The 134,168-nt window shown below is 41.4% G+C and overlaps 1 protein-coding gene across 1 annotated transcript; it reads left to right on the forward strand.

Moving 5' to 3' along the window:
- Window positions 1-3,183: 3,183 nt before the first annotated feature.
- Window positions 3,184-86,930, forward strand: epas1 (endothelial PAS domain protein 1). The gene is given in 16 exon segments (NM_001005647.1): window positions 3,184-3,549; window positions 55,464-55,654; window positions 70,899-71,050; window positions 72,110-72,194; window positions 72,812-72,930; window positions 73,096-73,298; window positions 75,532-75,638; window positions 78,936-79,083; window positions 79,351-79,553; window positions 79,708-79,895; window positions 80,891-81,004; window positions 81,347-81,834; window positions 83,382-83,505; window positions 84,081-84,201; window positions 85,431-85,598; window positions 86,575-86,930. Coding segments are annotated over 16 exon segments (2,589 nt in total). The 5' UTR covers window positions 3,184-3,523; the 3' UTR covers window positions 86,727-86,930.
- The last annotated feature ends 47,238 nt before the right edge of the window (window positions 86,931-134,168 follow it).

A 134,168-nucleotide genomic window follows, 5' to 3' on the forward strand; every position in this document is an offset into this window, starting at 1 on the left:
CATCATGCCATGCTTCATAGGGGTTCTATTATCCAGAATTCCTGGGACCTGGGCTAATGTAGCTAGATTTACATTTATTTTATGTTAGTGACCTATTCAACAATATTACCAAACTGGAATATATATATATCAGTAAATATTGCCCTTTTACATCTTTTCCCTTGAGCCACTATTTTGTGATGGGCTGTGAGATCACATGACCAGAAATAATGCAGCTGTAACAGTAACAGGAAGTAGTGTGGGCATAAAAGACAGAACTTTTCATTGGCTGATCTAACATGTGCCCTTGGTTTGTTTGTGTGCACTATGATCCCAGGATGTGGCCCTTGGCAATTTTCTATTTAGGATTACCCAATAGCACATACTACTAAAAAGTATATTTTTATGAAAATGGTTTATTTAGATTAAGCCCGGTTTTACATATGAGCTGTTTTTTGTGATATATTTTTATAGAGACCTACATTATTCAGGGGTGGAGTTTGTTAAGGCTGATGTAGCCCTCCAAAAATATAGTGCATTCATTGCAGGATATTGGGTCCTGAGTTTGGCACTGCAAAAATACTAAAATAGGGTTGAATTTCTAGCATTATCACTTTAAATAAAAAAAATCAAACCTGATGGAAGGACAATGTAAAAAAATGATACGTAGTTGTTGGGACATGCAGCCTACTGCCTACAAAAGCCATTCCCCCTCTAGTTGGAAAGATGCTGAGTGTCAGTCTGCCATCAGTATGCCACAAAGTCACAGGCCTGCCTATCTGACCAATCAGATTATACCACTCCATGTTTGACTTCACAGGCCACATTGTGGCAAAGGAGAAAACATTCCCCTAGGATTTCAAAGGTGCTGAGCTTCAAACTGCCAATCTATGTGCTTAATTTGATGCACTGATAAACAACAGAACATTTATCTGGGGAATTTCAAAGCTTCTGAGCTTCAATCTGCCTTCCATTTACACCAAAATCACACACTTGACCATCTCACTAATAAAATTGGGTCAGTGTCCAAGAACTAGTCAGCAGGGCATTTACTCCAAAATCAGACGCCTGCCACCTGACCAATGAGATCCAACCATTCCACAGTATTCGGAAACTACTTATCTCCTTGCAAAGGAGAAAAAAAAAATATATATATAGGAATTTCAAGGGTACTGTGCTTATTTACACAAACCTGAATGGTTTAACTGGGTACACGCTCAACTACCTCTCTGACCAATGATATGGCAGTATTACAAAGCAGTGGAGAACTTAGCAGGGCAAATGTTAAGATTTAAAAAAAAGGGTTCTATAATTTTAAATCTGTAACATCAAATTTCCCAGGCAGCACTGAGAACATCAGTACTTAGTATATACATATAACACTTGTAGTGTAGTATTGCAGTGCAGCCTCCATGGCTGCCATACACGGGCCTATTCTACCTGCCAAAATTGGTCCCTTAGACCGATTTGGCAGCTTATTGGCATGTGTATGGGCACTAAAGATGGGCTTGCCTGACCGACATCTGGCCTGTAATAGGCCAGATATCGATTGAGCAGGTTTAAAAAACCGACCAACGCCTATACCGGTCCTTCTAGTTCTGAATTAGGCCGCTATCGCCCACCCGTAGGTGGGGATATCAGTAGAAGATCCGCTCGCTTGGCGACCTGGCAGATATAGGCAACTCTGCAGTGGCCCCTTGCATAGTAGAGGAGGAAAGGTGTTCCTTGTTGATACTCATAAATGCTCTTCACAGGTCACTAACTTGGATACAAGTGGTTTTTAAACTCAAAGCCATTAGCTGCTTTATTCTTCTCTTGCTAAAGAGAGTTTTGAGTGCTGTAGTTCAACAGCAGCCTGAGGGATATAATGTGTACTTAGATAAAACTAAATGGTGAAACTACAGTTGGGCTGCATGCAATAAAATGTCATTTTGCCTGGTACAAATTTGCCTTTAAATATGCATTTTTTTGTATCTGTACTAAAAATTTCTCTGTGCGTTTTGTTTTGCCATGAAATGTTTTTTTTTACAAAGGAAAAATTATGAGAAAAAATACCCACTGACATTGTCAGACTGGGATGTGCGATGGCCATTGGGGCTGCTACCCCATTGACTCCAATGCATTTGATGCAAGAAATGAAGCCCACTGCCTTCAATGCATTTGGAGTGAGGAAAAAGCTTGGGAAAAATGGGCCATTGACTTCAATGCAATTCATGTCTATGTGAGAGAAAAAAAACATTAACTCCAATACATTTTCTTACATTTTTCTGTGGTTTATGAACTTTTTGGGGTAAGCTCTTTACTAGTGATTTATTCTGCTTTCATTGGCTCTGTGAATTGTAGGTAAAACATAAATATTCCCAATTAAATGCTTACAGTTATCAATAAACTGATCAAGCGCTCCCCAGAGCTTTTTTGTCACTGCCCCCAGGGTACCTGGATATTCACTATGCAGTCTGTTTTACACTATAAATTGGAATTTGTTTCGTTTCCTGCACCAAAATAATGTTAAAATCTGCAGATCTGCAAATCTGCTGCCTACTCCAAGGGCAAGTTCTGTTGCTTTTCTCTTATCTGTACTACTATGTGCATGCAGAGCTAACACTCTAGTACTACTATGTGCATGCAGAGCTAACACTCTAGTACTACTATGTGCATGCAGAGCTAACACTCTAGTACTATTGTGTGCATGCAGAGCTAACACTCTAGTACTATTGTGTGCATGCAGAGCTAACACTCTATGTGCTGGTACCAGCAGTACTGGAAAGTAGTTGAGATCCCAAGGCACTGATATGGGTATTGAACTTTAAATATAAGCTTAAGACAAAGACAAATGAGCAGCAGGCAAGTGCAATAAATATAATTAATGACATGTACAAAGCAGGCAGTGCAGGCACTGACAGGTCAGATACTATAGGAAGGGCAGTGAGTGTAAAGTCTCTATAGGAAGGGCAGTGAGTGCATAACCTGACCCCATGATTTCCCCAGAACCTTGCTCTGCAGCACTGACCGGTCCGACCCTGACCAGAGCTAGGAGCTGCTGTGGGCGGGGCCAAACCTAGGGAGGCGGTGGAAGCCGCCAGGCGAGAGCCAATGGGAATGCTGCCATATGTAGTGCTTGGGTGCTGAGCCGGACAAGCTGTAAGGAAGGGACCCGGAGCCCAAGACGCTCCCCCACCCACCCGGAGAGCAAGGGAAGCTCCAGGAGCGCAGCGGAGCGCTTCTACCTACTGCCGGACCGAGGATTCGCTACTCACCGGTCTCTTAGCGAACTTGTCTCCCTGCAGCGCCCACTGAGCGGCTGTACAATCCTCAGCAGTGCCCTGAGACTGTATAGCCTGCTCCGGGCTCTCCCACACCACTTGCCCGGCTACCTGTGCGCTCTATTGGCTTGCCCGACCGACTCGCCCGACGTAGCTCCATTTTGCACATTTGCACTTGGTCTTTGTTTTATACTTTCACAAGAGCATTCTTATTCCACTGAGAAATTTCTCCTCTTGATTCGATCTGTACTCTGGGATTATCCTGCCCAGCGCCTCTCACCATGACAGCCGAGAAAGAGAAGAAAAGGTAAGATTGCTGTGCCATCGGGCAACCTTATTGGGCAACCTTGGGCTGTGTATGATCGCTATAATAGACTCATTTTGGGCTGTGTATGATCGCTATAATAGACTCACTTTGGGCTGTGTATGATCCCTTCAATAGACTCACTTTGGGCTGTGTATGATCGCTACAATAATAGACTCACTTTGGGCTGTGTATGATCGCTATAATAGACTCACTTTGGGCTGTGTATGATCGCTACAATAATAGACTCACTTTGGGCTGTGTATGATCGCTATAATAGACTCACTTTGGGCTGTGTATGATCGCTACAATAATAGACTCACTTTGGGCTGTGTATGATCGTTATAATAGACTCATTTTGGGCTGTGTATGATCGCTATAATAGACTCACTTTGGGCTGTGTATGATCGCTACAATAATAGACTCACTTTGGGCTGTGTATGATCCCTTCAATAGACTCACTTTGGGCTGTGTATGATCGCTACAATAATAGACTCACTTTGGGCTGTGTATGATCGCTATAATAGACTCACTTTGGGCTGTGTATGATCGCTATAATAGACTCACTTTGGGCTGTGTATGATCGCTACAATAATAGACTCACTTTGGGCTGTGTATGATCGCTATAATAGACTCACTTTGGGTTGTGTATGATCGCTACAATAACAGACTCACTTTGGGTTGTGTATGATCGCTACAATAACAGACTTACTTTGGGTTGTGTATGATCGCTTTAATACACTGACTTTGGGTTGTGTATTTGCTATAACAGACTCACCTTGGGTTGTATGATCGCTATAATATTGACTTTAGGTTGTATGATCGCTATAAAAGACCTGTTTTGGGTTGTGTGATCGTTATACCATTAGACTCACTTTGGGTTGTGTATAATCGCTAATTCGCTATAATACACCGAGTTTGGGTTATGTAATCGCAATAACAAACTCACTTTGGGTTGTATGATCTATAAAAGACCTGTTTTGGGTTGTGTGATCGCTCTATTACACTTTGGGTCGTATAATCATTATACCATTAGACTCACTTTGGATTGTACGGTCAATGTACCGTCAGACTCACTTTAGCAAGATCGCTGTAGCATGACAGTCACTTTAGGTTTTGTGATCTCTGTAAAATCAGATTTTGTCACCTTGCGTTGTAAGATCGTGGTTTCTTCAGACTCACTTTTATTTGTATAATCGCTGTAATACTTGGCTAACTTTGGAGTATTACCGCCAATGAACCATCAGACGCACTTGAGTCTCAGTAGACTCACTTCAGGCACATATCTATGTGTGGTAAAGCTCAGTTTAGTTTAGGTTACAGATTACTGTTTTATCAGACTCAGAAGATCCCTATGGGTGAAGACACACTGAGCTACTAGTAGCAGCTACTTGTTGGCTACAGAAATAGACAATGCTGATCATTTAGGACAGTGGCAGACGGGGACATTAGTCACCGCATGAAAAATCTTCGTTACTGCTGGCGACTAATCTACCCGCAATGCCATACCACTGGCAAGAATGTAAATCGCCAGTGGGATGGCATACACGCTGCTACGATTTCCTGAAGTCGCACAAAGTCGCCTTGAGAGGAAGCTTCGGGCAACTTCAGGAAATCGTAGCAACGCGTATGCCATCCCACTGGTGATTTACATTCTTGCCAGTGGTATGGCATTGCAGGGAGATTAGTTGCCCGCGGTAACGAAGATTTGTCGCATGGCGACTAATCTCCCCGTCTGCCACTGCCCTTACTGATAACTGTCTCTACCTGTGTTTTATCAGAGGCAATTCTCAGTATTGTCTATGGCAGGGGATTTTCTGGTGTTTAGTAGCTGTGAAAAGTAGCTGCTATTAAGTAGCCGTGTGTCTTCACCCTATGTCGTCACACTCGCTGTGGGTTTGTCAGCTTCTAAACTGGTGTCGTTGTAAAAGATTTAGGCAGAAAATGGGTATATTGCATGTCTCAGTGCATAGAATATATGCTGGACATTTACAGCTACAGTACATACATCTATCTCATAAACATCTAATTATCTATATAGTCAGAGGTATAGGGGAAGCACCATTTAATTCTAACCTGAGTATACGCTAAACAGAGTTTATTAATATAATAAAGCAAATGAATACTATTTTATTTAATGATTTAATGATTTTGTTGTTTTATGAATACGAAAAGCCACTATATACAGCACTTGTGGATTTGTTAAGTACGGATTAAACCAATCAGCTGCACATTTGTTTGCATTGGTTGTGACTGGCAGATTTTAGTCTATTTGGCGCAACTGGTGGTTTTCTAAATTGGAATATCGACATGCACTTTGCAGATCACCCCCAGACTTGTACATGTTGTGTATCAAAGCAAAGTATTTACTCCTTGATGCCATGGGCGCTAAAGCATCCCTTGTACTGAGGGTAAGGGGAGAGGGTTTGGAAAAGAAATGACTTCGCTTTGTACCACTGAATCTCCTACTGTCTGACAGTTATTCATATTCATTAGCACTGCATGTTCTTGGGCATTTTCTGCTTGTCCTGTTGCCTAGTGGAACATATTGCACAACTAATACAGTCACTCTAAAAACTGGGAACATACGTCAACTGATGTCCAGTTTAGGGGATGTTGGGTCCAGTGGGTTTTGAACAACTCCTATCAACCTTTGCTGAGAGTGTAAGGTCCATGGGAGCAGGAGGACTGTACTTTGGGTCTCAAGTTAAAGTTAATCTACAAACTTCAGAACTTCGGAATTGGTTCGGCAGTGACTGAATTTCTTAGGCTGGATACCCTCTGGCGGTACACAGGTAGATCCCCTCTTTTGGCAAGGTCCCCAGATAAGCAGACCTGTCTGGACATGAGATCAGATTACATAGGAGTCTCACACTCCCACCCAACAGGGTTTTCTAGTTTGACTGATCATTATCTAACCTAATCATGGCCTATCATCTGGAGAAGACATCAGTTGGCCCAGTACAGGAGCCAGTGGGTTCTCAGCTTGGTTAATAGAGACAGGGTAAAATAAAATATTTTTTGGCTATAGATGATATCTAAAGAATTGGACATGCCATAGAAAGTGATGGTGCCTATAGTAGTAGTAGGGATAGTAACTTATGGGAAGGGGCTGTGGCTATGGCATAGCAGGTATAGTAGAGAGAGATGGTGCCTATAGTAGCAGTGGGGGGATAATAGCCTCTGGGAAGGGACTGTGGCTGTGGGATAGCAGGTATAGTAGGGAGAGATGGTGCCTATAGTAGCAGTGGGGGATAATAGCCTCTGGGAAGGGACTAGGGCTGTGGGATAGCAAGTATAGTAGGGAGAGATGGTGCCTGTAGTAGCAGTGGGGGGATAATAGCCTCTGGGAAGGGACTGGGGCTGTGGGATAGCAGGTATAGTAGGGAGAGATGGTGCCTATAGTAGCAGTGGGGAGATAATAGCCTCTGGGAAGGGACTGTGGCTGTGGGATAGCAGGTATAGTAGGGAGAGATGGTGCCTGTAGTAGCAGTGGGATAATAGCCTCTGGGAAGGGGCTGTGGCTGTGGGATAGCAGGTATAGTAGGGAGAGATGGTGCCTATAGTAGCAGTGGGATAATAGCCTCTGGGAAGGGGCTGTGGCTGTGGGATAGCAGGTATAGTAGGGAGAGATGGTGCCTATAGTAGCAGTGGGATAATAGCCTCTGGGAAGGGGCTGTGGCTGTGGGATAGCAGGTATAGTAGGGAGAGATGGTGCCTATAGTAGCAGTGGGGGGATAATAGCCTCTGGGAAGGGACTGGGGCTGTGGGATAGCAGGTATAGTAGGGAGAGATGGTGCCTATAGTAGCAGTGGGGGGACAATAGCCTCTGGGAAGGGACTGTGGCTGTGGGATAGCAGGTATAGTAGGGAGAGATGGTGCCTATAGTAGCAGTGGGGGGATAATAGCCTCTGGGAAGGGACTGTGGCTGTGGGATAGCAAGTATAGTAGGGAGAGATGGTGCCTATAGTAGCAGTGGGGGGACAATAGCCTCTGGGAAGGGACTGTGGCTGTGGGATAGCAGGTATAGTAGGGAGAGATGGTGCCTATAGTAGCAGTGGGGGGATAATAGCCTCTGGGAAGGGACTGTGGCTGTGGGATAGCAGGTATAGTAGGGAGAGATGGTGCCTATAGTAGCAGTGGGGGGATAATAGCCTCTGGGAAGGGACTGGGGCTGTGGGATAGCAGGTATAGTAGGGAGAGATGGTGCCTATAGTAGCAGTGGGGGGATAATAGCCTCTGGGAAGGGACTGGGGCTGTGGGATAGCAGGTATAGTAGGGAGAGATGGTGCCTATAGTAGCAGTGGGGGGATAATAGCCTCTGGGAAGGGACTGTGGCTGTGGGATATCAGGTATAGTAGGGAGAGATGGTGCCTATAGTAGCAGTGGGGGGATAATAGCCTCTGGGAAGGGACTGTGGCTGTGGGATAGCAGGTATAGTAGGGAGAGATGGTGCCTATAGTAGCAGTGGGGGGATAATAGCCTCTGGGAAGGGACTGGGGCTGTGGGATAGCAGGTATAGTAGGGAGAGATGGTGCCTATAGTAGCAGTGGGGGGATAATAGCCTCTGGGAATGGATTAGGGCTGTGGGAGAGGAAGTGATTGGCTGCTGCAGTGTAAGTTGCAGCCATATAGTCACTATCTTTTTTAGTCCCTCCTGGCTGGTAAACGTGGCTGGGAAATTACCAAACTGCTGTCCTGCACAATTCACTTCCGAGAAGAATTGCTTAGGTGCACTTATACTTACAGCTAAATGTCAATTATATATAAATAAGCCCAGAATATTTACTAACCTACCACAACAGTTACACATTCACCCTCACAAGCTGCTTCATTCACCCTGTTACCGAGTGTTCAGCCAGAATTCTATTTTGTCAACAGTCCCAGTTGCCAAATGCAGTGAGTGAATATGAATAACATTGAGAAACAAGTTCTTTAGAGGGAACCTCACTGTCGGCACAGACTGAAAAGCACTTAAAGTGATACTGTCAGATTAAAGCTCTTTATTTGTTAAAAACAAGTGCAATATTTTATGTCAATTTTGAATGAGAAATAGTTGAATCGCTAAGAACCGTGATCCTCTTCTCAAAGATTATTTAGTAGCAACATACAGATAGTTCCCAGATTCCATGAGGGCCCAGAAGGGAAATATAGCCATGTGGCTTGGCTTTCTGTTTGTCACTTTACTAACCCTTCTGCATTTTACTTGCAAACAAGAAAAACTATTGAATTTATTAGATCAGCAGGGTCAGTGTCAAACGTCAGCAGTTGAAAAGATGAGAAACATGACTATTTTTAAGGCATTCATATAATAAGTAACCAGAAAGGGTCACTTGGTCTGTTCTGCAGTTTTCCAGTTCATCTTGAGCTACATGTATGTATGTATATCTTTATGTATAAAGTGCTACGTATATACGCAACGCTGTACAGTAGAATAGATTAATACAAACAGGGGGTTATTAAAATAATAATAGATAAATACAAAGTATAACAATAAATACAAATAAATACAAGGTACAGTTACAATACGTTGAAGATCAAAGAGACAAGAGGATAGAGGTCCCTGCCCCGTAGAGCAGCTAGCCAGTGAATCTTTCTATGTGACCGACTAAATGGATTTAGCTGGCCATACAGTTAAATAGCCACTTGGTTTGCGAGGTCACTTAACGAGTGGATCTTCACCTGATTTGGCCACCCCGGGGCCAAATTGGGCTGATGCTATTGTAGGCTCTAGGGCAGTAGTGCTAACTATTGCACCACTGTGCTGCCCTGTTAGAAATCAATACACGTAATTCTTAAACTTAGTTGTTATACCACAATGTGCCCAATTTGAATCTAATCACACTTATTTATATATATAAGGGGGAGAACCATGGTTGCTCCAATGAGCAAACTCCATCCTAAGACTAATAAATTAGTGACCTCTAGTGGTCAGATTATAATGGCTTAAAGTTGCAAAATAATAATGATTAAACTGCTAGTACTAGGGTTGACACCTTTGCGGGTGATGGAGGGCTGATGGCACTGGGGTGGGGCAGTGATGCTGGGGGAGGCCATGATGATGCCAGGGGTGGGCATAATGTTGGATGGGGTTATGATGCCGGGCAGGGTTATTGAGTCACTTAGATGCAATTGCCTGGATTTCAGTCCAGTTTTCTCAATATTTTAAACCGGACAGAAAGTTTTGAACTGGACAGCCCTTTGAGAAACTGGGATATCCAGTTCAAAAGCAGACAGGTGGCAACCATAGATTTATCTATATTTTATATATTTATAATACTGCAGTTCTAATTAAGCAGAACAATTCCACATTTTCTTGTTCTTTCTGTAATAATAAGAAATGAACTGTACTTGATGATAACTAAGCCACGTTGATAGAAAAAAATCAAAGCGAGTATCTTAATATATAAATGTTTTTCATTTATTGGCCAGATTATTGTTCGGGTTTTAGAAGGCTGAAAACCAAACACACTGGGTCAAAACCGAACAGGTGGAAACCCAGGCTAGAACCTTGGCGTAACCTTGTTTTGCTCAGCAAGCCAAGCACACCTTCTAAACCTGTAACTACATAATGTTACGTAAAACAGTAGTGGATTAAGCAATAACAGGTGCAAAGTTTCCTCTGGGGTTAGTATCCCAAAGCAGCAAATCAAATGTTTGCTTTCATTATCCCTCTGACCACTAATACTGTTTGCTGATTGGTAGCTAGGGGTTAGTAGGCATACAAATAATTGGCTACAAAATACCCCCTTTGTGACCATCCATTGTCACCAACCCAGTATGTCAAAACCATAGAACAGTTGCTGTGAGATTCCCCTTTGGGTTTCTGCTGTTAATAATGGAAGCTTGTTATGGATCAAGAATATTCAGGCAGCTTATCTTAGCATTTACTTATCTCTTGTCTGGCGATAATCTAACTCCACTGATCTACACCACTGTATTCCCAGAATGCACTTTGGTGTCAAATATAATTGGAAACTGGTTTGTGTTTTGCGGGATCCATACGTCCTAGCTGGAAGAAAATGAACAATATTGTGTACATAATTGCTAGGAAAATAAAATAGTTACCTTTTTTGCAGGATATTCATTAGGTGTAGCACTAGGTCAACACATAGGTGCAGAATTGCACCAATTACTAAGTCATAGCAAAGCACATGCACCTACTTTTCTATCTCAGAGCTGTACAGAAATTTGGTAGTTGCAATAAATTTGATACATGTATGTATGTATGTATATCTTTATTTATAAAGCGCTACTTATGTACACAACGCTGTACAGTAGAATACATTAATACAAACAGGGGATGATTAAGATAATAATAGATAAATACAAAGTACAACAATAAATAGATACAAGATAAATACAGTTGTAAAGACACAAGAGGATTGAGGTCCCTGCCCCGTAGAGCTTACAATCTATATGGGAGGGTAACTTACAGACACAAATAGGCAAATGCAGTATAAGTGCTGTAGGTCACAGTGGGTGACACTACAATATGTTCAAGGGGTCCCTATCTGTACCAGCGCAGGGCTGCCTTTGTGGCCATATATGTTACAATTACAATTGGACAATTCGGCATTAACGTTTGCTGATGTTTGTTGTACCCAATCAAAATTTTCTGTCCTGCCCAATTGACAAGATGACCATTATCCAAGGGCTTTTGCTGATATCAGTCACCTAGTCTCCCACCATACACGCACTAATTATCATTTCATACGATAATAGCGGTGTGTGTATGGCCACCATAAGGGAGTTGTGCCAGCTACATTGGGTGTAACTGGATGAGCGTGAAAGTGCACACTACTGCCGCAAGTTATGCCCATTTACATGCAAATCAAGGTGCAAATCTTTGCCAAAAATCCCCCAAACCAAGCCCAATGAGTTTCCTTCAACAGCCAAGATGGAGTTCTTATGCGTGGGATTGGCACTTTATCCTGTGTTCATTAAAGGCTCTGTATTTATCCTGCCATGTGTTCTGGGGACATTATACATTAACCTTCACATGTAATAACAGGCACTAAGTTTGCCCAAGAGCGGTAACCCATAGCAACCAATAAGCTTTTTGCTTTTAAATAGAGCAACATTAAAAAGCCTCCCAAAAATGTCGCTTTGTGTCAAAAAATAACATGCAACATTCAGTACAAAGAGCATTTTTGAATAAAATGATTTGTTTTTTGTTAATAAAAGTTACAGTAGGGTTTGTGTTTGCAAAGGCATGTAAAATGAATGGCAGCTAAATCTTAAGGCTGATATACTAGGGGGAATGTAATAAAATTCGGTAACAAAAAAAAATATTTGCAGTGTGAATAATTATGCCCCTGTGCAAAAGTGCCTTTTGCGTGAATTTAATATGGGCTTTGCGAATGCAGAAACTAGCGACCACTTCCGACAGTGGAAGAGAGTTTTTGACTATTATTATTAAGAAGTTTTGAGTTTCCTCCAAAAGCCACTTTCAAGCCTGTGTTAAAAAGTCTAATGAACAATATTACGTTGTGAATTTTTATTCTTATTTGTGTGCATTTTTTTTTCCGTTGATGGCTTTTATTAAATTCCCCCATAGATGTCATTATAACTGAGCATTCAGACCAAAGTGGTCGAAGGTCAGATCAGAAATCAATGATTTATATGTCTTCTGGATTTTGAGCCAATGGCAGGCCTATTTACCGATTTACGCAAGAAAACTCAGCGAAGCAGGGGAAACAATTCCACTGCATTTTTTTTCAAATGAGTATCTGAAAATTATATATATATATTCTGTAGCAGATTACTACCAAGCACTGATTATATCAATGTTACCAATGATGCACATGGGTGATCATTAAAATAATGGTCCTTAGTCCCATATCCTATACTCGTGTATTATTATTATTTTTTTTTTTAACGTACTTGGCCCTCTATGCGCCGTGCAGTCACCAGCCTGACCTCTTGGCTATTCATGTCGCATTTGCCAAAGACTCCTGTTCCTACGACATCTGAAGTTAATGGCACTGCAGAGTTAATTGCTGTTGCGCTACATTGCTTCTTAATGGATAACTGCTTAGTGTTTCATTTAGATTTGCACTAACACAGAGGTGAAGTGTTTTCCAGGACATGTATTTAATTAAATCTGTTTGATTTTAATGGGATCCATTAATGTAGCAGCCGACTTGAAGCAGTGCAGGTGTCTGCGTTGTTCCTCATCCGCTGACAAAACACAGCTTGTTCCTTTGCTGCCGTGGCTATTCTATAAAGCACAATTCTCTTTCTTATAATTCATTAGTCAGAGCCAAGGATTTAAGTATTTCTAAGATAGTTTGCTGATATACTAGGATATTAAATAAAGTGTGCAAAGGCACAGTTAAAATCAGTGTGAGCTGCTAATTATTTCTTAGCTCCTCCTATTTTAGCCCAAGGCATGCTGGGGTTTGTGTCTTATCAGGAGTGTAAAGGTTTTTGCGGTGCCACGTATATAGGGGTGGAGGAAATAACCATGACTGAAAAAAAATACAACCTATGAAACTTTACTGTAGTAGAGATACAGGTATAGGACCCATTATCCAGAATGCTCGGGACCAAGGGTATTCCGGATAAGGGGTCTTTCCGTAATTTGGATCTCCATACCTTAAGTCTGCTAAAAAATTAATAAAACATTAATTAACCCCAATAGGATTGTTTTGCATCCAATAAGGATTATTTATATCTTAGTTGGGATCAATTACAAGGTACTGTTTTATTACTACAGAGAAAAAGAAAATCAGTTTTAAAATTCTGAATTATTTGATTAAAATGGAGTCTATGGGAGACAGGCTTTCCGTAATTCGGAGCTTTCTGGATAACGGGTTTCCGGATAAGGGATCCGATACCTGTAATAGCAAGCATTTACCAACATCATTAACTGCATTGCCATATTTAGAAATTATAGGGCACATTTATTTCTGTAGGAGATCATCGGCACCATTTCCTTCCTCTTCTGTCTTCTTTTCTATAGCCGTTGCATGGGCAGTAGCACGGAAAAGCTGGATTTTTGTGACTTTCACTCTGAGAATCTGAAAAAGATGGCAGCTAGGATCTTCTAAAGAGATACCCCCAACTGGTGCAGTTTTTAGCAGGAGCATGGGTAGGGGTTGCCACCTGGAAATGCACACAAATAAGAATAAAAATTCACAACGTAATATTGTTCATTAGACTTAAGCACAACCCAAGGCTGGGGTGGGTATAACAAATTTACCACCAATGTTCTTGCCAATAAATTTGTAACAACTAGGCAATTCGAACATTCGATTCGCCTCCGCCCTTATAGCTTCCATACTCACCACATCCATCTCTGATTCCATGCTTGATGATCCGACATGGTCTTCTGTAATGTCATGGTTCCCCCCGCCCAATACCTTACCGAATAATGTCGCGACCCAACCCCTTTTTTGCCCTGTAGGTATAGATAATAATAGTAATAATAATAATATAATGACTGGGGTGGGGGTGTGCCTAACAGGCCAGTGATTGTAGCTTTAGGTTTCCTAATGCCAAACCCCATAGGGGCAAAGACACTTGGGTTGTTGCAACTTTTAAAAAGTTGGTCGCGGCGACTAATCGTGGTGACCAATCCACTTTCCCGCCATAGGCTACTGTATAAATCTCTGCGACTAATCGCACGCAGATTAGTCTCCACAACTTTTTAAAAAGTCACGGCTAATAATTGCGCTTTTATATATCTTTGCCCTTAGTGGTGCCATTTCCATTATGAAAAAATTCCAGCCGCACCTGATTCATGAACAAACACGTCTGTTTGAACCTATCAACCATCACTATGCTTTGCTGGAAATGTTGTGATAATGCTGCAGATGTGTATAAAATGTTGCATTTTGGGTACATAATTGGTGATTTGCATCTGAAATTGCACTTTGGACTCTTGTTTGTAAATGAGCCCTTAGGGTTTGTCCCCAGTGTAAACAATTTCCTCATATGTTGCTATCCATAAAAATGAAAAAATGAATAGGGAATAAAAATGTATGATGTATTAGGAAAATGATTCCTAAGAATTCATGTCTGAAGAAGTGTTAAGGGTTAAACAAGGAGGTTGGGAGATACAATTACCTAATTAGTGGCACACACTGCAGGTACATACGCCATAAAAGAACAGTAAATTAGGCTACAGTTCATTCTGCTGTCAACAATCTCATTGTGTTGTGCCAGTTATAATCCTCCAGATGCAGTAAAACCCTACAGTAGCTCCCATACCCCAAAGCTTCCATGTTTGGTTAATTAAATGTAATTGTACACAAAGCACCGCGTCAAGTAGAGCAATAAAGCCAGCGTTCCATCTCACATACAGTGTGGTTCATGCCTTTTCATTGAGTTCTCCCGCCCCGTGACATGACACAGCAAATCCTCTATAGACGCTCATCAGATGTTTTGTCTGACAAGAAGTAAAGTTGCTTTAGTTGAATTTTTGTGTCTGATCTTCAGTCAAAGAGGTGCCCTAATCTTGACCCGTCATGTGTATGTGAATGTGCCCCGTCAGCAGTTTGCCTAGCCCAACATGTTGGGAGTCCCCACTGTGAAGTCTGGAAATACTAGAGGGGGGATTTAATTGCATTTATTGCAAATACAAAAAGAAAATTACAGTAAATGTTTTGCATTGACAGAGACTTAATGCTATGTGTGTGTTTATATAGATATATATGTTACATTACATAACTTAAATGTGCATTTAGATATAAATATATGTACTGTGTTGGATATTGTAATGTAAATCTTTGTATTTAATATGTCTAATGTAAAATGAATACAAGTGCAAGTCAGCTTCCATCACCACAGCTTGCGAAACAAATGCTTGAAACCGTGATTTTTGGTAAAGTTGGTTCACCTTTAACTTAATGTTATAGAATGGGCAGTTCTAAGCAAATTTTCAATTGGTCTTCATTATTTATTTTATAGGTTTTTTTAATCATTTGTATTCTTCTTCTGACTGACAACCCTATAAAATGTATTCTGCAAAGAATTAAATATTTAAAAAATTGTGGCAATATATTCACTAGTGGATTTATGTGGAAGGGAGATTAATGGGGAAAGTTCAGTAATCCTACAGACATAGGATTGTGTGAAAATATTCGTAATCCTTTAGTCTTCCCTAATGCAACTAGTGAATACTGGCATCATAGAATGAATAAGCTGGCTTCATATAAGCTCCTATAGATAAGATATTATATCTACTATATATATAGTCCTTGATCCAAATAAACATTTTTTGTTTTTTGCATCTAAGACCTGAGTGTGCGCCATATTCTTTCTAGTTTTATATATATATATATATATATATATATATATATATAATCCAAAACACGATGCGATGATTTAATAAATCTAAATCGTTTTTCTACAGTTTGAAGCCGTGAGTGCTTTTTTGTGAATGTGCTCTATATATATATATATATATTATTAACATTTATTTATAAAGCGCCAACATATTCCGCATCGCTGTACAATAAGTGGGTATATACACATTTATAAACGGCACTCACGGCATAAGGTCCATCCATGAAACCTTTATTGAAACTCCATATCGCCGGGGGTCACGTAACTAGTATATATATACATACACAATATGGGGAAGGGTCAGTAGTGATTGAAATGCATATATAAATGCATAACATTTTACTTTTGAATAATAGATTTCATGCCAAATAGCAGGTCTTCTTCTTCTGAGGATGCAGAGCTAGCAATTTGCCCGAGGCTGCGCTATGCATTCACTTAGTGCCTCCCCTGATGGGGGCAGGGAGAAAAAAAAACTTTAACAAGCCTAAGGCTCATTGGTGGCATGCTGGGTGTATGGGGGCTGACATCTGTCTGTCAACAATATTGACAGGGAGTTTCCATTAAATCTAATGACAGGTTCCTTAGTAGGATTTAGGACACAGGTTTAGAACAATATCCCCCAAGCAAAAATGTTAGCCTCCACCTATGAGGTGGGCAGCTCTCTGCTGGCTGAAGAATTGCATTATGTGTCATGTGATAAAAGCATTTCATTGGAACTCATTGCACAATACAAAGACAAAGTCAACTCTAGTCAATTCAACTTGGCTTTACTCATTTCTACTTTACTCAACTCTGCTCAACTTTACTTCATTCAGTTCTACTTAACTCTACTTTACTCATCTCTACTCGACTTTACTTTATTCAACTCTACTCAACTTTATTTTACTCTACTCAACTTTACTTCACTCAACTATACGTAACTCTGTTCTGCTCAACTGAACTTAACTCAACTGTACTTTGATTCATTCATATTGTGTGTCCGTTGTCTGCCACTAACCGTTCAGGACTGAAATGGCAGATAAGGAGGTAGAAACAATAGGATTTCTACCTCCTTCTGCCGATTCAGCCCTAAAGACAGACTTTTCTCAGGCGCCTTCTATGGCGCCTGATCAAAATCTTTTAACCGGCCCGATCAGCGAGTCGACCGATATCAGCAGCTTCCTGCGATATCGATCGACTCACCGACTTGCCATACACGTACCGAATATCGTACAAAACAAGGTTTCGTACGATATTATTGGTGTGTGTATGGCCAGCTTTACTCAGTCAGTTTCTAACCCTGTTGTAGTCTGTTTGGCAACTCAAAATTGACCAAACTGGCCAAACCAAAACTGTACAAGCACGGCTAACGTAATTTTGAACCAATGTTATACAAAGATATAAAGTATCCAAGTTTGGCAGTACAGTCCTTGTTATGTGCTATGTATGTCAGACATCATACTCATGGCATATTCTCAGTCAAAATGAGGTGCATTCTGGTTTCCTGTATCAGAAACACAATAATAGATTAAAGTCCATGTGATTCCACAATATTCAGGACTGCATTGTTGTTATATCCTTATTTTTTCACTGGAGAAAACTACTACACTGAGCTACTGTTGTCCTAAGAAAGCAGCGACCTTTATATTATTATTGTTTTCTTTTTTTTATTTGTGCTATAAAAAGAGAAGAAATGAAAAGAAGAAAGGGAAAGTTAAAAGCAGGAACAAGAGCCAGCTTGTTTGTTATAGCTAAGATGCCTTAGCACAAAAGCAGTCATAAGAGTTCAAAGTGCATTCACCTCTAGCCTAGTTAAGACTGGATTGTCTGGTCTCCTAAATGCTATAAAATCAATAGAGAATTTGTTATAAGTCTTGTTTATTTGGGTGTGTATAGGAACCAGATGGGCTTTGCTCTTCTTTGAGTAGGCACTGTAGAAGTATGGGTTGGAGATACTCTGGATGCAGTCATGCATGTGTGACCCATTGATGTATGTCTATAAAAATCTAAATATATATGTCATTTTGTCTTCTGAACAAATAGCCGCTATCCTTTGTTACAAAAGTGACTGTCTATAGATGTATTTCAAACACATTGGGGGTTATGTAATAATAGGCACTAAGTTTGCCCAGGAGCAGTAACCCATAGCAGCCAATCAGCAGGAATAATTTACAGGTCACCTGTTCAAAAGCAGTCTATGGAGCCTCTGATAAGACTGGGGGCCATACAAATCCTTTTGGAGGGCCACATCAAACCCGTGAACCTCCAGTTGGACAGATATGTTCTATTTTAGTGGCAGATACAGTGTTTATCAGTGCATTGGCTTAGCTTCAGACAAACCAAAGGCAACACAAGACCCAATTTTTAAATTCAGTAAAAGTTCCTTATGCCATATACAACGGCAATTAAAATGAGGTAATCAATTCAGTTATACACATATATGGTGCCATAAAGCATATTTGCTAAATACAAATAAGGGGCTCTGTAGGAATCTACATAATTGGTTGAAATCCAACCTATGTTTTGCAAGAACTGACATCTTATGATTGGTCTTGGCACAGAGCATGGGAGGGTATGGGATATCATAAGCTGCTGTCAGAGTGCTCATTATGATGGCAAGATAGCTCCATATGTACAGAAGTTTTAACAGAAGGTTCTATTCTATAATTTACAAAATGTTGAAAAATATCATGTTGAATAATTTACTCTGGATTGTGTTTGACAAGATGTTGTACAGGGGCTCACAGTGTTCCCAGCTCTCTGGTTAAGTTCCTGTTCTGGCAATGTTGTTAGAAATTCATTGGCACCATGCCTCAAAGTATGCTTTATTTGGGTGCCGTTTGTCCTAAGTACATTTTGTCTACAAAAATACATTCTGTATACAAAAAACAATCCCCAGTACACATAATGAATGTGTGGCCATGTATACTGGTAACAAATATACAAAAGACTTATTTCTGAGAACAAAATCAATTTTGTGCACAAAAGGATATAATTATATTACAAACTCCATTCTGTAAATTTTAACAAGCATTCTGTCTCAAAAATGTATAACATCTATACAAAAGAACCAGTTATGTACAGAATGAATTATGTAAAACAACATATTGTTATATTATTATAATTATGTAATAATTATGTAATAACAACTTAATGGTGAAACTGACTAGCATATTCTAGAAAAGAAGATTCTATAGTACAAAATTCTATAGTACAAAATTCATTCTGTCAACAAAATGAATACTCAGTTCCATAAAACTGATAAAATATCCATTCTGTGAAACAACACCATCAATCAAATTCCTGAATAGGAAGCAAGTTTATTCATTACCCAATAACACAATAACATGCAGGTTTTAATTAAAGTTCATTTACTGGTCTATCTTCCTACTGTTTGATTTGGTTCTATAACGTGTTGACCCTGGGAGCAGGCTAGCTAGGCTGGCAAAATACTGACCAGGAAGGAACCCTACCCCTGACGAGTCAATAAAACACTAGATATTAAGTGCATTCTTTTAAAAGAAAAAAACAAAAACCCTACCATTAGCCGAATAACCACTCATATGGGGGCCCCCCGTTATAGTACAGTATAGAACTACTACATAATAGATAGACAGAATGTTTGTATAATATGATGTGTAGCAGTATCTTAGTTAGCTTTAGTTCAACTACAACATAGCAACTACAACTCAACACAATTCAGCCTTCTCTATACTATACTTTGTGCAAACAAGAGTGGTCATTTACATATTAGTACTTCAGGGGGATCATCATTTATTTATATGATGTATTATGTGTCTACGTGGTGTTGGACTGGGGTGTCCAGGGTCCACCAGAGCTGCTAACCCAGGAGCCCCTCACCTCAGTTGCCAACTTCTCCACCGCTGCCTGCCTTCACCCCCACCCTGTGTGCAACGCACACTGCATACCCTCTTCTTCCTCCTTGCAGCCTCTATTGGGGGTGGGGGATGGAGTGCCCAAAGATCCTGTGGTGAGCCCACTGGGTTATTTTCCCTGTGGCTATGTTATGTATTAGTTGGACTATAGATAAGCACATTATTAAGATAACTAACTAACTAGTACAATATTACATAATGGGAGGAAGCCAAACATTGGAGTCTAACAATCATCTTCTAAGTTTATTAGGGTCACTACTACGGCAGGGAAATTAAGTAAAGTAGTAATGCCGTGTAATTATGTGAATAAGCTGGTATCCTTGGGGGGAGGAGCTTATGTTAGATGGGTATGTACTGTACTCGGTGCTGTATCACATACACTGAGTTACATTGCTACTATAAATCTGTTTGGTATATTGTACTTTATTGGGGTGGTTAATATGATGCAATGAAGATAAGTTTTATTGACTTTGTTATATGTTAATGAGGGGATATTAGGCATATAATAATGATGGGTTAGGATGGGAGATAATAGGAATAGCTTCTCACCTTAAGATATAATAGTAATGCTTTTTTTTTGTTTTCTTTAACGCTCATTATCAGCAACAAAATCCCTAGAAACCTGATTATATCACCTCTGACGCAACGTGAGATACTCCTTCTCTCCTCCCTTCTCTCTGTGTGCCTTCCAACTCTCTGCCTTCCTAGCCCTATCAAAGCTTCCCTCCACTAACCATTTGGGTCTGAGTAGCTCCATTCTCATCCATTTGTAAGACCTTCTGGTTAAGAACCCACAACACAGCAGACATTAAAGGGTGCACTCTATAGGAGGCCAGACAGTATCCTCAGCACTAGCGATAATGCAGCTTGTGGGGCAGAGCTGGATAATGTATATGCTTGCTTCTTATTGGTTCAGGAATTTGACTGACGGTGTTGTTTTACAGAATGTTTTGTGGAACCGAGTATTCATTTTGTTGATAGAATGTATTCTGTGCTATAGAATCTTTCTTTCTATCACACGCATCTATTTTGTCATAAAATCTAGCTTGGAATAGGCTAGTCAGTTACACCATTATATATTGGTGTATACATATTTTTTTTTTACATAATTCATTCTGTTAGTAAGTTTACACAAAACTGTGTATGGATGTTATACATTTGTGAGACAGAATGCTTGTTAAGATTTACAGAATGAAGTTTGTTTCTTCACTAGAAATTTGTCTTTTGTATATTTTTTAACAGTGTATATGACCAGACATTCATTCTGTGTACTAGGGATTGTTTTTTGTATACAGAATGTATTTTTGTACATAAAATGTACTTGGGACAAATGGAGACCATATTACATGAGTACAATGTATTTTACATGTATTTTTATATATAAACAGGGTTGGCCAATTATACCACGGGCTTTAGTCCGACTAATTTGACCATTGGCACGTGTGGAGTTTCAAAATAGGCCCTGGCATTTCAAGTACACAGAGGCCCAAACAGCGCCCCCCCAAGCCCAATAAATAGTGACTGTCTGTTGAATTTTACAGCAACCCCTCTGGCATTTGCCAGAACCCACAGATTGCAGTAGCCCTGTACTGACCAGAAAATTAATATCTGATCAAGTTCTCTATGCCAAATATATGGGATGTCCTAATGTGATAGCTAATAGTCACAGTCTGCTGCAGTGCATGGGTACCCATTATATTATTACTGTAGTTCTACTATTAGTATCCAGTTTTTGTTACAAGATTTCAAATACAAACATCACATGGGTTCTGCTGTTACTTGTCAGCTGAATTCGATATTACTAACATGAACTTTGTGCTTTGTTGTACAAATATTTTGTATTTTGTAAATGGTTATGTTTTGAGTTGCCATAAAATTCTGGTTAAACTATTTCTAGGTAATCTGCCGGTACCAACAGGAAGATGCAGGGCAGGCAACTATACGGTACACGGTAGACAAAATACAGTTCTATATGTCACAGGGGTCAAAAAATTACAACTGTACAGACCAAAAGTCGGTGTAAATAGGAGTGAATATTCTCAATACACCACCCCGATAAATTAGACTTTGTGATAAAAGGCACAGAATTGGCACCAAGTCCGGTAACCCATTGCAACAAAATCCAATATTTGCTTCAAAGAAGTGACCAACGAATGCTACATGCTGATTGGTTGCAGTGGGTTACAAACTTTGCCCCAAAGCCAAGGCATAAATTGTTTTTATTGTGTGACTGTTGATAGTGTTGGTTTATATGGACTATGATATTTGGCCGGGGGCTTGGTAGTGCAAGTACAGCTGGAAGGTCATATACTGGGTATCTGTGGTTTTTAAACACCCCTCATATTTGGTAACCCCAAGTTACATGCATAGCCAGGGGGGCTGCCCCTTTGTCTAACATTGTCCATTTCTGTTTTTTGTGTTTACATATTAATTGTATGAAATCAAATGACCCAAATCACACCCTGTTGGCCTCATAGGGGGTGATTTGGGTAAATTGGGTAAACTGATCGTGAAAAGGGAGGCAGAGATCCTGGTGCATTTTTAAATGAGAATCTCCCATTTTGATATTATTACCACAGACAGCAGTCGAGGTAAATTGGATGGTAATTTTGATGCTCCAGCATGGACAAAGTTGGGGGGCAGAACCCTTTAATGCCACCCTATGTGCCATTGCATGTAAAGCTGCAGCAAGTTACTTGTTGCTTTTATCAGAAACACTTCAGCCATTACTTACATTTTACAGTTCTGTTTGATTTACTATTTTTTATTGCTCTGCTGGTAAACGGGGTTATCTCTCCATAGAGAGCGATGGCATGTAAATATATTCCTAGTAAATGATTCATTGAGCTCAGGGTTATATATAAAACCAGCAGCGAGGGTTCTATGTGAAAGGTAACTGGACGGGCTGCGTGTAGCAGTGAAAGAGCGCTCTGTTCTTTTATGTCATTGTTTGGACAGACAAACACATTTGGCTGATGCTCAGCTTTCAGTGGCTCAGTGTGTAAAGGCTTCTGTAGCTTGGCAGGCTGTGCTTTGGTCACTTCGGGGCTGTTATTTCTTCTTCCTATTTAGCAATGCAAAAACCATGGCTAAAATACATGCTGTTGCTCTATTAAAGGGCCACTGTAGCCAACACTTTTTTAATGGAGTTCTATGCTCTTTGTGTAGCAAACGTATGAAGCTGTCAGTGTTCCTGTCGTCACCCTATTCACCACCATGTCCTATTGATTTTAATCATGCCCATGGGCACACTGCATGCCAGGCTATGGGAAGTAATAGTAAAGCATATTAAAGAAGGAAGACTAAAACTGCAAGCCAATGTTGGTCTAGATATTTTCAGATATCTAGATACTGTTTTACAACCCCCTTCCATCATCAAACCTCACCCTACTTGGCCTTCAGGCTGGGCCACCCTTCCATTGTTTGGTACAGTAGAGGTAGAGGTGCAGCTTCACAGTTTTGGAATCACCGGTATATCTGGCCTGTAAATTTGATCCTGCAGTGGCCAAGTGTGAGGGGCCATAGCATCTTTAACGGCATGAAGAAATGGATCGTTGCTTTGTGTTGTTATCCATATAGACGGACAATATCACACAATAACTAGCAAGCTTAATGGCCAGATACATCTTTACTTTTGTCTTCTTACTTTCAATGTCCTCTCTAAGGGGCTGATTCATCAAAGTACGAGTTTGAATCCCGAAATGGGTAAAATTCGGATTAGATACAATAATTTCTGATGATCAGAAATGTCATGAAAATACTTCCAAAAAAATCATAATAGTCACGATAATATCGTATTGGTGATCCGAAAGTCACAAAATTGTTGTATCCGAACGATCGTAAACGGTGGGAAACCTTTCTGACTTTGATGCTTCAGTGCATGATTTTGGAAGCCTCCCAATGGCACGCTGCAGCTCCAACCTGGCCCAAGGAAAGCCTCCCATAGGGCTCAATGGCACTCTGCAGCTCCAACCTGGCCCAAGGAAAGTCTCCCATAGAGCTCAATGGCACTCTGCAGCTCCAACCTGGCCCAAGGAAAGTCTCCCATAGGGCTCAATGGCACTCTGCAGCTCCAACCCGGCCCAAGGAAAGTCTCCCATAGGGCTCAATGGCACTCTGCAGCTCCAACCCGGCCCAATGAAAGCCTCCCATAGGGCTCAATGGTACTCTGCAGCTCCAACCTGGCCCAAGGAAAGTCTCCCATAGGGCTCAATGGCACTCTGCAGCTCCAACCCAGCCCAAGGAAAGTCTCCCATAGGGCTCAATGGCACTCTGCAGCTCCAACCTGGCCCAAGGAAAGTCTCCCATAGGGCTCAATGGCACTCTGCAGCTCCAACCCGGCCCAAGGAAAGTCTCCCATAGGGCTCAATGGCACTCTGCAGCTCCAACCCGGCCCAAGGAAAGTCTCCCATAGGGCTCAATGGCACTCTGCAGCTCCAACCCGGCCCAAGGAAAGTCTCCCATAGGACTCAATGGCACTCTGCAGCTCCAACCCGGCCCAAGGAAAGCCTCCCATAGGGCTCAATGGCACTCTGCAGCTCCAACCTGGCCCAAGGAAAGTCTCCCATAGGGCTCAATGGCACTCTGCAGCTCCAACCTGGCCCAAGGAAAGTCTCCCATAGGACTCAATGGCACTCTGCAGCTCCAACCCGGCCCAAGGAAAGTCTCCCATAGGGCTCAATGGCACTCTGCAGCTCCAACCCGGCCCAAGGAAAGTCTCCCATAGGGCTCAATGGCACTCTGCAGCTCCAACCCGGCCCAAGGAAAGTCTCCCATAGGGCTCAATGGCACTCTGCAGCTCCAACCCGGCCCAAGGAAAGTCTCCCATAGGGCTCAATGGCACTCTGCAGCTCCAACCCGGCCCAAGGAAAGTCTCCCATAGGGCTCAATGGCACTCTGCAGCTCCAACCCGGCCCAAGGAAAGTCTCCCATAGGGCTCAATGGCACTCTGCAGCTCCAACCTGGCCAAAGGAAAGTCATGATAACAAAGCTTTAGTGAACCCGAAAATACAATTTTTTTGCGTTAAGTGCAGAAAAAGTTGCGCAAATTAACTAAAAAAAATGCATTAAATACGCACAGTACAAAAAACTTACAATACAATTTTTTTGTATTTGGAAGCAATCACACTTTGATAAATGGGCCCCTATGTGTAGTAATCTCAAAATAAAAAAGAAGCAGAGACCAAAACATGGGGGCCTATAGACCTTTGGCCAGTGCATATGAGTATGACCAACCCCTAACGTAGTCACATGTCTAACATGCATCAGTATCTATATTGTCACTGTTGCATTGGAAACTGGTTTAATGACATCAGAAATGAAAATAAATAAATATTTGCACCATATAAAAACAATCAGTAATCGAGTCCTAGTACATCTGGGTGTAAAGCACTCCCTGCACTAGAAACTAAGGGGCAGATTTATCAAAATGTGAGTTTAGAGCTTAATACATAAAAACTTACCCACATTCTATTCATTCCTATGGGATTTTTAGAGGTGTATTTATCAAATAATGAGTTTTAACTTTTATGCACTGATAAAAACACTTCTAAAAATCCCATAGGAATGAATAGAATGTGAGTTTTTATGTATTAAGCTCTAAACTCACATTTTGATAAATCTGCCCCTTATGCACTAGATATGTCCATTGCTTACTCTCTGCCATGGTACAAGGAAATACTTCACTTCCTGTCTTGCACTGTTTACAGTTTTATTTCCTTTATTTAAGTGGAAAACATCTAGCATATGCTTGCTCAGTACAAGGATTGCTTCTTTTTCTTGCCAAGAGTGAAATTATTATTATGCTTTAAATACTGAAAGTATTGATTTTTTTTTTTTTTTGTCTTTTCTTTAAAAGGGTAGTTCACCTTAAGAAAAAAACTATAATGCAATATAGACTCAGGTATTTTCTCTCTCTTTATCTTTTTCATTCAGCATCTCCCCAGTTTGAAATGAAAACTGTTATCTAGTTGCTAGGGTGACACTTTTCCTAGCAACCAGGCTGTGGTTTGAAAAACTCATCAAGGAAACCGAGAGGGCTTAATAGAAAAATAAAACATAAAAAAACAAAACAGTATAATCAGCCTCAGAGTAAACCTGCTGTAAGTTTGCAGGCATTGCTGACCCCGGCAACCAGAGGCAGAATTCAAGTTAAACAAGCAAAGAATACAGACACCATTTTTCATTAGCGTTTAACCATCAGGACCATTTCAACTATGGTCACCCCAAGGCCGCCCCCATTCTGCGTGCCCCCCTGTCGTGAACACAACCCCCCCTTCAAGTTTGTGCTGCCCTAGGCCCGGGCCTTTGTGGCAATCCTGGATCTTACCTCTTTTGCACTTTGGGTATGGGGTGGGAAGCTGGCTAAACCATTATGGGAACTTCAGAGTTTTATGGTATGGGGAGTAGATCCCATAATACCATTACGCATACTGTTCTATTTCGGGGCTGACATGCTGGAGACCAGTGGGCCAGATATAGCCCTCCCTGAGATTTGATATGGCCCCCAGCAAGTCTAAGATCTTTACAGCCCTCTGCGACTTGTAGGCTTGCAGAATGGAAAATCTTGGGCATAGCCATCCTACTGACAAAATATGGCTGCTGTCGGCCTGTGCAGTAGAGTTCTGTTAATTCTAATAGTATTCCTCTGTATTCTTTCTATTGAACTCTAAGCCAAGAAGCCGCGCAACTGCAACACAAGCCACTTGGAGCAACCATTTCCTTTCCTGGTGCCTTTTGTCTATTTTTAATTCTTGCCATTTCCTGCGTTAACACCATATGTAAATGTAATGGTTGTGCGACTGAGGGTTTAAGGGTGGAGGCTCACATACCACATTCACGCTGATGGAATCATTGCCCGATGGGATTTTCAAACATGCCTAAAAAATATCAGGGATATTCTTGCCTAGATATCAGCTAGATATCAGTGGGGCAGCTTCCAACTCTGTCTAACGGGACCAAGTCGGCAGCTTTTATCGGCCCAAGTACAGGTGCCTTTAGCTTTGATCCATCAGCCTGGGACCTTGTCAGCAAATGATAGAAGGACAAATGTATCACCAACTCTGTACTGATACACCAGTTCAGGGTGTTGCACCAACCTTCTTTCATCAGGCAAGCTGGGCATACAGGTAGGGGATCACTTATCCGGAAACTGTTATCCAAAAAGCTCTATATTACAAGAAGGCCATCGCCCATCGGTTAAGCTGCATGAATCCATATTGCTGCCAAAACAATCCTATATTGTTTATTAAATATTTAAATGTTTTTTTTTAGTATGGAGATCCAAATTATAGAAAGATCCCTTATTTAAAAACCCCCAGGTTCCAAGCATTCTTGATAACAGATCCTGTACCTGTATTAGTATTATACTAATGGTGCAGTGAGGCAGCAGCAATATTAGCTTTCATGGTTATAAAGCTTTGGTCTTGTTTGGTTATTTTGTATTAATACAGTCAAAGGAAACCAATATGGCCGCTCTTACTGTTATGTCTAGTATTGTACATAATTCATTTGTATTAACCTTTCAGCATGATAGATAGTTAAAAGAACAAAAGGCTAATAATGAAAATCGCATTGACTTGTCTTGGCTTTATCTTGTGTCCATCAGGTACATGATGTTCTGGATTATAGAACATGGACATAAACGTGCAGAATTATCCCCTGCCGTACTGGGAATGTTCTGTGATGAATTTGGCCTCAGTGACCGCGCAGTGCTTGTTAGATGAAGTTCACACAGACTTTTTGCCAGGGCCTGCCCAGAATACTGTCTCCGCTAACTTCCTGCGGTCTTGGATACGATTTCCTCGCTCCTTGAATAACTGTGTACTTAGCCTGGTCACTGCCCAGTTATAATTGAAGGAGGCGCAAAGAACGTGTTGGCTATTTACTGGTTAAAGCCGGACTATTGTTTGTGCTCTGCACCGCTCAGGATGCACGTAGTGCACAGAACACTAGCGACAGACAGGAATATGTTGCTTTTAGAAACGCTGTACCTATCTGCTGCCGCAGCACCCAATTACTTTAGGGCCCTGTGCGCTAGTGATGGAGAGATTAAAGGCAATCTCCACCCAAGTTTTGCACAATGCAAAAGTCACTTCTTCTCCAGGTCTGTTAATCAACAGGCTTCTGCCGCATTGTTTCAGGAGTCAGAGCCGGTAGTGCAGGGAATATATACAGCTAGACAGATGTTTGCTTTTAGTAGCAAATGCATTTCAAAAAGTAACTTTAAAGCCATTGCAGATGTGTAATTAATATATAATGGGAAATAATTAATTAATATATAATGGAAAATAGAAGTAGGTTTCAAAATGCCTGAATATATCACATATTCACTCCTGTGGTTTTGGCACTAAGTGACATGTTACATAATAAATATTCTCAGCAAAAAAGGGAATCTCAGCAAAATGAAAGTAAATGTTGTGTAAAGTTATGCTTCCATGAATATATGTTAATGTATAGCCGTATTTTATTAATTGGTGTCTTAAGGGAGAATGAAAGCTAGAAATGCAGCCTGCTGGCTCCCGTGTCAGCCCAAGGCCACCCCAGTCAATTCTGACAACCCCTAAGCTTAGCTTCCCAATAGCAGCCCAGAGCACAATGAGCAGGGCCACCACTCCCTATAAGCAGAGTACTCAGTCTGCATAGGGCACCAACTCCCAGGGGGGCACCATCCCAGCTGCTCCCAAAAATGTTATAACATACCCCCCAACACTGTCCCACCGGTTTTTATAGCGCATCCCGCTGTCCCAGATAGTTCAATCAATCTATGGGGGCAATTGGGGGCACTGTGTGTGGGGCCCCTATAGTAGGTGTTTTTTTTAATTATTTAAATTTTTACTTCCGTAATATTTGGGGGAGGGGGCACAAAAGTAAATTTCTGCTTAGGGCACCCATTTGGCCAGCAGCGGCCCTGACAATGAGCATGTGAAGTGCCACTGACACCTAACAAGCTCCAAGGTGGGGAGCTGCTATGGACAACTGGGTCATTGCTGTTATTGCTGGGATTCATTATTCGGAAACCGGTTATCCAGGAAGCTCTGAAATACAGAAAGGCCATCTCCCATAGACTCTATTATAAGCAAATAGTTCACGTTTTTAAAAATGATTACCTTTTTCTCTGTAATAATAAAACAGTACCTTGTACTTGATCCCAACTAAGATATAATTACCCCTTATTGGGGGCAGAACAGCCCTATTGGGTTTATTTAATGGTTAAATGATTCCCTTTTCTCTGTAATAATAAAACAGTACCTGTACTTGATCCCAACTAAGATATAATTACCCCTTATTGGGGGCAGAACAGCCCTATTGGGTTTATTTAATGGTTAAATGATTCCCTTTTCTCTGTAATAATAAAACAGTACCTGTACTTGATCCCAACTAAGATATAATTACCCCTTATTGGGGCAGAACAGCCCTATTGGGTTTATTTCATGGTTAAATGATTCCCTTTTCTCTGTAATAATAAAACAGTACCTGTACTTGATCCCAACTAAGATATAATTACCCCTTATTGGGGGCAGAACAGCCCTATTGGGTTTATTTAATGGTTAAATGATTCCATTTTCTCTGTAATAATAAAACAGTACCTGTATTTGATCCCAGCTAAGATATAATTAATCTTTATTGAAGGCAAAACAATCCTATTGGGTTTATTTAATGTTTGGGTTTATTTAATGACTTTTTAGTAGATTTAACAGGTCCCATAGCTGTACAGCAAGTTCAAAATATAAAATGCAGCAACGCATTTTTTGTTTTATTTCCTGTTGTAGGGGAATTAACACCAGAAAGTGAAAATATAAAATGTATTTTTAATGGATATTTTTATATATATATATGTGTCTGTGTGTGTGCAGTACCTGCAGTTGACATACTTCTTGGCATGAGTAAGGTTTCCTTGCTGTAGGTGTTTAATGAGCCACAAATGACATTTAACCCCTGTTTATCTCCACTTGCGTAAAACGATTGTATTTGCAATACTTTATCTATTAAGCAAATAGTGCCTTACAGCTTACTGGAACTTGAAAGGCAGACCCCCCCCCCCCCCCCCCCCCCCCCCCCGTGGTTATTCGTGGCTCATTTATATAAACTATACAAGACCTGCTGAGGGAGACATGCTATTTCTACCAGTGCTGGGCAATTGTATGTAACATTCACATTCCTTCTTGCATAGGAGAGGAAACAACAGGAAAGGTTGGCAGTTTGTCTGAGCCATTCAGAAGACTGGCAAAAAATACAGTAAGGGCAAGGACACGGGGTGATTAATCACCATGAAAGTCGTTGCAGCAATTAATTGCAGTGACTTTCGCTCCATGATATTTTATAATATCCAGGATATTATAAAAGTTGCTGTGCAAATTAGTCACTGCAACTTTTTAAAAAGTCGCGGCTATTAATCGCCACGTGTGTCTTCCCCCTTAAACAAATGTTTCCCCAACTGTTTGGATGGCTCCCATGGGTGGGCTTGGAGAGGGTTCAGATTAGAGTTAGGATTGGAACGAATACATATTTATGTAATACGTTCCACTTGTGACACCTTGAAACTCAGCATGATGGTCCTTAAGCGTAACCTAATTTGTTGTTGTATATTTTCTTGGATCTCATTCTAATGTCTGACTGATATTCCAAAGGTTTCTGTGTGTGTGTGGTAGCTTGCATTTAAAGGCCTAACTGGAAATGGTGTCTATCCCTTTAACGTAATTTAACGATCTGTTGTGTAGAGCAGGCAAAAGAAATGTTATAAAACTATAAGGAAACAAGGAGAATAAGTCAGATCAGATTTTGTCATTATATAGGATTATTGCATGCTAATGGCATGGGAGAGGCACTCTTTGTTTGGATATCTTTTTCCTTAGAACACTGCTGCCCAACACTGCTGCCTTCTGCCCAAATTAACAACGTCATACATAGATAAAGCCAATCACTATAAAAATGACTCAGTGGTTACATCCTGAGCTGCCTGGAGCAAGTAGGTGATGAGCACTTAAATACCATCATAAATGATTATCAGTGCAATATAAATGAATAATTATCATGATCGCAGATTGTGTAGCTGGTGGGTATATACAGTGGTTCTGGAAACTTTGTGAACCCTTTAAAGTTGTATATATTGTTATATGAATGTGACCTTAAACATCATCTGATTTTCAAACAAGTCCCAAAAGTAGATAATGAAAACCAAGTTAAACAAATAAAACAAAAATTGTTATTTTTGGTCATGTATTTATTGAAAAAAAAATGATCCAATAACATATCTGCATGTGGCTAAAGTAAGTGAAACCTTAGGATTATTTTATAATTTGAAGGTGAAATCAGAGTCTGGTGTTTTCAGTCAATGGGATGACAATCAGGTGTGAGTGAGTGAAAGTGTGTATCATGGCTCAAAAAAGGAGGTGTCTGAGGACCTCAGAAAAAGAGTTGTTGATGCCCATAAAGCTGACGAATGTTACAAGACTTAAAATTCAAGACCGCTGTTGCCCTACCCAGAAGTGGTTGACCACCAAAGATAACTCCAACTACAAGGCATCTAATAGTCAGCGAGGATACAAAGGAACCCAGGTTAACTTCTAAGCAACTGAAGGCCTGTCTCACATTGGCGAATGTTAATGTTCACGAGTCCCACCATCAGGAGAACACTGAACAGCCATGGTGTGTATGGCAGGGTAGCAAGGAGAAAGCCACTGCTCTTCGCCAAATATATTACTTTTTGGCTTAATTACTGGGCGTTACATTTGTAGAAAGAAAAATGCTGCATTCCAGCATAAGAACCTTATCCCATCTGTGAAACATGGCAGTGGGAGTGTTCTGGTTTGGGTCTTTTTTGCTGCATCTGAGCCTGGATGGCTTGTCATCATTGATGGAACAATGAATTCTGCACTATACCAGAGAATTCTAAAGGAAATGTCAAGAAATCTATCTATTAACTGACACTGGGTCATACAGCAAGGCAACAATCCTAAACACAGGGCCGGATTTCTACTTGGGGCGCCCCAAGGCCGCCCCCATTCGGCGTCCCCCCACCCCCGCCGCGTAAACGCGAATGCGCATGCGCCTAACTTAGAACTCCCATACGGAGCAGTGGGGAGATGTCCCCATTGCTCCGTATGGGAGCAAAATGTTAAAATTTGGCATGCCGCCCCTGTGTATTTGCCGCCCTAGGCCCGGGCCTTTGTGGCCTCGCCGGGCCTGCCTAAACACACAAGTCATTCTACCAAAGAATGGTTAAAGAAGAATAAATTGAATGTTCTGGAATGGCCAAGTCAAAGTCCTGACCTTAATCCAAATGAAATGTTGTGGAAAGACCTTAAGTGAGCAGTTCATGTGAGGAAACCCCCCCCAACATCCAAGAGCTGAAGCTGCTCTGTATGGAGGATTGGGCTACAATTCAATGTGTAGGACTGATCAACAGTTACCCAAACGTTTAATTGCAGTTATTGCTGCACAAGGGGGTCACACCAAATACTGAGAGCCCCATTCACTTACTTTTGCCATACACAGATTTGTTATTGGATATTTTCTTTCAATAAATACATGACCAAATATAATACTTTTTGTTTAATTTGTTTAACTAGGTTTTCTTCATGTACTTTTAGGACTTGTTTGACAATCAGATGATGTTTTAGGTCACATTCATATAAAAATATATATTTTAAATAGTAAACAAACTATCAAGCACCACTGTAGTAGGTATAACCTATTATTCATGCAATTCAGGGCCTTTTATAATATCTATGTCAAAATGCATTATGTGCTGGGCTTTTTCCCCTTTACTATTGTATACAGGGGCTGTACTGCACATGTTGCTATTGCTGGCACCTTTTAGGGATGTTTATGTACTGTGGTGAATATTTCCAATGTTGCCAAACAAGTTTAAATGAAAGCAGCAACAAAGTGACAGACAAGGTCAGAGAGGACTGGAAAGTCCTTTAGAAACTTAAAAAGATTGCAACAAATGTTGCGAAGCAGCAATCAAGCTGGTCTGAACAAGTTGCTAAACAGAGTAAGACCAAACCATTACACAGGTTCTGTTCAGTGTAGTAAAAAGGGCAGAAGTGAGTGTTGGTTACATGTTATTCTGATAAGCAGTAAATAACATTTGGTTCTCACCAAACAGAATGTCCAGAATCTGATATGCATTTGCGTAGTTGTACATTAGGTCTAATAAAAATAAATTGTCCATTGCTAAAAAATATTGGAAACAAAATGTGTCAGTGGTTTGTACCTTTTTTCCCACACTGACCAGTTTTTCCCAGCATTCATGTAGCTTGCTTGGTGTCTCTGTTTGGCTGGCTGGCATATGGTCCTAGCCAAGACACATCTACACTGTACCTTACTGTAAGGTTTTATGCAGTATGTAGTATTGTAGGTATGTTCATTGCTAACTACAAAATCTATGCCTATGTTCATGGTTGCATTCAGAGTTGGACTGGGGTAGCCAGAGCCCACCGAGTACCAAGCTTAAGGGCCCAGCACCCAGCCACCTAAGGGCCCACCATCCTTCCTGCTCCATCTCCACCCCCAGCCACTGCTGTTACCACTCCACTGAGCTCCTTACTTCACTGTTAAAAGTGTAATATGGCTGTGTGTTCCAATGTGGAATGCAGGCTGTAAGGTCCCTGCTGGTTCTTATAGAGCTATGTCCAGTATTAGTCTGCTATGGGGAAAAACTTGATATATTTCAAAATGTGTATGGTTCAGCCTGGTTATTATGGACCAGTAAGCTTGACATATGTTATGTTGAAGTTACTTACCTGTGTTTTTTTTTTTTATTAGATGCCTTACAGGATTATGTCAATGTAAAAATATATTCTTATAAACAAATGCATTATGCAAACTGGGTGGGACAGTAAATACAGTATTTGGGTGGCAGTAAGCATACCATTTGGTAGCAATATACTGTAAGTGTACTAGAGAAGGGACATTTTGGTCTTTTGGTCGGAGCTGAACTAGAGATGATGTTTGTCTAGTTACAGAAATTCTCAGCTCCGCCAGACATTAAAGCTTTTTTAGGTCCATTAATGTTCCTGCTTATGTTCCCATTGTTTTTTTTTTTTTCCCTTTTCTGAGTCTTTTGAAATACAGTACATAGCAATTCCTTTTGTCTGTGGGCTAAAGGGTTTTAACAGAGAAAAACACATTTTACACTTTGATGAACTCACACGATGCTTTGTGTAAATAAAGTTACAGGCACCTACATTATAGAGAAGCAAGAAAAATGGCTGACACTATAGATATACTTGGTGAGCCATCAATTCCCATTCACTCGGGCCTAACAAATCAAGCTCAGACTGTTCTGTGGAATGGATAAACTGTCTAGGAATATTTCTGCTCAATCAAAAGAAAAAACTCTCTCTCTCTTGGATAACATATTTAGGCTTCCTTATAGTGCTTCTATGTCCCTTGGACCTAGGATGAACAGATCTTATGCCTTATGTATAAATGGGGTCTAGTTAATAGACCTTGGCTCTCACTATATATAGGGGGGCATGCATGGCATGACCTGGGCATTATGTGGCTGACTAGATCGCAGACCCAGCTGGCAGATATTATGCAATCTCTATGGTAAAGTACCAGTACTCCATTGGATCTGACCTAAAGTGCATTGGCATAATAGTTTGGCAGTCTGGACAGACCAACTAGGACTCTAAAGGACTGCCATCTGTCAGATCTGCCATATATGCCCTGATCACTGTACAGAATGGTTGACATTTAGCAAGCTGACCAACAATATCTGCATGTATGGTCATCTTAAAGAGTGTTATATACAGTGGTGTGAAAAACTATTTGCCCCCTTCCTGATTTCTTATTCTTTTGCATGTTTGTCACACAAAATGTTTCTGATCATAAAAAACCGTTAACTATTAGTCAAAGATAACATAATTGAACACAAAATGCAGTTTTTAAATGAAGGTTTATGTTATTAAGGGAGAAAAAAAACTCCAAATCTACATGGCCCTGTGTGAAAAAGTGATTGCCCCCCTTGTTAAAAAATAACTTAACTGTGGTTTATCACACCTGAGTTTTTTTTCTGTAGTCACCCCCAGGCCTGATTACTGCCACACCTGTTTCAATCAAGAAATCACTTAAATAGGAGCTACCTGACACAGAGAAGTAGACCAAAAGCACCTCAAAAGCTAGACATCATGCCAAGATCCAAAGAAATTCAGGAACAAATGAGAACAAAAGTAATTGAGATCTATCAGTCTGGTAAAGGTTATAAAGCCATTTCTAAAGCTTTGGGACTCCAGCGAACCACAGTGAGAGCCATTATCCACAAATGGCAAAAACATGGAACAGTGGTGAACCTTCCCAGGAGTGGCCGGCCGACCAAAATTACCCCAAGAGCGCAGAGACAACTCATCCGAGAGGCCACAAAAGACCCCAGGACAACATCTAAAGAACTGCAGGCCTCACTTGCCTCAATTAAGGTCAGTGTTCACGACTCCACCATAAGGAAGAGACTGGGCAAAAACGGCCTGCATGGCAGATTTCCAAGGAGCAAACCACTTTTAAGCAAAAAGAACATTATGGCTCGTCTCAATTTTGCTAAAAAACATCTCAATGATTGCCAAGACTTTTGGGAAAATATCTTGTGGACCGACGAGACAAAAGTTGAACTTTTTGGAAGGTGCGTGTCCCGTTACATCTGGTGTAAAAGTAACACAGCATTTCAGAAAAAAGAACATCATACCAACAGTAAAATATGGTGGTGGTAGTGTGATGGTCTGGGGTTGTTTTGCTGCTTCAGGACCTGGAAGGCTTGCTGTGATAGATGGAACCATGAATTCTACTGTCTACCAAAAAATCCTGAAGGAGAATGTCCGGCCATCTGTTCGTCAACTCAAGCTGAAGCGATCTTGGGTGCTGCAGCAGGACAATGACCCAAAACAAACCAGCAAATCCACCTCTGAATGGCTGAAGAAAAACAAAATGAAGACTTTGGAGTGGCCTAGTCAAAGTCCTGACCTGAATCCTATTGAGATGTTGTGGCATGACCTTAAAAAGGCAGTTCATGCTAGAAAACCCTCAAATAAAGCTGAATTACAAAAATTCTGCAAAGATGAGTGGGCCAAAATTCCTCCAGAGCGCTGTAAAAGACTTGTTGCAAGTTATCGCAAACGCTTGATTGCAGTTATTGCTGCTAAGGGTGGCCCAACCAGTTATTAGGTTCAGGGGGCAATTACTTTTTCACACAGGGCCATGTAGGTTTGGATTTGTTTTCTCCCTAAATAATAAAAACCCTCATTTAAAAACTGCATTTTGTGTTTACTTGTGTTATCTTTGACTAATAGTTAAATGTGTTTGATGATCAGAAACATTTTGTGTGACAAACATGCAAAAGAATAAGAAATCAGGAAGGGGGCAAATAGTTTTTCACACCACTGTATATACTGTATATTCTGTTTGGTTTGCCCAGGGACTAGGTTTCCTTGAAATACTGTTACCTATGTCCTGATAGAGTTCTTTGTATACTAATTGCCTAATAGGCAGCCCATAATATGTTTGTCTCTTTAGTGACCTTTACATACTAAGACATTGCAGTTGCCTGATGTTTAGGTACCAGTGCTGATGAGATTATACAGGAGACTGATCAGGACAAGGTGGGGACTTCATATAATTATGCAGATAACAGAGCACTGTGCTGGTTGGTGTGGCAGCACCATAGAGCATATAGAGGATATACAGTTAGGGCAAAGCTACATGGGTAAGTGTTCATCTGAAAATGTATAGAGAAGAAAGGGGAAAAATGTAATTATGTGATAGAGATATCTCTTTAAATGTTAAGGAGGTCCACTACATTATAATGGGACAGGCTCCAGATCTCCGTTCTCCATTTTCCTGCTGAATATGTCACTGTGTTTAGAGTGCAATCTCCCATTTCCAATCAGACCCTTGCTAGGAAAAGATTGGACGAGGGGGAAACAGATCCCTGCAAAACAAATAATAGAGATTTTAACACCTTCTTAGAACGTGACAGATTTGCGCCAATTTCGAATACTTTCCGAATAGAATACAATTGTGAATTCTGTGCCATTGCTGGCTTATCTGTTCTGAAGGCAGCTTGGAAGTGGGCCCAGGTAGTTCAGGCACAAAGTATGGGTGTGACCGTCTCTGTGACATTAAGCAGATGCAGATGCCCCTGTGGTACATGAGCAATTGTGACCTTTTGGTTGAACAGGAGGACAGGAGGAAAAGTGTGCTCAAAAGGTAGCTGGGCTTCTTAAAGGAAAACTATACCCCCAGAATGAATACTTAACCAACAGATAGTTTATATTATGTTAAGTGGCCTATTAAAGAATCTTGCCAAGCCGAAATATATATATATCAGTAAGTCTCCATTGTAGCGGGCGACTAATCTCCCCGCAATGCCATCCCACTGGCTAGAATGTATATCGCCGGTGGGATGGCCTACGCGGTGCCGCGATTTGCCTAAGTCCCCCGAAGTTTCCTCTCAAGGCAACTTCGGCTAATTGCGCCGCCGTGTATGCCGCCCCACCGGCGATTTACATTGTAGCCGGTGGGATGGCATTGCGGGGAGATTAGTCGCCCGCAACAACGGAGATTTGTTGCGGCACGACTAATCTTTCCATGTACCCCTGCCCTTAGGGTGAAGACACGCTGAGCTACGAGTAGCAGCTACTTTTTCAAGGCTACTAAACTCCAGAAAATACCCTGCCGTAGAAAATACTGAGAATTGCCTCTGCTAAAACACACGTAGAGACAATTATCAGTAAATGATGAGCATTGTCTGTTTTAGTAGCCATGACAAGTAGCTACTACTAGTAGCTCTGTGTGTCTTCGCCCTTACATCTTTTCTCTTGAGCCACCATTTTGTGAAGGGCTGTGTGCTCCCTCAGAGATCACATGGCCAGAAATAATGCAGCTCTTACTGTAACAGGAAGTAGTGTGGGAGCAAAAGGCAGATGGCCTAGCATGTATATGTGTCCAAAATGACAATTTTCTATTTAGGTTTACCCAATAGCAAATACTACTAAATAAGAATATTAATATGAGTAGTTTATTTAGCTGAAGCAGGGTTTTACACATGAGCTTGTTTATGCAATATATTTTTATAGAGACCTACATTGTTCAGGGGTATAGTTTCCTCACTGTCTTCCTAATATGAAGGCACTCTGAGCCCCCCCGCAAAATTCTTTGAGTTACTTCTTGCAGCTCCAGGCCCCTTTCCCCAATACCACTCAGTCACCCGCCTTCCCATTTTTAGTGCTTTTCAGTGTTAACCATAGAGGGGGACAACCATTCAGCAGACCCCATTTATATAAATGGAGCAGTGGGGAGAGTATGCGCAGAGCGTCCGGTCCCCATTGTTCTGAATGTTAGCAAAATTTCTGTGCAGCTTGGGCAGTATGCCACCCCTAAATTTGTGCCGCCCTAGGCCCAGGTCTTTGTCACAAATCCGGGCCTGGCAATCCTCAGTATTATCTATCGCAGGGTATTTTGCAGCTGCTACTAAGTAGCTCTGTGTGTCTTCACCCTTAATATTTTTACAGCCTGCTACATCCGATTGCTCCTGCTGTCAGTCTGCCATCTTTTTTAAACTGTACAGCAAGACTAAGTAGTTTACAGTAGGAAATGAGCTTGCTAATGAACCATTAAATATTTCAAAATGAAAATGTAAAACATTTTTAAAAAAAAGACTTCTGGTTCCCTAAAATCTCCAGCAGTCCCATATTGAAAATAACCAGGATCATACGCATGACTTTTTCATCATGCTTGCTGTTTGCAGCTGTAGTAAAATGCTATAAATCTTTGCCTGCGAGCATTTATTAATATGAGAAATGGCCAGCGCGGCGGTTCAACATGGAAAAGTGCCTATTTCCCACAGTGTTCTCATATGATCAATTCTGTTTGCAGAGCCTTGTTTACATGGAACAGCTGAAGATGCTCACCAAGGGATTTGCCGGAGTCCTTCTGACATCGCTGGTTGTTTTCTTCTTTACACGAATAGTTTTAAGCGTCTCTGTAAAAATCTCTGCCGCCCTTATATTGCTGCAATGCATGTAGTATATATATATGGAGTGAAATGAGAAGTCTCCAAATTATACAGCGGAGCTTCCACTGTAAATGATGTAACCTGCAATTTTGCTGAATTTTACAGTCTCATTGGCCCCTTAAACTGTGCCCTGGCCCTTCCCCTGTCTGTTACTGTTCTGCAAACAGGCCAGTTAAATTAGTGTGTTCACAAGACACCAATGTGAGTTCAGCTGGAACCAGTTCAGTTGGTGCTACATAGACAATACTGAGAATTGCCTCTTGTAAAACACACATAGAGACAATTATCAGTAAATGATCAGTATTGTCTGTTTTAGTAGCCATGACAAGTAGCTGCTACTAGTAGATCTGTGTGTCTTCACCCTTAAGGTCCCCATACACAGTAAGATCCGCTCGCTTGGCGAGATCGCCAAGCGAGCGGATCTTCCCCCAATATCCCCACCTACGGGTGGGCGATATCAGGGAGCTTGAAGTTAAAAAAAAAAAATAATTATGTAGGCGGCAATGGGGCAGTCGGTTCGGGGACCACATCAACGAGCCGATGCGGTCCCCGATCCGACTTGATTTTCTAACCTGGCCGATCGATATCTGGCCAATTTCAGGCCAGATATCGGTCGGCCAGCCTGCTCGTTTCTGCCCCTACACGGGCAGATAAGCTGCCGAGTCAGTCCAAGGGACCGATATCGGCAACTTCTATCGGCCCGTGTATGGGGGCCTTTAGTGTAAACTGGTTGTGGCATGGTTACTTTAGTTAACCTGCTGGACCTAGTCAGGTTGATTTAAACATTTGCCCTTTGGCCAATAGTTGTATAACCCTGCAGGTTAATGAGACCTATTAGTAAAAAAATGACCCTTTATTAGCTCCCGCTTAAGGAGGGGGATAGCCAATCACAGGCCTGCAGTCACACAAGCAAAGACAAGCTTCAGTTCCCTATCAGGTCCACCTAGCTGCTGATTGGTTCCTATCCTACAATGCAGTGTGCTGAGTGCTTGGTGCTGCCAGACTGGCACAGATGGGCAGGACTAGTGGGGATTTTGCAGAAATTTTCAATAAATCAGCCAAAAACACTACTTTTTAGGCACATTCCTTCTATATTTAGAGGAGTATATTGCACTAGCACTGCCACAATTCATGAGAGAAGAACTTCTATCCAGATATCCTGTATAAGTGAATAGAGCTACTGAGTTCTCCTCTGGCTAATTGTGGCTCACTGTCTGTTCACCCTTTGACTAGAACAGAGCCCTGCAGGTTCAACATTACCAGCCGTGTAACAGGCGTTGCCTCCGTCAGGCGAACATATTACTTGTGCCCTTTTTGACATTGCTGTTATCAGTAGCCGCAGTCCGTGTCAAAGTTTGTGTTTATGAAAATGTTGCAGAGTGGATATCTGCTGGCATGTTTTCTGAACACATGAATGTTTGTGTGCACACAGGGAAAAGTGGCTATTTAATGGGAGGGCTCGCTGTGACATTGAAAGGTAAAGCAGATTCCATACATAGCTGCAAATGCAGACAGAACATTATCTGGGACTGTTTATAAGTAACTCGGAGGAAATGATTTTACTTGTGTTTAATAAGCCCACGAGCGAGGGTAAATATTGCAACATGCCATATATGCAGCACTATCTATTTAATAAATATCGGGCTCTTCTCTAGCCTTTCACTGTCAGCAAAAGAAAAGCTATAATGTTTCACTTTCACTTCATAATAATACAATGGCTTCTAAATCAACACAAAATGATGGTTTCAGCACTTAAAGGGACACTTATGTTTCTTTTTTATCTTTTGTACAGTATTTGTTTGGTGGTAATGAAAGATGAAGATACATTGATGGTTCCTTGGGGGTGTTTGTGGGACTAATGAGATAAACCAAAAATTCACATGGCGCTAACTGTTATTTTGGCTTTTGCTGTTTCTATAGATGTGTATAAACAGACACAGGTGAGAGAGAGGTTCCTGGGTCTTCCTTGGTTTCATTTGGAACATTGAGCCTGTGGCGCTTACCCTAAATATTTATCTAACAGACGTGTTAGCGTGATGCTTGCTGTGTCAACCAATCATATGTTTTTTGGATAAGTGAAATTGAACAAGACCAGCAAGAGACAGTCACCAGAGATCTATCGTGGGCGACTAACCGCTCCAAAATGCCTTTCCACCGGCAACAAAAGGAGTCACCGGTGGAAAACCTTTCTCATTGCTTCGGTTTTTCCGAAGTTGCCTGCGTGAGTTCAGAATAACAAAGTGAAAGGCAATGGCCTTTCCACCCGCTACTCCTATTGTTGCTGGTGGATGGGCATTTTGGAGCGGTTAGTCACCTGCGATAGATCTCTGGTGACTGAACCACTCTATGGGTCCTTAGCCTAAAAGCAAATTCATTCTTGACTGCTCTGGGCTACTTCTTATTTACTTCTTATCTTATCTGATTGGTTGCTGACCTCTTGTCTTTTCTGGGTGGTCATTGGCCATTTTGAAAATGGAAGCAGCTGAAAAACCTAATACCATGTGTGGCACGTGTAACCATATTCAGTGTTGGACTAGACTTCCTAGGGCCCTCAGGAACAAACCTGACATAACTCACTCTGTGCCCCTCAGATATAGAATGTACTATATTAGAAGATACAGTAGAGCCTACAGCCTTGTTACTCGGCCATAATGCCAAGCATATCATTGGCATCAGATTGGCCCTTGTTCTTGTGACCTTTTATTTGCTGCTGTTGCCATTGTGTCTTTGAGGTTTATAGAGTGGTTTTATTTGCAATGGTTTAGCTGAAAAAAAGTGAAAGTGACTAATGCCGGCTAATCATTAACATATGGGAGATGCTGTAACAGTAGTGGAGGCTTTGGAGTCAGTACAGTAGCGGAGATGGGGAAGTGTTTATTCTCAGCCGGCAGCCATGACATCTTCAGTAAACTGTTACTGGAATGCAGGGCTGATAAGAGCTCAGTTCCAAAGCCCAGATGCTCTGACCTCCTCTCCTCTACTTATACTGAATGGATCAACAATTTCTAAACTTTACAGCATTTACAGATCATTGGGTTCATCAAGTTTGTGTGCTACAACTATATCCCCAAACAGCCATCCACTCTCTGTTTGCCCTGTTAAGATGGCTATATATAGGCTTATAAAAGCTTCCAAATCAGCTCCACCACATTGAGTTGTGGGTTATTGGCCCTTGTATGGGACCTTCCCAACTGATATGTGGCTGAAAATGTCAAGATATCTATTTGGCAGGTTAGCGGCAAATCCCATTGGGAGAGGACAGTACCTACAGGTCTGCATAGGCTGGCATTATGATCTGATTGTTGGGTGGGGGCTAAAAGATTGGATCAAGCTGATTTGGACCTGCAAGTGGTTTGCCAAATCAGGCAAAGATTTGCTTCTTTGGTAGCCTCGCCAGTGTGTGTTGGGTGACGCTCTGCTCAAATGGATCCAACCTCTGTTCCCACCCATATTGCTTGCAGTGGGCATCTCCTACTATATATCATAGTGAGCCTGTGGCCTCTGTGTCTCACCCAGGGGACAGACTTTCAGTCTTTCAGACACTGGCATAAACTCAACTTTCAGCCTGTCTCTGCCTCAAATCACAGTTTATGACCATTATAAAACCAGGGCTTGGTCACAGAATTGGATGTTGAAGATGGTTGAAGAAAATGGCAAAAACTGCTGTTCTTGAGAAGAGAACATTTCACTGACTTTCTGGAGACCTGGGGTGACATTGTCAAATGGACGTAAGACTGACCAGTGTAAGGTTTATAGATGACCTGTTGAGCTATCAGGGTTTGGGGATGTTGGACTGAATCATTATTGCTTAACCACTAGAGGTCACTGTTTTATTGGAGTCAGCAGATTTTCTTATTCTTCCTCTGAAGAAATACTATGGCAACTCCTACTCATGTTACAAAAAATGCAAATAAATTAGGTCTGAGGGCCACATGTCCATAATCTTTACTTAACATGTATAGAAAATATGTATAAAACCCATGTACCTATAAACAGAGTATATATTCCTGTACAAATACATGTGATAAACTGAGGGTATAAACATGAAGAAGAGTAAGGGGTCAGCTGGGGTCTGAGTGTTTATTTCTGGTAGCAGAATAGGCAGCTAACATACATAGCTGCTTGACTAATCTGCTTCTTATCTGCTGTCAAATTCTATCTCTCTCTGCCTACAAGCTTTGCTCCCACTGATTACATTGCAACATAGTCCAGCAATAGGAGGAGAGTTGCCAAAACAAGCCATGGAAAGCGAGTGCTGTGCCGAGCTTGGCACTCCTAGCCTGCTTTAACCCTTTCATACTGCTCTGCTTGTGCCTGTATCAGAAAGTAAATATTTCCTTGGCTCCTGCAGTTCTGATAAATTCACTTAGTGGCTAAATGCCTGCGGAGCCAGGAAACAACAGCTCTACTCTGTCATTGCCATGTTCTATATATACATATATATATTTGTGTGAGTAGGGGTCATTTACAGAGACCACAGAAAGAGGTGTATAAAAAACACCTGGTTTGAGGTGCAGACAGAGCATCAGGGTGCACAGGCCAGCCCTATTGTTACTGCCTGCCATAAGGTAGGTGCTAAGGGCAGTGTTGCTCCCCATGTCCCAATGGTGTAACTTGGCCATGCTGGGCCCCCCTGCAAACAAATCTCCTAATGGAACGGGGGGAGGGACTGCAATATAGCAGACCCCACGGTTTGGGTCACCCTGTTGCCTTTTCCCCCCTGCAACCGCAGGGTCTGCCGTATAGCTAGTTTCGCAACTGCCATGTCCTCAGTTGCTCCATAACGTACAAGTTTGAATGACACACAGGTTAGGAGGCAGGAGGAGGGACCCATTCTGCCCTGCTCCCCACAAATTCAGCACTGATGAATAGAGGCAGCATTGTATTTATCAGGCAGCCACAGGTCCCCAGACTCTGAAATGGAGCCCCTGCTGCAGTTCAAGCCCAGAGGCCAATTGTGGGCATTTTTTTGCACTTCACACACTGCCTTCCCATCAGTAAATGATCCCCAGTGTTTATATCATCAGCGCAGAATTCCTTAGAGCTGGGCAGCACTTTGTCTGTGTGTGCAAAAATTGATTTTGTGCAACAAATAAGGTGTTATTTACACCAATATTCCTTGTGGGGTCCTATATGAAGGGCGGGTTGTATAGTTCTGCTTGTCTACCAGCGCCTGGCCCATGTTGCCCTGACATCACCGTCACTTTTGTTACATTTTACTTTTTGGTATAATTTTCTAATCTTTAGGTGTTTAATTTCTTATTGGCTGCTAAAGGTAATTAGTTTACAACCTTAGTTTACAACCTTAGCAATATACAATACAACAGCAGCATGTGTAATACTTATTAGCTGGATACTAACCATTCCCTAGAGATTTAACAAAAGCATTTGCATGATTTCATTTGGTCTCATGATTTGGCTCACTTGGGTTAGATGCAAGAAAGCCCTGGAACTGTCCTATGAGCAGAATCATTGTATTAGATCACCATAGGCATAGGGGGAACCAGGTGGTGATGGAGCATGTAGTGGCTAGGTTTAAATGCCTTTCTATTTTTACCTTTTTTTTATTAATTTTATCTAATGAATATATTATGAGGTGAATGTATAGTTATATATTTTTTTTTATTGCAGGACATCCCTAGCCTATATATGTTTCTATAATAGACTCAATACTGCCCCTCCCCCATTCCATGTGATAATGCCAGGGACTGGACGTGGTAGGGAGCTGAGTTTGCAAATTTCAGTGCTGTGTCATATGTGGCTAAAAAAAATGTCAGTAATTGCCAATGACGAAGCAATGCAGCTTCTGTAAAAAAAACTGCATATACTACAGAGGTTGCCATATGATCAGATTTTTACCCAATCTGGCCACCAAGATACTAGGCCAAATTGGAATTGGAAACCTGTCTGAATGGGACAAGTTGACAGCTTTCATTGGGCTACTTGCACCAAATACAAATACAGAGACATGCTAAGTCCAGTATAACATAAGGCTGTCCAACTGGAGACCTAAAAGAGAGTTGTGACTTGTTTTTGCCCCCAGATTGCTTAAGAGCTCCTCATAATTGCACAGCACTCATCATGTTAGATGTTTATATGGATTTACATCATATATATATGTATATATATATATACTGCGTTCTGCTTACCTTAGATTGCAATCTCTGCTGTCGCAGGAATTGATGGGAATAGTGGTGAGTCACTGTGTAAATGCATTGGTGCCTTATAGTAAAGTATATAAACTGAATGCATTTAGGAGCTACCTGAATATTAAATCTGTTACTCAAAGACATTTATAGTATAAATAAATGAAAAATCTTTGCAGCAGAAATCAGACATAGGACTTTATTTGCCCAGTATTCAACCTTAGTGAGTCCAGACTGGGGCCGCAGGGGTTTCTGGGAGCTGTTCATATGAATAGACTATAACAGGATGCACATACCTGCCCTTTACAGTTCCGCCATTCATTAATTTTATTGTGTTTGTGTTTCCTGGGGAGTCCTCCGGCACTCTTAATAGCGCACGTTCCAGTGATATTCCAGCCCGGTCACAGCGAGGACAGTCACTTTGTTGCACACCTAGGCACACACAAGCCTACAGGTGCCAGTGTTAGAGAGCAGGGGGGCAAAGCAGCAAATATGGACCCATGTAAAAAATAAAAAGGAAATCGAGTGTGCCCATATATGCTATCGTTGACCTGCTCCATCTTTCCTCCTCCTTCCCTGAAAGGCACAGCGAAGAGGTAATTTGTTTGCATGGGGCTGCTGTGCATGGGAATGTGTAAAATATTACTTGTTATTTAGCTTTCACTCAGTAGGAGTGCGGTGGTATGGGAGACCCATACACCGGCACATATTCTGCTTAAGGCCAGATGGGCTCCCCATGTACACAGTCCAAAATTTTGCCCTGATAGAGGGATTCAAATCATATGTGAGAAATACAAAGCCTTTCATTTTACAGAGCTTTTTACATGACAGAAATCACTGCTTTTCTCTAGTGACCACACTGTCACACTACTGCGCTACTCTCTCTGTCGGTGCACATGTTGTTTAACCTCAATGGAGCCCTTTATTTAATGACTGTCTATTGATGAGTTACACTACTTTCTCTATTGATTCATCTTATCTATTACCTTCTTTGCTGCTAAACCAGTTACACCACTTTCTCTATTGATTAACATGTTACTTTCTCTGCTCCTTTCCCTGGTTATATAACATATATTCTGTTAAAGGGCCAGCAGCACAAGAAAGGGAACATAAAGATTATAGGGCTCATCTCTTTTTTTTGTTTTATTATTCAGCTCTTTGCCTCTTCAGTTATTGGCTTTAAACAGATGTTTGGTTGTTAGGGCCACACTTTCCATAGAAAATAGGAAGTGGTTTGAATGACAGACTGCATGATGAGTAGCTGAGGGTGTGCATAGAAACATAAGCATCAAAATCAGTTAACCCTATAGATCCCTACACACCTCAAAACCTAGGGTCAGAATGAAGCTGCCTGCCTAGTTGCCAGGGTGCAACCGTAGTAACATAACTGACATTGTTTAAGACAAATAGAAATGTGCTTGGAACAGAGTGTTGATGCTTTAACCTGAGCTTAGTCCCATGTGAACTGCTTTCTGTTGTACAGACCATAAAAGTACAGAATTAATGGGCTTCATTTTAAATCATCTCACTTGACCTTTCCCTAAGATCCGTCCCTTGCCAAGTTTATAACAATAAACTACAGTGCTAATACACCACATCGGAGATAAGAAACCTTCCGGCCTAGAACTACAACTCTCATCAGCCTCAGCTTCTCAGGAATGAAATATGTAATGAGATTGTGACTGCTAAGTGTACAGAATAGTGAAAGAAGCTGCAGGGTTCAATAGAGAAACCCTAATGTCGTTAGAGCTGAAGACTGTCAGTAGTTTAACAACAGCTAGTGGGCCACACCTGATTTGTATAATTCTGCTCACAGCTGGGGGGCCCTGCTTTCTGCATTCTCCAACTCCAGATGTGATGGACCTGCCCCTCAGGGGTAATGTAATACCTTTACCCCTAGATTCCCCATGCTGTAGAGGCTTCTGGGAAGGATTCTTTGATAGCCTCCTCCCAAAATTCTAAAGCAAATATTGAGTTGAATTAGGACACAGTTGGTTAATTTGGAGGTGGGGTTAAATCTGTTTATATCTGCAAAGCCAAAGAGTTCGGCTGTATTTCTCTTTCATGTTTAAATGTCATGAAGGGGAATTGGCTCCGCTCTCTGTATTTTCTCATTTCTACTCAGCACTTGGTGAAGCAAAAGCTCATAATGGTTGGGATAATCCGTCAACTGGATCTGAGGCTGGAAAGTGTCTGAATTTCTCAGGGAGTGTTTGCTGACAGGAGAAGTCAGAAATCTGAAAAGAATAATGTAATTTACTTTCCCTTAGATAGTCAGGAAAGTGTAAAGGACATGCTCTAAAGCAGGGGTGCCCAAAATGTAGATGGTGGTCCACCCAGTGGGGCTTTATTGGTGGCCAGTTGATGTCAACTACTGAACAGTGGCATAGCATTAGCACAAACAGCTCTCTAGACTATGTACAAAGAGATGTCCCAAAACAATGGCAGTGTACAGTAATTATTCCCAACATAGGGCTGAAAGAACTCCTGCAAGTTTGCTCACAGGCTCTACAGAGAGACGGGGCCACCACTGGGGAAGAGCAGTCAGGATTTCTGCAGGGACCTTGGGAAATTTAGGCTTGGCTACATTATCAATACAGGAATATCAGGGCCCTTACAGGAAGGCAACGCAATATCTGTGCACCATTGATATCCGCAAAGGGCCTTGGTAATGGTGAACAACAACTATTCAACTGTATGAGGTTCCAAGAATTTTGATGGTGGCTGCCAGAGGAACACCATTAATTTCTGCCATAATGATCAGGAATATTGAAGATTGAATAATATTAATAAATATAATGGCCTTAAATTAAAGGAGCAGTATGCCTCCTTTTAAACACAAGTTCAGTTGTGCAGTATATACTTTTCCCTATTGTTTTAATCACATAAATCTATGGTTTTGGTTATTTCCACAGGGAAAACAGGAAAACGTTAGGTTACTCCATGTTTGGTCCTTGCCAGAAAGATAATTACTTTACTAGTATACAACCCCCCCTCACCCTTTGTTGTGATTGTTGGTTAGGGGGAATTAATTATATGTACACTGGGAAATATATTGTCAACCTTGCAACGACCAAACATTGAGTGGATTTCCCTGTTTGCCCTGTTTAAAGGAGAAGGAAAGGCTACATCACTGGGGGGTGCCCCCCCCCCCCCCAGTGACTTTAATTGCTTACCTAAAACCCCCGTGAAAAAGTCTGTACAGCTCAATTCATTGAAGTCATGTTGAACAAGGGGGTTTACTGCCTCTTTAATTTATGGTCATAATATTTTATCTAATGGCCCTTTAGGTTGCCTTTTAAACTATCTTCTGGTTGTACAAATATATTACAATAAAAAATAGTTTGATTTTATGTTCAAGTGGTTAGGAACCCAAAAATAACATTTTGACTGATGAAAGAAAACAAAGTTCTAAGGAATTTTTCAAATATACAGGTATAGGACCCATTATCCAGAATGCTCGGGACCAAGGGTATTCCAGATAAGGTTTTTTTCCATAATTTAGATCTCCATACCTTAAGCCTAAGAAAAAATCGCTAAAATATTAATTAAACCCAATAGGGTTGTTTTGCCCCCAATAAGGGGTAATTATATCTTAGTTGGGATCAAGTACAGGTACTGTTTTATTATTACAGAGAAAAGGGAATCATTTAACCATTAAATAAACCCAATAGGACTGTTCTTCCCCCAATAAGGGGTAATTATATCTTAGTTGGGATCAAGTACAGGTACTGTTTTATTATTACAGAGAAAAGGGAATCATTTAACCATTAAATAAACCCAATAGGACTGTTCTTCCCCCAATAAGGGGTAATTATATCTTAGTTGGGATCAAGTACAGGTACTGTTTTATTATTACAGAGAAAAGGGAATCATTTAACCATTAAATAAACCCAATAGGACTGTTCTTCCCCCAATAAGGGGTCATTATATCTTAGTTGGGATCAAGTACAGGTACTGTTTTATTATTACAGAGAAAAGGGAATCATTTAACCATTAAATAAACCCAATAGGGCTGTTCTGACCCCAATAAGGGGTAATTATATCTTAGCTGGGATCAAGTACAGGTACTGTTTTATTATTACAGAGAAAAGGGAATCATTTAACCATTAAATAAACCCAATAGGACTGTTCTTCCCCCAATAAGGGGTAATTATATCTTAGTTGGGATCAAGTACAGGTACTGTTTTATTATTACAGAGAAAAGGGAATCATTTAACCATTAAATAAACCCAATAGGGCTGTTCTGCCTCCAATAAGGGGTAATTATATCTTAGTTCGGAATCAATTTTAAAAATCTAAACTATTTGATTAAAATGGAGTCTATAGGAGAAGGGCTTTCTGTAATTTGGACATTTCTGGATAACGGGTTTCTGGAAAATGGATCCCATACCTGTATATTATTGGAAAATGTAATTAGTTCTTACGTTATTTGCAACATTGTTTCAGAATGAGCAGTATAGGGGAGACCAAGGAACATATAGATATTAATTACATTTTATAATCATGTGAAAATCATAGAATATGTGTAAGAATGAATGTATATTAGAGAGTCACTTAAAATATTTCCCTTCATTAAGCAAACATTTATTTGACTTTACCACCCCTCTAATAGTCCTCCTGGTGAGGTTTTGCGCACCCATAGATTACAGCAGGATTATAAGTAGATTCAGACATTAATAGAATGCCGAAAGCATCTTTTCTGCACCGTAACTGGGCCGTTTGGGGCATTTTCTCATGACACATTATTTTTCTTGGCTCCGGCTGTAGTCCCCTGGTATTACAGCTTTTGGCTGCGGCCTCCCGTCTTGCGTTTCTCTTCTGCAAGAGAACATCAGATCAATGAGTTGCAGGCCTTTCCTGCTCTTAAGCCTCCAAAAATGTCGACTTCCTGCACTAAATTAAAACAAACATATTTGAATTATGCTTCATGTTATTGCTTATTGTTCAATATCTATCTTGTACAGAATGATGAAATCCCTGTCTGGAAAGTAGAGATCTTTCTTTGCACCTATTAAAGTAATTATTTTTTCTCTGTGTCACTACGTCACTGTATTTTTTTGCTCTATAGTCACTGCCCGCAGTTCAAAAGTGAGGGGGTCCTCAATCCAAAAAACAGTGTTTTGCACAATTAAAGAATATGTCATTCGAAACAATGTTGCAAGCCAGCTGCTTGAAGCTGAATGAAGAGGAGAACTGACTTCAGAAGTATGAATGACATTTACATGGGAAAGTTGCTTAGAGTTATATTTTTATTCAGGGTCGGACTGGGGGGTGCAAGGCACACTGGGGTTTCTGCCTCAGGGGCCCCTGCACCCCCCAATGATGGCCCCGCCACCTTCACCCCCCAACACTCGTCTAACTCCCTCCCCCATGCCCACCTTAATTAAACTTACCTGCAGAGCGTCGGGGGAGGGAGACAGGCGCATCAGTGGAGCGCCTTGTGGGGATCAGGTCTGGGCCACCGGGAGCCCATCAGCTTTTCTCCCGGTGCCTCAGCAGCCCAGGCCAACGCTGTTTTCATACATTGTTCAAAAAACAGTTTTTGGGTAGAGTTCTTTTTTAACAGAGCCGTAGCAACAACAACATATGAAAGTCAATATAAAAGTTTGGATTTTTAACAAAGCTTTTTAATTTGGGGGTTGTCAAATCAGTGCTGTGATTGACTGCTGAATAGCGCCCTAAGTTTTCCACTCAGCAGTGTGCAGTACTTTGATTGGCTGTTGACTTAAGTAGTGGTGTTGTCATCACTTGCTTATGGCACTTGGCATGGGCAGATCTGTGGGCCAGCCACAATTGCAGCTATGGCTAATGTGTGTTGGTATTGGCACTGCTGTAGGCCTAGAATACTACTGCAACCTTCATGACTGGAAATTCAAAATAAAAAACATATAGCTTATTTAGCCATACATATTTTACAGCTAATTTATGGATTTTTGGAAATACCAATGCAAAAAAACAAGCTCTAGAAATTTGTTTATTTCTGTTGACCAAATACCAGACCATTGTATGTTCCCTTGCTGGTTAAATACAAAAGCTTCAGTCGGGGAGATACCTGATTCCGAAGGTACAGCGCTACAAAGAATGTTTTTAGCACTGATGGGTGGAGTGTTTCTTGTTGCCTTTCCTTCTTGTGGAGATATTTGTCCCTGTTTACGTCCAACTAAACCATTGTCACCAACAGACGTTCCCTGGGGACCTCAGTAACAACAGCACCACCACAGAAAGGAAAAGCTCGGAAAACACTTCACACATCCTCCCCAAAGGTTACCATTTGAATTAGCAGAGCCGTTGAAAGACACATTTCCCAAGTTTGAACTCTATTGAAGTAATTAGGTGATACGGTGAATTAAAATATTTTCAAATATTTTAGAAAATGGTAAAATATTTGAAAATATATTATTTTGAAATATTTATAAAATGACAACACTTCTTGAATATGATATGGCTACCCCGCTAATGCTTTACTGGCATGGTTGGTAAAAACAGTGTTGGATTAGAAAAAAAAAGTCCATGGCAGTGCAGGAATGGCTGTGGCCCCACCTAATACATACAGTGTGGCCAAAATGTGAAAATAGGAAAGTACTTGCAAGATGCAATTCAATTTTTGAAATTTTTTTGTTGTTGTTCAATTTCTAAGTGAAAAAATACATTTTCTCCGTATTGAAGTATTGAATGTTGCTCTTCGCATTCATGTGTTCCCTGCCGTTTGGTATTCTTCTTCAGCTTTGCTCTGTTCTGCTCTAGAAAAAAAATGATACACTAAATGGTAGTTCTGTATTGGAAAGGATTTGGTAATTTTTGTGGATAACAGACTGTGTAACTCTAGGCAGTATCTCCCAGTGGCTACTTAAGCAAATTAAGTGATGTCTTGCATAAAAAAGGATAAAAGCATAATTTTGCCTCTGTGTAGATCCCTGGTAAGGCTTAATCTTGCTTGGTAAAACAGATAGAACAATTAAACTATGAGGAAATACTTTCAAGGTTGGGGTTGTTTTCCCCTAGAGAAAAGGTGCTTGCAAGGAGACATGAATACTCTTTAAAAGTATATTAGCCGACTTTATAGATAGCTGGGGATCTTTTTTCACTCAGATAAGATCCAGAGGCCACCCCTTAATTCTAGAACTTGAATGAACTTTGATTGGAAGCAGTGTAGGTGGTTCTTTACGGAAAGGATAATGAGGATGGGAAATGCCCTGGTGAGTGATGTTGCAATGGCAGATTCTATAAATCCCTTTAGGAATGGCTTGAATAACTTCTTGGCTATATTAATTGCAAAATCTACAGTTAGTTTATTATAGGTATGTGTATATGTAGTTATATATGCAATTCAGTTTCTATATTACACCTTTCTTGGAATCCAGTCTCTACCTATAAATTCCTACATCCACTAGTAGCCAGATTATAGGATCCTCAGTATCTCATTGTTGGGCAACCCTGCTCCCTCAGACTTGGGAATATTTGCAGGCAAATGTGATATATGAGAAAGCTGCTCATTGCGGGTCTATGAAGCAGATTATAAGGGACATAATAACATTCTTCATTGTGGACAATGATTGAAAAATGCTATATTTCTCCCTGTCAGAACCTTTGCTTTCATGCTGTGAGTTACAATGAAGCTTTCGAGATGTCAAGACAATAGCTGATTTATTGGCCTTTCAATATAAAATGATGGAAAGGTGTAAATAACATGGGTTGCACCCCCCACCCCTAAATTAATTAACTTCACTTCAACCTACATTGCAATCTATGGACTCTCTCTCTCTCTGTGAAGACACTGGAATCATATTTCAAAGAGAAGTTTATGAAAAATTCAATCATCTGTCATACAAAAGATTTTAATGAAACGGTGTGGCAACAGGACCAAAATGCACCAATACTGGACTTTGTATGGGGGAGACATTTTCATTTACTTCACGGTGAAGCTTTGATCATTACTGAATGGATAGAGAACTCAGAATGTAATAAGCCAGATGCAAAGAGACTAAGCACACAATTATAGATGCAGGAGACATATGATTTACTCTTGGGATTTCGATCACATATTATAACAATTTCTGAGTTTGTAGCAACATTTTCATAATCAAGCAAGTATTGGTTTCTGACTCTTGACAGGACAGACTATTGTTCTGTGAATGGGGCCAAAGTTATTCCCTCCCCAATGGATATCTGATGATGGTACGTTTGGATATTGATTAGGAAGACTAGAAAATACTATTGTATAATGATCTCATCAGGCTGTGGATGAAGTCCTGGTGGGTCTTGCACCCCATATACGAACCATAGACTATAAGAATAGACTCAACTTGCATTCTATGATAAATTTACCCCCAAAAATTCATGTTCAGAGGCAGTTTACTGAGAGTATGTACTTATCACTTGTAATCATTAGTATCATTAGTAATTCTAAAATGACTCGTGGCCAGTATTGTTCCAGGAAACTTCTACTGTGGGAATCCCCCCAACCTTTTTCACCTGTAAGCCACATTCAAATGTAAAAAGAGTTGGGGGGCAACACAAGCATGAAACATGTTCAGTTGGTGCCAAATATGGGCTATGGTTGGCGATTTGGTAGCCCCTATATGGACTGGCAGCCTACAGAAGGCTCTGTTTGGCATTACATCTGGTTTTTATGCAATTGAAACTTGCTTCCTAGCAAGGAATTAAAAAATAAGCACCTGCTTTGGGGCCACTAAGAGCAGTATTCAAGGGGTTGGTGAGCAACATGTTGCTTCTGAGCCTCTGTTTGGGGACCACTGCTTTAGTATATGCAGTTTTTATAATGTTTAATATAGTAAGTGGCATGATTTTCTTTATAGGTTTTAGAACTGCTTTGGTCACATGCTTTAAAGGGTATTAGGGACTCATTTGATAATGCAGGGCCCACGAGCTGTTAGAGCTCTTAGTGCTCAGTACACACAGCACTGGCATTTGGTTCCAGAGCCCCTGCACCTTTAATAGTGCATCTGGTGCAAGATGCAGAGAATAGCACTCTGTGTGCAAGGGGCTCTGTAGTTCCTGTAATTGTGACAATGATTTTACTGTTTATTTTTTGTAATTTTTTAAATGAATCATACTCATAGTTTTTGATTTCCACCTTAAAGCGTCTACTCCCGTTGCAATCTACAGATTTTCATAATAATTGGGGATAATGGTGTGTTGGATATTTTTACTTGATACCTGAAGAGATCTGTTATCTCTCGAGGCAAGTGCTGAGAATAAATGTTGTCAGGGCATAGTAGTAACAAATGCATTGTTTCCTGGTCTAGTAACCCATAGTGACCAGACGGCATATGTTTCTGCCCCCAGAAGCAACCTATGAACCCAGAAAATGAAAAGAAAATTGAAGAGCAGCCCTTATTGATAGGGCATATTTCCATTTAACATGACAGATCTTGCTCTGCTTGGTTCTCTACTGAAGACACAGATCCAAACGTGCATGAAGTTTAACCTTATTTCCTTCACATTAACAGGACTCACTGGCTGCTTGCACAACCCCCTTTGCCCAAGTTCCTTATAGCTGCGTGATTCATCTTCCCCTTTTCTGAAAGCTCAAAACAAGGGAAGGGCCTTCTTGATCTAGTTATAATTTATAGAGCTGGAAGGAGTAAGAAGATACATTCGCTTACTCCATGCTGATGCCAAAACATAATCTAGAAGTAATTTCGTAATAAGCTTATTCCAAGAGAAACAGAAACAACTCCCCAGTTTGGGTACTGCCAACACTTCTATTATATAATGAGAAAAATTAAGGTTAAAAGATGCTGTACTGACAACAAAGAAAGTGGTGAAGGAGCAATGGCAAAGTCAGTTGCAGGAGTATAGCACAGGCTACTCAGTAGCCTCCCTCTGGACTATTCCCACTTCTATGGGAAAAGCACAAAACCACCCCAAATTAGACAGCCAGCTATACAACCAGTTTGTTAATGTTGGACCCAGTGACAGAGTGTAGCATTGAATGTGGAGCTTTTGGTTTAGGTTTTTGAATTCAGTGTGTGTTATACAGTTATGGCAATGAAAAATGGGGCTTATTTTTGTTTTTACTTGGAAAAAACATGTGGAAGTTGAATGTTCTTAACTTATCTATGTAATCAGCGGCAGACAGTGGAGTCAAGGCGCACCAGAAAACCTTAAGCTGGCTATGCAGCCCTGAATGTTTGTGGAGGGTTGGAACGATCTTTCATGCGACGATGGTAGCATGAAAGATCGAAAATTGCCACGTGTGTGGCCAGCTTTACACTGTGGACCAATTCTTCAAAATAGATTCCTCCTTTCTCCACTAAACATTTTTCTTCTACTTTCTTTCTACTCTCTTCTCCCTCTCTTCTCCTTTCCTCTTATTATCTGTCTCTTTATTCTCCCATACGAATTCTATCCATCCTTTCTCATTTACTTAGTTTCCTTCATTAATTTATTTCACCCTGTTTTTCTTATCCATACCTCCATTTCTCTTCTTCTATCTCACATAAGAATGGGAAATGGTCACAGTGCAAGCATAGGAGGACAAGGGATTGGGTGTGTAGGAGGGCCCACTTTATGCCATCCCATGTCACAGTGCATGTGTCCTTACTTGTACTTGGTATTTTTCAGGAACAGCTCAGAAAGAAGAAAGGAAAAGTCCAGAGATGCTGCGAGGTGTCGGAGAAGCAAAGAAACTGAGGTCTTTTATGAACTGGCACATCAGTTACCACTGCCTCAAAGCATCAGCTCACACTTGGACAAGGCCTCCATCATGCGCCTGACAATCAGCTTCCTAAGGACACACAAACTCTTGTCATCAGGTATGGGAACCTGTAACCTGTTGACTTTGCACAGTCATTAAACTATTTTGTTTCATTTGTGCGAGGATAGTGGCTATAAATGTAAAGGATCACCAGTAAGATTCTCCGCAATAAGGAAATAAAACCTGCATGTGATAGATATAAAGCAGTTGAAAAACACATGTAAACATTTTATGGACAAGCTAGATGTTTTCCTCCCTTCAGTTACTCTGGGGGTTTATGATTGCAGTGGGTTGCAATGAAAGTTAAGCCAAAATTGAGAGATTTGGAGCCCCAGTTGAGAAATGGGCAAACTGGACCTTTATGTCCCTGTGGCCAAGTGTGCATTTAGAAGGGATGATGGTCTGAATCCAAATAGGTAGTATAACTCTGCCACATATCTTATATCTTTCATTAATATTATGCCCAAACAAGGCACCAGTTATCTCTTTAGCTCTCTGACTGGGTCACACAGCCAGTAAAAACCACCCCAGCCACAATACATGCCCAGGTAACAGAGATCATGGGAGTCACTAGGTCACAGCAGCTCTGACTGGATCATCGGAGAGATATATGAAACCATAAGGAAAACAGAGAACTGTTCTGATGTTGCTCTGCTCTGGAAAGAAATGGGAAAGGTCATCTAAGGTTTCTGGTTTCTTTCCTGGCAACATCCAAACAGTTCTCTATTTTCCTTCTGGACGTATCTGAAGAACTGTCCAGCAAATGTTGTTACACAGTTCATTATATTAGCAGTTGATAAACAACTTAATAGCTTTGAAACAGAAAAAAACTAAATTAATGTAAATTGCAAAAGTACTTAGGAAAGCAATTTTACATTCATTTTCTAAAAAGTTTACATATCCTTGTAATGTTTGACCTACCAGTTATTCCTATCCCGTACATGTTTGGAGTTCACAATGTTTGTATAAATGTGCTTGCTTATCTAGCCTCTGGAGGGAGGCATGTTTGCTCTGCTGTTTATAAACCCCCATCCCATTTTATAAGCAAAATTTTAAGAGATACATCGGGGGAAATTACAAAAAGGCTAAAATAATATTATATATATATATATATATATATATATTAAGGCTAACCATATTATATACATATCATTTAATATCATATATACATTTCCAGGAGAATTTTTGCCATGGATATTTGCAAAGTTGAAACTGATTTAAATGGGTGGGCCTCATACTCCATCTTCATTTATGTAAACTGTTTGCTCAGCTCTCAGAGCAGAACACTGCAAAGACCAAAGGGAAGAATGTTTGACAGAAATTCTGTTTACAGAGTCTTCACAATCCTAATAAGAAATTTCCTGAGTACAAAAGTTGGTTTGCAGAGGGATTTACCCTGATAAGCCTGGTAGTGGCTGAGGATAACAAGAGCCTAATCACGGTTGGTCAGCACTCAGGCAGGCTGCTTGGTGTCTGCATGTCATATTTTTTCTGCGGAGAACCTCTGTGGTTCAATTACATGTGCCCCTAGTGCAACTAGGGGGTGCAAAATCGAGTGGTTAATTACACAGCATTTGTGTACAAGTCATTGTTGCTTTATTAAACCCCCGGCACAAGTTGCAGAGCATAGTGTAGTCAGGCACTCCCTATGGGTAAATACAGGTTTTGTATCCTAATATACTTTTAATTGCAAAATTAGCATGGAAAGCCTGCATAACAATAAACTGGCAGTTTTAACTAGGGCTGCCACCTGGCCGCTATTACAAATTTGCCAGCAATGTAGTTGCAGATAAATTTGTAATACCCTTAAGTTTAGCCCCTGCCCCAATCTTACCTTTTTCCTTCCCTGATCCATCTATAACTAGCCTTCCTTCCATCTATGCGCCATTGCCCCTTTTACATCATTATCCTCCCCTACTGCATCACGGACTGCCCCCTTTCCTGCCCATCCCCCCACTGGCGGGTCCTATTAGAAAGGTGGCAACCCTAGTATTAACCCAGGACAGTACAGGTATGGGACCTGTTATACAGAATGCTCGGGACCTGGATCTCCATAACTTAAGTCTGCTAATAATAATTTAAATATTGAATAAACCCAATAGGGCTGTTCTGCCCCCAATAAGGGGTAATTATATCTTAGTTGGGATCAAGTACAGGTACTGTTTTATTATTACAGAGAAAAGGGAATCATTTAACCATGAAATAAACCCAATAGGGCTGTTCTTCCCCCAATAAGGGGTAATTATATCTTAGTTGGGATCAAGTACAGGTACTGTTTTATTATTACAGAGAAAAGGGAATCATTTAACCAGGAAATAAACCCAATAGGACTGTTCTGCCCCCAATAAGGGGTAATTATATCTTAGTTGGGATCAAGTACAGGTACTGTTTTATTATTACAGAGAAAAGGGAATCATTTAACCATGAAATAAACCCAATAAGGCTGTTCTGCCCCCAATAAGGGGTAATTATATCTTAGTTGGGATCAAGTACAGGTACTGTTTTATTATTACAGAAAAAAAGGAAATCATTTTTATGAATTAGAATGATTTGCTTATAATGGAGTCTATGGGAGATGGCCATTCTGTAATTCGGAATTTTCTGGATAACGGGTTTCCGGATAGGGGATCCCAAACATGTACTGAGTTGCAAAGTAAAAGAGGCAGGGCTTATTGCAACAGGGGTGGGGGGCAGGATGATCACAGATAGTTCAGGACCTTGAAAGATGTCTCCCAGCTTGAATGACCCGGGGAGAGAGGGCAAAAGGCTTGAAATTGCCCCTATATTGACCTGACTGGTAATTGCCTGTTCAGTAACTTACTTACCAGTTGAAAACAGCCCAAGTTAGCAGGATACTGCCCTTAAAATTCCATGTTAAAAAAACCCATGTATATATATATATTTATATACATACATACAGAGCCCATGGTATTCCATCTGGTAATTGCCTGTACCATGCTGCTGCAGTTGTAGAAACACTGGGGTGCCATTGCCCTTGGAGACTAATAAACTAAGTGTATTGTGTTTGGGATATGAATTCTGGTTTAAAAAAAACAACAGAAAGAACCCCCCCCAGCTCATAACTGTTTGCATGAATGACACGCGGCGCCCGTTTCCACCGCCTATGAACCCTTTTTTAAATTGATGATGTTCCTCTGAATATTAGAGATTTGTTCTCTGCCGTTCTACATCTGCCCCAGACTTTTCCGAGTAGTGGTTTTACAAAAGATTAATTAGGTTTGGTTAGTAAATATAATGGATTCAAATTACGAGCACACAATTTAGATCGGAGATAGCCGATAGCTATTTATCTTTGATGCTTGCCAGAGGCTCGCTGTCAGATAAGAGCCAAGTATGGTTCAAATCAAAGCCGACCCAAAATACACTTTCTGCAGCACAAGAGATCGAGCCACCGTTTCCTAAGTACTTTACTATGAGAGTATCTGGCTAGGAAGGGGCCATGAATGTAGGCCATTGGTAATGGAACACTGTTCCACGTAGAGCTGGGTGGTATCACCAAAAATTTATATCACGGTATTTTTCAAAATTATATTGGTGTCACGGTATTTGACGGTATTTTTTTTTTCCATGCATGATTAGGTGTTAACCCCATTTCCTAATAAATTACTGCAGTATTGAAAATCAGAGTCAGGCAAGCGAAGGGTCGGCAACAGAAAGTCGTAAGGTAAATCAGGCAGGCTTAGTTTCCCAGGCAAGGCCGCAGACAACATAGCACAGGAGGAGGCATTTGATAGCTTTAAATACCCCCCACACATGCGCAGAACCGGCGCCGTCAGCATGTCACGGACGTGCACGCTTTGACATGTACGTGAGATTTGACGCACGCGCACCTGGACGCGCGTGCGCAACGGGACTCGCACGCAAGGAGGCGCGCGAGACCGGGCCGCACGGGTGAGTACCCTGACACCCTGGTATTGCGGTATCTGAAAAATGAATATAGTTTTAAAAAAAAAACACTGGTATTCGGTATTAAACGGTATATCGCCCAGCCTTAGTTCCATGTGTCTCCCAAATGTTCTACTTCCTTCCAAGGCATATTCTGTTTTGGATGTGGTGATCCTATGCCCTATATTTTATGTATTGTTGTTGTACTGAGCAGGACCCAACGCGCCTCTCTATATTTATACCTAATCAGATAATTGTTCCACTGACGCAAAGCCCAAAAACCCATCGTCATGTGACTTTAATGCTCTGGATGGCTGGACTAAACTATTTTTTGTTTACAATTGAAGCATTTTTACAATTTTTTTTTCTCAAACTTATAATTAGGGTTTGCCATCCAGTATGTAGCCAGAACTATTGTAGGATTCACTATTCATTGAAATCTAAAGATTACAGATTCAGTACATCTGTGTTATGAAGTGAAATTCTTTTCATATGAAATATACAGATTACATGGCATGCACAGTAAGATGCTGTATATATGCTCTGGCACTCTCATATGGATTGCAGGGTTTGGGTTTTCCCACAGCGCTGGCCCAGTATGAGCCTCTTCCCCCGCAGACTCGCTGTGGGTACAATCAGAGATGGCGCAATCCGTTCCTGTTAATAGTTTATATTATTTTCAGGAATTTACATAATTTGCTTTATGGCCAAACAAGGAAGTGATTAATGCAAAGAACATGTTTTCTTCCAGACAGATACAGCGAGGGAGTATCATACTCAGCATTATAAGCATATGTCAGAACTGGGCCCAGGAACATACTGCATATGCACTATTACTGTATGTACTGAGGCATTGTTACTGTACTGTTAGTGTACATACCGAGGCACTATTACTGTATGTACTGAGGCATTGTTACTGTACTGTTAGTGTACATACCGAGGCACTATTACTGTATGTACTGAGGCATTGTTACTGTACTGTTAGTGTACATACCGAGGCACTATTACTGTATGTACTGAGGCATTGTTACTGTACTGTTAGTGTACATACCGAGGCACTATTACTGTATGTACTGAGGCATTGTTACTGTACTGTTAGTGTACATACCGAGGCACTATTACTGTATGTACCGAGGCATTGTTACTGTACTGTTAGTGTACATACCGAGGCACTATTACTGTATGTACTGAGGCATTGTTACTGTACTGTTAGTGTACATACCGAGGCACTATTACTGTATGTACTGAGGCATTGTTACTGTACTGTTAGTGTACATACCGAGGCACTATTACTGTATGTACCGAGACATTGTTACTGTACTGTTAGTGTACATACCGAGGCACTATTACTGTATGTACTGAGGCATTGTTACTGTACTGTTAGTGTACATACCGAGGCACTATTACTGTATGTACTGAGGCATTGTTACTGTACTGTTAGTGTACATACCGAGGCACTATTACTGTATGTACTGAGGCATTGTTACTGTGCTGTTAGTGTACATACCGAGGCACTATTACTGTATGTACTGAGGCATTGTTACTGTACTGTTAGTGTACATACCGAGGCACTATTACTGTATGTACCGAGACATTGTTACTGTGCTGTTAGTGTACATACCGAGGCACTATTACTGTATGTACCGAGACATTGTTACTGTGCTGTTAGTGTACATACCGAGGCACTATTACTGTATGTACTGAGGCATTGTTACTGTACTGTTAGTGTACATACCGAGGCACTATTACTGTATGTACCGAGGCATTGTTACTGTACTGTTAGTGTACATACCGAGGCACTATTACTGTATGTACCGAGGCATTGTTATTGTACTGTTAGTGTACATACCGAGGCACTATTACTGTATGTACTGAGGCATTGTTACTGTACTGTTAGTGTACATACCGAGACACTCTTACTGTATGTACTGAGGCATTGTTACTGTACTGTTAGTGTACATACCGAGACACTCTTACTGTATGTACTGAGGCATTGTTACTGTACTGTTAGTGTACATACCGAGACACTCTTACTGTATGTACTGAGGCACTGTTACTGTACTGTTAGTGTACATACCGAGGCACTATTACTGTATGTACTGAGGCATTGTTACTGTACTGTTAGTGTACATACCGAGACACTATTACTGTATGTACTGAGGCATTGTTACTGTACTGTTAGTGTACATACCGAGACACTATTACTGTATGTACTGAGGCACTGTTACTGTACTGTTAGTGTACATACCGAGGCACTATTACTGTATGTACTGAGGCATTGTTACTGTACTGTTAGTGTACATACCGAGACACTATTACTGTATGTACTGAGGCACTGTTACTGTACTGTTAGTGTACATACCGAGGCACTATTACTGTATGTACTGAGGCATTGTTACTGTACTGTTAGTGTACATACCGAGACACTATTACTGTATGTACTGAGGCATTGTTACTGTACTGTTAGTGTACATACCGAGGTACTATTACTGTATGTACCGAGGCATTGTTACAGTACTGTTAGTGTACATACCGAGGCACTATTACTGTATGTACTGAGGCATTGTTACTGTACTGTTAGTGTACATACCGAGGCACTATTACTGTATGTACCGAGGCATTGTTACTGTACTGTTAGTGTACATACCGAGGCACTATTACTGTATGTACCGAGGCATTGTTACAGTACTGTTAGTGTACATACCGAGGCACTATTACTGTATGTACTGAGGCATTGTTACTGTACTGTTAGTGTACATACCGAGGCACTATTACTGTATGTACCGAGGCATTGTTACTGTACTGTTAGTGTACATACCGAGGCACTATTACTGTATGTACCGAGGCATTGTTACTGTACTGTTAGTGTACATACCGAGGCACTATTACTGTATGTACCGAGGCATTGTTACTGTACCGTTAGTGTACATACCGAGGCACTATTACTGTATGTACCGAGGCATTGTTACTGTACTGTTAGTGTACATACCGAGGCACTATTACTGTATGTACTGAGGCATTGTTATCGTACTATTAGTGTACATACCGAGGCACTATTACTGTATGTACCGAGACATTGTTACTGTACTGTTAGTGTACATACCGAGGCACTATTACTGTATGTACCGAGGCATTGTTACTGTATTGTTAGTGTACATACCGAGGCACTATTACTGTATGTACTGAGGCATTGTTACTGTACTGTTAGTGTACATACCGAGACACTATTACTGTATGTACCGAGACATTGTTACTGTACTGTTAGTGTACATACCGAGGCACTATTACTGTATGTACCGAGACATTGTTACTGTACTGTTAGTGTACATACCGAGGCACTATTACTGTATGTACCGAGGCATTGTTACTGTATTGTTAAGGTGGCCATACACGCACCGATATTATCGTACGAAACCTCGTTTCGTACGATAATCGGTGCGTGTATGGCATGTCAGCGAGCCGACCGATATCGCAGGAAGCTGCTGAAATCGGTCGGCTCGCCGATCGGCCAAGTTAGAAAATTTTGATCGGGCGCCATAGAAGGCGCCTGACCAAAATTCTCCCTTCAGAGCTGAATCGGCAGAAGGAGGTAGAAATCCTATTGTTTCTACCTCCTTACCTGCCGATTCAGCCCTGAATGGTGTGTGGCGGATCTGACGATGTTTCGTGCGACCGACGGTCGTACGAAACATCGTGAGATCGCCACGTGTATGGCCAGCTTAAGTGTACATACCGAGGCACTATTACTGTATGTACTGAGGCATTGTTACTGTACTGTTAGTGTACATACCGAGACACTATTACTGTATGTACCGAGGCATTGTTACTGTACTGTTAGTGTACATACCGAGGCACTATTACTGTATGTACTGAGGCATTGTTACTGTACTGTTAGTGTACATACCGAGACACTATTACTGTATGTACCGAGACATTGTTACTGTACTGTTAGTGTACATACCGAGGCACTATTACTGTATGTACCGAGGCATTGTTACTGTACTGTTAGTGTACATACCGAGACACTATTACTGTATGTACCGAGACATTGTTACTGTACTGTTAGTGTACATACCGAGGCACTATTACTGTATGTACCGAGGCATTGTTACTGTATTGTTAGTGTACATACCGAGGCACTATTACTGTATGTACTGAGGCATTGTTACTGTACTGTTAGTGTACATACCGAGACACTATTACTGTATGTACCGAGACATTGTTACTGTACTGTTAGTGTACATACCGAGGCACTATTACTGTATGTACCGAGGCATTGTTACTGTACTGTTAGTGTACATACCGAGACACTCTTACTGTATGTACCGAGGCATTGTTACTGTACTGTTAGTGTACATACCGAGGCACTATTACTGTATGTACTGAGGCATTGTTACTGTACTGTTAGTGTACATACCGAGACACTCTTACTGTATGTACTGAGGCATTGTTACTGTACTGTTAGTGTACATACCGAGGCACTATTACTGTATGTACCGAGGCATTGTTACTGTACTGTTAGTGTACATACCGAGGCACTATTACTGTATGTACTGAGGCATTGTTACTGTATTGTTAGTGTACATACCGAGACACTATTAATATACAGACTGAGACACTATTACTCTACGTACAGCAACACTATTACTGTACTATTAGTTTACGTAACGAGACGCTACTAATATACATACTGAGACACTATTATTATACAGACTGAGACACTATTACTCTACATACAGAGACATTATTACTGTACTATTAGTGTACATAACGAGACACTATTAATATACATACTGAGACACTATTACTATATGGACCGAGACACTATTACTCTAAGTACTGAGACGTTATTACTGTACTATTAGGGGCAGATTTATTAACATTGGAAACAAACAAACATCATCTGTGATATTGCCCATAGCAACCGATCAGCAATTTGATTGGGCAACATTACTGGTGATGTTTGTCTCCTCTGTTAATAAATACACCCTTAAGTGTACATATTGAGACACTATTACAATAAGTACTGAGGCATTGTTACTGTAAGTACAAAGACACTATTACTGTACTATTAGTATGGGTAGTGACACACTATTACTGTAAGTACCAAGATGCTATTACTGTATATATACAGACACTAATACTGCTTGTATGAACGCATTGTTGCTGTACTATTACTGTACGTCCAGCAAATTTATAAATCTGGCACATTTTAATTATTGTATAGTTATCTGGGAGATTGCTAAGAGTGGTGACTGGATTTCCTAATCAGTGGGTTTTATTTAAAAAGAAAAACTTTTGGCAAGAGAAATTGTTTAGTAAGAAACCTTTCCTGGGCCCCCCTTCATTTCCCCAGCTCTGTTCTAGCCATCCAGAATGCCACCATAATCTGCTATAGTATGGACTTTAACTCCACCCCTTGTGTGGCACCATCACTAAAGCTACAATTACCCCAGGGCACGGAAACACCATTACTCCCAGTTAGATTTATCTATGGTAGCTTTAGGGAGGAGGAACTGATACGATTATAAGGGTTGGTTTTTGCATGGGGTGGAGTATACACATCATGTATGTCTAACCTGCTGCCCTCTGTCGTTATACTTTACTCCCAATTTCTGGACATGATTTATGTAACATTCCCATACATTATCAGATCCCCACTTTTCTACCTGAACCCCTGCCTATGTCAAATAAAATGGCATAATATCTTCAGCAGAAACATCACCAATGAAGTCCAGCGTACTGACGGGTAATTATGGCTGGGCTTGTTCTGGCTAATCCCAAGCTGGTATGCTCCTGCCTTATGTTCATAGCAGCTCCCAGGCTGATCAGCAATACAGGTTTTTATGCCATTTTGGACAGTGATTTATTTGGCCTTTGTCTGTTTTACGGTGTTGACCACCAAATGGCTTGATGAACCTGCTTTTAATGAAGTGTGTGTCTTTCTTGTTGTGCAACTGTTCTAGTAGCGTACAGCAATTAAATACATTTTCTTTCATAAAGGTGTCTAGTAAATCTTATGTGCTTATTGGTTGTTATGGATTACTAGACCCTGTACAAACTGTACATTGTTTACCTTACCCCCACAAGACAATTCAGTTTTGTTAGTTCTGAATGTAGGGGTCTAAATGGCACAGTCTAAAGCAGGGGTGTCTCTGCAGTAGCTCTGTCTCTGTTCTTAATCTGATATTGTTCATCAATATGGTGTGATCCAGTAGACCAGTAGAAGGGTTGCTCTGTGGAGAATACCTCTGGTTCCATTGAGGCATCATGTTTAACCATATCATTAACCAAACAGCAAGTTTATAGCTAATGTTACACAAGTTGTGCTGTATATAATAGCAGGGTACCAGCGAGCAGTCGGCAGGCCAGCACTGGGCTTTAGACAATCTCCCCAAGCCAGAGATTTCATTATATAACTGTGTTTATGAAGTTCAGTACAATAGCATGAAGAATTGGAAAGCCTTTCAGAATCCAACGCTTTAATAAAGCCCCAGCCCAGCTCGATTGTTTAGATAATTACAGTGCTACACTTGTCATGTTTCAATGGAGGATCTGGAGTAACACTAATTAGTAAATATTGACTTATCTGACTATTGTGTCCATGCCCAGCTTTATTGGAAACCAAACTCCAATATAAACAGTTCATTCAAATGGAACATTACATAACTGTTTAGGTAAAAGCTGATGTGTTCTTTGCGCGGTCAGTTTGGTTAACCTTCCAACCCACGGAGAGGTAAAAGTGTGGAGCTTAGGAGGCCTTTAGCGCATTGTGTTTGTGTAACTCCTGCTCAGAAGATAAGGAGATTGGTCCAGAGCCTCTGCCAGTTCAAAGATGAATTCATCATGTTGTCCTTTTATGTGCCTTCTCTAGAAATAGTCGTCCTTTTGATTTTCACAGTGGGCAGTTGTGTGTGAAAATGCCGAAAAGGAAATCTTGAACATTTAGACATTTTCTGTGATTGAGATCAGTGTCTCAGGAAGCCGGCAGGAACAATGGCAGAGCCTATTTCTTTCATGTTGTGCTGCTGTGTTTCAGGGAATGATTTTGTGACATATTAACGTACCAATTGCAAACAAGGGTATTTCCAAGTATGCAACTGCAATGTTATTGCTCAATAAAACTGGTATAATGAAGGGTTGGAGAGACTTAGCCTGCCCAAAGAGAGGCCAACTGCCATGTATAAAAATATACTTACAACATATAAGCTCTATTATGGAAAGCCTTCTTATGACAGGTGGCAATTTATTGTAAGATTCACTCTTTTGGCAAGGTAACCAAGTGAGATCATCTTTGCCACCCAAGTTGGGTGTTTGTCCCCTAGGGCCTAGGCCAACAATTGAATTCTATGGGGCCTTTACAGATCTATATGACGATCGCATTCAAAAAACAATTTCTTTCCTAGTCTGATGGGATTTTCTATCTTTTCCCGTCTATATGCACTTATAATCTATCCATTTGGCCACTTAAGGAAGTCATTATATTGTTGCTTATGAACTGGGATATCAAGTCATCTCAAATGAAGACAAATAGGCAGATACTGTAAATGGTGGTACAGATCCACTTTTTAGGGACATGTACCATGTCGGACTAGGGTTTCTGGGCCCACCAGAAACATCACCATAAAGCCCATTCCCATCACTATAGCACAGTTGCAGTCATAGGAGAACAGTGCAGGGCACTTGGAGCACTAGGTTTGTGCTTGGCACTTAAGCACTATGTGAAAGTTTGATGTCTGGCATTGCCTTAGAGGTGGGATTTTAGACTGCTTTGCTTGCCATAGTTACTTTATATACTATTCTTCATTGGCAGCCATAGCAAGAGTACCATTATTATAAGAATATAGATATACTGTTATATTATTGTCTGAAGAATTCATAAATTGTAATGTTTAGTCATTACTGGTGTAACTATTTAGTATGGACCGGGCCCTAGCCTAGTGTGAGGGTTTCACTTGCTAAGACATTGTTGGCTGGCAGGAAATGATCAGGCGCTGAGGCCATGCTTTTCAACTTGAGCGCAGCGCACATCCTGACACAGGAGATTCATGGAACTTGAATTATTTTTAGCTTGAACAGAGTCAGAACCTAAGAACTGAGCTAAGAGGCTTTTCAGTTGTTCCCGGTTAATTTGCCACCTGAGAATCAACGAAGGAAGAGAATTGTTCATCTTGTTTTCGCATTGGAGTGATAGTTGTGCCTTTTTCTCTTTGCGTGTTTAAAGGGGATCTCCACCCAAACACAACTTAAGCTTTTTGAAAAGTAAACATAATTTCAAGCAACTTTGCAATATACATGAATTTAAAAATATGCAGCCGTTTTGTGATGATTAATGTAATAATATGGTTTGTAACAGTTCCCTAAGCCCCGCCCCCTGTTCCCCTGCTGATCTGGTTGACTACTTTGAGACTCAAATAAAATTAACAGTTGACAGCCCTCAGCCTGCATCCTTCAAATCCCACAATTCCCTGCACACGTGAAATTCTGGCAGGGGAGGAGGGACTAAAACACTGATGTTACAAATTGTAACAACTTCTCCACAGCTTACAGACAGCATGCAGGAACTACATAACCCACAATGCATTGCACTGTGATGTTCCTTTCCTTATTGACATCACGTGTGCAGGGAATTGTGGGATTGGGAGAATGCAGGCTGAAGGCAGGCTGAGGACAATTCACTACTGTTACATTTTGTTTAAGTCTCAAAGTATCAGCAGGAGAAGAGGGGCGGGGCTTAGGAACTGTTGCAACAAATACTGTTGTATTTGGCTGGGGTGATGGAGTTCCCCTTTAAATTGCATGTGATCCTGAAATATCTTTTTGGACCCTCAACTCATGTAGGCTGCCTAAGGCTGCATATGGCATCATCTGAGAACATAGAACATACAGAGCATGACTAACATTCTTTAAGTAAACTCAAGAAAATGTATATAAATAGAAAGTAATCTCTAATAATAAAAACAAACCTATTATAATTTCCCTTTAAAGCTCAAGAGAAGCTTAAAAAAGAAGTTGAGAGGGAGGGGGGTAGAGAGAGAAAAACAAGTCCATGTGCTATGGGAAGCAGGATGCGGAGTCCATGCAGTAGGTCAGAGTAGTGACCCCGGGCAGATCGCTCTGCTCTTTTCTTCTGGAAACCGTCCTTGGAAGTTTTGTAAGAGCAATTACTGCAAATCCCTTGATAGACAAAAGGTCGAGCTCGTGACTCTGCAGATCTCACAGCAAAACATCCAGCTACGTCCAAAGGCGAGCGCCGCGAGCACTGACGCTTTATCCAGTGTCTCTGTGCCAAAACACAAGCTTTATACATATATTCATCCTGAGTCACTTGTTGCCAAATAGCCACAACTTTGTATTGTCATTGTAAGCAGACTTGCAACATCTAACCATTTCCAGATGCAAAACAATTACTATGTGAGCATCATTGCTATACTCTAAAGGTCCCCATACACGGGCCGATTCTAGCTGCGGATATCAGTCCCTTAGAACGATTTGGCAGCTAATCGGCCCGTGTATGGGCACTACCGACGGGCCTGCCCGACCCATATCTGGCCTGAAATTGGCCAGATCTCAATCGGGCAGGTTAAAAAATCTAGTCGGATCGGGGACCATATCGGCTCGTTGATGCGGTCCCCTGACCGACTTTGCCTATACCCATTGTTATAATTCGATCGAATTAGCCTGGATTCTCCCTATATCGCACACCTGTAGGTGAGGGATATCTGGAGAAGATCCGCTCGCTTGGCGACATCGCCAAGCAAGCGGATCTGAAGATGTATGGGGACCTTAAAGCTGCCCATACATGCACCGATAATATCGTACGAAACCTCGCCGATTAGCTGCGGAATTGGTCTAAGGGACCAATATTGGCAGCTAGAATCGGCCCGTGTATGGAGACCTTTAGAGTATAGCAATGATGCTCACATAGTAGTTGTTTTGCATCTGGGAATGGTTAGATGCTGCAAGTCTGCTTACAATGACAATAAAAAGTTGTGGCTATTTGGCAACAAGTGACTCAGGATGAATATATGTATGGAAAGCTTGTTGCAGCTACTTGTCGTGGCTACTAAAATAGACAATGCTGATCATTTACTGATAATTGTCTCTATGTGTGTTTTAGCAGAGGCAATTCTCAGTATTGTCTATGGCAGGGTATTTTCTGGTGTTTAGTAGCCATGAAAAAGTAGCTGCTACTAGTAGCCCAGTGTGTCTTTGCCCTAAACCAGGGCCCCCCAACCTTTTTTTTACCTGTGTGCCACATTCAAATATATAAAGAGTTGGAAAGCAACACCAGCATTTAAAAGTTTCCTTGGCTGCCAAATATGACCTGTGAGTAGCTATTGGTAGGACTAATAGCCTACAGGAGGCTCTGTTTGGCAGTACAAATGGTCTTTGTGCCTCAAAAAACTTGCCTCCAAGCCAGAAATTCAAAACATAAACACCTGCTTTGAGGCCACTGGGAGCAACATCCAATGGGTTGGTGAGTAATATGTTGCTTGCGAGCTGCTGATTGGGGATCACTGCTCTAAACTACAAACCCAGCACTGGGAAATGCTGTGAGGAGGAATACAGAAAATAAGATGGGCTTGTTTGGTACCTGACCTACATATAAATTAATCTTTTACCTAGTCTCTCATTAATCTTAATTAATTACCTTAAATTACGTTACATAATGTTCTGAATAATATGTGGGGCTTGCCATGCTCTTTCTAAATAGTCTGCAGTGGGGGGACATTCCAAAAAAAGCTTCCTTTGTTAACCTTGGTGGTCAGCTAATAAATGCAAAATACAGTGATGGGGATCAGGCATGCAGATCGAATCAGATGCAGTTAGACTGGTCTCAGGGCTAATCAAATATTTGTAAAATTTGGACACACACAAACCCTTAAATAGGGCTCTCCATGCATGGATTGATGGACATCCAATTTATCTAAAACTACCAGGTAGGGTTTCCTTGTCAATATGTGTTTGGCCAGCATTAATGCATTAAGTGCTGTCTTACAGCCAAGAGCCCAATAAACTCAACATTACAGCAGTATATTACCCCACTAATGTATTTGTATTTTTACATTGTTGCTTGTGTTGAAACCAATGCAGCCCGATAAGTCTGCTGACTTCTTTTATTTAGCCCTATAATACTTTTGTAGCACTGCTTTGTAGAGCTGGGCCTGGAGAGTGATTAAGCAGGAAGATGTTGTAGATTATAATTGGTCATCGTAAGAAAAGTTGTAGGACTAAAGGACATCTGCTTATGAAATTCTGCCCTTTAACAAAGTATTGGTACTGTAATGGCTTCTGGGTTCAAGTTAGACTGTAATAAACATCAATGTACATGCAATCAGGTTCACTAAGTTGATCCGACCATTTATTCTTCGTAATGCTTTAATGTGTTGTAGTGTGTGCAGACCGGAACATTGAGACTGCTTCGGAGAAACAGCTGGATAACTTGTACCTGAAAGCTCTGGAGGGTTTTGTTGCGGTGGTGACACAAGACGGTGACATGATATTTCTGTCGGAAAATGTCAATAAGTACTTGGGTTTAACACAGGTAAGTCGCTGCTGCAATTACCTTTCCTTTTGATAGTTTACATCACATTAGCACGATTGGATATGAACGTACTCCTATGCAATCCAAATATAGAGGAGAGCACCATAAAGCAGAATTCTGCTAAAATGTTGTGTTTTTTGGTCTGAAATAAATAGCATTTTAGCAGAATTCTGCTTTATGGTGCTCTCCTCTATATTTGGATTGTATTGAATGGCTCAGTGGTGTGCCTTGCGAGGATTGATGCATCAAGCCTGATCTAAGGGCTGTGCGGTTGAATACCTATTTGTTGTACTCCTATGCAATGCCATGAAGAAGTTGCCCATTCACAGACCTCTATAAACCCTTATTACATATCCACAATTTAGCCATTTACCTCTTCCATGAAGGCACTACTTGTAGTTCACTGTCTTCTTACATGAAGCAACAACTGGGATGCTCAAGAATCAATAAAATAAAGAATAATGCCCTTTCTATGTCTACTCCTTCTAAAGATATATGAATCCCCCAGTTGATAAGCATTAGCATAGGAAATTCACATCCTACAGTGATTGCTTTCCCAACAAGTGCACCATATTCTAATGCATAAAATTCAGTGGAAAAAATTGGAATGCCAATGCAACTCATGGCTTTTCTTTTATTAATAAAAGCAAAGCCCACCAACAATGTTTCAACATATTGTTGAAGTCTTCCCAGAAGAGTAGAGTTTAAAGGTTGTTCTAGCAGGAAAGAGGGGACCAGCTTCATATTAATACCCATGGTTTTGAAATGAGATGTTGGACAGGCAGTTGTGCACATACTTTTGGCATATAACAACAATACCAGGCACCCAGTGAAGGAACCTTTCCAAAAGGAAGCACTATCTCCATTATATTCTGAAAGCCTATGTATGTGTGGTCTACATTTGGATAATTAAGCCAGCCTGGTCTACCAATATAATGTGGTAATTTAGCCAGTGGTAGATACAGATACAGAAGTAAATAATGATACCAATATTTGTATGTATTTTGTGTGTATTTTAATTGTAAATAAGCCCATAACAAAATAGTTGTGATATTGTAGGTGGAGCTGACAGGACATAGTATCTTTGACTTCACGCATCCATGCGATCATGATGAGATTAAAGAAAACCTAAGTATGAAAACAGGTATGCAGTTGTATTTTCATTCATTTACATTTTTCTGTTGTTCAATTAAACCCTATTACTATAGAATCTGTTTGACATAAAAACAAAATGAAAATGGCTGTATTATGTATTAACTTCCATGGGCAAAAGGATTTGTATGTAACTATTTGCTCATGCCATTAAACCAGTGGTTCGGCTCAACTCCAATCCAATGTAATGAACAGGATAATGCCTGGGATAAACCTGGAATGCCCTAAAACCAGCCCCGATTAGAGCAATTCTATATATTTATTTTATTTCTCCACCTATTCCAATATAGTTTATATGTAATAGATGCATATATGATTTCCTAATATGTCATAGCAGATGAAAAGTGAATTGCATGTATAAATACAAAGTAATTTATACAATATGATTAACCAGTAGCTCTTGAAGCTGAAGAACAATTTTATGTAGCTGCTCTGTTTTGGGTAATAATTGCCCAGTCAAGATAATGTTGGGCGATCTGTGGCCGTTGATTTAACCCTTATGAAAGATGGGTCTTCCACTGCCCTTAATGCCACCATCAAAAGAACATAGGAATCTCTTAATTTATAACATATATTGTCCTTATGGCTCCATGTCTTTTTTTCATGTAGGTGTAGGCTCTGGTAAGAAGAACAAGGATGCAAATACAGAACATGATTTCTTCATGAGGATGAAATGTACAGTTACCAACAGAGGAAGGACCGTGAATCTAAAATCTGCCACGTGGAAGGTAAGGGCACAAGCAAAACATTCCTGTTTTAGGAACAGAAACTATTTTTACAATTTACCATTTGCAACTATGAATGGAAACGTAAAAAATAAAAAACAAGTGAAACCTATTGTTATTATGAAGGCTATGATGATTTACTGTAGTTTTATCTGTATCTCTTGTAAGGTTCTACACTGTACTGGCCACGTGAAGGCATACAACTCCTACTATCCCCATTCTCTTTGTGGGTACAAAGAACCCGTACTCAGCTGTCTCATCATGATGTGTCAGCCTATCCAGCACCCATCCAACATTGACATCCCATTGGACAGTAAAACCTTCTTAAGCCGCCACAGCATGGACATGAAGTTCACATACTGTGATGACAGGTGGGAAAACTTGTATGCTAATAGTCTTGTGTATTGCACAGGGAACTCTTATACTCTTCTGGCCCTACTACCTATAGGGTCACAAGGGCAAGCTCTTTGGATCAGCTGTAAACACAACCACATACTCACAGTACTTGGTATGACTTGGTCCTCTAATGATGCAGTCGGAATGGGGTGTTTTGTAGAACTGAGGAAGGCGTTATGTGATTAACTTACCACTAAGGAAATAAGGTATGGCATTAGCATACAGGTGGGAAAGGTCAGCAGGCAGATATTTGCACAAGAATGGGCATGTAGGTAATAGTGTAGTCTGAATCTCTCATCTCATCAGGTTGACATGTACAAGTCTTTACATGTGCTTATATGATCTTCTCCATATTAACTATTGGCACCAAGCTTTGACAAAGGAACACAGTGCTAGACTTGAGGTCAGGTTCTTCTGTAGTCCCCGTTTGGGGCCCCATTACTTATATAAAGTACCATATAAAATATGCTATAGCAAAAAGTGGGTTACTGGAGATTGTATTTTACCAACAAAGGAAGGACTGCAGGTTGGATAACATTGATATAAAGTGCTATTGTCATCTTGCCCTGCTGTCACCTTCTTGGCTTGCTGTCACCATCTTTAACTATTATCACCATCTTACTAAAGATGGCAATGCCCTGTTTTTGCTACTGTGGGGCCCAGGGAAGGCATCCCTGTAAATAATTTCAGCTGTGACTGAGGTATAAGGAATTATCCCCTATGTGCAACCACGAAGTGTCTGTTTCTGTACATAAATCAGTTATAACAATTAATACCTATTTCCCTTATTAACTTCTTCTTAATTGGGTTGTCCATGTCACTTTGCTGTAATTCATGGCTGCCGTTGTGCAGCTGTTCTTAGGCTAGATCATTCCTGTTCATCATTCTCAGGCAGCCAAAGAGCAGTATTCAAATTCAACCCTGATGTTACCCTCCAAATTCTGTTACCCCTCATAACACTGGCATAGTGCTCATTTCAATACTAACGGCAGTATAATTTGTGTACCTATAGGGGCATATCCTGACCGTTAGGGCTCTGGCACACGGGGAGATTAGTCGCCCGCAACAAATCTCCTGTGCCTCGGGGCGACTAATTCCCCGGATTGCCATCCCACCGGCGAAAATGTAAATCGCCGGTGGGATGGCATACGCGTCGGTGTGATTTTCACGGGCGACTAATCTCCCCGTGTGCCAGAGCCCTAAAGGACTTCATTCAGTTAAATCTGTGACTTTTAGGGCTCTGGCACACGAGGAGATTTGTCACCGGTGAAATTTAAAAGAGCGATTTGGCGACAAGACGAACGACAAGATGCCAATGCTAAACCAATGGAAATCGCCAGCATGAAAACATACGAGGCTACTTCAAGTCGCCTGCTGTTTCAAATCGCACACAGACACTTTTCAGAGCGACTTGAGTAAACATGTGGGAGGGGTAACTGTTGAGTGGTACCATGGGTAGCAGATCGCCTGGAGCTCAACTCGCATGAAATCTCTTCGTGTGTATTGTCATGGCGACTTGTCGCCAAAGCGCTGGGGGGAAAAAACGCAGGCGACAAATCTCCTTGTGTGCCAGAGCCCTTAACCAAATTTCCTAGAGAAAAAGAACCTTGAATTTCCTATTTGTGCTTCTGTAAGGTTTGATTAAACAACATCTAAAAGTAAAAAAATAGTGTTAGATCCTTTTTTTTATTTCCTTTTTTGTTGATGAGCTATCATGTGACAAAAACTGTCAATTAGCACATTTAGTTTATAAAATATGGCGGCACTGTACAAAGAGCCTTGTTTTGTAGTAATGATTCTGCCCTCAGTGCACCCTGTGACTGTCTGCTTGCTCTAAACTTCATTAGAACACAAGAACGTTCTGTAGGGACAACAACTGGATTCATTATTAGTATATATTAATAATAAAAATAATATGTGGAAATTCAAATGACATTTAGGGATTCACAATCATATATTTGTTAATATATAATATAAATGTCATGTGACTGCATCTTACATAATTAGGGCATTCCTTCCTTGAGTGCTGGCAGGATGGTGCACCCTGAAAGAAAATTAGGGTGAAGTCTAGGGAGAATATCTAGACTACAAACCCATCATAAGGGGTGAAATTTGGGGTGACTATGGCTAAATGATTGGTAGAATTTTTTAGGTCTGTAAACTTGTTATGAACCCAGTATGATTAGTCAAATTTGTTTCCCTTGTTAGAATAACTGAATTGATTGGATACCATCCAGAGGAGCTGCTTGGACGTTCAGCATACGAGTTTTATCACGCTTTGGATTCTGAGAGTATGACTAAGAGCCACCAGAACTGTAAGTTGCAACAAATCTTCCTTTGTGCCTCTTGTTTTCCCTTTCCATAACATGGATGTACACAGGCCCAGATATTAGCAACGCATCCAACGATTTCCAAGTTAAATGCAGCAACATCTACACTCGTTTTAGACAAGTTGTGACACATGGCATTTCTGCACAATTCGTGTGTTGGCATTTCAGCTCATTTCATTTACATAATGCTCAAAAGTTTTACAGTCAGATTAGGCTGTTCTCTGGAAAATGTTCTTGTGTCACTCAAGTCTCAACAGGTTAAGTGATTAATGGAGCTGAGATTAGTACTTGGCACAAATTTGGTACCTGGTGATTCTTGTATGTCATCAATGTGTCTGATTTAACTGTCAATACCAGTGGTTTTTGGGTTGTCCAGTTGGCCTTGCTGGCTCTATTGGCTGCAAGCAACATAGATTTAGAGTAGTGGTGCCCAAACTATGTGGGGGGGGGCTGGGAATAGAGGGGGCTCAGCCTGAATGCTCGGTTAGTAAAATTTAGGAGGGGAAGTCTGTTTGCTTGTATAGATGCACCGGAAGGCCCACCTTGAAGGCCAGTTTGGGTGAGATATGAGGAGAAAGCCTATTTTCTCATATAGATACACCTAAAAATACCTTGTTATGAGCTTAGGGTGACCAAAAATTGAACCTTAAAATGGGGCTTGAACTGATAAAGTGTGGCAACCACTGATTTAGAGAGTGCATATTGCTGCCAGTTACACTTTATAATGTGTATGTATATATCTACACATATATTGTACAACCTCCAGCAACCCAACGAGAACTGAAGCCTACATTAAGTGTCTTGTATCCCGAGACCCATTATCAATAAATATCCAAAATGTAGGAATCCCACTTTCCATAGAGGCCGATATAAAAAAGCAATTCATAATTTTTCACTGACTTGCTTTTTCTCTGTAATAAATGAATACTACAAGTATTTACCTATATGAATGTTTTTATCCTTCATTCATGGTGCTTCACATTATACAAGACCTCTGGAAAGCCACAGGTCCATATATCCCATATCTGTATATACATTTTATGTTTTAGTTAGCCTAGGCATATATACAGTAACCATCTTATCCATGGTTGCCATCTTACTGCCTTCACCAACAGTCACCAATGAAGGTACTTAACACAAAGACTTGAAAGGGCATGAAAGATTGTTCCATATCACGAAGATACCATTTCGGCAAGCAGCAGATATCAAGCACTGATAACTAATACAGAGTTGCAGAAGGGTCTGTGCTGTTTATTTTGCTCTCTGAGAACATTATGTACTTTCTGAAAAAAGATTAAAGAGGTAAAAGCCGTTATGTAATCCACCAGCAGGCCCCCTTGGTAATGACTGTCACTGACACCGTGCTTATTAGAAGGACAATTATGTGCCATAAAACAGAACAGAGCATGGTTACACCATGGATTCTAGCAAGAGTGTTTGATTTTGTACTGAAAGGCAAAGGTCCATGTTTAACCCATTGTTGGATGAAATAACAGTCTATTACAAAAAAATAAAAATAAAAAATAGCTTCAGATAATGAATGTGCTTTTATTTCCCCTTTAATTGTGTTGAGCACAAGTGTTATGAATTTTATAGGAAAACTGTATGAGGACTTTTGTTTTTTGTTTTGTTTCTATTTTGCTGGCACTACCTGTAATTGGGAGATTAATAGGAGAGGGTGTAATGATTATGAAGAGGATTACCCGCATTTATAGTAATTCATGCATTCTGTTTGTTATACATGAGTAATGCAAGGAGAAGGCAGAATTACAGGCGTATTGTAGATCATTTACATTGCTGTGGTTAACCGTTGGCTTGTAATGGTGACAAAACCAACTACAACTGCCCCTGCACTGCCATCACATCATATTAAAGTGGCGTTTACCTCCGTCTGACTGTCCCAGGGAACTTACAGCATGTCGGCTGTTATGTTTTGGGATTCTGTACCAGCCCAAAGCCTCTGAAAATGCCCCTGCCGGTACTTTCCCATCTTCTTTTCTGATTTACAGAACATGCTCTGCTGTCACTTACCTGAGCTTAAGGTTACTATATACTGTATATAGCAATACAATACAGCCCCAAAGCATCAGCTTCTGAAGAAATCTCACTGCTGAGGGTTCCCAATGACCCCTAAGCCTAGCTTCTCACCAGCATCTCAGAGCACACTGAGCATGTGCAGTGCCACTGACGCTCAAGAAATGGTCTAACAAGATCCAAGATGGGGAGTTACTTACAAATTCGAAGGCTTGGGTCTTTACTTAGTAGGGGATAGGGATTCTGAATTTCTAGGCTGGCACAGCAAGTTCAATGTACAAAATATAGCATTTCTAGCCATATTCCCTTTAAGGTTTTAGTTTAAAGAAATATGCAATTGAACAAAAAAGCCCAAAGTATATTATATTTATTTATTTAATACACAAAGTAATATAAATCATACAAATGCGATTAAATTATTTTTGGACTTTTAGTTTAGTGGTTGGGGAATAACACGATAAAACATACTGTGATTTTCTTAATATGGTTGCTTTAGCTTGTTACTGTAAACTGGAACTCAGAGAATTCAGGAGCGTATTTGCTTTTTGTCCCTCGCCTCCTTGTAAAAGTTCTTGTTAAAGGTTTTGCTTAGAGAATGTGTATTTGCCTAACTATAGGCAGTATTGTATATAGAATCGCCTTTCACCTGTTGCCGGACTACAAGTCCTGGAATCTTAAGTGAACTAGAAAATGAAAGTATTCAAACTAGAGGGGATAAAGCACATAATTTAGTTATGGAATTGCCGAGTCAACTATTCTGGTGTGTAAGTAATAAAATATAGATTCCAGGGCCTTTATATAACTTGAGGCTGAGAAAAGACAGTGGACTATTAACAGCAGCCATAGAAAACTATGTAGCGAAGAGCAGAGAATGTCCCCTGATCTCTTAGTAAACCTCCCTCATTCCATTTTCCTGTTGTAACAGAATTTCCCTTGCCATTGGTTCTGTAATAACATTTATAATCTATGGGATCACAATTGTCTGGGTATCAACAGGGCAGGTTTGAAAATCCCAACAGGCAAGAACTGCATCAACTCCCCCCCATAGGCCTGTAATTACCTCTCTTATGATTGAATCAGCCCAACCCGACAGCCCATGAGTGGTTGTCACCTGTGAACAAATCTTTAAATGTATGTTCATATTTACTGTATGTTGTATGGCTTATTGGGTTGTTACTTCGTTCATTTTTCTGTTGGACAAACCTTTTACATTTGTATTGTCATTGCCTTCTCCTTGTGTTTTATTAGTGTGTGCAAAAGGCCAAGTGGTCACTGGTCAGTACCGGATGCTTGCAAAACACGGTGGCTACTTATGGGTGGAAACACAAAGTACAGTTATATACAACACACGCAACTCTCAACCACAGTGCATCGTCTGTGTCAACTATGTCCTCAGGTAAGGCAACAGCCTGTGTAGGGCATCTGTGAAGTTAAAATCTGCAGCTCAGAAAGAATGTTTCTTTAAAACAGAGTAAACCATTTGGATAGTAGGCGGACACCCTTTGGCTTCTAAGGACACCTACTACCGCTCACGTGGAGCTGTTTAGCTAACATGGGTGCAACACCTTACCCATGCAGTAGTCTGATAAAAATCGATTGTTCCAAAGGGACAACTTCAACAAAGCGACGGAAAGTAATCATTGGCTGTCTCTTTTTTCATTAGTGAAATTGAGAAGAATGATGTTGTATTCTCCATGGACCAAACAGAATCCCTGTTCAAGCCCCATCTCATGACCATGAACTCCATCTTCAGCAGCTCCGTTCAAGAAAAGAGTGATTTCTTGTTCACCAAGCTTAAAAAGGAACCTGAGGACCTTGCCCAGCTGGCACCCACCCCCGGGGATGAAATTGTTTCATTGGACTTTGGTGGGTGAACGTGAGACTTTATCAATTTATTTGATTATGACTATGACACATGACTATGTTTAGGGCCATATCTTAAGCTGCTCACAATCATTATGGCTTGGCCTTGCATATTTATTTTGGTGTGCTAATAAAAAACAATATTCTGTCTTTCCAGGTTCACAGACATTTGATGAACAATCTAACTTTAATAGTGTCCAGACAAGTCCAAGCAAGCAGTGGCCTTTGGAGGTCAAGAACCTAAATTCCCAGGTTGACATAATAAACCTTCCGTCCTTCAAAGCACCTCAGGTATCCACAGGAAACAGCACCCCCAGTGCTAGCAGCAACAGTACCTGTTCTACGGTGAGAAATCTTACATTTTAGAACTTTTACACCAACCATCAGTCTTCAGATAATCAATTCTTTGGTTAGGTTTGCTTTATATAGGACCACTAGGATGATATTGCAGGGTTCCATAATTCAGAATAACAAATGTGACAGATCTGTAGTTATAGTTAAAACATTGTACACATCCGTGTAGATGTATTTTTCAGCAGTGACTATGATGATAGAGGGGAGGACTTTTTGGAGGAACAATTGACAATTGTTTTTTCAGACCCCCAACCTGAATTGAAACATTATCCATGCACCATTTCTGTTTATTTATTTGGAGTTGTCGGTCTTGCAATATGAAAACTAGGTCTTGGCCTCAGATAATTGCCTAATGTGTAATAATCATGTTGACCTAGTTATATTGTAAAGGCCTCACTGTAATGGGACTTATCTCAGAAAATAAGCTTACCAGCTGAGTTTGCTGGGCAATTCTAAATGCTCAAATAGCAAACCTTCCTTACAGGGAAACCATGGCTTCACTGTGCATATTAACACTTACAAGGGGTCACATTAGTAGCTCTGTTATTTATTCATCACTGTTGTGCTGGATTATGGCTTGATGAATAGTAATTAGCAGATGTCCAGCAGCAAGGCTTCCTATGTCTGGACTGACAAGCATGAAACTCTTGTGAATTTGCAGGATTTGGGGTCTTCAAACTTTGCAACAGCAAGAAGTAGAGTAGATTAATATTCCCACCTCATGTGACGCACCTGTTTCCCAGTTTTGCTCCTTGATATCATATATATGTAGTTAGCTAAGTAGGTCACTCATTCCAAACGTCTGTCCATATTTACTCAATAAAGCGGCTCCAGTAAATTATGTAACCATCAGTTTCACGGTGTTATCAGTTCACCCCCAGCAACAAAAGGAAAGCACTTCACAAAACCTCTTCTATTTTCTCTTTGTTGCTTTCCTAAACCATAGATTGTGCCTCTGTTTATAACACACACTTTTTTAATTGTAGCCAAGCAGTCCAGAAGCATATTACTCGTCTTTGGATGAAGATCTCAAGATTGAATTGATTGAGAAGCTTTTTGCTATGGATACTGAGGCAAAGAATCAGTGTAACACCACTCAGGTACAACAGTAGTAACATATATTTCCACTGTACTGACCAGAGTCTGAAAAACTGCCCGCTATGGGACACTTGATTTAAACCTGCCTCTATAGATCGTCTAAGTTGCACTCAAATGTTACTTCTAAGATCCATAATAATGTAATGTAAAATGTGCAAGGCACACTTGTGCACTAAAGCCATAACCAGCGTGTCGCAGGTATGAATAGTCAATAAGAAAGAGCATGGTTGAATGGCCAGACTAGATCATACAGTCTTGTTTTTGGATCCCCTCAGGATCCTAAATTAACATCATAAAACTTTCTGGGTTGCTCATTGATCAGTCATTTTCTTCATTCCCCCTAGAATGACTTTAATGATCTTGACCTGGAAACCCTTGCTCCATACATTCCTATGGACGGTGAAGACTTCCAACTGAATCCTATATGTCAAGAAGAAAGCACAATCAGTGACACCCCTCAAAAAGCCCAGCAGAACTTAAGTAGCATTAGCTCGCTCTTCCAGCCAAGCACCCCATCTCCCCAGAATCAGTTTCTTCAGCAGAACATCTGTCAAACTACAGCAGCTAAAAGCAATAATGGTAGCCAAGACCCACTGCCTTCTGTACTTTTTAACAATGAGAAAAAGGCATTGCCATTAACACCATACCATACAGGTGCTAGTCCACCATTATCTTCAGTGGGCGGGAGGCCTAATGTTCAATGGCCGCCGGATCCTCCTGTCAGTTATATGCCTAACAAATGGCGGTTTGTGGAGCAGTACAATGGATCTCTAAGCAGCTTGCCTTCAGGGCCACCAGTTCATTTGCACAACATGCCCTTATACAAACAAAGGTAAATACACAAATAAAAATATTCAGCTAAGTGTCTCATGTTGAAATAACTGTAATTCAGATTCTACAAGAAAACAAAAATGGAATTGTGTTCATTAGACATAGCTTACCTATTTAGTAGGCTATTTAGTAGTATAGTAGAAAGGAAAGCAGCCTCAAAGGGGTTGTTCAAAGTTTGAATTAACCTTTATTGTGATATAAAGAGTAATGTTCTAAAACAATCTGCAATTGGTCTTTGTTTTTTATTATTTATGTTTTTTTAAATATTTCACTATTTATTCAGCAGCTCTCCAGTTTAGAATTTCAGCAGTTATCTGGTTGCTGAAGTTCAAATGACCTTAGCAACCAGAGAGAGACGGGTATATGAATGAGAGACTGGTATATAAATAGGAGGGGATCTGAATAGAAAAATAAGTACCGTATATACTCGAGTATAAGCCGATCCAAATATAAGCCGAGGTACCTAATTTCACCTAAGAAAACTGGAAAAACTTATTGACTCGAGTATAAGCCTAGGGTGGGAAATGCAGCAGCTACTGCTAAGTTTTATTAATCAAAATAAATACCAATAAAATTACATTAATTGAGGCATCAGTGGGGTATATGTTTTTCAATATTTATTTCAAAGAAAAACAGTAAACTAGCTCTGTAAGTGGAGAAGAGGGTCAACAAAAAGTATATGAGTACTACCCCACACTCATTGCACATTGGCAAACTGGCAGCAGACCCAGTCCCGGAGGCGATGTAAGGGGAAATAAGTATTGTTAGTGGGAGCCTAGGCCAGGGCACTGGAGGGTCTGGTTGCGGGTGGCCTAATTTGCACACAAAGGAGAGAGGGTGCTAGTCTAGAGGGACCCATGGCACCCGACTCGAGTATAAGCCGAGGGTGACTTTTTGAGCACATTTTGGGTGCTGAAAAACTAGGCTTATACTCGAGTATATACAGTAATAAAAAGTAACAATATCAATACAATTGTAGCCTCATGTAGCAATTATGTTTTGGCTGCTGGGTGCTGGGGTCAGTGACCCCCATTTGAATGTTGGAAAGAGTCAGAAGAAGAAGGCAATTAATAAAAAAAACTATAAAAAATAAATAATGAAGACCAATTGAATTAGCTAGTAGAACTGGCTATTCTATAACATACTAAAAGTTAATGAACCACCCCTTTTATTGTAAATCTACCCCAAAGCGCAGCTTAAATACAGCAGCCCTATGGTACATCTGCCCCTTTTCCTGCCTTTGACTTCATGGGGGGGAAGGAGCAGAAGGGAAAGAGAGAAAGGCAGATGGGAAGCAATGGTGCAGGCTATATCCTTAATGGAGTGTATTATTAACTCATTCAGCTGATATCAGGCATTGCTCCTATACTTTGTATAGATGGCCTTAGGAAAGGGCAGCTACATCTATATCACTGGCATTGCCTTGTTATAAACTGAAGCCAAAGCACACGAAACCGAGTAAATTGAGCTTATCTTTTAGCCGAGCTGACGCTGAAAGCATCTTTCCAAATATAAATCTATCAGTATTAAAAGCCATGTTGATGACAGGTCCCTGGAGAGTTTTGGGCAGCGTGGCAAAGACTTACACCCTGCAGAGATTCCTTTCTGCAACAGTATGAAACGGAAGCGGCAGCTCGATTATGGAGAACAAGGATTTCCACAGCTTGATGTGGTAAGTTATAAAATTGTTTATTTCTAGTAGCGCATGTCTAGTGAAACCAAATGCACAATGAAGCACTGCAGATTAGTCTGTGTGTTGTCATGCCCAAGCTGTAAATCAGGGATCCCCAACCCTTTTTACTTGTAAGCCACACTCAGATGTAAAAAGTGTTGGTGAGCCACACAAGCATGAAACAAGTTCTTTGGGGGAGCCAATTAAGGCCAATTTGGCTATTTGGTAGCCCCATGTGGACTGCTGGAGGCTCTGCTTGGGGTAAAACTGTGTCTCTGTGCTTCTAAAACTTGCCGCTAAGCCAGAGATTTAAAAATGGCACCTACTTTGAGGTCACTGGGAGCAACATCAAAGGGGTTGGTGAGCAACATGTTGCCCCCGAGCAACTGTTTGGCAATCACTGCCATAGATGATGGTGGCAGGGAAGGTGTTGTGTTAATAGAGGTACTACAAAAGTGTAGAGCACACTGGGGGCAGGGAAGACAGTTAGAGACATGGGCCGTGCACTATAGCAGCTCTGTTCTTGTTAATTATGGATAATCTCACAGTATGTGATGTTAATTATATATTTACAGGGGGACTTACAGGGTGAAAGTAACAACCCCCTGATAATGTGGAAACGAATGAAAGCTCTGAAGTCGGGGAGCTGTCCACTGGTTGCAGAAAGGAAGTCCCTCAGTACAAGTGTCCTTAATGGTGAGTCTGTTCACTTTCATCCAAGGGTAGGGCAGTGCTTAGTCCTTTGCACTGACTGTAACACTGAGGGGCAGATTTATCAAAATGTGAGTTTGGAGCTTAATACATAAAAACTCACCCATGTTCTATTCATTCCTATGGGATTTTTAGATGGGTGAAAGTTAGAACTCACCATTTGATAAACACAATTCTAAAAATCCCATAGGAATGAATAGAACATGGGTGAGTTTTTATGTATTAAGCTTTAAACTCACATTTTGATAAATCTGCCCCTTCAGCAGATGTGGATAGCTGTGATTTCTGCACTACCCAGCCTACAATACGCAGGTAAAACACACATATATGAATATGTACGGATTTCCCAGGCCAAGTCTCCTCTTGAGAGGTTCAACAAGATCTAAATAGCTAAGGGGCCTTCATGAAACCCTCATTTATCCCTCAGGATCAACCATTACTGGTGTTGTTTATTAATTACAGGCTATTTTATTGCCAAAAAGTGAATATGCTGTGTCAGTGGTACTGGGTGGCTCCTTAAAGAGTTACTGACTTTTCTTAATGCAAATTCATTATTTAAAGGGGCGGTTCACCTTTAATATTTAGTATGTTATAGAATGTTGCAACTTTGCAATTCGTCTTCATTATTTATTTATCGGTTTTGAATGAATTGCTTTCTTTGTCTATCTCTCCAGCTTTCACATTGGGGGTCAGTGACCCCGCTAGCCAAAACACTTTTTCTCTTTGAGGCTACAATTTTATTTTTATTGTGACTTTTTATTCCTTATCTTTTTATTTAGTTCATCCCCTGTTCATATTCCAGTCTCTCATTCACACCACTGCCTGGTTGCTAAGGTAAACAAGACCCTAGCAACCATATAGCTGTCGAAATTCCAAACTGGGGAGCTGCTTAACTAAAACACAAATAACTGGGAAAAAATAAAAAAACAATTGTGGTTGATTCAGAATATCAATGTCTACATCATACTAAAAGTTAATTTCAAGGTGAACGACCCCTTTAACAATGTTTTTGAACATCACTGGTGAAATCTTTCTTCAAGCCCCAAGTAATGTCCTTCTGCCCCATAAACGAAGAGAAAAAAAGTCAAATTAGATAAATTTTTGTTTAACCCTCTATATATCTGTGCATCATTGTGATTTCTCTGTTAGATGTACAGTCACTTTATCTGCTTACATGGGCAGCCACACTTAAGCGAAATATTTTATATTTTCAGATGGGTATGTCTGTACCCGCCACAGAGAGCTCAACCAACCAATCAGTCAACAGCAACAGCAGCAATGTGTAGCGCCTCCCAGGGATGGGCGGAAAACTGCTTATTCGAATACGTTCTTCAGTTGCAGTTACCATGACTACAACATGCAGCAAACAGAAAAAATGAAAGGTATATTTATTAGTTACTGTTCTTTTATCACAACATTAACATAACTGGCTGAGCAAGTCATTTCCTACTATTGTTGCCTGTCCCACCTTTTGGCTTCTAAAACTCTGGGCAGGGGGGAGGGATGGTTGATGGTGTGGACAGGGCTGTGACATCAGGGGGTGGGGCTATGAAATGGTGATCAGCGATTGGTCGATTGTGACATCGTTCAAGGATAGTCCAGTCTAGATTTCCTAGTTTGAAAAACCAAGCAGGCAGTTTTGTCTGGACAGCCCAGTTTTCTTAAAGTGATACTGACACTAAAAAAACATGTCTTATTATTGTCTTATTAATGTCTTATTAATGTAATGTATTAATGTACGTTAAAAGTTTCCTATAGGTCATGTTGATCATTGTTCACTTATAGGGCTGCTTTTGTAAGTTATTGTTACCTGAAATTCCTAAACCTGACTGTTTTGCCAACCTGACTGTCACTTCTCAACCTGTCAGTTATAGCTTCTAATGCTAACGGACTGTGCTGCACAAACATGGCAGCCCCTCATAGGGGAACATGGTGATCAGATAGGTAATTTTAAAGGATCCGGCAAATACTTTTAATGTAAAATTACAAATAATATGCAGATCAGTGTTGGGATAGATGTAAAAACAAGGTTTAATTTTTGGCATCCTTATCTCTTTAAGTGCTGTCCAGGTCAAAACTGCCTGCCTGGTTTTCCAAATTAGGAAATCTGGAGTGGGCTATCCTTGATTGACATGACAGTTGGCCAGTCAGCGATCAACTCATAGCCCCACCCCCTGATCAAAACCGGACAGGAGGCAATCCTATTTCCTGGTGTAGGCCACAGTATGGCCAATTGAGGAGTCAATTAACCTGCCATATCATTGCATCAGCTGCACAGGATTTTCGTTCTAGTATAACCTAATACATATAATCATTATACTGTATTTAATAATTCCATTCCTTTGTTCCCTTCTGCAGGTCTGACCTCACGTCTAATCGCTCCATCTTTTGAACCATATCTGTTGCCAGAATTGACACGATATGACTGTGAGGTTAACGTCCCGGTTCTGGGCAGCTCAACACTTCTCCAAGGCAGCGATCTGCTCAGAGCTCTCGACCAGACAACCTGAGCGGCGCCAAGACCGTCACTGGGCTGTCACCGTTACAAGCCGCTTCACTTTCTAAAATCGTATTTTTTTTTTTCCAAGTAGAAACTTTCTGTCACTGATAACACTTTACAAGATTTACTTACTCGTTGAACTTGTTCACTGTACCAAATAGTGGCCTTCTTCTCGAAATGACGTGATATTAAAAGATGCTCCTGTATGTTTTTACCTGCTGTATTTTTCCTTCTTTGTTTTTAAAGGAAGTGTATAGTTTAGATTTTTTTTTTCCTCCCTGTAAAAGTAATTTATATTTTTGAAATGGCCACAGACAGTCTTTGCTGTATGTATGGGTTTATTATGCCAGACTCCAAGCCTTAACAACCTGAAAAAGAAAGTATTGTTATTTGAAGCTGTAGTGCCTTTAATGTGATGTTTGTTAGGCTGGGTCGGGGCAAGGAGACACTTTGACTTGTGCCACAAGATGATAAAAGACAAGGAAGGATTTACTTACTGGGGCGGGGGGCCCCCAGGGATCGTAACCACTAGCCTTAGATGCCAGGTTGGTGCTCCTCTTATCGGAAAGCTGCAATGGCCCAGGGTTCTTTTGTAGGGAGCGCCATGCTGCCATCTTGCTTTTGGTCCTGGGATCCCCACTGCTGTCCTGGGCACTGCACATGCTCTGTAGAGCATACTCAGGACTCTATTGTGTATATGCATCAAGAAGAAGCAAGATGGTGGAAAAGGAACCTCCTACAACAGTGCCCAGGGCCAGTGCATTTTTCAGTGAGGTGGAGCACCAACCCAGGTTGTGAGGTTAGCGATTATAATCCCTGGAGAGTGTCTAACAAATTTGCTTCCCCTTTGAAATGTCAGACCAGACCACAGACAGCAATATAAGGGTTCTACTCAGGGCGATACTTTGTCATCTGGTATATCCTTACCAAATGTATTGATTGATTAGACTGAAATTTGTCTAGAATCACCATATCCAAAAAAAGCTTTTATTTCATACAATTGCTTGTATAATTCACTTTGTATGCTGTTTTGATCTCACTTGAAATTCTACTTCAAGTCTTCATGAACTGTGTAAGGATAACTTAGCTTATCCTTAATTCTCACCCCCAACCCCCCCGGCTGTAGTGATCACCAAATCTGCCCTCAGACCTTGGGAATAAAGGCGGTATTAGTGAAGTAATATTCCTGTGGATTATCCCAGCGATGATATTATGAAGTCAAGAAGTTGGATCTAGATCAGGTTGGCACCATTGTTGGTGTTTCTCCATTGAACCCACGTTGAGTTATACTCAAGTACAGTGCTGACGCCTGATACGGTTTCATTTGGCTTATGGTAAAATGATCATATTAGACTACTTTTGCCACATATTGTTATTTGGAAGTGGGCACCGTCAATGTCTGTGTGAATTTTTATTTCTTACCCCCCCCCCCACAAACATAGTCGGTCAGATACAAAGTACTCACTATACTATTTTATGGTCAGGGAACCTGAGCCAAATACCAGCCTGTTTATTGCACTTAATAAGCAAACTATTCCTTCTTCTTTTATATCTTGGTGCTCTAATTTTGTTGTTACTCATTTTTAAAAGGTGGGAGGGGGGTCACAAAGCAATATATTGTTGATTATTATTGTAAGTTACACAGAATATTGCATAACACAAATGTATTTAATTCTGTTAACTGGAGAAATGCATGAAACCTCCTGTAATTCTGCCTGAAAATGACAATTTATACCCAAAAAAATCTTTAGTGGTAGTTTTCTGTCACAACTGGCGTTTTCAGGTGGTTTTCCCTATAGTCAGTTGCAACAGGAGCAGTTTCGGGTGATTCTCCACCCATGTGCCTTTAGCCTTAATGTTTAAAAAGAAGCTTTGAACTGTTATTTACCTGTTTTAGGTTTTTTTTTGGTGGTACTTGTTTTTCCTGAGTCAAAGAAACATATGGCATTTATGTCTCTAGTGGCACTGGTAATACTCCCTACCCACTATTCATACTACACATGTATTAAGAAACAATAGAAAAAACAGATTGTACTAACCATGCAAAGCACCGGACCCTCACCCAACTGAGAAATAAAAGGGGCCACCACGCAGGACCCATGTTTATATCGAGTTCCTTTGACATTGGAGATTTGTTTTTTTTTATACATATGAATTGTGATTGTTTATTTTTATAGCCTGCATTGTCTGTTGATAGCTCTTCAAGTGCAAAAAAAAAAGGTTCTCCTTGTTACTGGTATTATCCTTGGAAGGGCATTCTGATTGATCAACTTTTGAGTTAGGGTTTCTAGAGAATGAGAGCAATATTGCATATGGCTGCAGAATTGTAGCATTCGAGGGTTTATCCGAGGGTGGGTCATAGGAAATTATACACAAATAGGCAGATTCCTTACCTAAAGAATTCAGATCAATCATCACAATTATTTTATTTTGCACTTTGGATAAAACGTTTGGACCAGTTGATCGGGATGAATGTTTGTACATATGTATATTTTATCTGCTGATTCCTAACACCTCCCTTTCCCCTCCATCTTTCCTACATTTATGACTACCTACCAATACCAATGTGCAATCTTTTGGCTCTTCTATAAAAGGAGAGTGTTGTGGGTTATATACACAAGCCAAAGTTCCATGAAACTGAAATTAAATGATGTCTTTAGATGCATGATCACTGGGTAAATCCACTCATTGAGTGAAAAAGAAGGTTCTCCCATTCCGTGTTATCAGTTAAATGTAGATAATTACCCACTTCAACGACATTGGTCTGCAGCTAAATTTTTTGTTTAATGACATTTAAATCCAAAGAGATCCAAATGTGTCTAAAGGTGGCCATACACGCACCGATATTATCGTACGAAACCTCGTTTCGTACGATAATCGGTGCGTGTATGGTATGTCAGCGAGCCGACCGATGTCGCAGGAAGCTGCTGAAATCGGTCGGCTCGTCGATCGGCCAGGTTAGAAAATTTTGATCGGGCGCCATAGAAGGCGCCTGACCAAAATTCTCCCTTCAGAGCTGAATCGGCAGAAGGAGGTAGAAATCCTATTGTTTCTACCTCCTTACCTGCCGATTCAGCCCTGAATGGTGTGTGGCGGATCTGACGATGTTTCGTGCGACCGATGGTCGTACGAAACATCGTCGGATCGCCACGTGTATGGCCAGCTTAAGCTCAAAATGCTGGCTTAAATACTATTAACTTAAATACCCTCAAGTAAAACTTAAATATATGACTGTTGGGATATAAAAGATATGACTGTTGGGTGAAAACAGACGTATTATTACAAAGCCACCCTTTCTAGTACTCTATCAGAAAAAATATCAAAGAGTAGAACAGTGCCCAGCCTAATAGCCTAAGATGAGATTTGGGGTGCTATGAACCATAGCTGAGCAACAGTTACAGTAATGTTCATGTATCTTTTGTTAAGCTAAGGTGGGTCATGTCCATATGTTGGACCACTGACCAGCAAGTCTAAAAATCCATGGTTTATAGTCGTAGAATGGGTGTTTTGAAACAGAACACAATAGAGGTCAGTTTTTTCTATGACAAACAGAGTGTATCATAGAACGCTAAAGTATCCATTTTTAACCAATATCTGCCCCATATGTTATCAGAAGGTGCGGAAGGCAGCGGATTGAATCCTGGTAAATACACCAGCAGAGAAAACAACCTGACTTCCATTGGCAGTGCTCGCTTAAAAAAAAGCAACTTACTTGCCTGTCTGGAAAATGCACAAGTTGTGAGGGGGTATTCCCCTGTGTGTGTCTCCTCCCACCTGCCCTTCATGAATACAGCTCTGCCAAACACAGCACTGTATTCATGCAACACACACAGGTCTCAGAGCCCCAGTTTGGAGTTCAAAGACCTGTGCCAATTTTTTGCCCATTGCACACTGCTCCGAACTTTGCACATGAGTCCTAATGTGATTGTCAGCATATCTACAGGCACGGTCTGTCTCCGAATGCCTGCCACTCATCTTACCCATGCAAATTGCCCATTACAAGAACATATTTAACTCTCCTTTTAAAACTACTGTGGTGCTTTCACTTGTCTTTCCTTCAGAGAAGCAAATCAAACATGTATTTGCAATAGTGTTCCTTATATATAGATATATATAACAATATAACATACATTACTGTCTACCCATCAATGCTCTGTGCACTTGCGCGCACACACACACCGGTTTGTAAGCACGCACCCATAATTCCACACAGTCTTGGATTCTGCATGCCGTTTTATAGAAGTGCACAGAAAAACGACATTTTGTGCACGCAGCTTACAAGAAATGGAAGGGAACGTCTGTATGTACCCTTTACCCACAAAAATAGCATCTTAGGTTTAAATTTCTCCATAATTGCATTGGTATAAAAGAGAAATGCGTGAGTGTAAAGACATACTTTATTTTGCAAAACGTTGTCTTATGGAACAGAGAAATATCATCAGGTCGAAACCTAAAGGGACATTATCACTTTGTATTTAAGTGCTGTATAATGTATCCTGCATTTAGCATAAACAAAGTATATACATAGAAAAATAAAACAAGCTTATTCTGATTAAAAAGCTGTATTTCTTTTTGTTGATGCGAGGGTGGGATGGGGGCTTCCCTTGGTTGTTTCTCTGTAAACACAGCGGCTATATCTGCGGAGGCAACTGGCTACAAGGTGTTCCAGGGGTAACGCTGAAAGGTCTAAGGGGTCATTTGCAATGCCCCAAGCAATGTGCAAAGCACAATCACCCATTTTATTTAGATTTTGGCCACTTTGTGGGAAATTGTCCAAATAGCCTTTGTAGGCCACTCTAGATTCAAATGGGGCAGTCGTAGAGAGGCACATAGGCACCCCCCGTTTCCACCTCCTACTTGCCCCTAACGTGTGACATTTGTACATTCAAGTTATGGAGCGGAAGGAGAACCTGTGCTTACTGCCTGCCCAAAGCAACAAGCCCAAGGGGCACAAGTTCTGCCAAACACTAAGGGGTGCACTTTTGAGCCCCTTAAAGCTTCTTCCCCCAGGCTTGCCCTCTAATTTTTATATCTGAAGTCTTTGCTCCAATTCCATTTCACTTGAGTTTTAGCCGAGAGTTTTTTCTACTGTCAGGTTTCCCTACATGTTCCACCAAGGAGCATAATGCGGGGTATTAAATATTTACATGTTTAGGGTTGGGTTACAAAATATAAAAAATAAAAATTAAAACTACAGCGTGTCTATAACACTGATTTGAACATTTGACAGCATAGCAAAAAGAACAATTGTGCTAGTTCCCCTTTAATTATATCTTCCTGTATTTTAGATAATGCAGACACTGATCTTTTCGATCTGTAATGGGCTTACTTCAGATGTGGGGGCAATACTCCTCTTCTTTTAAAAATGCATTGGCTGGGGTACCCAGAGCAGTGTAGAGAATGCTGGGGCAGAAAGAGAGTATGGTGGCACAATGGGCCTGGTCATTTTTAGGAGTGAAACGTTACCCTGGGTGTAAAGTAATGCCTACAATAACGGGAAATCACCAAACAACTTTACACCCCCCTATGGTGATTCTACCTTTCCTTCTTCTTTAAAGCATATTAAAATGCATATTTTAATGGCACAAGTAGCCTGAACCCAATTGCAGCCTGTCTGTGACTGCTTATGACAGTTTTGGTCTATTTAGAGCTGAAAACCACCTGTTACCATTGGTGACACTGACATGCAACATGGAGGTGTATTAGGAGTTCCTCTAGAAAATTAACTACACCAGCAGAGGTACACTATATATGCCCTTAATCATAGGCAGACTTCCAATAAGGCTAGGGAAGCCCCCCCAAACCTCACTCCATTTCTGCACAGCTGTACTCAGATTGGATCTTTCTTATTGTGGCTTCTCCAGTCAGAGCACAGCTTTCTTGACATACAGTAAAATTGACCAACCAAGGCACAGATATATGCAGGGCTGGGGAAATATTACAAACTGCAGGCCGTCCTTCCTGATAAGAAGGATCCGCAGGCTGTAAACCTCACCTAAGAACCTCACCAAACCTTTTGCTGCAGATTTAATCCCACAGGTATTATACTGTATCTGTTCTAAAGGCTGAGTCACTAGCTGAAATTAAATAGTTTTTTGTCATCTATAATATCCCCATAACCTTTGCTCCCAGGACCCGGAACTAGGGGTAGGCGGAAGAGCCACCTGTCTAGGGTGCAATGATTGGGGGGCGCCAGGCAGGAACCTCTCCTTCCTATCCCTAGCACGTGGTCCCTTCTCTTGCCCCCATCGCTTGTCATTACACCTGCCCCTGGGAAAGGTGCAGGGGCAAAGTGGGTGCCCGGTCGACTTAGGCCGCCCTTGTTTTCCCCTGAAAAAAGTATTCCAGATAAGAGGTCTTTCTGTAATCTCCATACCTTAAGTCTACTAAAAAAAATCAATAAAACGTTAATTAAACCCATTATATCTTAGTTGGGATCAAGTACAGGTACTGTTTTATTATTACAGAGAAAAGGGAATAATTTAACCATTAAATAAACCCAATAGGGCTGTTTTGCCCCAATAAGGGGTAATTATATCTTAGTTGGGATCAAGTACAGGTTCTGTTTTATTATTACAGAGAAAAGGGAATCATTTAACCATGAAATAAACCCAATAGGGCTGTTCTGCCCCCAATAAGGGGTAATTATATCTTAGTTGGGATCAAGTACAGGTACTGTTTTATTATTACAGAGAAAAGGGGAATCATTTAACCATTAAATAAACCCAATAGGACTGTTCTGCCCCCAATAAGGGGTAATTATATCTTAGTTGGGATCAAGTACAGGTACTGTTTTATTATTACAGAGAAAAGGGGAATCATTTAACCATTAAATAAACCCAATAAGGCTGTTCTGCCCCCAATAAGGGGTAATTATATCTTAGTTGGGATCAAGTACAGGTACTGTTTTATTATTACAGAGAAAAGGGAATCATTTAACCATTAAATAAACCCAATAGGACTGTTCTGCCCCAATAAGGGGTAATTATATCTTAGTTGGAATCAAGTACAGGTACTGTTTTATTATTACAGAGAAAAGGGGAATCATTTAACCATTAAATAAACCCAATAAGGCTGTTCTGCCCCCAATAAGGGGTAATTATATCTTAGTTGGGATCAAGTACAGGTACTGTTTTATTATTACAGAGAAAAGGGAATCATTTAACCATGAAATAAACCCAATAGGGCTGTTCTGCCCCCAATAAGGGGTAATTATATCTTAGTTGGGATCAAGTACAGGTTCTGTTTTATTATTACAGAGAAAAGGGAATCATTTAACCATTAAATAAACCCAATAGGGCTGTTCTGCCCCCAATAAGGGGTAATTATATCTTAGTTGGGATCAAGTACAGGTACTGTTTTATTATTACAGAGAAAAGGGAATCATTTAACCATTAAATAAACCCAATAGGGCTGTTCTGCCCCCAATAAGGGGTAATTATATCTTAGTTGGGATCAAGTACAGGTACTGTTTTATTATTACAGAGAAAAGGGAATCATTTAACCATTAAATAAACCCAATAGGGCTGTTCTGCCCCCAATAAGGGGTAATTATATCTTAGTTGGAATCAAGTACAAGGTACTGTTTTATTATTACAGAGAAAAAGGAAACAATTTTTAAAAATGTTAATTATTTCATTAAAATGGAGTCTATGGGAGATGGCCTTTCCATAATTCGGAACATTCTGGATAATGGGTTTCCGGATAAGGGGTGCGATACCTGTACCAAGTAAATGATATTCAACTGGCATAACTAAAGGCGAGCTCAGGTCAAGACTACATTAGGGGGTCATCTACTCCTGAAAGTCCATCCATTTTTGCAGTAGTTGTAAAATAAGCCCTATTTTTTTTTTTTTTCGTTTCTTTTTTATTAGGCATAACATATTCGGGTGGAGTTTCCCTTAGCTTGACTTGAGATTTCACTTTGTTTGAGTGTTTTCACGTAAGCGCAGTGGTGTCTGAAGCAAACGCGTAGGGGTTTGGCCGCTGTGAGGCTGATAAACATGGAACACACGAGGAAATGCATTCACAGGGGCTGCTGGCAGGCATTAGCATGCGCATAGTCACCTTATCTCCATCACTGGAGGAGAAACAATCAGGCCCTGTGTTTCCTGCCAATTCCGCCTCTGTGAAGTTCCAGGCAGATCGTGGCTCAGAACACGAAGCACTAAATGAACAAGTGTCCATCTGAGCGCTGCCCGGCCAGGAGCCGGCCATTCTAGGAGCCCATCCAAGGCCCAATGCTAGGAGATGGATAGGAAATACACTGCCTGCTTGTTGGGATTTATCAGCTCAGGCAAATATTTGTGGTTGGTTTGTCAGCAGAGATAAAGGAACAGTAATGTTTAAAAATAAGCTTTTTCTTCTTTTCTGAAAGGCCATTTTAGTTGAATGGTGTGCAAGGAAAAGGACTTCATGCGCGGAGCTAACGGGGAAGCGAGGGATGCACCAAATCCATTCTTTTTGGATTCAAATACTGACCCTCCAAAAAAGATTCTGCCAAATACTGAACCTGCATATTTAAGACTGAGGGAAAGAAATGTAAGAATAAAAACAGTGCCACATTCACTTGTCCAGACTATGAAATTCACACAGGTCTTAAGGGTTCAGGATTCATCTTTGAGTCAGATTCAGCCTGAATCTGATATTGATTTTAGGATCATTTTCCTATTAATTACAATAACCCTATGGGTGATTATTAATACTTCAAATACAGAGTCTTGTCACATAAAAAACTACAAAATAGCAACAGTTCATATACGCAATATGGACAAAAGTATGTGGAACACTGTCTGTCCAACATCGCTAAGGGGATTAAAGTCAGTCCTATTGTTGAAGTCAGTCCTATTGTTGAAGTCAGTCCTATTGTTGAAGTCAGTTCTATTGTTGCTGCTAAAACTGCCTTTACCCTCTACTCATCTGGGACTTTTGTCTTCTAGGTGTTGGAAGCTACTTGTCATGGCTACTAAATGCCTGATAATACCCTGCCATAGAAAATACTGAGAATTGCCTCTGCTAAAGCACACATAGAGACAATTATCAGTAAATGATCAGCATTGTCTATTTCTGCAGCCACAACAAGAAGCTGCTACTAGTAGCTCCGTGTGTCTTCACCCTAAGGGCTGTGACAGACAGGGAGATTAGTCGCCACGTGACAAATCTCCCTTGTCGTGGGCGACTAATCTCCCCGAAATGCCATCCCACCGGCGCGAATGTAAATCGCCGGTGGGATGGCATACGCGGCACATTGATTTGCCGAATTCGTGGAAGTTTCCTCTCAAGGCAACTTCCACGACTTTGGCAAATCACCCCGAAGCGTATGCCATCCCACCGGCGATTTATATTCCCGTCGGCAGGATGGCATTTCGGGGAGATTAATCGCCCATGTCAAGGGAGATTTGTTGCGTGCCGACTAATCTCTCGTCTGTCCCAGCCCTAAGAGATTGGGTGCCAACCTGTTCCAATTGATATCACAGGGGTCCAGATGGGTCGAAGTCATAACTCTGTAGAAGAAAGTCAAGTCCTTCCACTCCTATCCCTACAAAGCCATTCTTTATGGGCCTCACTTTGTTCATGGGGTTATTATCCTACTGAAACAGGTAAGGGCCAATCTTGCTATTGTATGATTTAGTGGCACCTCTCTTGGGAATAATGGGTGCTGACCACATACTTTTATTGAGTCCATATGGTATACTATTTATTCACTCAATTCCCTATTTAATATGTGAAAACTGGAACATACAGTATATTTAATGGATCAACGTTTTGCACCAACATCTCCACATGTGAATATCAGTGAATTAAAAGGCTCCCTATACAGCAACTGTGGGTGTGTAAGTGAGAAGGGAATGATGATATCAATATGGTGAAAAGCTTTGCATTAATATAGCCCAGGGCAGTTGACACTATTGGTTCACTGATGATATCACTATATCTGTTGAATTTTCCGGACTTGCTACTTGAGGTCTGATGTGTTTGGACCGGCTCCTTGGAACGAGCGTTATTCCCTGTAATGTCTGCTTGTGATCATGGTTAATTTATTTCCACAAATTCCTGTCAGTGTCAATATTTTGTTACACTTGATCTTCTGTGTGCCTAATCGGACTAATGAGGTTTACTGTTTAGCTAACAAATACTTTTGTGCTATGATAATGCTCTTTGGCAGTCCCTGGTATTGACTACATAAAGAGTTTTCACAACTCGGAGCTAAATACCTTATTTATGCTGTGTATAAGGTTCCCCGTGTCATGTGTTTCCCGCCCCACTCGAGAGCCCAGCGTATCAGAACTTGTGTTTATAGTTGGACATGTTTCCCTAGGAGGTTGTAACATTTTTGGGGTTAAACACAGAAAAAACCCCAATAAGAATTAAGGAGCTGTAACTAGCTGATGTTGGGCCCCATAGTACCCTAGTGCGAGCCTATTAAAGTGATACTGACACGAAAAAACTACTTTTCAAAATATAAATGTACATAAAAAAGTCATGTTGTTCATTTTTCTCTGATTTTCTTCTGCTTTTGTAAGTAATTGCTACTTGAATTCCTAAACCTGACCGTTTTGCAAACGTATGTTATAGAAAGGCCAAATCTAAGCAAGTTTTTAATTAGTCTACATTATTTGTTTTCATAGTTTTTAAATTATTTGCCTTCTAACATTTGCAACTTTCAAATGGGGGTCACTGACCCCTGAGCCAAAAAAATAGTTCTCTGCTACAGTTTAATTGTTATTGCTACTTTTTATTACTTATTTTTCAATTCAGTCCCTCTCCTATTCATATATCAGTCTTTTATTGAAATCACACCCTGGTTACTAAGGTAATTTGGATCCTAGCAACCAAATAGCTGCTGAAATTCCAAGCTGGAAAGCAGCTGAACAAAAACTGAATTAAAAAACTACAAATAATAAAAAATGAAGACCAATGAAATCACACCCCTGGTTGCTAAGGTAATTTGGATCCTAGCAACCAAATAGCTGCTGAAACTCCAAGCTGGAAAGCAGCTGAACAAAAACTGAATTAAAAAACTACAAATAATAAAAAATGAAGACCAATGAAATTACACCCCTGGTTGCTAAGGTAATTTGGATCCTAGCAACCAAATAGCTGCTGAAACTCCAAGCTGGAAAGCAGCTGAACAAAAACTGAATTAAAAAACTACAAATAATAAAAAATGAAGACCAATGAAATCACACCCTGGTTGCTAAGGTAATTTGGATCCTAGCAACCAAATAGCTGCTGAAACTCCAAGCTGGAAAGCAGCTGAACAAAAACTGAATTAAAAAAACTACAAATAATAAAAAATGAAGACCAATGAAATCACACCCCTGGTTGCTAAGGTAATTTGGATCCTAGCAACCAAATAGCTGCTAAATAATAAAAAATGAAGACCAATTGCAAATTGTCTCAGAAAATTACTTTCGACATCATACTAAAAGTTAATTCAAAGGTGGACAACCCCTTAAAGTTGCCTTGCAGTTAGTGCAAGGAGTGGATTTTTATGCTAAAAACCAGACAGACTACAGGTTTAAAGGACATATAAAGCCTACATTTTCCTACCATGTATATAAGTTGGGAACATCTCCCCCACCCAAATGGCATCATTTGTACTGCATATATCCTCGCTGTTCACCATTACATTTTCAAACAGCTGCAAACAGTAAATATGTGTTGTAAAGTTCATACAATGAAGAATGCAGGCTTACACAGGCACAACTTACTTTGCTAAAAGTTCAGCTTTGATGGAACACTAATGGTTAAGCTGAGCGAATGTTAGGAGAAAAAAATAGGAGCAGACAACTAAAGTTTCTATTGGATCAGCAATGCCATCTCTTCATTGGTTGCTAGACTGGAGGGTGTGTTAAGTAATCTGAGCCGAGAAGAACTGAGCATGCTCAGTAGCCAAGAGCCAAAGTACATTCCTGAGGGAAGGGGCCAAGTGGGTTAGAGGAGGAGAAAGAATCCCAAGTGATTATGGGGGTGCTACAGCCTTACTATTACCCTTGGGGGGGGGGGGCGGTTTCATGTGCTTTACTTTGATGCTTCTTGTTACTATGAATTAAATCTTTAGAGGAGGGAATACTATAAGTAAAAAACACTATTCCTACTGGATGTCCTATATATATATATATATATTAGTATTTTATATATTGGGGGTTTTTATGTAATTTTATCTGCTTTTAATGCCCACCCCCTCTTGTATCTCACTGGCAAATGAGTGTGTCATTGTGGTTGGTGGGTATATGGTATATAGTTGGTACACTATATCCTGTATGTACAACCTATGATTAAGTGCTCTATGCACAAAACACATAAGGCTGTTATATAATTTGTATTTACTTAGAATAAAGAGCAGTTCTTTTTACTCTGCCTGTACATGGGTCTGGGAGTGCCTGCTACATAACTGCGCTGTACTGTAGGAGCACCATCTTCTTCCATTTCTTCATCATTGGATGGCCCCAGGCCAGTGGATGAGCAGTAGAAAAAGAAATCCATCTTTTTGCTTTAAGTGAAGGAAGATCATTCTGTGCTGCTCCTACAGATATACCCTGTATACAGTGCAGTTTTCAGCAAACAGGCGACCAGCCCAGGGTATCAGTCAAGCAATTATAATCACTGGGGGGGGGGCTAACCTTTGGCACCCCCCCTCGGTGATTATCGCTTTACCTCTGGTTTAAAGAGTGGGAATTTTTATACCTTTCCATAATTTTTATTTCTCTGTCTCATTCATAAAGGGGAACTCCACCCAAACATAACGTTTTTGAAAAGTAAGCATAATTTGAAATATACATTGATTAAAAAATATGCAGCCTTTTCATGATTTTTAATGTAATAATATCATTTGGAACAGTTCCCTAAGCCCCGCCCCCTGTTCCCCTGCTGATCTGGCTGGCTACTTTGTGACTCAAATAAAATGTAACAGTAGTCGACTGCCCTCAGCCTGCCTTCAGCCTGCATCCTCCCAATCCCACAATTCCCTGCACACATGATTTCAATAAGGAAGGGAACATCACAGGGCAATGCATTGTGGGTTATGTAGTTCCTGCATGCTGTATGAAAGCAGTGGAGAAGTTGTTACAATTTGTAAATGTATAAATGTTCTAGTCCCTCCTCCCCTGCCAGGATTTCAAGTGATGCAGAAAGAAAAAATTGTTTTGCAGGACGTGAAAATGGTATTTATTCATACTTGTTGCAGGAAAAGATTACAGTAATAGGGATATTAGGGGTTTCTGTGTTGTGTGAGGATCTTTAACAAATGTTGGCTCAGAAGCCGGAGTTCCCCTTTAAATAAAGTGATGTTGTTATTCATTACCCATTTGGGCTACCAATCGGAGCACTGCTGGCAGAGGCACTAGTGCTATAGTGTTAGAACGAATACAGGGGAGCACTCACCAGGATAGCAACCAGTGTATATTGCAACCGTGCTGTCACGCCACCTTACACCCCCGATCCAGGCAAAATCAATAAGCAGAAATAGAAATAGGAGTGGATCACCAGGTTGTTTCTCAGATAAAAATCTCATTATTGCAATCTTTAAAATCATAGCAGAGAGCACGACTTAACGCGTTTCGTGGCTACTGAGGAAGTGAAACGCGTTAAGTTGTGCTCTCTGCTATGATTTTAAAGATTTCAATAAAGGAGATTTTTATCTGAGAAACAACCTGGTGCTCCGCTCCTATTTCTATTTCTGACTAGTAATATAGTTCCTATGTCCCCCCCCCACACCCCCTGTATTATAACTGGCCAAACAGAATCCATAAATGGGTTCCTTAAATGATTTTGTCCTGGCGTAACCGCGGCAAAGCTTTAATTGACACAACTTTTTTTTTTTTCTTTATCATGCAGTTGGAACTCATAAGAAAAGCACTTAAGCATATTTGTTATAAATATTGAATTTGTGATTACTACACAGTGTTCCCAAAATGAAGTTCAGGAGTTCAGTCCAATTGTACATATTTCCAGGAGTTTAGCAATATGTTTATTTAAAAGAACCTTCTGCCGCGATGACTTGGATGTGGGTGTGTAATTATATTCAGCATTGCCAGGACTTAAGTCATTAGCTTCTTATTAAATACACTGGGAGATTATTCAGCCTGTGCTGCCAGCTCTCTCCATAACAGGTAATTACTTGATATTTTTGAACACTTGTTGGTTCAATAACTTTCTAAATATGATTACACAGCTGTTCCAATGAAAGAAGATAACAAACTTGTATTGATTCTCCCATTATTATTACAAGGTAGAGAAGAGGGCTATGAATAGGGATGTAGCAAACCTCAAAAGCGCGAAAACTTTGTGAACCCCATAGACTTCAATGGGAAGGCGAACTTTAAAACCTAGAAAACCCATTTCTGGCCAGAAAACTGATTTTAAAGTTGTTTAAAGGGTGCCACGACCTGGACAGTGACATGCAGGAGGGGGATCAAGGGCAAAAATGTCTCTGAAAAATACTTTGTTGACACAGCGTTGCGTAAAACCGCAAAGGCAGCTGGCAGACCTAGCGGAAATACACAGCGTTTTTTGCTATTTCGCACCATTAGCACCATGGAAACGGGATTTGCTTACACCAGTACTAGGCTGAAAAACGCCATGTGTGGCTTGTGCTACGTTTTTAGGCCGAGAAAAAACGCAAAGAATACACGCAGCGGAAAAAAAACGCGGCAAACCAAAATTGCGATCATACGCGAAAAGTTCGTGAACTTCTGAACTTGCGAATGCCCGATGTTGCACGAATTAGTTCGCCGGCGAACAGTTCGCTGCATCTCTAGCTATGAATATTCTTTAAACCCTTGATAGACTGTAAGACGCCTGGTGTAAGGCAACCTTTTAAAGCTTTAAGGTGGCCATATTACAGCGGGAACAGCAGATTCATATTGTTGTCATTAATATATTTTATAAATGGTTCAAACAGGCCTGAATGGATGGAGTAGTGTTCTTTGGCCATCCTTTTATCCTTCTGGCCTGCTGGCCTTTCAGTTGAATAAATGTAATGGTGCCCGGTTTAACATGTCATAAACCTTTCCAATATCCCTCTGGTACCTGTCCATACTAACAAATAGTTGTCAATGTAGCGACCATAGTACTGAATAATGATTATGGTCACTATATACTAGGGATGCAAAACGAAACCGGGATTCGGTTTATCCCTACTAAATACATGGGTTCCCACCAGCCCAAATAGACAGGGTTAGACTGGGACACCAGGTAAAATCCCGGTGGGCCCCGTCTCTAGTGGGCCCCTGGCCCAGACCACTCCTGCCCTGACGCGTTTAGTTTATGCGCTTGGGGTAGGACGTCGGGTGGGGGGCCCCGAGGGGGGTTGGGGGAGCCCCTGGGGGGCACGGGCACCTGCAGGGCCCCTAGGGCGGGAGCCCCGGTAGGCCCTTCACCCCCCAGTCCGACCCTGCAAATAGAGATTAGGGTCGGCTGGGGAGAACTTAGCCCCCAATACAGTAGCTGTTCCACACTTCTGTAAATAATAAGTATCTTCAAAAAAGTTATGAGTTAGAAGAAATTCAATTGCCTCCAAAATAAATTGTTTAAGTCTGGGTTCCTACATATTGTAATTGTCAAAATGCCTGTTGGTGAGGGGTATAAGGACACTACATCAATAGCTGCCCAGTGACTACAGGAGTACCATTACATAGACTTGATAATATATAAGACATGGCTGCTATCCTTAATGTACCTAGGGAGACGTTGCACAATTGGTTGAAGATAATAAGTCCATTCATTCTGAAAGGGGTTCACCCAAGGACCTGCAACAATGGCTCTACCAGGGGGACAGCTATGGGGGGCTAAGTTCACCCCAGCCTATGGTAATCTCTATATGGGCTGGTGGGAACCCATTTGTGTATATAGTGACAATAATCCTTTAAAACAATTCATTCACTACTATGGTCGCTACACTGAGGATCTTTTATTAATATGGGCAGATACCAGAGGGATATTGGAAAGGTTTATGACATATTACACTGGGTACCACTACATTTATTCAACTGGAGGCCAGAAGGTTATGAGGATGGCCAAAAAACACTGCTCCATTCATTCAGGCCCATGGCCTTACATCTAAACACTTTCCCAATACCGGGATGAATAACATCACCTTTGGGTAACAGTTTTTGGTTAAGCAACAATGGACAAGATGTGCATTCGATCAAAAGAACCCAATGACCCTACTACTGTATATGAAAAACTGTATGAGTATATAAAAAATAGATTAGATTTATGCTCTTATAAACATGTTAATGTGGAGGACCTTATTATTATATGTTCAAGTATTAGTAAAGCGTAATATCAAAATGCCAAGTATAGACTCTTCATAATGAAGACTCATTAGATACAAACATCATTAAATATGACCTTAATTAAACCACAGGAGTCATTTACTTAAACCCCTGATGCAAGTGCAGCACAAGGCAGCCCTGTCCTTATTGCCTGCCATAGGGAGGTGGTACATACAGGGCTCTACTGAACGCTGTGCTATCGGGGTGGGTAGGGGCAAAAGGGGACACTATATGTCACACCCGCCGTTCATGAATAAAGTGTAGTAATGAGCGAATCTGTCCCGTTATGCTTTGCCATAAAATTCGCAAAACAGCAAGAAAATTCGTGAAACGGCAATTTTTTTGTCACCCGCATCTTTTTTGATGCCCACGTCTATTTTTTTGTCACCCACGTCTATTTTTTTGTTGCCCGCGTCTATTTTTCGCACCCAATTTTGATGCGGCAGCGCCTTTTTTGACGCGTCAGCGCCCAATTTGATGTGCAACCAAAAAAAATTCCGTGCAAAACAATTTGCCAATGGCAAAATGCGGAAATTCGCTGCTAATCCATGCCTGGCTAAAAAATTCACTCATCACTAATAAAGTGCGCAGAAAGCAGGTAGGCTTGGTGAAAGGTGTGGGGCTGGGTGGAAAAGCACAAAAAATACAAGAGGTCATTTACTTACTGCAGGTGCAATGTGTAAAGTGGACTTAACGCAATAACCATGTGTTTTTACCCACAATGCAGCATTTCTTCCTAGAATTCCACCATTTTGCAAGTAGCAGTGTGGAGTTATGACTTATGCAATTGCATCTGATGTGCCACATTGTGCAGTTGTGTCAATAGACCCAGCACAGGCGCGCCAAAAGAAATGGCCGCACATGGCAATCTCACACTAAATGCTGCAACATTGCATTTCGTACACCGAGGGGTCATTTATAAAGTTTGCACAGCACATATTTATTCACATACGGTTGTTTTGCTGTGCCCGTCTTTCTGGTTTGTGTCAGCATGGTCACTGTGTGTGTGAGAATATATAGCGTTGATGGTAATTTTGGAAATATAAAGTCGCAACTTATGAAATACTGTTTAGCGTCTATTTTTCCGCCGCCACATTTGTGGTGAAACTTGAACACAAATCGTGCGTATAAATACTATCCTGTTTAACAATTGAGGTGTCTTTGCATTTAAAACAAAAATGGCTGCTTAGGAGATTTATTTTTTTCATAAATCATTGCAGGCATAGATTTAGTGTTGTTTGTGTTGTGTTGTTAGGGGAAATGTTGATACTAGAAACTACAAGATCAAGCGGGCACACCTTTCTACCTGTGCCAAGAGAGATTCTGCACTGGGTGAGTTTTCAAAGGAGGATTAAAACAGCAATCTAAATGGTATGCAGCCAATCAGAATGTGGGCATAGGACAGCACAGGCCACCATGGTATTAGTAGCCCCCTAGTAACATAGGGTGCTTGAAAGATATCCACCCCAATACAATAGCTTAGGAGCAAAAGGTGATATTCCATTCTTTAAAAACTCCAAAAGTAGAACATTTGGGCAGGCAGTAAGTACAGTGCCATGTTTAGCCAGAATTAATAGAAAAGTTTCAGGCTTGTGTCCAGATGACTGACATTGAAGAAGACCCTACAACCACTGGAGGGCACCCAGAAAGGTACGCCCTAAAAGATGGCCACTTTGGGTTTGTAACAGAGGACATCTTCCCCAGGGTTGATAGGAACCTGGAAAGGATTTTGCTGTGGGTCCCAGTAACTGAACTGGAGATGAAAACAGGTTGGGGTAGGTTGCCTGGTCTAACAGGCTGTGATCCAGTTACAGATATCTCGGTATAGCACAGCTTTTAATAAGCAGGTCTGGGAAAGACTAGACTCATTTAGACTAATAGCGGTGGTTCATTGAAAAGGCTGGCGGAATGTTTGCCAGATCGGGAAGCGAGATTTAATCTTCTGCCAATAAAGTGAAAAGCCTTTAGGTTCATCAGCCGCAATTCCAGCAGAGATTAACCTGCCGCAGAACCAAGTGGCTCACTCATTTGCTTTACCTGCCAACTGTGAGTCATGGAAAGGTGCCCAGGGGCTGTTTTTCTACCCACTTTCTAGATTCCTTTCTATGGATAAGAGCCTACTTTGAGTGTGCTTTTTAATGATTGACGCTCGCTACCAAAAGACTCTTGTTATTCTATATTTTAACATACTTGTTTTTCAGAAGGTGCCAAAATCACTTTACGGGGCCATTAACAAGCTTCTTCTCTTGGGCAATCATAGTGTCTGCTGCTTCAGAGAACACCTGCCTGGCTCCAGTGCCAAGGAGTATGAATGCCCCTCTGTCCTCAGTAAATCACGTACACATTTACCACTGAGGCTTGAACATATGTGCTGATAACTTATCAGGCTTTCCTATGGCTGGAAATATGGGGCTAATTCAATAACATAATTGCACCAATGCAATAAGCCATAGCAGCCAATCAGTATCAGGAAACTTTGTGCACAGTTTTATAAGAAGAATCATTTTCATACCTGTAAACTGTCCTTTCCTTGTCACAGATCTGGGTGTGTCCTTGTCAATCTTGAGGTTACTTAGGTCAATGAGGGCTCATTTACTACAGCAGATGCACTGGGCACTTTGCAACTTTCCCAAAAACCTTAATTTTGGTGCAACATTTATTCAGCCTCCACCCCAATGGCTCATAACAAATTAAAAACCATGATGGTCACTGTGCTGATCGTTACAAATACCCATTGAGAGACACAAATCTTCCAGAACAGGACTGTTCCATCCAGTGTTTTTAGTCTCCATTATAGGGCCATAGTGCTGCTATAGGGCTGATATACAATACAGGTATAGGACCCATTATCCAGAATGCCCGAGACCAAGAGTATTCCAGATAAGGGGTCTTTCCGTAATTTGGATCTTCATACCTTAAGTCTATTAAAAAATCACTAAAACATTAATTAAACTCAATAGGATTATTTTGCATCCAGTATGGATTAATTATATATTAGTTTGGATCAAATACAAAGCACTGTTTTATTTTTACAGAGAAAAAGGAAATCAATTTTTAAAATCTGAATTATTTGCTTATAATGGAGTCTATGGGAGACAGGCTTTCCGTAATTTGGAGCTTTCTGGATATCGGGTTTCCGGATAAGGGATCCCATACCTGTACATTTAAAATAGCAGAGAAACACCTATGATGTGGGTGATGTAGAGTACACTGATATGAAGTAAATATCTGTTGGGGCTTTTGTTGCTCTTAAGGGACATGTAAACCCCCCCATACAAAAAATTAATCAGTGAACAGCCTCTTCGAAATCTTTAAATACCTGCCACTCTGGTTGTTAAAAGGTTAATAGTAAGGCTACAGCATCCCCTTAATCATTTAGGCTCCCTTCTCCTCTTCTAACCACTTGGCCCCCTCCCTTAGGAATTGACTTTGGCTCTTGGCTAATGGAGCATGCTCAATTCTTCTCAACTCAGGTTACCAACCACAAACCTTTTGGTTTGTCAGGCTTTAATAATTTATTTAAGCAATGCATGGGTGGCATGCACAGTTTCTGTATCTCAGCAGCCCACAAGGATGTGTTTGGCCAATGGTAGTCTTACCAGAATTGAGAAGGTGTTGCCCCATATATTATAACTTACTCTTCAGTCAATGATATCTACAAACATGTATTCGCTATTATATGAACCTTTACAAGCAGATCATACGTTGTGTGCGGGTGGTTCCAATCTACATACAGGAGAATAAGGTCCTGAATAGGAGGGTCTTCCCATTGGGACAGCCTTAACCATTTGGATAGATCAGCAAGGGCTTGGAATGTCTACAAAACCAAGTCAGGCTTTTGACAGGAGAAATATTTGCTTATATCCCACCAAAAATAAAGGTTTAGGTATTGATTGGCTCGATAAAATGTCAATCTCTTTTATAATATGGCTCATGTGTCTTTTTGTGCATGAAATTGAGTTTGCAAAATTGGGGGAACTTTCAGGAAAGTGGGCAGGACTAATGTAGATATAAGCAGATATTGATGTGCTCTGAGTAGCTTGGTAATTGTCACATATGTCATATTTGTTTCTCTCGAAAAAGTAAGAAATTTCATAATCTGATAACCATCGAAGATTTTGGGGGCCTCTATGGGCATCCAAACTCCAATTTGACTGCCTACAAGATTCTGGAGTATACTTATCAGCCATTAAAAATATCTGATGTCCGATACCCTTTGCTATAGACTCTTTTTATTTACTGGTTCAGAGATAACCAGGAACTGAGACCTGTAAGTAGTGGGTTGGGCAGCAAAAATACTGTTTAGGTCAACATGAATTCTTGTTGTTGGTCATGGTGACATTATTGGGTGGGGCTATGATATGGTAGCCAGTGATTGGCTGGGTGCCATATCAATTAGAGAATAGTCCTGGCCACTCTACTTTGTTCTTGTGTTCTATATGGTCATGGAACTCCTTGGTGACTTCTAATACAGTAGGGGTACCATTTTCCCTGTATATCTAATGTCTTTAAGAGCAGAACATATATTCTTTGCATGAAAATAACTAAGTTAAAAATGCCCCAAACCCACATTTCACATTAGATAAAAACACATGACATTTCCATCTTATTATCAGAGAGATCTCTTTCTAGAAAGAACCAGTAACCACATCCGCCTCACACTGGGCCACAGAGTGCTTTTGTTTCTATACCAGACTTAGCTTTACAACGAGATGCTAATTATTTCATAGCCTTGAGAATAAACAGGAGGCATCAGCTGCCCCAGTCCCAGATTTATTCTTTATTTCCAATAGCAACATATACTTTGCTGGTACCGGTGCCTCCCATAAACCCAGTTGTACCTACAGACATGCTACACATAATGCCAGCGTCCCCTGTACGAGTTATTATTTCCAGAAAGATATTTCCTTGTTAGGCTACTGGAACCGACAACAAGCCATTTGTCTTAAACCCCAGCTGATTCGAAGGGAACATATACCGACCCATAGAACTTACATACAGATTTGCTGAGAGTGCATTTACATCAATGTATTTTTCATGGCACAGGTTTTAGTAGATGTTCTCTTTAAATCATGAATGTGTAAAAAGAGCACCTCCTTGTTCTGTACAGTCGGCAAAATCTCGTGTGTGTGTGTGTGTGTGGGGGGGGGGGGGGTGCTGGGCAAGTACCTCTTCTGCCTGCGTTCCCCTATTCCCCTAGCATGCCCTCAGCCTTAGGCTTGGCCAGTGTCAGACTGGGCCAGCAGGAATTTCCCAGTATCCCAGTGGGCCAGTCTGACCCTGGTTGTATTTTTCTATTGTTTTAAAGGGGTGGTTCCCCTTCATCTTAACTTTAGGTATGTTATAATTATGGCCTATCTTTAGCAACTTTTCATTGCTTATTTTTTATAGTTTTTGACTTATTTGCCGTCCAGCTTTCGAATGGGGGTTAGGCAAAAAAGTATTCCTCTGTGAGGCTACACATTTATTATTATTGTTACTTTTTATTACTTTTACTTCTATTATTTCTATATTTCTTTTATTTTTATTACATATATTTCTATTTTCTCTATTTACATTCCATTCTCCCTTTGAAACCACTACCTGGTTGCTAGGTCAAATGGGGCCCTAGCAACCAGACAGCTGCTGAAATTCCAAACTGAAGAGCTGCTGAACAAAAAGCTAAATATTTCCAAAATGGCAAATTATAAAAATTTAAAACCAATTGCAAATAGTCTCGGAATATCACTCTCTACATTATACTATAAATTAATCTAAAGGTGAACAACCCTTTTAGTTCCATAACCAGAGTGATTTTCATTGTTGCTGTCTCCCATAATAATAAAGCCTATGATTAAGTGCGCATGCACAAAACGCGTAAATGGTTTTATGAAGATGAATAAAGAATAAAGTTTTATTGGACTTCCTGGCTGTCTGAGGTGTTTTGTTAGCCTCTTTGAACATTTCGAGAGTCTCCCATAATGCCCTAAAGCCACCAGTGTAACCAGCAGCAGGCCCAGGACCATAGGGATCCCATAAAGGACCCACGTATCCCATTGGCACCTTCCCTGCTGCGCACAACCATGATGTCACATTCATTCCCTCGTAGCCACAGGGCCCCACACTCAGTTAACAGGGAAATTCAATGCCCATAGCAGACACTTGAGTAGCCATTTTATTGCATAGGGGGTTGCCCAGGATGCTGATTTAACAGGACACAAGCAATAATGGTTGATGATGTATATCTGCTGGATTTCCATGCATTTACCTACATTTTCTGCATGGAGCCAATAATCCTAACAAAGCAACACTGATCAAACTTTCATTTCACTTTTTTAACCAAAAAGTCAAGGTTGCAGTTGCTAAAATCTGACCTACATGTGACCCCTACAGTCTGGGTCAAAGGGTCATAATATCCGTGACATGAACTTGCCCCAGTGTGGTGTTCGCTTGTGTTTTGGTTTATGCGCTGACAGTTGCCTTACCGCCAGCTTGTGTAGTGTTGCTCAAGCCTGCTTCCTCCTCCAACCACAAGAAGAGAGATTCTCATGGGAAAATATGAATTTTACATAAATTCTGACAGACACCCCAATCTGAACTTCAAATATTTTGCTCAGTATAGAAACTAATAATTAGTTATTCATGTCATCGACTGTGATTTTTTTTATTCCTGCTTTGTACCAAATGGTGCATTCTGGGCTATACAGGGACTTGGTATATACAAGTTTAATAGTAGGGCCTAAGCGTCTTTAGCAACCCCCATTCCTCCTACTGACTCCTACACCGTCAGAATAGTCTGAAATCCCATGTACAAAAGGATCGGGCTACCATACAGCCACAAACAGGGTTGCTTCCAGATTATACCCCCAATACTACAGGCACCATCTCTCCCTACTATACCTGCTATCCCACAGCCCCAGTCCCTTCCCAGAGGCTATTATCCCCCCACTGCTACTATAGGCACCATCTCTCCCTACTATACCTGCTATCCCACAGCCCCAGTCCCTTCCCAGAGGCTATTATCCCACTGCTACTATAGGCACCATCTCTCCCTACTATACCTGCTATCCCACAACCACAGTCCCTTCCCACAGACTATTATCCCCCCACTGCTACTATAGGCACCATCTCTCCCTACTATACCTGCTATCCCACAGCCCCAGTCCTTTCCCAGAGGCTATTATCCCCCCACTGCTACTATAGGCACCATCTCTCCCTACTATACCTGCTATCCCACAGCCACAGTCCCTTCCCAGAGGCTATTATCCCCCCACTGCTACTATAGGCACCATCTCTCCCTACTATACCTGCTATCCCACAGCCCCAGTCCCTTCCCAGAGGCTATTATCCCCCACTGCTACTATAGGCACCATCTCTCCCTACTATACCTGCTATCCCACAGCCACAGTCCCTTCCCAGAGGCTATTATCCCCCCACTGCTACTATAGGCACCATCTCTCCCTACTATACCTGCTATCCCACAGCCCCAGTCCCTTCCCAGAGGCTATTATCCCCCCACTGCTACTATAGGCACCATCTCTCCCTACTATACCTGCTATCCCACAGCTACAGTCCCTTCCCAGAGGCTATTATCCCCCCACTGCTACTATAGGCACCATCTCTCCCTACTATACCTGCTATCCCACAGCCCCAGTCCCTTCCCAGAGGCTATTATCCCCCCACTGCTACTATAGGCACCATCTCTCCCTACTATACCTGCTATCCCACAGCCCCAGTCCCTTCCCAGAGGCTATTATCTCCCCACTGCTACTATAGGCACCATCTCTCCCTACTATACCTGCTATCCCACAGCCCCAGTCCCTTCCCAGAGGCTATTATCCCCCCACTGCTACTATAGGCACCATCTCTCCCTACTATACCTGCTATCCCACAGCCACAGTCCCTTCCCAGAGGCTATTATCCCCCCACTGCCACTATAGGCACCATCTCTCCCTACTATACCTGCTATCCCACAGCCCCAGTCCCTTCCCAGAGGCTATTATCCCACTGCTACTATAGGCACCATCTCTCCCTACTATACCTGCTATCCCACAGCCACAGTCCCTTCCCAGAGGCTATTTTCCCCCCACTGCTACTATAGGCACCATCTCTCCCTACTATACCTGCTATCCCACAGCCCCAGTCCCTTCCCAGAGGCTATTATCCCCCCACTGCTACTATAGGCACCATCTCTCCCTACTATACCTGCTATCCCACAGCCACAGTCCCTTCCCAGAGGCTATTATCCCACTGCTACTATAGGCACCATCTCTACCTACTATATCTGCTATCCCACAGCCACAGTCCCTTCCCAGAGGCTATTATCCCACTGCTACTATAGGCACCATCTCTACCTACTATACCTGCTATCCCACAGCCCCAGTCCCTTCCCAGAGGCTATTATCCCCCCACTACTACTATAGACACCATCTCTCTCTACTATACCTGCTATCCCACAGCCACAGTCCCTTCCCAAAGGCTATTATCCCCCCACTGCTACTATAGGCACCATCTCTCCCTACTATACCTGCTATCCCACAGCCCCAGTCCCTTCCCAGAGGCTATTATCCCCCCACTGCTACTATAGGCACCATCTCTCCCTACTATACCTGCTATCCCACAGCCCCAGTCCCTTCCCAGAGGCTATTATCTCCCCACTGCTACTATAGGCACCATCTCTCCCTACTATACCTGCTATCCCACAGCCCCAGTCCCTTCCCAGAGGCTATTATCCCCCCACTGCTACTATAGGCACCATCTCTCCCTACTATACCTGCTATCCCACAGCCACAGTCCCTTCCCAGAGGCTATTATCCCCCCACTGCTACTATAGGCACCATCTCTCCCTACTATACCTGCTATCCCACAGCCCCAGTCCCTTCCCAGAGGCTATTATCCCCCCACTGCTACTATAGGCACCATCTCTCCCTACTATACCTGCTATCCCACAGCCCCAGTCCCTTCCCAGAGGCTATTATCTCCCCACTGCTACTATAGGCACCATCTCTCCCTACTATACCTGCTATCCCACAGCCCCAGTCCCTTCCCAGAGGCTATTATCCCCCCACTGCTACTATAGGCACCATCTCTCCCTACTATACCTGCTATCCCACAGCCACAGTCCCTTCCCAGAGGCTATTATCCCCCCACTGCTACTATAGGCACCATCTCTCCCTACTATACCTGCTATCCCACAGCCCCAGTCCCTTCCCAGAGGCTATTATCCCACTGCTACTATAGGCACCATCTCTCCCTACTATACCTGCTATCCCACAGCCCCAGTCCCTTCCCAGAGGCTATTATCCCCCCACTGCCACTATAGGCACCATCTCTCCCTACTATACCTGCTATCCCACAGCCACAGTCCCTTCCCAGAGGCTATTATCCCCCCACTGCTACTATAGGCACCATCTCTCCCTACTATACCTGCTATCCCACAGCCCCAGTCCCTTCCCAGAGGCTATTATCCCCCCACTGCTACTATAGGCACCATCTCTCCCTACTATACCTGCTATCCCACAGCCCCAGTCCCTTCCCAGAGGCTATTATCCCACTGCTACTATAGGCACCATCTCTCCCTACTATACCTGCTATCCCACAGCCCCAGTCCCTTCCCAGAGGCTATTATCCCACTGCTACTATAGGCACCATCTCTCCCTACTATACCTGCTATCCCACAGCCCCAGTCCCTTCCCAGAGGCTATTATCCCACTGCTACTATAGGCACCATCTCTCCCTACTATACCTGCTATCCCACAGCCCCAGTCCCTTCCCAGAGGCTATTATCCCACTGCTACTATAGGCACCATCTCTCCCTACTATACCTGCTATCCCACAGCCTCAGTCCCTTCCCAGAGGCTATTATCCCACTGCTACTATAGGCACCATCTCTCCCTACTATACCTGCTATCCCACAGCCCCAGTCCCTTCCCAGAGGCTATTATCCCACTGCTACTATAGGCACCATCTCTCCCTACTATACCTGCTATCCCACAGCCACAGTCCCTTCCCAGAGGCTATTATCCCCCCGCTGCTACTATAGGCACCATCTCTCCCTACTATACCTGCTATCCCACAGCCTCAGTCCCTTCCCAGAGGCTATTATCCCACTGCTACTATAGGCACCATCTCTCCCTACTATACCTGCTATCCCACAGCCCCAGTCCCTTCCCAGAGGCTATTATCCCCCCACTGCTACTATAGGCACCATCTCTCCCTACTATACCTGCTATCCCACAGCCTCAGTCCCTTCCCAGAGGCTATTATCCCACTGCTACTATAGGCACCATCTCTCCCTACTATACCTGCTATCCCACAGCCCCAGTCCCTTCCCAGAGGCTATTATCCCCCCACTGCTACTATAGGCACCATCTCTCCCTACTATACCTGCTATCCCACAGCCTCAGTCCCTTCCCAGAGGCTATTATCCCACTGCTACTATAGGCACCATCTCTCCCTACTATACCTGCTATCCCACAGCCTCAGTCCCTTCCCAGAGGCTATTATCCCACTGCTACTATAGGCACCATCTCTCCCTACTATACCTGCTATCCCACAGCCCCAGTCCCTTCCCAGAGGCTATTATCCCCCCCACTGCTACTATAGGCACCATCTCTCCCTACTATACCTGCTATCCCACAGCCCCAGTCCCTTCCCAGAGGCTATTATCTCCCCACTGCTACTATAGGCACCATCTCTCCCTACTATACCTGCTATCCCACAGCCCCAGTCCCTTCCCAGAGGCTATTATCCCCCCACTGCTACTATAGGCACCATCTCTCCCTACTATACCTGCTATCCCACAGCCCCAGTCCCTTCCCAGAGGCTATTATCCCCCCACTGCCACTATAGGCACCATCTCTCCCTACTATACCTGCTATCCCACAGCCACAGTCCCTTCCCAGAGGCTATTATCCCCCACTGCCACTATAGGCACCATCTCTCCCTACTATACCTGCTATCCCACAGCCCCAGTCCCTTCCCAGAGGCTATTATCCCACTGCTACTATAGGCACCATCTCTCCCTACTATACCTGCTATCCCACAGCCACAGTCCCTTCCCAGAGGCTATTTTCCCCCCACTGCTACTATAGGCACCATCTCTCCCTACTATACCTGCTATCCCACAGCCCCAGTCCCTTCCCAGAGGCTATTATCCCCCCACTGCTACTATAGGCACCATCTCTCCCTACTATACCTGCTATCCCACAGCCACAGTCCCTTCCCAGAGGCTATTATCCCACTGCTACTATAGGCACCATCTCTACCTACTATATCTGCTATCCCACAGCCACAGTCCCTTCCCAGAGGCTATTATCCCACTGCTACTATAGGCACCATCTCTACCTACTATACCTGCTATCCCACAGCCCCAGTCCCTTCCCAGAGGCTATTATCCCCCCACTACTACTATAGACACCATCTCTCTCTACTATACCTGCTATCCCACAGCCACAGTCCCTTCCCAAAGGCTATTATCCCCCCACTGCTACTATAGGCACCATCTCTCCCTACTATACCTGCTATCCCACAGCCCCAGTCCCTTCCCAGAGGCTATTATCCCCCCACTGCTACTATAGGCACCATCTCTCCCTACTATACCTGCTATCCCACAGCCCCAGTCCCTTCCCAGAGGCTATTATCTCCCCACTGCTACTATAGGCACCATCTCTCCCTACTATACCTGCTATCCCACAGCCCCAGTCCCTTCCCAGAGGCTATTATCCCCCCACTGCTACTATAGGCACCATCTCTCCCTACTATACCTGCTATCCCACAGCCACAGTCCCTTCCCAGAGGCTATTATCCCCCCACTGCTACTATAGGCACCATCTCTCCCTACTATACCTGCTATCCCACAGCCCCAGTCCCTTCCCAGAGGCTATTATCCCCCCACTGCTACTATAGGCACCATCTCTCCCTACTATACCTGCTATCCCACAGCCCCAGTCCCTTCCCAGAGGCTATTATCTCCCCACTGCTACTATAGGCACCATCTCTCCCTACTATACCTGCTATCCCACAGCCCCAGTCCCTTCCCAGAGGCTATTATCCCCCCACTGCTACTATAGGCACCATCTCTCCCTACTATACCTGCTATCCCACAGCCACAGTCCCTTCCCAGAGGCTATTATCCCCCCACTGCTACTATAGGCACCATCTCTCCCTACTATACCTGCTATCCCACAGCCCCAGTCCCTTCCCAGAGGCTATTATCCCACTGCTACTATAGGCACCATCTCTCCCTACTATACCTGCTATCCCACAGCCCCAGTCCCTTCCCAGAGGCTATTATCCCCCCACTGCCACTATAGGCACCATCTCTCCCTACTATACCTGCTATCCCACAGCCACAGTCCCTTCCCAGAGGCTATTATCCCCCCACTGCTACTATAGGCACCATCTCTCCCTACTATACCTGCTATCCCACAGCCCCAGTCCCTTCCCAGAGGCTATTATCCCCCCACTGCTACTATAGGCACCATCTCTCCCTACTATACCTGCTATCCCACAGCCCCAGTCCCTTCCCAGAGGCTATTATCCCACTGCTACTATAGGCACCATCTCTCCCTACTATACCTGCTATCCCACAGCCCCAGTCCCTTCCCAGAGGCTATTATCCCACTGCTACTATAGGCACCATCTCTCCCTACTATACCTGCTATCCCACAGCCCCAGTCCCTTCCCAGAGGCTATTATCCCACTGCTACTATAGGCACCATCTCTCCCTACTATACCTGCTATCCCACAGCCCCAGTCCCTTCCCAGAGGCTATTATCCCACTGCTACTATAGGCACCATCTCTCCCTACTATACCTGCTATCCCACAGCCTCAGTCCCTTCCCAGAGGCTATTATCCCACTGCTACTATAGGCACCATCTCTCCCTACTATACCTGCTATCCCACAGCCCCAGTCCCTTCCCAGAGGCTATTATCCCACTGCTACTATAGGCACCATCTCTCCCTACTATACCTGCTATCCCACAGCCACAGTCCCTTCCCAGAGGCTATTATCCCCCCGCTGCTACTATAGGCACCATCTCTCCCTACTATACCTGCTATCCCACAGCCTCAGTCCCTTCCCAGAGGCTATTATCCCACTGCTACTATAGGCACCATCTCTCCCTACTATACCTGCTATCCCACAGCCCCAGTCCCTTCCCAGAGGCTATTATCCCCCCACTGCTACTATAGGCACCATCTCTCCCTACTATACCTGCTATCCCACAGCCTCAGTCCCTTCCCAGAGGCTATTATCCCACTGCTACTATAGGCACCATCTCTCCCTACTATACCTGCTATCCCACAGCCCCAGTCCCTTCCCAGAGGCTATTATCCCCCCACTGCTACTATAGGCACCATCTCTCCCTACTATACCTGCTATCCCACAGCCTCAGTCCCTTCCCAGAGGCTATTATCCCACTGCTACTATAGGCACCATCTCTCCCTACTATACCTGCTATCCCACAGCCTCAGTCCCTTCCCAGAGGCTATTATCCCACTGCTACTATAGGCACCATCTCTCCCTACTATACCTGCTATCCCACAGCCCCAGTCCCTTCCCAGAGGCTATTATCCCCCCCACTGCTACTATAGGCACCATCTCTCCCTACTACACCTGCTATCCCACAGCCAAAGCCACAGTTTCTTGCTAAATCCCCAGATTGCTCCGTTATGGAGCCTTCCTGCACTCAACCTTTTAAAACTGCTTATCTGTTGGGCCCCCAACTCTCTCTTACACCCTCTAAAGATAATCCAATAATCCAAAGCAGTGCAAAAGTACTTTGGATAACAACCTGGCACCATTTGCCTTTCTTGTTACACAACAGTAGCTTTATGAGCAAAAGAGATCCTTATGGCTAAGCCAGTATATAATGCTTTCCTCTCTAGGGACTCCCAGAGCTTTACATACTAAAAATGAGAACACAGGAAAGAAAACAAGTTGTGAAGTACAAACAAAGGAAGGCAATGTCCAAGATGATATGTCTGCTGTGAATTTTGATTAAACAGGAAAGTCTTACATATTTTTAAAGGGAAACTATTACTTAAAGTACTTTTGTTGAATCTGCAATGCTTGGGCAATGTTAACCAGAGTGCCGTAAAAACTAGGAATGGACAAAATGATGTTTGATTGAATCCTGGCACTATATCAAATTCAATCTGAATGTGACTATAAAGATGGGAAAGCATTTTTCCTGAATTCTAAGAATCTCTGCCAAAGGCAGCTTGCGCTGTATTACATAACTGGGCACCAGGTGGCGCTGTTTTTTCAATTTTATTATATTGGCAGCTAAAAATTTGACTTGGTTCCTGGGATGATACGGTTGGACACCTGGTTCCTAAGATATATGGTCAGACATTTGGTTCCTGATATGATATGGCCAGACACATGTGGCTGAATCACATGGCTACGTGTATTATGTAGTAGTTGAACTATAGCTACGCACATTATTAAGAGAGTGCTATCAGCTAACTGGGGCAATATAACGGCTAGGAGGAGGACAGACATTGGAGCCTAATAATTATCTACAAAGCTTATTAGGGTCACTACTACAGTGGGGGAATTATACAAACTTGTGCAACTTCATACGTATGTATGTATGTATATCCTTATTTATAAAGCGCTACTTATGTACGCAGCGCTGTACATTAGTTGCAGTGTAAAGATATGAATCAGCTGGTATCCTTGGTGGGAGGAGCTTATGTTATATGGGTTTGTGCTCTACTCACTGGGGTATTTATATTTATGGAGATACACTGCTACCATAAATATCTGTTTGGTATATTGTACTATACCGAGGGGCCCCCACATGAGTGGTTATTCTGTGAATTATAATGCTATTAATATCTTGTGTTTTATTGACTTATCAGGGGTAGGGTTGCTACCTGGCCAGTATTTTGACAGTGTAGCTAGTAAAATACCAGCCAAGGCCGGGTCAGTATTGTGAATTTACCAGTCTAACTGTCATTCTACCTCCGGCCTACCCTCAACCTGGGCAAAATTCCTAATCAAGCGAGGTTGTTATTGTCCATACACATAAGGTTTCTGTTGCTCGGCCCCCAGCCTGCCAATCTATATCACTGGCCCAAAGAACCTGTAGGGTTTAGCAGCTGCTCTTTAAAGAGTGTTTGTTCTTTGTTAATGGTTATTGCTATGTAGCACAGCAGCCATTAGAGGGCACCCTCTATATCAGGCCACACATCATCTATGCCAGGGGTAGGGAACCTATGGCTCGGGAGCCAGATGTGGTTCTTTTGATGGCTGCATCTGGCACGCTGTCAAATCTTTAATAAAAAAAATAACAGGGGGCGTGGCCTGCACTCGGCAGATAGAAGACGTGTTCTAAGCCTTGGAACACGTCTTCTATCCGCCGAACACAGGCCACTAGCGAAACTGTTCCGTTTCGCCGAAAAATTCGCGAAATCTTTCAAAAGATCCGCGAAACGGCGAAAATGTTGTGCAGCAAAAAAATTGTCGCCCACGACTATTCTTTTGTCGCCTGCGGCTATTCTTTTGTTGCGCAGCCATTATTTTGTCGCCTGCGGCTATTCTTTTGTTGCCCGGCCATTATCTTGTCACCTGCAGCTATTTCCACGGCAATTTTTTTATCCGTTTCGCGAAACGTGGAAATTCACCCTGAATCCATGCCTGGCGCAACATTTCGCCCATCACTACAGGCCACACCCTGCTCTGCATCGCATCCGGCATCCTTGGCACCCACCCTACCTTGCCCCGCAGCATCCACGGCCAACATATTGTATGGCTCTCACGGAATTACATTTTAAAATATGTGGTGTTTATGGCTCTCTCAGCCAAAAAGGTTCCCGACCCCTGATCTATGCACTGGGGATGGTGCAGCATGTGGGGCAGAGCTGGCATTTTTTTATCTTGTTAAATAAATCCTACAAACAAGTCCTTCTTTATAGAACCAAATCAAACAGTAGGAAGAAAGACCAGTAAATGGACTTCAATTAAAGCTTGCATGTTATTGGATAATGAATATACTTGCTTCTTATTGGTTCAGTAATTTGACTGACAGTGTTGTTTTACAGAATCAATATTTTATCAGTTTATGAATTCTGTGCTATAGAATCTTTTGTTCTGCTGTATGGATGTTATACATTTGTGAGACAGAATGAAGTTTGTAATATAATATATTATTATTAATATTATTATTATTATATAATATCCTTTTATGCATAAAATTGATTTTATTCTCAGAAATATGTCTTTTGTATATTTGTTACCAGTGCATATGGCCACACATGTACTGGGGAATGTACTTTGTATACAGAATGTATTTTTGTAGACAAAATATGTCTGTGATGGTCTGGGCATTTGTCAGAACATTCTGTAAATGAAATTGTGTAACACTCTGCCATCTACTGGCAGCAGCATGTAACTACGTCACTGTCTGAACATTTAAACTAAATAACTGGAGCTTCAGTTGAATTTGATGAAACATGCAAAATTGCAAAGTCAGAATTGCATTATTTCCAGCACTCAGAATCAAAATGTTGGCACATTAGTACTGCTGACAATTTCCAGGCTCACTAACACTGGACCAATATTCCCAAGAACAGTAACCCATAGCAACCAATCAGCTATTAACTTTGATCAGTCTACTGCAGGCAGAATCCCGACAGCGTTCTCTGATTGGTTGCTATGGGTATCTTCCCCAAGAAAATGTTGCCCAATTTTTAATCCCCCATGAGATTGTGAAAGTTTCCCTTATGGTGCTATTCAAGGCTGTTCCCCTCACGTCAAGGCCATCGTTACAAAATATGGACCTGGCTGTGATGTCTGGGAGGAAAACATGTTAGGCCTGTTAATCCCTGACATGTCAGTACGATTCCTGCCGAAAATGCATTCAGAGCACTATGTTAACCCCTGACATGCCAGTAAGATTACTGCAGAAAATAATTTACCAGCACTACATTAACCCCTGACATGTCAGTAAGATTACTGCAGAAAATGCATTCAAAGTACTATGTTAACCCCTGACATGCCAGTAAGATTACTGCAGAAAATAATTTACGAGCACTACATTAACCCCTGAAATGTCAGTAAGATTACTGCAGAAAATGCATTCCAAGGACTATGTTAACCCCTGACATGCCAGTAAGATTACGGCAGAAAATGCATTCCAAGGACTATGTTAACCCCTGACATGCCAGTAAGATTACTGCAGAAAATAATTTACCAGCACTACATTAACCCCTGACATGTCAGTAAGATTACTGCAGAAAATGCATTCAAAGGACTATGTTAGCTGCAGACATGCTAGTAAACCCCAGCACATACCTCATTTTCAACACAGATCACTTAGCCACTAGCCCCCGTCTCTGTAGTTCTGTTAATAATCTAAAGGTTGGTGGGTTGATGATTAGGAGGCAAAACATAAAAGACTGAATAGTATATTGTGCTAATTATAGGCTCTCTGTGGATTAGTACCCGAAAGCTTGCTATGTAGCTGGCCAGTAATCTAATAGACTGAAATAATGGCATTGTATAGTCTGTGCAGCCTTTGGGAAGGTTGGGAAATGTAAAAGTAATTTGTAGGGCTACATCCAACCTTCAAGCCTCTAGCAGAACTGCTTTCTAAATCTCAAATGATTCATACCCAGATCAGGCACATATTCAGCATCAATTCCAGAATTCATTTGCAGTTTCCCACTGGGACGGGCAATAGAGGGAGTACGTGTTCTACATAGATCCCAATTTTCATATCTATATTCCCAAAAGAACAAGTTTCTATTAACAATGTTATATCCATCCACTAGATGGCACCTGTTCATCAGAAATAGCACACTGAGGCATTTATTAAAGTTATTTGTGCCATGCACTAAACCCACTGGGAGCTCTAAATCCGTCTCTTAATTAGAAACAATATGAGCAAATCTATATATCCATATTGATATATGTCACATTTAATTCAGCATCAGACTGCCACTCTAGGGCCCCCCCGGGAATCCTTAATCTGGGGGTTCCACTTCTTTACCCTCTGCCTCTACCCATGAAGCAAGTGGGATTTAAGGAGTATTTAACTGGGAATGACTGGGGCAGTGATGTCTCCATTGGAAAAAAAATGTATATATATGTATATTGCTAATGCAATCAAAAAACTCATATCACCTTTAACATGGGCACATTTTGTAGCTTGGTTTGTAAGTACGAGCACCATGTCCCCTTCCTTATCCCCATAAGGAGATAAGGAAAATCAACTAAAATAACAAAAATATCTGACTGTGAAGCAGGATTGAATAAAGGTGTGTGTTCATAAAGCAACACCCTATTTGCCCTTGCTGTAGGCTATGGGTAGGGCAGATACAACACAATACAGAGTAATATACATGTATAGAGGGCAGGGCCATAGGGGAGGACTCACTTGTTAAAGCCCGGGATGCAAGTACTAGAACACTATGGGGAGCAAAATTGCGCCTATTAATGTTCAGTTGCAGAACAGGACATAGCTGTGCTCTGTTGCTCCTTCTGCCCATTGGCATTTCCTTGGTGCCACCCATGTGTCACTTCCATTTGCCCCAGGCATGGCTGAATTAATTAGAAACACGCAGAGATTGACAATTCATGCCGGAGCACTAAGGCTTGCATCTGAGAGTGATTTGAGTGGTCTTGTAACCCTTAGCAACCACTCAGCGGGTAGCATTTACTGTCACCTGTTTGAAACACCTGATTGGTTGCTGAACCACTGCTACTTTAATCACATTGCCCAAGACGACTCAGTAGAGGGTAGGTCGTTGGTGGGAACGGGAATGCAAGCGTTACAGAAAATCATACATTTATAATGATTATATCACTATCAGCAGCTGAATGGGAGAGGTGTAAAGCTACAGGGAGGCATACTTCTCCTTTAAGTCAGCCTCTCATTCAGATGGTATTCACAGGGATAAATAATGAATGAGTCTAATGGGCAGGGACCAAGAGGCTGGAGAATTTTTTTTTTTTTTTTAAAGCCAAGTCTTTGATTAAGGTTCATTATTTTTTCATTTCTTGAAAGCATTTTCTCATGTGCATGAATAAGGCATTGCCACTAAGGCTCCGAGTTGTACTGTGTTTGAGCCAAGGAGAGTAGAACGTGTGAGATGCAACACAGGAGCTTATTTTATCCATGTTCCCCGGCCCGGAACAATCCCAGTTCCGCTAAGCAAGTGCAGAACCCCGACAAATGAAAGCTCCAAGCAAATGTATAGGCCTAGATCCTCATTTTTGCCTTTAGGTGCTCTATATCATTTCTAGCCTACTTTCTTGCCAGTGGCCAGTGGCAAAGTCTATGAATGGGCAGGACTTATTGAAAAAATTGCCTGCATTTGAGGCAGATCAGGGGCATTTTGTTAACAACAGGGTTTGGTCAGGGAGTGGCTATGCATGTGTATGCAGGTAATAACAGGAAATATTAGAAGCTCTTTAATACCAGTAGGGAATGGGTATCTGGATTGCTTTGCCTTTGCCCAGATGCTCACAGGTTACATCGTTTATTGATACTCTCATAATATGTTTTATTTGGCTTTGGCCAAGTGAGCAGATCTTCTTCTGATATGCCCAACTAAAGGTGGCCAATATGGGCCTAATTTGATCGTTTGGCCCTATGGCCACTTCTGCAGGATTCTGGTCAACGTGTTGTGCTGAACCATATGCAAACCCTTAAAGTCACATGACAATGTAAAAGGATTATTTTCTGCTCGGATATTAATTTTTCTTTTCTTTTTTTTAACCCTGTAATGGTTGAAAAATCCTGACTATTTTTGTTCAGAGTTAAGAACCCTTTAGGGGAAATGAGCAAGGAGCCAGGAATCAGACAGAGATCAGCCCCCCCTGCTGCCAATATATCTTTCCTGAAATTAGGATGTTTAGACATAATTCCATGGAAATTCTGCTTGTGGGGAAGGCGGCTGACTTGCATATGCGCCAGGTCCATCAGAATCGTATCAGTGGGATACATAGCAACATGCCAAGTGAGAGACGGACAGAGCGGCACCTCATAGCTCTCGTTTCATTCACTTGTAAGAGATTAACATGAAACATACACGGAGAATAAACAGCAGCCATGATTTATTTATAAGGGCAGGTGTATGAGAGCTTTCCTAGCACTGCCAGGCTGATACACCATACATGGTAAGATCTGCTTGCTTTGTGATGTTGCCAAGTGAGCAGATCTTCTCCCAATATGCCCACCTACAGGTGGGCGATATCGGGCTAATTTGGCTGTTTGGCCCTAGGGCTAAACGATCGAATTAAAATGGCAGGTATAGGCGCCATTGGTTCGGGGACTGCATCAACGAGCCAATGTTGCCCCCGATCCAAATGGATAAATCAAATCTGCCCGATTGAGATCTGCTGGATTTCAGGCCAGAGGTTGGTCGGGGAGGCCCATCGATGGTGCCCATACACAGGCAGAAAATGAATTTTGGTTTCATGTTTAATTTGAAAAGGACTTTTATTACACAGCTTCTCATGTCTGGGTGACAGGTCCACTTTAAGTCTACTAAAAAATTATTTAAACATGAATTAATCCCAATAGGATTGTTTTGCCTCCAATAAAGAGTCATTATATCTTAGTTGGGATCAAGTACAGGTACTGTTTTATTATTACAGAGAAAAGGGAATCATTTAACCATGAAATAAACCCAATAGGGCTGTTCTGCCCCCAATAAGGGGTAATTATATCTTAGTTGGGATCAAGTACAGGTACTGTTTTATTATTACAGAGAAAAGGGAATCATTTAACCATTAAATAAACCCAATAGAGCTGTTCTGCCCCCAATAAGGGGTAATTATATCTTAGTTGGGATCAAGTACAGGTACTGTTTTATTATTACAGAGAAAAGGGAATCATTTAACCATTAAATAAACCCAATAGGGCTGTTCTGCCACCAATAAGGGGTAATTATATCTTAGTTGGGATCAAGTACAGGTACTGTTTTATTATTACAGAGAAAAGGGAATCATTTAACCATAAAATAAACCCAATAGGGCTGTTCTGCCCCCAATAAGGGGTAATTATATCTTAGTTGGGATCAAGTACAGGTACTTTTTTATTATTACAGAGAAAATGGAATCATTTAACCATTAAATAAACCCAATAGGGCTGTTCTGCCCCCAATAAGGGGTAATTATATCTTAGTTGAGATCAAGTACAGGTACTGTTTTATAATTACAGAGAAAAGGGAATCATTTAACCATTAAATAAACCCAATAGGGCTGTTCTGCCCCCAATAAGGGGTAATTATATCCTAGTTGGGGTCAATTACAAGGAATTGTTTTATTATTACAGAGAAAAAGGATTTAAAAAAAAAAAAAATGAGGATATAATGGAGTCTATGGGAGATGGACCTGTAATTTGGAACATTCTGAATAATGGGTAGGATCCCCTACCTGTATAGGAATATACTAGTGAATGTTTATCCATAAAGAATAAGTACTCAGAACAACCAGTGTAACCAACATACATATCCCCAACTCTTTTTTGTCGGGCAGCTACTATTTTTTTTACCCAAACAGTTTTTTATTGAATTCTTCCCAGAGACGAATGGTAACAATACAAATCTTGGGATGTCAATAAGCAATTAAAGTAAATAGGATGTCCAGATCTCTAGCATACATTTTTAAAAGGAAATAGACAAGAAGTTTCCAATATAATCTTGCGATGGAAAGCATTTGATACTCAACAGGTGTTATAGAAAGTAATGTAAAGAATATAGTTAATATGCCCAGTGGGAATAAGAGAATTATAATTGCCTCGAAAAAGAAGGAAATGATTAAGAATCTGAAGTGCAGATAACATTATGTATAAATACCTGATTTTTGTTTTTTTTGTTATGTTCTTGATGTTATAGGTGCTTTAAAATGACTATATTGGTCACATGGGAGTCAAATATCTCTGTATTTAACAAAGCAGCTGCAGATCTTGATCAGTGGAAAGGCAAGGGCAGGTGTTAGTTAGAGGCAATAGTAAGACGTTCCAAACACATGGGGGGTATCTGTTTATTTAATCAACCCCTGAAGTCTAAATGAAACTACTGCTTTAAGCTCTTCGTCCAGCTAGAGATGTGATTAAGTTGAAGGGGAACTTCACCCAAACACAACTTAAGCTTTTTAAAAAGTAACCACCATTTTTAAGCAACTTTGCAATATACATCATTTATAAATATGCAGTCTTTGATGTTTATTGTAATAATACGGTTTGGAACAGATACCTAAGCCCCGCCCCCTGTTCCCCTGCTGATCTGGCTGGCTACTTTGAGGCTCAAATAAAATGTAACAGTAGTCACCTGTCTTCAGCCTGCCTTCAGCCTGCATCCTCCCAATCCCACAATTCCCTGCATGTGTGATGTCAATAAGAAATGGAACATCACAGTGCAATGCATTGTGGGTTATGTAGTTCCTGCATGTTGTCTGTAAGTTTTACAATTTGTAACATCAGTGTTTTAGTCCCTCCTCCCCTGTAGCAGAATTGTGAAATGTGTAGCAGAAGCCTGCCTAGTGAGTATTTGGGAAAAGAATAATCACATACCCTCCATCTGAACCCCCCTTGCAATCCTGCTGGATAAGTTTCTTATTCAAGATGAGCTGTTTATTAATGCAATATACATCAATTAAACTAGTCTCACCCCCTTGCTTGCCTGCCTGTCTGCTGCCTGCTTGCCACAAAAGCTCCCACCTCTGTTGGCGACTCCCGTGAAACCCCTTCTTGCCACCCTAGTCCCCCACTCACTGCTGTTCTTCCAAGTGAAGGGCAAACCTCATTCATTGGGTGCTTGGCCCTCACATGAGTACCAGCAAAGCTACAGAAATAAGAGAAATAAAGAGGCCTCTGCTGGACTGGAAGTGAATAATATTCTGAGTAAGTACCAAGGAGGAGCGGGATCAGGATAAATTAGCCCCATTACAGCAGCTGAGTGAAAAAAGCCAGTGTAGTTATTCTCACTCCCAAGGGATCACTCCACCAACGCAAAGTGAATCAGAATAAACTCACCTGGTATTTCTTTCTGTAAGAACCGCACCAGCCACAATCACTTGCTTGGAAAAGTAGAAATATGGTTGGCAGCCTATGACTGATTGGCTCATCCATGTCATGTCGGTCGCTCCCCCATAATCCCCCCCCCACTGTAAACATGACTCTCTTATGTGTGTACAGCAGGAATTTTTAGGGTTCAGTTCTACCCATACAGTAAATATCAGTATCACTTCTCCATGAATGACCATTTCCGACATGCCAGATGTTACACTATTCAGATGGCACCTAGCACTTTGCTCTTGGTATCTTAGTAAATATCTTGTCTCACACACTCCCATTGAAACCATCTGCACCCTTCACACAAGTCTTACTGAAAAATATACAACTATACTCCCATCACTAAGCAACACCAGGTAGGTACTGATCTATGCTAACAGTTGTATTATTCACACACATATATACGCTGTATGATTAAAAGTATGTGGACACCGGGCTGTCCAACATCTCATTCCCAACGTAACAGCCTGTACTCTTCTGGGAGGGTTTCCACTGCGTTTTTCAACATTGTTGGTGAGATTTTCTTCCATTGAACCATAAGAGTATTAGTGAGATTGAGCTCAGATGTTGGGGATCATCACACAGGTGTCCAGTTGGGTTGAGGTCAGGGCTCTGTGCAGGCCAGTTGAGTTCTCCTCCCATCTCAGCAAACCCATTCTGTATGGGCCTCACTTTGTACATGGGGGCATTATTGTGCCAAGACAGAGAAAAGCCTTCCCTAAACTGTTGCTACCAAATAGGAAGCACAGAATTGTTCAGACTGTCATTGTAAAATAAAGCCTAAAGGTTTGATTTCACTAGAACCAGGGGCCCTAGCCCAAACCATGCAGAACTGCCCAGTCCTCCATCAAACTTTTTCTATTGGGATTTTGCATGTAGGCAAGTTGTGTTCTCCAGGCATCTGACAAACCCGGACTTTTCCATAAGACTGCCAGATGGTGAAATGCAATATATTACTCCATTAGGTTTGCATGCCTCTAATTGCATATTAATCCCACTACATTGAGAGCTACGTTATCTCCAAACCTGCCGGTGCTGCTGAAATTTCCATACTTAACTGAATTTGCCAAGGTAATCATTTTATCTTGTCACATGTTGAATAGTGGCAGGGTGGGAGGGCAAATAGGAGTAGGTGAGGGGTGTCTTAAGAGACCAAGTGTAATTGGTTAGGATGGGGAAGCACAAAAAGGATATGAAAATGAAAGAATAGCAGCAGAGGGTCAGAATAAATGCAAGTGAAAATATAGGGTTGCAGACTACAGCTTAAAAGGGGTGAAAAGAGGAATAGGGGACACGTGGAGAAGGGGTACAAACTGGCTGGGTGGCAGAAGGGGTGAAGATATAAATGAAGCATAATGGATAAGCAAGAAGATATAAAATGTGGAACATAACAAGGATGTGGGAGAAGTTGGAAGAAAATAAGAAAGGAAAGCAGGAGGGTGAGGAGGGCACAGGCAAATCTGAAAAAGGAAGGGATGACAAAAAAAAGGGTTGAAAGAAGAGACAATAAAGGAGGTGAGGAGGATACAGACAGCAAGAGAAAAGTAAATAAGAGAGTATATGCAAAATAAGCAAGAAGATGTAGAGAGATTTTAGAGAATGGAGGATACATAGACAGAGTGAGAAGGGACAGAAAGGGGGAGAGTGAGGGAAGCTGTGCCATCCACAAGAAAAGGTTAAAAGCAGTAGAAATTGCAGTAGAAAGGAGAAGATAAGTGTGGGGTTGCCATGTTATGTGCATCTGTAATGTTGAATGGTTGTAGTCCTGTGCCCTGGTAATTGTGCAGCACTATGAGCCCCACCCAACCAATCCTGCCCTGACCCCCCTGTAAAAACATCTTCTGCCCCCCCCCCCCCAATCAGATTGGGCTAAAGGTTGGAAGGGCCTTCAAAATTCCTCTGCAGGGGGACCCCCAAAAGTCTAGTTAAGCCACTGTGCGGGTTATTTTTATGTTCTGAGTAGAAAGGGCATATTTGGGTTCTGAGTAGAAAGGGCATGTTTGGGTTCTGAGTAGAAAGGGCATGTTTGGGTTCTGAGTAGAAAGGGCATGTTTGGGTTCTGAGTAGAAAGGGCATGTTTGGGTTCTGAGTAGAAAGGGCATGTTTGGGTTCTGAGTAGAAAGGGCATGTTTGGGTTCTGAGTAGAAAGGGCATGTTTGGGTTCTGAGTAGAAAGGGCATGTTTGGGTTCTGAGTAGAAAGGGCATGTTTGGGTTCTGAGTAGAAAGGGCATGTTTGGGTTCTGAGTAGAAAGGGCATGTTTGGGTTCTGAAGTAGAAAGGGCATGTTTGGGTTCTGAGTAGAAAGGGCATGTTTGGGTTCTGAGTAGAAAGGGCATGTTTGGGTTCTGAGTAGAAAGGGCATGTTTGGGTTCTGAGTAGAAAGGGCATGTTTGGGTTCTGAGTAGAAAGGGCATGTTTGGGTTCTGAGTAGAAAGGGCATGTTTGGGTTCTGAGTAGAAAGGGCATGTTTAGGTTCTGAGTAGAAAGGGCATGTTTGGAATAAAACAATTCAAAAATGGTGTGCTGGAATCTGCCCTTGTGGCGCTGTACATTGGCGTGAATATTTACACAAATTCTATACCGGGTCACTGCTGAATTACGGCTCACTTTGTATGACCAATGACTACGAACCATCAAGGAACAATGCTATGCATCTGTAGGGAAAAGTCATTTGTAGGGAAAAGTCTGTATCTAAAAGGGGTTAATGTTATTTGCCTTTTTATAATGGTTCCTTACTTCCGGCCAGTCCAGAGGGGAGACATGATGTCACAACAGGCACAAAGGGTAAATAGCGCTGCCTTTTTATTGCCGATGAATTATTTAGTGGTTATTTTTTAAGCTTTCACTGATCATTTTGTGACTGTTATTAGACATTAAGTGGAATCCAAATGATAATCATGTTATTATCAAATTAATTATAACAATGTTATGACAATGTTGATTTTTTTTGTCTTTGAATGCATGAGAAATTGCTCTATACACCAGGTTAGGGATGGGTTAATAAGAACCTCTGCTCAACCTACCCCCAAACAAACAAATGCCCAGACTGACCAATAGACTTCTCTACATCATCTGCCACTGTCACTTCGGAGAAAAGAGTCGGTGTCATGCCTTACATCCCGCCCTTCCAGGAACCGCCAGCGAAACTGCCACATCCATTATCTCATTTTCCCCTGTGACAGTATAAAAGGACCCTGCACTTGTACGTTAAAGAACCCGTAACATCTGAGATTGATCGCACACATATCCTAAAAAAATTATGAATGTACCAGTGAATTAAACTCCTCTAGATATAGAAGGATTGTGCTTAAAAAAATTGTGTTTCAGACTGATTTATTGAGAAATTCCACCAAAACCATACTAGTCCCGCCCATCTGTTCCACTTCCTGCTGGCTGAATTCTCTGGATGTGCAGGGGAGCCAGTGGCCTCTCAGTACAGGCACTGTAGGATAGGAACCAATCAGCAGCTAGGCTGACCTGATAGGGAACTGAAGCCTGTCTGTGCTTGTGTGACTGCAGGGCTGTGATTGGCTCTCCCCCTCCTACTGTGCTTCTGGCAGGGGCCGTTAGGACACGCCCACCCTTCATTTCAAACATGGACAGAGAACTGATAGGATCTATAGGGAGCTCCAATAAAGGGGCCATTGTTACAGACAGGATTAATGTTTAGCCCAAAGTGAAACCAGCACCAAATATTATTCATAATTGCCTACAAAATTTTCCCATTTATCCAATATGTCTCCTTTAAGATGGCAAGGCTCATTTACAAATGGCTGTATTTCTTTGGTAAAAAAGGAAAGTGAATTCTATTTTATAGAGCAGAGAGAAGGATTCAGCAAATATTTGCGTAGAGCTACTGATGGCATGTCATTGCTAAAATTAAATGAAGGAAATGTATTCAACTTTACTAAGTTTACACATGTTCTAGGAACCCATAGCAACCAATCAAATGTTTGCTTTCAAACTCTACCTGCTTGTTGATTTCTATAGGTTTCTAGGCCTGGAGCAAACACTGCTATTTTCATGATATCATTTACTTGCCCTACAAGCCGTATTAAACCTTGCATGGCAGCCCCCAAGCTCATTTATAGGAATTCTATTGGCGTTTCTAACAGCAATAGCACACAGGATTTGTTCCATTTGCTTTACTTGACAACGGGGAGGGAGCGGGGGTAGAAAGCGGGGGGCAGAAGGCGGGGGTGTGATTGGGCAGGAAGGGGGTTGCACCCGGTTGGTAGGCCCCATGTGGCCCACTGACATTTTTCCAAAATGCTTTTATATGCTCTGTCAGGAGGAGAAACTCACAGTCACTCTACCCTGTGAAGTACGGGAAGCACGGTGGCTCAGTGAGTAGCACTTACTTGGGGTCCTGAGTTGGATTCCAGCCTGGGCACTATCTGCAAGGAGTTTGGATGTTGTCTGTGTGGGTTTCCTCTAGGTACCCTGGTTTCCTCCCACAATCCAAAAACAGACAGGTTTTCTGGCTTCTGACTAAATAGACCATAGTGTGTGTAAATGCAGTAGGGACAGCGCCGGATTTCAAATCTGGGCTCCCCTAGGCCGCCCCCTATTTCCCCCTGCACATGTGCCAACAAACCACCTCCCACCGCGCCGCGTCGACGCAAGCGCGCATGCGCGGACATTTAAACTCTCATACGGAGCACTGGGGAGAAGTCCCCAGTGCTCCGTATAGGAGCAAAATGTCAGAATTTTTGTGCGGCGGGGCGGCATGCCGCCCCTAAGTTTCTGCCGCCCTAGGCCCAAGCCTTTGTGGCCTCGCCACAAATCCGGGCCTGAGTAGGGACCATAGATTGTAAACTCCTCTGGGGCAGGGACTGATGTGAATGATGAATAATCTCAGTAATAAATGTGTTAGTGCTGTATAAATGGGATAGCCCCTTGCAGGGAAAATATAGCTGAACTTTTACATAAAGTAAATTGAAGTTTTTATGAAACCTCTGGATCTCTGGATCTATGTCTTGAGACAACCCACATTTCACCAGGTAATCCTATAACTTATCCTATAACTTATCCAATATAAATGGCGGCCCGGAGGCTAATAAGCCTGAAGTGGAAACAAAGGATAATGCCTACAATGCAAGTACTAAGTAAGTTAGCCCACAAAGCTATACAGTTATAGAGTTTGGTATGAAACCTCCCATCCTGTACTTTGGCCTTTGTTGCTTCTTTTTATATGAGGATGGTACTGGGGCCCTTTAACCCATGTAATGCAGATATAACTCTACTGTACATGTTGCTTCTCCCGTGAATTAACTGAATTACTGTGAGTCATTCCATTATGTGTTATGTTATTCTATCTGGTTTCATATTGTTTTACTTTTTCTTTTCATTTATTGACTTATATCTGAGTTAAAAATATGGTATCTATATAGTTGAAATTGCCCCATGTGCCATTATCATGAAGTAAATATACATTTAATTTTATATTAAATTAACTTCTGGTATGATGCAGACAGTGATATTCTGAGACAGTTTGTTACTTTCCCTAGCAACCAGGCTGTGATTTAAATAAGAGACTGGAATAAGTATAGTAGAGGGACTATAAGTAATAAAAAGTAACAATAATAATAAAATTGTGGCCTTGCAGAGTGATTAAAGATTAAATAATGAAGACCAATTGCAAAATTGGTAGGAATAGGACATTTGTAGCATACTAGAAGTTAACCTAAAGGTGAACCACCCCATTAAGGGCACAGCACTAGGGACACTTGAGCTGGTTATATTGCCGGTATCACCGGGTATTCATGATCTATCACCTCAATGCTCATCATTAAAAAATAAGTGAGAAACACAATATCACAGAAAAAGATTTTTTTTTCTAATAAAAAAATGACAAATTTGTCACTTACTGGCAACCCCATACGTTTCTGTCCAATGAGCTGTGCTATTGGAAACACAATTGCTCCTGTATCCACTTTGGATTTTACAGCAGTGCTGCTCCAAGTATGTATACTATGTATATGCAATATGTAACTTCATGCCACTGGCATATTCTGTTAACCCTTCCGAGGCTGGTACTGCATCCCTGTGTTATTGACACAGTGTTTGCTATAGGAATCTGCCATCTCTAAAATGGCTTTAAAATGTTAAATAAATTGCAAAAGCACTAATAAGATCACTCTTCAGATTGCTCTGTGATTACTACAGACTACTGGCACACACAGGAACTGATTTGGCAGGATATATAACGTTTTCTTTAAGCTGCAAGTCTCAGTTCCCCCAAGAGACCTATTTAGCTTATTAGTTACAATTTTATCTAAGTGCATGTGTAGCTTGTTAAGTTTTTTGGGCTCTCTGCCAAAAGTTACCTATTTAATTAAGTTTGAGAAACACTGTATCTTTTTAAGCATTCAGTGCAGGAGATCAAAAAGAAATGAGGGACTTTTCAGTAAGAATAGGGGACTGCGGGCTGAGCTGTTAAAAGAGGGACTGTCCTGAGAAAATCGGGACAGTTGGGAGGTATGCACTACTGTGGAGTACTGCCATCCAACACAAACCGCACACTGCACAACATGCCCACCCATTAATGTACTGGGGCCAGTAGGGCCAACAAGGACTGGGGCCCACCAAGTTTTTCCCTGGTGCCCTGGCAGGCCAGTCCTGTCTACAAAGCTGGTGGGACACCAAGAAAAAACCCAGTGGGCCCCAGCCTTCATAGACCCAGACCCGATCCCCCTGGACACTGCAAACACTCCCCTGCCCATTCAGAGGTGCAAGCTAAGGAGGAGGCAAAAGGTATATGGCACGGTGTGGGTAGGGGGCACGGTGTGGGTAGGGGGGTGCCAAGACACCAGAAGGTGAGCCCTAGACACCCCCAGTCTAACACTGTACAAAGATGTATGCTAAATTGCACAGTGCAGTTACCTGGCACCCATAACTGATCTGATCACCCAATCTGATCTTTATTTTGATTTAATAACTGTATTAATTTAGCACCTTAGTTAGTACATGGGCAGTTGCTGATTTGCAGTTGTTGGGTGTCACACACTTGTTCCCTGGGGTGAATTCTCTATTCCCTCACCCTGTCTTTTTAATTCTGTAAACTATACTTAGCAGCTCATTCAGCAAATAAACATTGTGCTATAGCAAAAAAGAGTGTTTTCCTTGCTCTAATGAAAGCCAGTGCTCTGCGGCTGCACTAGGGGGCCTACGGGCTGGGGATAGAGGGACAGACAGAACCATGATATTTGATTAATAGACAGATAGATGATTGATAGATAGATAGATAGATAGATAGATAGATAGATGATAGATAGATAGATAGATAGATGATAGTTAGATAGATGATGATAGATAGATAGATAGATAGATAGATAGATAGATAGATAGATAGATAGATAGATAGATAGATAGATAGATGATAGTTAGATAGATGATGATGATAGATAGATAGATAGATAGATAGATGATTGATATATAGATAGATAGATAGATGATAGATAGATAGATAGATAGATAGATAGATGATGATAGATAGATAGATAGATAGATAGATGATAGATAGATAGATAGATAGATGATAGATAGATAGACAGATAGATATTTGATTAATAGACAGAGAGATGATTGATAGATAGACAGATAGATGATAGATAGATAGATGATAGATAGATTATAGATAGATAGATAGATAGATAGATTATAGATAGATAGATAGATAGATAGATAGATAGATAATAGTTAGACAGACAGATAGATGATAGATAGATCGATAGATAAATGAGCTACTAAGTAACATTCTGCCTAAAAAATTGTAAATTCATTACATATTTTCTTCTTTTAGGAAAACTTTAATTTTGGGTTCACATCCCTTTTAACCATTAAATAGCAGCTACATCTTTCCTATAATATAAAGGGCAGACTGCTAGAGCGCCACCTACTGCATAACTATGAAACAATGAACCAAAGTACTAAACCATAAACACAATAATTCTATGTATAACGATACCTGCATGTGGGACACCTTATTCATATCTGTTTTTGACCTTTATATCTGTACAATGTAATTCAATCTAATGACAAAGTTAAACTGTTTAAATACACAATCCACTGCTTGCATTATTAATGGCTAGTAGTTATTGGTCCCCTATAAATAATACATAAAATTAGTTTTTACAATGTATTATTCAGCTTCCCC

The sequence above is a fragment of the Xenopus tropicalis genome, chromosome 5, assembly GCF_000004195.4.
Source record: "Xenopus tropicalis strain Nigerian chromosome 5, UCB_Xtro_10.0, whole genome shotgun sequence".
Taxonomy (NCBI): Eukaryota; Metazoa; Chordata; class Amphibia; order Anura; family Pipidae; genus Xenopus; species Xenopus tropicalis.